Here is a 102,884-nt window from a genome sequence, read left to right on the forward strand (position 1 = left end):
GTATTGAAAGAGTACCACCCAACATTAGGGAGTGCTTGTAGTTAAACAGTGTTAGCCTCCTCTGAAGAGCACTAAAAGTAAGTTGATTTAAACTTCTTTTAAATTGGCTCTAGTTTGGGCCTCCAATACTAAACGCTGCATTGCCACGCTTTCTCTATCTAAGGCAACTCTGCTGTAAATCACGCCAGACTTTCCAATATATTGAAGCTAAAGCAAGTTCACCTTAGTTATCTGACATCGGCGTTATCTCCAACATATTTGGAGGACCCTCATCATAGGAGGCCCTGAACCATATGGCTTATTCCTAAATCCGGCTCTGAGCACATCCCTCCCTCTCCCCCCACCCCCCAGCCGGCCTTGTCCCCAAAAGGCAGGGCGGACCTTGAGGCAGGCTGGTGAGAGTCAAAGAGCACTGAAAAGGATGGAGCTGTGCCGGCTGAAAGGCAACCGTGGGGGGCGGAGGAAGCCTCTTGCCCTCCCCCCTGCCCCTTCCCAAAACAGTCTCTCTCCTCCAGACGTGTTGGATTGCAAGGATGATGGGCGTTGTAGTCTGGAGGGGCCAAGGCAGCTGAGCGGGCTGCTCCTGCTCCCTCTGGGCCGCGACGTGGACCGCTTTCCTCGCTCCCCGCCCCCGGGCAACGGGGAAGGCACTTCCTTTCTTCGCCGGCCGCCCTCGGTCCTTCCCAGCCTCCCACCCCCTCCAGGAAGGGGGCGGCTCAGGCGTGCGGCGTGCGCCGACGGATTCTCTCCCCTAGGGGTCGCCGGCACAGCCAGCCTCCCGGGGTAGACGGTGCCCGGCGGAGCCGCTGCGCCTTCGCATCGCCCACCGGCCGGGAGTCCCGTCCCTCCTCCGGCCGGGCTGCTGCAGGCGGACGCGGCGAGAGCCGTCTGGGGCGGCGGCAGCAGCAACAGTAGCAGCGAACGAGCCACATGCAGCGGCGCCCGGCAGGGAGACTACCGGTAGAGGAGCCGGCTGCTTGGAGACCCGCGTCCGGGTGAGCCGGCAAGGGGGCTAGGGAAGACACCGGGGGGACGACGTGGGGGTGTGGAGGGGGCGCTCTCGAAGCCCCGAGGTAGGAGGACGCGTTTGGAAGGAGGGTAACGCGAGGTGGAGGACGCGTAACCGAGGTGAAGGCTTGGAAGAGGCGCCTGGAGGAGGGGGAAGAGGGGATCAGCCGCGGGGGGCTGGGTGGCTGGGTGGGGGACCCTGGACGGGGAAAGGCGTGCAGCGAGCCGAAAGGAAGCGCAACACGGGGAGGAGAAGCCGGGAGGCGGGGGGGGGGGGGCGGGCGTTCTTGGAAACCTCGGTTCCCAAGGAGCGCGGGTTGGATGAAGCAGCCTAGAGGGCGCGCACCGGGCGAGGGAGGCGCCGGGCGATCGGCCCCGGGCAGCAAGCGGAGCTCGAGGGGTCGCTCGAGGCGGAGGAGCCGGCGGAGGGGAGGGCTCTCCGGCCCTTCCCCTGCGAGTCCCTCCTCGCTTGGGCTGCCTAGGTAGCCGGGCACGTGGGCGGGCGGTTTCCTACCCCGGGAGGCCAGCGCGCCGCCTGCCAGCTCGAGTCCTCCTCCTCCTCCTCCTCCCCTTCCTCCGGTTATTCCTGGTCGGATCAACTGTGTGTGTGTGTGTGTGTGTGTGTGTCCACCCCAACCCCCCCCCGCCGCCGCGACAGAGGCGCGCCCAGCCCGCCGCTCTCCCTCCCTCCAGGCCCCATGGAAAATTTGCGTCCCTGGAGCCAACCGTTGCGGCGGCCAAAGCAGGCGTGGCGCGCCTCCTCCTCCTCCCTTCCCTCTCTCTCTCTCTCTCTCCATCTCTCCATCCATCCTTCGTTCCACGCCTTTCGTGAGCCATTGTTAGCTGGCAGGGGCCGGGCAGGTGCGAACTGGTCCGGAGCGGGGAAGGGAGGCTGCGGCGGCAGCAGCGGTAGTAGTAGTAGTAGTAGTAGTCCGGGGGAGCCGCGCGTTGCTTGGCTGAGCCCTTCCGGGGATTCTTGTTCCCGATATCTGGACCTTGCTCCGGCGCCTTCACCCCTCTTCTCCCCCCCTTTCGTGATCTGGAAGATCCCCTCCCTCTAATGGGCTCCTAGACTCGCGCGACGAAGGGAAAGCACTTTGCACGCGCGCAGAGGCACATACCCCCCCAACCTTGGAGGCGCCCTCTGTAGTATTCGCTCGGGAGTGCAAGTCACTGGACTCCATGGGGTTTCACTTCCGAGAGAAGATGCCTGTGGACAGGGCTGCAAACACATCAAGGGAAAATAGGTCTTGGGGCTGCCTTTGCATGGCGAAAGGTGCTCTCAGTGTGGCCTCGGAAGGGTTTTAGTGTTTGAGATTAGAAGGGGTTGATTTGAGGTGGGGTTGATCCTGTAGCGATGGCAGGATTTAGCCCGGGAAATGGCATTGCCCTTGAGCATGTGCAGAGTGCCTTTCTTTCTCCACTAACGAGTTAGCCAAGCATTATTGCAAAATACATTCAAGAGTGGGTTTGAAACAGGGAAGCGGAGAAGGGGTGATGGCGGAGTTGTTTTAACACTTTCTCCGCCTGCTGTCTTTACTGGCCAAGTCCTTGGCATTGTTCAGCATGGGATGGCGCTGGACAGAGCGGCCACACTGGGAGGCGAGTCCCTCTACATCTCTTCCTCCCCCGCCACAGCCTTGCTGTTATCTCCAACTGGAGATTGGAGATAACAGCAGGAATTCCATCAGGTACCCAAGGAGGTCCTATGCAGAACCGCTATGGGCTGGTTTCCCATCCCTACTCTAATAGAAAGGAGTTTTCACAGTTGTACACCAGCAGTGGACAGTATAAGGTGGCTGCTGTTGATAAGATGGAGGACTATCAGAAGAGGATGGAGGAATATCAGAATAAGATGGAGGTATAGTCAGACCCTTGGTCCATCTAGCCCAGTATTGACGACACTGACTGGCAGCAGCGGCTCTCCAGGGTTTCAGGCAGGATTCATTCCTAGCCCTACCTGGAGACGCTAGGGATCCACCTGGGATCTTCTACCACTGATACATAAAGTTCAGCTACTCGGAGCTGCCTAGGTCTGTCGATTTAGTAAAAACAGTTCTTCGCAGGACAACTCTTTTGGCGGATCGCGACCTCCCCTTTACATACAGGGAGGCAAGGAGACGATCTTCCCAAGGGCTATTCTCTGAGTCCATAGCTCAGCAAGCTCCCAGGAGCTAGCTCTCACAGACATGTCCATTACCCAAGTGATGAATTGCCAAGAGGCCCAGCGCAGATCTAATTCTATAGAGACATCTTCCATATCACTTGACGGCCCTGCAAACACAGTACTCTTCATTGCCATCAGTTCATACACTGAGCTGCCAATCCTTGCACATAAAAAGTAACCTAAGGGTTACTTATCCCAGGTCAACATCCATTAGACCATGCTGTATTTTTTCTCTTTTGCTGCCGTTTTCCCGCCCCCGAGATGATGTGCAGGGCCCACAAAAGAACTTGATCTCTTCCCACTGAAAATGACTTCACTTAGCATGGTTTGGTGCTTTTCAATCTTCAAAGTGCTCCACACACAGATCCCACGTTCCAGATTTCCACAGCTTTTATTGCTGCATTCCCCACCCCACCCCCGGGACAGGGTAGGTTCCCCTTTTAGCTCTGAAGTTGAACCAAATCCCTGTTTGTCTAAGACTTAACTCAGTGCAGCTGGTTGTTAAACATTAAGAATAGATTTATCATCAGAACTGCATTGACAGTGGATTAACAGGCACATTATAAAAGCATTGCCCTTTGAGCAAAGATCGGGCATTGTGTCTGTTCATTAGGGCCTTTCTGCTCTGAAAGAGCTGTGGTGGTGGTGGGGGATCTCTTTCCAGCCTCTAAGGTTGAGTTTGGTTTTATTATTTACATGCTGTGTAAATACACGCAGTGACTTTCAGACTGGGCCCCCGCGGTCAACGATGCAACAGGCTCGCGGCTGATTCCGTCTGGAAGGGATCTTGTTTTCCCAACCGAAATGCGATTACGGCTCTCAAAACCGAGCAGCATTTTCCCACCGCGAAATGGAATCCCGTGTTGCACAAGGGAATCTTTCCGTCCCTTAGTATTTTATTTATTTTAATTTCTATCCCGATTTTCCGGCCCAAACTGGCACTCAAGGTAGCTAGCAATAAAATCCAGATTAAACGCAAAATCTTAATTAAAATATATTGTAAAAAAAGAAATAAATTAAAAACACGACAGTAAAAGAAATCAGCAGCACTGATCAGTTTACCCCACTGTCCCTTCAGCAACAGAGGAACTTGTTTGCCAAAGGCCCCTGAATAAAAATGTCTTTTGCTGCTGGCAAAAGGGGGGGGCAACCTAGCTTCCCTTGGCAAGGGGTTCCAGAGTTTGGAAGTGGCCACTAAGAAGGCCCTGCCTCATGTCCCCATCAAACGTGCCTCTGGTGGTAGGTGTAAGGTGATGCACGTTGGGGCAAAAAAACCCAACTTCAAGTACAACCTGATGGGATCTGAGCTGGCGGTGACCAAACAAGAAAGAGATCTTGGAGTTGTGGTGGACAGCTCCATGAAAATGTCGACCCATTGTGCGGCAGCTGTAAAGAAGACAAAGAAGAATAAAACTGCCAACATCATACTGCCTTTATACAAATCCTACACTTAGAATACGGTGTACAGTTCTGGTCACCACACCTTAAAAAAAGATATTATAGAGCTGGAAAAGGTGCACAAAAGGGGCAGCTAAAATGATTAAGGGTCTGGAGCGTCTCCTCTATGAGAGAAGGTTACAACAGCCCGGATTGTTCAGCTTGGAAAAAAGGAGGCTAAGGGGAGACATGATAGAAGTGTACAAAATCATGCATGGTGTGGAAAAGGTGGATAGGGAGACACTTTTCTCCCTCTCCCATAATACTAGAACCCAGTGGGGTCATCGCGTGAAGCTGATGGGTGGGAGATTCAGGACAAATAAAAGGAAGGACTTCTTCATACAGCACAGAGTTAAATTATGGAACTCACTGCCACAGGTTGTGGTGATGGCCACCCATTTGGATGGCTTTAAAAGGCGGTTGGATAAATTCCTAGAGAAAGAGGAGGAGGCGGCTATCAGTGGCTACTAGTCCTGATGGCTGTGTGCTACCTCCAGTTTCCGAGGCAGTAAGCCTGTGTGCACCAGTTGCTGGGGAACATGGGTGGGAGGGTGCTGTTGCACCGTGTCCTGCCTTGTTGGTCCCTGGTTGACAGCTGTTTGGACTAGATGCTGGACTAGATGGACATTCAGTCTGATCCAGCAGGGCTCTTCTTAGGTTCTTGCTCTGCCTTATAGCAGGCCTGGCCTTGCCTTGTAAGTGCAGTTTAGACACTCTGCCCCTCTCCCTCGCACTTGTGCCTGTTCTGCAGAGTAATCCCAGTCAGAAATCCCAGCACATTTGCACTGGGGTCAAGCTTGCAGCGAAAAATAGGTGGAGCTCGGGTGCTAGACTAGGGTGACCCTATGAAAAGGAGGACAGGGCTCCTGTATCTTTAAAGTTAGGGTGACCCTATGAAAAGGAGGACAGGGCTCCTGTATCTTTAGAGTTAGGGTGACCCTATGAAAAGGAGGACAGGGCTCCTGTATCTTTAAAGTTAGGGTGACCCTATGAAAAGGAGGACAGGGCTCCTGTATCTTTAAAGTTAGGGTGACCCTATGAAAAGGAGGACAGGGCTCCTGTATCTTTAGAGTTAGGGTGACCCTATGAAAAGGAGGACAGGGCTCCTGTATCTTTAACAGTTGCATAGAAAAGGGAATTTCAGCAGGTGTCATTTGTATATATGGAGAACCTGGTGAAATTCCCTCTTCATCACCACAGTTAAAGCTGCAGGAGCTATACTAGAGTGACCAGATTTAAAAGAGGGCAGGGCACCTGCAGCTTTAACTGCTGTGATGAAGAGGGAATTTCCCCAGATTCCCCATATATACAAATGACACCTGCTGAAATTCCCTTTTCAATACAACTGTTAAAGATACAGGAGCCCTGTCCTCCTTTTCATAGGGTCACCCTATTTAAAGTTGTATAGAAAAGGGAATTTCAGCAAGTGTCATTTGAATGCATGTAGCACCTGGTGAAATGTTGTCTTCATCGTAACAGTTAAAGCTGCAGGAGTCCTGCCCTCTTGACCAGATACAAAAGAGAGGAGGGCACCTGCAGCTTTAACTGTTGCAATGAAGAGGGAATTTCACCAGATGCTGTCTGCATACAAATGACACCTGCTGAAAATCCCTTTCCTCTACAAGAGCCCTGTCCTCCTTTTCATATGGTCACCCTATGCTAAACAGCAAGCATGCTCCATTAGGGCCAGCAATATCTGCTCACAATGATGCGGGTTCTTCCCGGAAGTAGTGGCTAATTTGTTGATTAAAGGGGCGAGGAGGTCCAAGCTTGCCTGGAAGGCACCGCCATCGGATTCAGAAGACTTGCTTTTTGGTCCTACTTTGGTGGGGAGAGAAGGGCACTCTGCACATGATCGGGTGCTTTCTCCTTTAGTTCATTATATCATATCAACCATCTCAGCCCTGGTACTAAAACCAGATTGGGAGGGGCTGAATTGTATTCTGGGGTTATCCAGCGTTCTAGCTAGTACCAATATATAATTGACAGCTTCCTTTCCTCCCCTTAATCCAGGCGTTACTCCTACCTCCTGAGTAATTTTGTCCACTGGGCGCGTAAAACAGTTACCCCAAAATAGCACGGCAATCTTCAAAGGTGGCTTGCTTTAAAGGAGCACAGGTGCGTCTCTGCAGCAGAGCAAGGGCCGAGATGGGACCGCTCCCCTCTTTGCCTCCCATGGCCTGGCTGTTTTGATTTGACACGTGAGCAGACTGGTGACCTCACAAGGGCTGCCATGGCAACCGATGATGAAGTCACAAGCAGAGCAGTGCCTGTAGCGAAGACGGAAGGGAAGAGAGGAAAGAGCAGCCCTGGATCTGAGTGAAGGAGGGAGGGCGCACGGTCTCCTCGGGTGCCTAGCCAAGCATGTTCCCGGACTTAGATATTGCTCCCACCTAACTTTTCCACTTCCCTGGTTGGGGTTTCCTGTCTCCCCGCAGAATGCATCCTTCACCGAGGGACCCTCGGGGGCCACTCAGCTGGTGACGAGGCCGTGTTTCCACCGGAGAGCGTTGTTCCACGAGGGATCCAGGGCCAAAGCAGCAGCCATGCTGGTGAAGGAGTACCGCATTTGTATGCCTCTCACCACGGAAGAGGTAAAAGGCCAGGCTGCTCTGTTCATTAGGCTGGTTCGGTGCCTGTGTGAGTTTTTATCCCGTTTAGCCCAACGTCATCTCCAAACTTTGTCTGGGGCCCTTTCTACACCTCAGGATTATCCCAGGCAAATGGAGGGGTCGTCCCTGCCTGCTCCTGGGATCCCCTGCGTGTCATTTGGATGCACAGGGACGATCCGGGGATATAGGGCTGGTGTAGACATGCCTTGGGTCTCGGGTGGGGGTTGCTTAGCAAGCTCCCTGCAGCTGTGCAATGGGCATGGATGCGGTGCTTTGGTTTTAAGGGGCCTAGTGATGGAGTTGCAAGGAGGGGAAACTTGGGGTCAAGGAAAGATCGGAGGTGGGCTGCTTTGATGTGGTCAGGAGACAATGTAGAAGATGAGGAGAGGGGCTGGAATGACCCACAAATGAGGGTTGCTGGAGGGCTTGTTTGCAGAGACAGGGTTTGCAGAGGGTAGGGTGACCCTATGAAAAGGAGGACAGGGCTCCTGCATCTTTAACAGTTGCATAGAAAAGGGAATTTCAGCAGGCGTCATTTGTATGTATGAAGAACCTGGTGAAATTCCCTCTTCATCACAACAGTTAAAGCTGCAGGAGCTATACTAGAGTAACCAGATTTAAAAGAGGGCAGGGCACCTGCAGCTTTAACTGTTGTGATGAAGAGGAAATTCACCAGGTTCACCTTATATACAAATGACACCTGCTGAAATTTCCTTTTCAATACAACTGTTAAAGATACAGGAGCCCTGTCCTCCTTTTCATAGGGTCACCCTAGGGATAGGCAACCTGGCGTCCTCGAGGTGTTTGTGAACTACAACTCCCCCAAGGCCCAGCCAGCATGGCCAGTGGTTGGAGATAGTGGGTGTTGTAGTCCAGAACCTCCGGAGCACTTCAAGGTGCCTACCTCTGACCCAACGGAGGCTGCCGGCTGCGATGTCAGTGGGGTGGTGAATCCGTCCCGGGTTTCACTCAGAACTCTAAAAGACTATCCAAGCCCCTTTAGAGTTCTGACTGAAAGCCGGAGCGGATTCACCGCCCCACTGACATCGGAGCTAGCAGCCTCCACTGCCTTGAGGTAATACATGCCTGAGAATTGCAAGCGATTGACCTGGGCAGCTGGTAAGTAGGAAAGGCGGCCAGATGGCTAAGTGAGCGGAGGTGCCCCCTCTTACCCGCCTGTGGCATCCTGAAAATATGTGCAGGAGAGAGTTGAGCAGTGAAAAGGGAAGCTCTTTGTAATAGGGCAGGAAATGGCTTCAGGGACTTATTTGAACGTAGCGGTGGCCCCACCAAGACTCAGGGCAGTCAGCAATAAAGTGGGGAAAGCCCAATGAAATCAGCGTTCTTAACCCCTGCAACCATCTACCATTTTAAACCCAGTCGAGCGGTCTGCAGTGCTTAGGCCTCGGTTCTGGTGAGTCTCCAAGTTCCATTTTTGCAGGGAAGACATGAAAGCACAGCTCTCGCAGCTATCTAGATCAGGAGTGGGCAGAAAATAGATCTCCAGATGATTTGGACTTCAACTCGCAACATTCCTGATCATTGCTTGTGTTGGCAGGGGCTTCTGGGAATTGAAGAGCAGATTCAAGCATATTATTCCCCTGATACAATCCAGTTCTTTACAGGAGCCTGCCCGGTGCGAGTCCTCGCTAGCATGGACCACTTCAGCACACACATAAAATGCAGCTTGTTCCAAAGCCCCTCCCCACGCATCACAGCATCTCCCTGCAAGTAGAAAGCTAACATGTCAAAGGGAGGTGGGATTTTTCTAGCCTAGCTCGAGCTTTTCTACATGCAGTGCCATTCTAAGTGTGTGTGTGTGGGGGGGGGGGACATCTGCCCTCCCTGAATTTTTGCATCGGCTCTTGGGCCTAGCTGGGATTTGAATCCAGATCTCCTGGGTTGAAATCCTGTTTTCTTGTCTCCCCACCCCCGAAACATATTAGGTCTCTTTTGCTTCAACCAGTTGCTTGTGCCTTTCTGCAGAATAAGAACCGATCAATGTGCGACGTTCACACTGTGGAAAGGTGTGAGAGTTTCCCCGGGGCGGTGTTAATTGTCCAGTTCGGGGGTGCCTGGATGAAGGCCTTGAGGTCTTTCTGTTGCTGAGATCCCTGCTGTTTATGGCTGTTCTAACCTCAGCAGACCTGGCATGCTCTGGAGGCTGTCACTGTTTTTCTGTGTGTGCTAGACTGGATGGTGTGTGTGTGTGTATTTTTCCCAACTTCAAGCACAGCTTCACGAGGCAATTTCTATTTTCTGTCAAATGTTAAGACTCCATAAGGCCAGCCTCTCTTTTCAGTATGAGTCAGGAGGAGAGTTTGCGTCTTACCTTGGTAGGCCAAAGGCTGCATGGCAAAGATACCCTAGCGCAGCCTTCCTCAACCTGGGGCGCTCCAGATGTGTTGGACTGCATCTCCCAGAATGCCCCAGCCAGCTGGCTGGGGCATTCTGGGAGTTGTAGTCCAACACATCTGGAGCGCCCCAGGTTGAGGAAGGCTGCCCTAGCACCATGGTTACACAGACAACCGCTTTGCCACTAATTGGATTTAAGTTGCTGCCGATGCAGCGCTTGGATCACGTTGGGGTGAGTTTTTGGGAAAGGACCATTCAGATGTGCTTAATTCACAGATGCGACTTAAAGGAGCAGTTGTATTCAGCAGCTCCTTGGGCATCTGAGATTTTCCCTGGGCATGGCCCATACAACTTTCAAGTGACTCTTTTGGGAACATGGAGAACTGCTTTGTTTTGAACCAGATAATTGCTTCATCTAGTCCTTGCGGCCCATGTGCTCCCTCTCAGTGTGGACCTGCCCCTGTAACCCCCAAAACAATTGGCAAAATGAAACAAAAAGCCATGTGTGGTTTGCTGCCAAAATTCAAAGGCAAACTCTGCTACATGGGACTTCTTAATTTAGCTTGAAAATAACCTGTTCTTAGGAAGCCTCTGTAGCCATTCCCCCCCCATTTTTGTTGTTGTTGCTGTAGCAATGGCATGGATCATGGGGGTGGTACAGGATCCATTGGCCCCAGAAGTCCTGAAATTTCCCACCTCTGATCTAGTCTCTCCATCTGATGACTTACGCTGGGCATTGTCGGTAGATCAGAACCAGAAGGACATTTTCCCAGACATCCTACTGTCTTTTCAAGCAACTGCAAAGTGGTATTGATATGGGGTGAGATTTGGAAGAGCTGCACTTGGTTTAATGTCACTAAAGATAAGCAGGGATCATGATTTTGGATGGAGGTTCGTCTGGAGCACTGTGGGCTTTGCTTTGATTCCTGCACCACATTAAAAGCATCTTGGATACACAGGGCTGGAAAAGTCTCTTCTAAAGATCTACCAGTCTGAGTAAATCAGCCTTTGCCAAATTGGCATCCTCCAGAAGTGTTGGACTACAATTCCCATCATCCTCCATCCTAGCATTGTAGGAGCTGTAGTAGAACATGTTTGGAGGGTGTCAGGTTGGCAAAGACCAGAGTAAGTAGGCAATACCGGGCGTAGATGGACTAGTGGTCTATTTTCATGAAAAGGGAGCTCCATATTTTTGTGAGCTTCATGACCAGAGGTACTCAGATGTCTCCAAAGTAGACACAAATTTCATGACAGTGGAGAGTGGGAGATGTTTTGGGAACTGACCAGTAGGACCTGAACCCAGAAGACTCTAGTACTGATCCAGTGAATAGAGTTTATTTAGTCAGCGTCTCTCTACTCCAGGGGGTGAGAAACTTGCAGCCCTCCAAAGGCTTTTGCCTACAACTCCCATCAGCCATAGCCAGCTTAGCCCATGTTGAAGGATGACGAGAGTTGTAGGCCAAAATCTCTGGAGGGTCCCAAGTTTCCCACCTCTGCTTTGCTCCAACCCACTGACAGGCAAAGCTACTTTAACTGCCTTTTGGTGAGAAACGAGAGAGGGTAGAACCCCCTTCTCCCGTCCGGCGCTACATGGGTCAAGAAATAAAAGCATTATTGATAAAATTCGGTTGTGGGGTGTTGCAGTGCTGAGAAACATTCCGGGTGACGGCTGACAGGCTTTGTGCTTTGAGGCCTGAAATGAGGCAGCCGGGCTTACGAAAAGCCACAAGCGCCGTTCCTGTGTCAGCCGCCCTGAGGCCCAAGAGCCTAGTGGGGGTCAGCTTCGCGGCGGCTTCCCCTGCTTCGCAGGAGGAGTGTCAATCATGCGGCTTCCTGCCTCCTCACGTGAAAGGCCTCAGTTGCCGTGGCAGCGTGCGTCATGGAAACTTCCTCGCACACAGGTCTGCGGAGCAGCGGCAACTGAAGGTATGCCACCGTGCTTGGGAGAGGCGGGCCGCTTTCCATCGGCTGCCCCCGCACAGAACGTGCGGGCCTCGCTTAGGGCCAGCGCATTTATGTTTGCCAACTGGACCCACGCACGCACCACCCTTTCCATCCCGTTTTCTGGCAACGAAGCGAGGAAAGGCCAACTCCACGGGGAGAACTGGGATAAAATGAACCCCGCCTCGCTCTCCTGGATAAAGCTTCTTTTCCAAAGAAACCGAAAACGGTGCAAGGGAGAAAGGCCCACGTCCAAAAACATCGCAACATGGGAATATAACTGACAAGGCCTCGCTCGAAATTAAAAGAATTAATTCGCATCCGCAAAGGTTTCTCAATCCATCACAGGCGTAGGCTGTACGCATTCACAGCGCAATCTATTACATTGATATGCCGTTGTGTTTGGGGACTTGTGCATTTTTCCTTTAACCGCCTTTGTTTCTGTGGTTCGCATGTGGTGAAGGATGGAATCTGGGCAGTTTGGCGCCAGGATTTTGGAGCCTGGCACGCCCCGCTCCTCCTTGGCAAAGTTTCAGGAGTGAGAATCCGGGCAGTACAAGGCTGTGTAGTTCGCATGTGTGGGGTTTGACCGAGGGAAGGGTATATGAGTGGCAGGGTTTTGTGCATCGCCCAGCTAATGTGCGCATGGGCGCATACAAGCTTACACCTTAATCCCCTGGAATGTGCAATTAAATGTCACCTTTCTATTTTTATAAGCTGTATTCTGGGTGTATCCTAAAAGCTGAATGCCTGCTTTACGCTGCTGCCTTTTCCTGCAATCTTCCGAAAGATGTTATTAATTTTATTTATTTCTTAAAACATTTCTATCCCGCCCTACATCGTTGGGATCTCAGGGCGGCAGACAGATAAAATCAGAACGTAAAACAGCAAATATACACAGCTAAACCTGGATTAGATCATTAACAAGCTAAAACCAGTAGACAGGTTTAAAAGGAATAAGAATAATTGAAATGATGTGCCACCTTGGAGAATTTAGCCTTCAAAAGCTTTGAAGGAAAAGCCATGTTTTAACTTGGCGCCAAAACGAAGCTGGAGTCGGCACCTGTCGGGCCTCCAAGGGGAGGGTATTCCACAACCGGGTGCCACCACAGAGAAGGATATACTGTGAGCAGGAATGGGCTTTGCACCCCAATGCACACCACCCCCTTCGTAGCTTTAGTCTGTTGGGTCCATGGCCAGCCCCAAGGGACAAAGGACCCTCCACTGGGGGAGATTAGAGATGCCTCTCCTGTGCCCCCTTCCCATGGCTGATGCTGAGCCTGAGAGGTCCCTTGGCAAAGACTGAAATGCCTGTCCTATGGCTTAATTTTTGGCAGTCAGAGCATTAAGTTACTATATGCTGGCATTTTGGTGACCATACGGAAAGGAGGACAGGGCTCCTGTCTTTTTAACAGTTGTATAGAAAAGGGAATTTCAGCAGGTGTCATTTGTAGGCGTGCAGCACCTGATGAAATCCCCTCTTCATCACAACAGTTAAAGCTGGAGGAGCCCTGCCCTCTTTTGGATTTGGTCAAGAGGGTAGGGATCATGCAGCAGTAGGGTGACCATATGAAAAGGAGGACAGGTGGTCTCTATCTTTAACAGTTGTATAGAAAACGGAATTCCAGCAGGTGTCATTTGTAGGCATGCAGCGCCTGGTGAAATCCCCTCTTCATCACAACAGTTAAAGCTGGAGGAGCCCTGCCCTCTTTTGGATTTGGTCAAGAGGGCAGGGCTCCTACAGCTTTAACTGTTGTGATGAAGAGGGGATTTCACCAGGTGCTGCATGCATAACAATGACACCTGCTGAAATTCCCTTTTCTATACAACTCTTAAAAGATCCAGGAGCCCAGTCCTCTATTCCATATGGTCACCCTAATTTGGGTCTCCAGCCCTTTTTCTTCAGTCACGTCCACCACTGGGAATTTGGCCTTTGGGGTGAAAGGGTTTCTACCCGTTTTAGTTGCTGTACCTCACCAGCTCTATCGGGCTTGAGACGTGACCCTTTTCTAGGGCTGGCGATGTGCCGAAATGTACCATTGTGGCACAGAAAGGAGAAAAACAGCCCAGTGTAAGGATTTGTGGTCTGGCTTTACCCAGAGAAGGGTGCGGGTTGCTTCTCCTCCTGTGCCAGCTGGCGTCCCAGCCAGGCATATTAAAGGTGGCTGGTATGCATATGCTCTACTGCCCTGGAGGGATGGAGCCTTGGCAACTGTGTAGCCTCCAGTTGCATTCCCAGCAGATAGAAGAATATATAAAAACAAATAAATGCAAAGACTAAAAAGCAGAGCGGTGTTAAGTTCAGTTCCTAACAGACCCCTAACTTCTGTGCCAAAACAAAACAGCAAGCCTAAATAACATTTGCAAGTTAAGTATATTTGCATATATTTCACCTAACTTCAGTTCTTGCAAAACATTGGTAAGGGAGGATGGAAGGAAAAGGTCTCTGAATTCTGAGATTTTCGCCAGGTATTACCCATATGTTTTCAAGGTGGTGTTGTTGTTTCTCTCGGTCATGAGGGCTAGAAACTTGCTTATTTATTATTTATTTTTAATGAAAAATTGACATTCTCAAGATGAGAACCTACTTCCATGGGATTGCAGCGAGGATAAAAAATATATGGGATAACCTCACGGACGCCACCCAACCCCCAAGTAATTGGCAGAAGTATTTAAGGGGAGGCAGAGGTCAGTGGGGGAGCGTTTGCTTTGCGTGCAAAAGGTCCCGGATTCCATCTTTGCCACCTCCAGATAAGGCTGGGAAAGGCTCCTCTCTGAAACCCTGGCAAGCTAGAATAGAGATGGGGGGGCTGCTGACCCCCCCTCCCAGCTTTCCATGAGTCAAATGACATCAGGGAGTATAGGGCCATGCCCCCTTGATGTCAAGGCATACCCTCCAACACACAACAAGTCAAGAAAAAGCAAGGGAGACTGGAGCAGGCAGAGACCATCAGAGACTGCTTCAGTTGCCCCCCCCCCCCAATAGGGCTAATGGTCATCTTCACCCTGTGGGGAAGACGAAGCGAGGGAGACTGGAGCAGGCAGAGACCATCAGAGACTGCTTCAATTCCCCCCCCCAATAGGGCTAATGGTCATCTTCACCCTGTGGGGAAGACGAAGCGAGGGAGACTGGAGCAGGCAGAGACCATCAGAGACTGCTTCAATTGCCCCCCCCCAATAGGGCTAACGGTCATCTTCACCCTGTGGGGAAGACAAAGCGAGGGAGACTGGAGCAGGCAGAGACCATCAGAGACTGCTTCAGTTGCCCCCCATCCCCAATAGGGCTAACGGTCATCTTCACCCTGTGAGGAAGACGAAGCGAAGGAGACTAGAGCAGGCAGAGACCATCAGAGACTACTTCAGTTGCCCCCCCCCCAATAGGGCTAACGGTCATCTTCACCCTGTGGGGAAGAAGAAGCGAGGGAGACTGGAGCAGGCAGAGACCATCAGAGACTGCTTCAGTTGTCCCGTCCCCCCAATAGGGCTAACTGTCATCTTCGCCCTGTGGGGAAGAAGAAGCGAGGGAGACTGAAGCAGACAGAGATCATCAGAGACTGCTTCAATTGCCCCCCCCCCCCCAAATAGGGCTAACTGTCATCTTCACCCTGTGGGGAAGAAGAAGCGAGGGAGACTGGAGCAGGCAGAGACCATCAGAGACTGCTTCAATTGCCCCCCCCGCCCAATAGGGCTAACTGTCATCTTCACCCTGTGGGGAAGAAGAAGCGAGGGAGACTGGAGCAGGCAGAGACCATCAGAGACTGCTTCAGTTGCCCCCCCCCCCAATAGGGCTAATGGTCATCTTCACCCTGTGGGGAAGAAGAAGCGAGGGAGACTGGAGCAGGCAGAGACCATCAGAGACTGCTTCAGTTGCCCCCCATCCCCAAGAGGGTTAACTGTCATCTTCACCCTGTAGGGAAGAAGAAGCGAGGGAGACTGGAGCAGGCAGAGACCATCAGAGACTGCTTCAGTTGCCCCCCATCCCCAAGAGGGTTAACTGTCATCTTCACCCTGTGGGGAAGAAGAAGCGAGGGAGACTGGAGCAGGCAGAGACCATCAGAGACTGCTTCAGTTGCCCCCCATCCCCAAGAGGGTTAACTGTCATCTTCACCCTGTAGGGAAGAAGAAGCGAAGGAGACTGGAGCAGGCAGAGACCATCAGAGACTGCTTCAGTTGCCCCCCATCCCCAAGAGGGTTAACTGTCATCTTCACCCTGTGGAGAAGAAGAAGCGAGGGAGACTGGAGCAGGCAGAGACCATCAGAGACTGCTTCAGTTGCCCCCCCCCCCCCATAGGGCTAACTGCCATCTTCACCCTGTGGGGAAGAAGATGCAAGGGAGATTAGAGCAGGCAGGCACCATCAGAGCCCACTTCAGTTGGAAACACACACACCCCAGGGCTAACGGTCATCTTCACCCTGTGAGGAAGAAGAAGCGAGGGAGACTATGTTGTCCCTCAATCAGGGATTTAAAGGCCCACTTCCCCGGTGCGTTAATAGCCAATTAAACACACGAGGCTGGAGAATTCACTTAATCCATTTACTTCTGATACTGCGGTATGGGGGTGCTCTCCGGTTCCACAAGATGGAGGTACCCAGAACAAAGTAATCTCACAGTATATATAGGCCCTGACTACAAGAGGGTGTTAGTCTCTTTCTAACCCTTCTATTGGTCAGTTCTGGATTAGCAAGTTAAGTTACATTCAGTTTTCAAGTTAAGGTGCACAATCTCAACGAGTCATAGGTTACATTCAATGCTGCATTGATTGAAAGTGTTTCCCTTGGTCTGATGTCCACCATTAAGGAATGCAAATCTGACATATAGCCATATGTAGCCACCCTTTGGCAGAGAAGCCATCTTTAATCCTTGGCACATTACATTCATTAGAGAGATGAAACCTCTCCCTGGAGCCATCAACTGGAGCAGGCAGAGACCATCAGAGCCAGCTTCAATTGTTTCCCACCCACCCCACCCCAATTGGGATAACTGTCATCTTCACCCTGTGGGGAAGAAGGAGCTGTTGATCTGCCCCTCCATTGGGACATGAGAGGACGGAGCAGGGCCTTCCCACCAGCCTGAAAAGTCTCCTTAATTTCTTTTTATTTTCTTCCTCTTCCCTCCCCATCCCCTTTTCCTTGTGTGTCATGCCTTTTTTTATAATGTAAGCCTGAGGGCAGGGACTGTCTTCTTTACTGATCAATTGTAAGCCGCTCCGAGAGCCTTTTTGGCTGAGGTGCGGGATAAAAATACTCTAAATAAATAAATAAATTTGGTCCCTACCCACAGCGCCAAGTGGATCATCCACCTAGCACTTGGGTCCGGAATGCAGCTTCGCTGTGTGGACACTCCCCCCACCCCCCAATTTGGGGAAATCCTGTGTGCAGCAAAGCAGCCCCAGGGAGCGCATTGGGTGGATGATCCACTCGAAGCATCGGCCAGGGCGGCTTTTCCTGCCCTGCACCTTGAGCAAGCCAAGCCGGCTTAATGCCTTTCATCACTTCAGCTTAACTCTGCCTTGGCTTTCCGTAGCCAGGTAAAGCCTGCGTGGAGTGATCCCGTCTCCTTCATGACCGCTTCATCGCACACATACTTTCCCAAGGCGGGGAGAGAGCGCATGCATTAAGGCGTTGGGCGGAGGGTCACTCCTGCATAGAATAGTAGAGTCAACGGCGTATAAGGCCATTGAGTCCAATCCCCTGCTCAATGCAGGAATCCACCTTAACAAGAACAAATGAAAGGGCCCTAAAATATGATAAATAGAAGGAAAGGAAAGGAACCTCTCATGCAAGCACTTGAGTCATTGCTGACTCCTAGAGGGACACCTGCTTTCGCTGACGTTTTCTTGGCAGACTTTGTAACGGGGTGGTTTGCCATTGCCTTCCCCAGTCGCAGTTACCTTTCCCCCAGCTAGCTGGGTACTCATTTTACTGACCTCGGGAGGATGGAAGGCTGAGTCGACCTGAGCCGGCTGCCTGAGAACCAGCTTCCGCTGGGATCGAACTCAGGCCGTGGAGAGAGTTTCAGCTGCAGTAACTGCCGCTTACCACTCTGCGCCACACGAGGCAGATAAATAGAACTGTATACAAATTGATGGTTATTGATTATATTATCAGGGATGTAAGAATGCCCAAATATGTAAACATATGCAAAAAATCATTCACATTATACAATATGGAATAAGTGAACATAAATGTAAATAGTCAACACACATTGAAATATGACACCAGTTTGCATTGAAATATAACACCAATTACATAAATATGAGGCTCATAATATGTACACTGAAATATACAAGTACAAAGACTCATTAGAAGAGCATGAATGCAAATAGCCACATTTATACAATACCGTAAAATACATGAACCTGAACACACGTATGTCTAACAAACACATCCACCTTAAAGCATCCCTGGCAGATGGTTGTCCAGCTGCCTCTTGCAGGCCTCTAGTGTGGGAGAGCCCACCACCTCCCTAGGTCACTGATTCCATTGTCGTACTGCTCTAACAGTCAGGAAGTTTTTCCTGATGTCCAGGCGGAATCTGGCTTCCTTTAACTTGAGCCCGTTCTTCCGTGTCCTGCACTCTGGGAGGATCAAGAAGAGCTCCTGGCCCTCCTCTGTGTGACATCTTTTCAAGTATTTGAAGACTGCTGTCCTGTCCATTTGGCACTTTCATCAGGGAAGCATTCAATATGCCACTCGCCCTCCCTCTGTGGGCCGGAGCTTCCCCATTCCTGGTGTAGCTTCAGGGGTGAGCAGAAAGTAGATCTCCAGATATTTTGGTCTCCAACCCTGAGCATTCCTGACCACTGGCCATGCTGGCAGTGGCTTCTGTGAGTTGAAATCCAAAACGCCTGGAGATCTTCCAGCCCATCCCTTGTGTAGGCAGGACTGATCTAGATGGACCAGTGGCCTGACTTGGTAGAAGGCAGCTTCCTATGATCCTTTTTAATTCATCCCTGTATTCAGGACCATAAGGACTGGAACCCTACTTATTTTTAGGTGAAGGGCGACAGCTCAGTGCTAGAGCACATGCTTTGCAAGGAGAAGGTCCCACCAGGTTCATCCCCTGGCATCTCCAGGCAAGTTTGGCGAGATGTGTGAAACCCTGGAGAAACACCATCAGCTTTCCCCAGCCTCGTGCCCAATGTGGTCTGGGAATGATGGGGGTTGTAGTTATCCACATCAGGGTGAAGGCTGGAGTTAGTCCAACCGACAGCCTGGCTCGGGAACAAGGCAGATTCCTATATTTCTAAAGGTGAGGGACAAATATGAATGAATGAGTTCTTTCTTTCTGGTGCTGAGGTCCACCAGAGAAGGGTCCAAGACTTTCCCCCTTTGGCCAGCAGAAGGCGCTGCTTTTAATCTCCTTCCATTGCTTCATCCAGATGTCCCCAGGCCATGGAAAGCAAATTTGATCTGGAGCTTCTGCTGAGGAACAGCTGTTCGCTAAGGGCTTGGATCGATGTGCTCTTTCCCAAAGCAAATGTGTTTTCAGAGTTGTGTGGTTACAGGGGAAGAGGGTTTATTTGGCCCATGTAGATGCAAATGGCAAGCAGCCGTGATGGGCCATTAGAAAAAGAATCCTAATAGAGGTATTATTACGGCTCTTATGGGGCTCCGAAGAGGCGGACGGCTCGTTCCGGCCCGGGTGTCTTTTTGGAAAGGATTCATTTGCACATTTAGTTTTTAGAGAACTAGCACCAGTTTTATAATATTGGTGTGAATGTGGCAGACTTCATCCCTCACCTGCCCAGCTGGCCTGCTTGCTAGGGCAGGGTGATCTTCCAGAAACTGGAAGGGAAAATGCTTTTAACCCACCAGGGAGGGAATTCTGCTTGGTAGTAACGCACGTGCTTTGCACGCAGAAGGTCCCAGTTCAAAAGAGCCAGGTAGGATGTAATGGGAGAAGTTGCTAATGCAGGAAGAAGTTTTGCTACCTTGCTCGGTTGCACATGGCATGAGGACTAGAAAGTTGCTTCATTTGCGGCTTCCTCTGCATGGCTGTCTGTTGGCAGTTCATGGGTGAGTAGCTGTTTACAAGCTTGGCGCCATCTACGTATGAGTAGGCCTTTATACTACGTACTATATCCCCAACCTGGTGCCCCCCAGAGGAGTTGGCCATCTGGGGATGATGGAGTTGTACTCCAACGTATCTGGAGAGACACCAGGTTTGGGGGAGGTTGTACTACAGAATGTTGCTATTGTACCAACAGTGTGCTAGGAATTGGCCTGGCGCCATAGGCTGATGAGAGACTGCTACTCGATGTGTATGTGGGTTTTGGCAGTTTTGGGCCATATGAAGTTGGTTCATACAAAGCCAGAACATTAGTCCAGTGTTGTTTTACTGTGCTGGCTGGCAGTAGCTCTCCAACATTTCAGCCAGGGGTCTATCCAAGCCCTAGCTGGAGATGCCAGGACCTTTTGAATGCAAAACATGTGCTCTGCTACTGAGCTATGTCCACCCCACTTTTTTTTTTAAAGCAATATTCTAGTCCTCATGATTAGGGAGCAATAAACTGGATTTCTCTTAGCCATTTCTCCAAAGTGGTGACAGATCAAAGCAGGCCAGCATGGAAGACTTGTTAACTCGGTACCAATTCCGGCTCTTTATCCATGTTGGTCTTTTCCGGCATTTAAATCATCCTCCCCACAATGATCTAAGACAGCCTTCCTCAACCTGGGGCGCTCCAGATGTGTTGGACTGCAACTCCCAGAATGCCCCAGCCAGCTCGGCTGGCTGGGGCATTCTGGGAGGTGCAGTCCAACACATCTGGAGCGCCCCAGGTTGAGGAAGGCTGATCTAGGACATGGGCGGAGAACCATTTTCAGCCCAAGGCTAAAAATTGCAAAACCGGAAAGGACTAGGAGGGGCGTTTAATTCTGTGATTATTCCTGTTTTAAGCCTATTCAGAAGTAAGCAGGACAAGGCGTCTGCATATTTACTTGGAAGTAAGCAGGACTGAATCAGTCAGCAGCACTTTCAAATAGCTCCCCCGAATTTCAAGCCTCTGCCTGTCTACTCACAAGTAAGCAGCTCTCCCACCTGCAAAACGCACAGCCCAAACTCTGCAACAGTTTAGTTAATTGCCTTTAACAGAGAAAGAAGTGAATCCCAGGGCACACGGAAGTTCCCCATCCTTGATCTAGGAGTTCCAGAATTCCTTTCCTAGTTTGTAGCTGCTCTTGCCTCCCCCCCCCCTAAACAAAACTAGAATGGAATCTTCTTATGTCTAATGTTGTACCTATGGTTTAATCCACCCTTCTTTTCCAACGTGGCAACGTCCAGTGAAGTTGGACTTCAACAACCCCCTGCTGGGGGTGATGGGAGTTGCAGTCCAACATCACTGGATGTCATCAGGATGGGAAAAGCTGGCTTAATCCCAAGTGTGTGTGTGTGTGTGTGTTGCATTGGGAAGAAACAGTGGGCCTGTTCAGATAACATGCTAAGCCATGGTTAAGCCGCTAACCCTTTTGCAGTAAATGGTTAGTGTGCATGGTTCTGTGGCCACCATGGTTAGGAATGGTTCACATGACACGCTAAGTCATGGCTCACACAACACTCTGAGCCATCACATTTAGCTCAAAATGCTTAACCATTGTCTGATTAGGGTCGTCTGATTAGGGTCAGGGATTTGACCAATGTTTTATAGCAGAGCTAAAGATCCTGGTCCTTGCAGATGTGGGACTGCATCTCCCATCAGCCTCAGCCAACATTACCAGTGGTAAGGGCTGATAGGAGTTGTTATCCAGCCACATTTGGAGGGGCCCAGGTTCCCCAACCTTGCTCACAAGGGCCTCCGTGGCTGAACAGAGCTATGAGCCAAACAGTCCCAGGTCAAAGGAAGGTTGAAAGTTTACCTACTGGATGAAACTGGCTTTTGCAACAGATCAAATCTGCTTCTCGTGCTGCCAGTTCTCTCTTTACAACCACAACGGCTAGGAGCTTCCTTTTGTGTGTGTGTGTGCGTGTTTTTAATGTAAAAACCAAATTAGGACCTGCAATCTAAGCAGCACCATGGCAGCGGAATTGATGCTTGAGGAGACGGCAGGTGCCAGCAGCACGATGTTCCCTCTTGCTATTCAGGTGACTCATTAGTTGTAGACGCGTTTGTTGGCTCCAGGAAGTCTTGCCCTGTAGTGTAAAGCGTGGTGTGAGGATTCACCAAGAGTCACCTCTGCAGTGTTACTAGGAGAAAAGAGAACGCTGAACGCCTTCTCGTTGCGCCGGGGGATGCCCTCACCCAACCCTCTCTGCGGAGGGGATTTGGGCCGGGGTGGGGTGGGGGAACCCTTACGGATGCCACGACTGGGCAGACAATATGCGGACTTCATGTTGCACTGCTCTGTTCCAAGGGAGTGGAGAGGTGCTGATCAGCAATGCCCTGCGGAAGCAGCGTTTTCAGGTTAACGCGCTGAGAACATCGGCAGAAGTGCAGATAATATCTCTCCGGCAATTAGCTCTGACAAGGGGCTTCAGCAGAACAATTAAACAATGAGTGCGGCAAAGCATTGTCAAGTCATTGTCTTCCCCCACCCACATTATTTGCTAATCAAAAAGTCACATTTTAGTTTCCAGCAGGAGGAGGGGGGCGCAATGAGTTTGCCGGCTCTGCTTTTTTAAGTCGGCTGATGCAAGTCCTTCCCGCTGCTTCTTATAACGTCTGCAAATTGCGTTTGCAAAAAAACGTGCGGAGATTGTACACCTTTAAAAATGCGGACCAAAATGCGTGCAAGTTTTCGGGTGCAGCAAAAAGTAAAATTGGATGCCGGTGCAGGAGCGGGAAGGGATGAACCTAAAAGTGATAAGACAAGAACCTGAGCAAGATCAAGCTTCACAGATTGGTCAATCCCTAGTAACGAGAGCCAGTGTGGTGCAGGGGTGAACGTGTAGGACTGGGACTTGGGAGAGTATTGCGTCTTGAGTACTGCGTCCAGTTCTGGGCACCACACTTCAAGAAGGATGCAGACAAGCTGGAGAGTGTTCAGAGGAGGGCAACGAGGATGATCAGGAGTCTGGAAACAAAGCCCTATGAAGAGAGACTGAAAGAACTGGGCATGTTTAGCCTGGAGAAGAGAAGATTGAGGGGAGACATGAGAGCACTCTTCAAATACTTGAAAGGTCACACAGAGGAGGGCCAGGATCTCTTCTCGATCCTCCCAGAGTGCAGGACACGGACTAATGGGCTCGAGTTACAGGAAGCCAGATTCCGGCTGGACATCAGGTAAAACTTCCTGACTGTTAGAGCAGTACGACAATGGAACTAGTTACCTAGGGAGGTGGTGGGCTCTCCCACACTAGAGGCCTTCCAAGAGGCAGCTGGGCAACCATCTGTCAGGGATGCTTTGAGATGGATTCCTGCATCGAGCAGGGGGTTGGACTCGACGGCCTTGTAGGCCCCTTCCAACTCTACTATTGTGTGAGATCCAGGTTCTAGTCCCCCACTCGGCCGTGAAGCTCACTGGGTGACTTTGGCCCAGGGACTGACTCTCAGCCTAAGCTACCTCACAGGGTCGTCGTGAGGGTAAAATGGAGAAGAGGAGGACCAGGTAAACCCACTTAGGGTTCCTTGCAAGAGGAAAAAAGGTGGGATATAAACGTAATCATATTAAAAATAAATAAAACAAGTCAGTCCTTACTTGCGTATTCATATCTGCTTAGACGTGCCTCCCCTCTAGCCTTCTCTCCAACCTCCCTCCCCTAATTCCATAAAATTCAGGATGCCGGGGTCAAGCACACCTATGGAGCAGGTATGTGCAAAATGGAGACTTCTCTTTATTATATTAGCGCCTCCCGTGACAGCGCCCCATAACACCGCCTCCTTCAATCTGGCGCCCTCTAGATGTGTTGCTGTACAGCTGGCCCTGCTGGCTGGGGATGATGGGAGTTGTAGTCTCGCGCATCTGGAGAGCATCGTGCCGGGGAAGGGTTGCTAGAGCCTCACGAGGGATTGATTTGCGATGTAGCTCCTCGCTGCCGTATGCCAGGCTAAAAGTAGCTTGTTTCAACACAGCTGCCGCTGCTTTGTCGAGGCTGAGCAAACAGCCCTGGCTCGCCTTATTCAGAACTTGCTGGCGCCTGGTCGCTTTCCGGGAGTTGGCAGCGATGTTTACCCTGCGGAAACAATCCCCTTTTCTGACGGCGTCCTCAGGCAATCAGTACTGCAGCCCGGTCTTGCTTTCCCCGCTGGGAATAAGGTTCTTGCGTTCGAATAGGCGGAGGAAACTCTGTTGGCCCTATAGGGCTGGGCTCAGCAGGGCTCCGGAACCGGACACCGCTGGTTCAGCGGTTAGGGCAACTGTGGGAAGCCTGGGTCCCATTTTCACTCTGCGGGCTACACTGGGTGGGTGGGTGGGAGACTAAAAGTGTTCAGTAGCACTAAAGGGGGAGGCTTCACTTATTTGCTACATTTGTCCATTTGAGTGCCGTGGGGGACGGCATACATTTTGGGGTGCCGTGGGGGGCTGCCTATTGCCCATTCCTGACGTACAGTGTCAAACTAGGATCACGGAGACAACGGTTCAAATCCCCACTCAGGCATGCAGCCCACCGGACGATTTCGGACCAATCTTCCTGTCTCGTCTCAACCCAACCTACCTTATAGGGTTGTTCTAAGAGTAAAATGGGAGCAGGGACAGAAGGTCCGTATACACCACCTCTAGGTCCTTGGAGAAAGGGGGAGATATGAATGTAAACAGGCATAGATAGAGGCGTGTGAATCCGTCACGTTATGTGGATTACCACTTTGTAGAGATCTGAAGGCCTGTAAAAACAAACCAGAAAAATTCAAGGGGGGGGGGAACATATCCCCCCCCCATTTCCCCCCAAACCCTTTTTTGTTTTGTTTCTCCGAAAAATTGGAAAAAATGAAGAAAATGGATTATGAAATGTTTATTTTAGCATGTGGAATAAAATGTTTAAGACAAGGTGTTCATATATTTACTTCTCTATTTCTAAAAACTATGTACAGTAATGCAAATTTAATCATGGCTACCCTAAATGGGTTTTAGCCGAACACATGTTATCACACATGATTACATAATGTGTAATGTGTATACAGCGATTACTCCCATCAACACACATCTTCTGCAATATACATATCCTACTTCTACGGCAGCTCTTGCACCTGTTCCTTCCTAATTTTTGCAGCTCTTACTGCAAAATAGGCCAAATTCAGTAGGGTCGATTTCTCTGCAGTTAGTAGGTAGCCTAATGTCGCTTGGTCTGTTAGATGCACCATGGGGGCCAAATGCCTAGCTAAATATTTATTCCTAGGGCTATTGTATAATCTGCAATATAATATATAATGAGCCGAGTCCTCCACCTCTTGTACTCCACAACAGCAAATTCTTTGATCTCTCGGTATATTGTTACTGTATTTCTTCGATTCTAAGACGCACTTTTTCCCCCATATAAACATCTCTAAAAACGGGGTGCGTCTTACAACCGCAAGTCATTTATTATTTCTTAGAATCAAAGCTTTTTTTCTGTTGGTGGTACTGAAATTAGTGTGCGTCTTACAATTGATGGAGTCTTAGAATCGAAGAAATACAGTAAATCTTTCTTTTCTAAAATTCGTCTGCCTGGTCTGCATTCTCAGGCTCGTAAGAGCTTTACGTAAGACTGGATTTGTGATTTCAATTAGATATTTTTCCTCTCTATGCTTTAACTTTATGAGAGGATAAATGTTGGGAAATTTGGAAGCTTTAATTGCATCTATATCAGATGATTACAGTTTCTGGGCACCAAGGATAAGCAAGTCCTAGGTTGCAAACTGAGACTACAACTCTCACATGCAAGAGCAAGATGCTTTTCTGCCTCTAGGGGGCAGCACTGCCATTGAAGCAGAGACTGATAGTGATGGCTATGGCTCAGAAAATGAGTCTGGTTAAAATTTCATGCATATTCATAGAATCTCCCCCCCTTTTTTTTTCTCAGTTCTTTTTATGGGAATGGGTGTTTTATGTCCGCTTGAACTAGCAGAGGCATAAATAATTTTCTTTGTTATTAATGTCGATGGTTTCTTCTGTTAGTTATTTTAAATTGTTTTTTGCCTGCTCCTCATAAACTGGCAAAACCAAAGAGGTTCCTTACAGTTCAGGAGCTTGTAGTCCATTTGTTACCAAAAAAAAAAGTAAAAATTTAAAAAAGTGAATTTATTTTGTAATAATTGTTTGAATACACTGTGCAAAATGTGAGAATTTTATGCCATAATTAAAGTAACAAAGTGACTTTTAAACTGTAAAAAGTGCTAATATTGAAGAAAAACCTCCAGTTTTTCCAAAAACTCAGTTTTTCCCAAAAATCCCAGAAAAAAACTTTTTTGTTCCATGGCTTAAAAATTGCCAGAAATTTTACCTCTCTATCACTGTGTCTGAATTGTCACTGCAGCTATGTCTTTTCTGAATGGTATGAAGTATCATGAAATTGTCTGCCTTTTTAAAGCAAGTTTCTGGAGCTCATGGATTTGGACATAGGTTTTAATATATGGAGCAGCAACTAATTCTATCAGGGCTGGAGTTACATAGATCTTTTTATTGTTGTTTTTAAAAATGTTATTTTTATTCTGCAAATAGGGCTTCCTCTTGGTCTTGGAGTGGTATTTCTAATGTGCCGTGCCTTGTGGCTGGCAGAAACAGAGTAAAACTTGTGCCGTATAAGCAATTATACACAAGATTGCTTAAATTTGTGTGATAGGGTGACTGTTACTAGTTAGGCCCAGGAGGAAATTCAATCCTTGTAGCATTGCTTTGTTTGCATAATGCAAATAGACGTTGGCTTTTCTTTTTTAAAAGGTGTATTTTATTTTATGCATAGTAAAAAAAAAAAAAAGATTTCACAGCTAAAAAGAAAAACAGAGACGGTCCCATATCTTTTAGAAATAAGCCCAGTGATAACATTGAAAATCCCAAAGAAACAAGTAGGCTAATAAAAAAATACATGTTTTGGGGAGGCTGCATAGCATGAGATTGACTCTTGGAGAAAAGAGACAAAAGGAATATTAGCTTGGAGAAATTCAGGGTGAGCCAATCCGAGCCAATCCCTCGGATTTGATGGGTTGAGTTTTTCCATAGTTACCCAGGCCCACACATGCAAATATCAAGCAGCTATGGTTGGATGACTTTCCGTTTTCCAGGACTGCACAAGAACTGAACGTGCTGCACGAACCGAAGAAATAACTCCTGCCTCGTGCGATTGTTGGCACTGAGCCGTAGGCAACCATCAAGCACGAGCTGAGAACCAGGAGGTTCAGTCGGGGCAGAACCAAGACCCCATAGCTCTGCGTGCCACTTCTCTGTGTCACAGAACCAGTCAAGATGCTTATTGCTGGGGCAAAATCCCAGCTTGAGCAGTATGAGGAGAGCTATTAGCCGGCCTGGGTTGGCAGAATCACTGTGGTACCTGCAAGGAGCTTTGCTCCCCAGGGAGATACTCCAACATGTAGCGCTGCACACAAATCTCTGGGTACCTGGTTTTAGACCTGATGGTGAGAATATGGTATAATGTCAGGAGAAACAATTGGGACCTGCAACAAGAGGTTGCAGTATATTCTCACCTAATAGAAGTGCTCTAATTCAGGTTTTCAAGCAGCCCGTTCCTTTCATGGATGGCAGTCCACTCCATTCCCATTTTTCTTTTCCAGCGGACTCTCAATGTTCTGTGTCATACGAACATCAGAAGCTGCCTTATACTGAGGCTGGGTTCACACAACATGCTAACGTAGCCAGCGAGGGTTGTGGTTGAACCGTTGTCTGAACGCAGCGCTTCTTCCACGGGGTGGGTCATTGTGTTGTTTGAACACATTGAGTTTTCCGCAGGGTTGCTCATCAGCCATGCAGCAGCATGGTTTGTTCACCACCTTGAACAACCCAACAATCTATTGGAGGAGCCCTTCTCCGCATCCCACCAACGCAACATATACACTATGATGGGACAAGGGAGAGGGCCTTCTCTGCTGTGGCACCCTGACTATGGAATGCCCTCCCTTTGGAGGCCCGACTGGAGCCAACACTGATTTTATTTCGACGCCAAGTAAAAACATGGCTTTTTAACAAAGCCTTTGATGATTAAATCCACTAAGATGGCACATTGTTTTAAGTGTTTTAACCGCTTTTAAATTATATATTATTTTAACTTGGTTCGTGGTTTAATTTCTTTTTAACTGTGCATATTTATTGTTTTATACTGTATGCTTTTATCTGTACACGGCTCTGAGATCTTAATGATATAGGGTGGGATATACATGTTTTAAATAAATAAATAATAAATAAACAACAAGCCATGCATTCTCAAGGTGGCTTGTTGGGGACAAAATAAACCACATTGCATGGTTAACAAGGCACCCTACAAAAAACATGCTGCGTTTAGACAACACGATGACCCATGGTGGGTTAGCGTGTTGTGTAAACCCGATCTGGGTCAGACTATTGGTCCATCTAACCCAGTATTCACAACACTAGACTGAGTCTGTTTCTACACCTGCCTTTTCCCCTGGGATCATCACTGTGCATCCAAATGACACACACGGGATCCCGGGAGCAGGCAGGCATGATCCTTCCATTTTCCTGGGATAATCCTTAGGTGTAGAAAAGGCCTGAGTTCTTTGGAGGGGTTGCCCCCCCCCCTTAGTTCTTTTTTTTAAGATATTTTGGTACTTCTACAAATTTCAGGTTCCCACAAGCACGTTGATACCACATCCTTATTTCTCAGTAGTCCCACTAGGATGTAATCCATCAGCACTCACCACTTGAGTGTGGTATTAGAAGCAGTGATGCTCAAAAGTGCTATCCCAGGCACAGGATGGATCAGTTGATCGCTCCCCGGTTTCTATAAAATAACATCCCCAAACAGTGAGACCATAGAGGACTTAGCTAGGGTGACCATATTTGGGAAACCAAAAAAGAGGACACCTAGTGTGTGTGGGGGGGGGGAAGCAGCTTTCTGAGTCCTGCAGAAAGTACGTTATTCCCCCGCCACCTTAAAGAACCCGATTGGAGTGGAGGAGGGGAAAGGATTTCATTCTGCACCACCACCATCCACTCCAATTGGGGCCTTTTCTATAATGTCCACAAATGACCCACTTTCCCCTTTAAGACCTCAATTGGAGCTCGGGGTGGGGGAATGATGTGCCTCAAGAAAGCATGTCATTCCCTCCTGCCATGCTAATGGCAGCCTTAAAGAGGAAGGTGTGTCATTCCAGGACATGATTGAAAATTATAGAAAATCCCCCCTGACACCATGGAAAGAACAAAAACCAGGACAAATCCGGGGAAATCCTGACAGTTGGTCACCCTAACTTAGCTGTCCTTGATATTGCGCTATACACTGCTGATTTTATCTGCATATTTATTTATGTAGTTCAACGACTGTTTTAGAAATGCACTGAAGAACCTATGGGGGAATTTAAACTTACATTTCATACCTGAAAAATATTTATTTTAAACTTCCAAATGAACCCAGCTTCGCACGGATTGGAATAGCCCTCGGTTTGATAGAGAGAAAACTTCAAGCAAACTTACGCTAGGGTGACCCTATGAAAAGGAGGACAGGGCTCCTGTATCTTTAACAGTTGTATTGAAAAGGGAATTTCAGCAGGTGTCATTTGTATATATGGGGAACCTGGTGAAATTTCCACTTCATCACAACAGTTAAAGCTGCAGGTGCCCTGCCCTCTTATAAATCTGGTCACTCCAGTATAGCTCCTGCAGCTTTAACTGTTGTGATGAAGAAGGGATTTCACCAGGTTCTCCATATATACAAATGACATCTGCTGAAATCCCCTTTTCAATACAACTGTTAAAGATACAGGAGCCCTGTCCTCCTTTTCATAGGGTCACCCTAACTTACACAGCTGTCGGAGTTCATAGAATAGTAGAATTCCACCAGGTGCTACATGCCAATGACACCTGCTGAAATTCCCTTTCCTATGCAACTCTTCAAGATACAGGAACCCGGTCCTCCTTTCCATAGGGTCACCCTTCGCAAGCATGTATGTGTGGGGGGATAAAGAAGACAGCATGCAAGGAAAAAGGAAGAGGGGGGAATTCAGGGCTGCTGGAACAGCCCTGATTCCTACTTTCATCTCTCTCAATACAGTGACAGCTGCGATGAATGTTACATGTATGCAGTCTCTCTTTCTCTCTCTCTCTCTCACACACACACAAACACACACACACACATTCACTTTCTCTTTGTGGCCACCTGCTTCCCCTGCTCGGATTCCTTCCCACCTCCGGCGCGGCGGCCTCCCAATTCAGGACGGGCCAAGGTCATTTTTTTGCCATAAATGCTGCTTTCCAGGGCTTCCCCGGCGCGGCCCAGCCGTGACCTTCTGAAGGATGGATTCTCCCATGCATGCAAACGCCAGCCAGAACCTTCCGTGGAGAATTCCCAGGCTCTCGGAGCGACCGCCCGCTGCCACTGAGACGCCTCTGGCTGCTCGTTTGCAGGAGAGCAACAGCTCAGCTGCCCGTCTCCCTCATTCTCTTTGGATACGGTGACCCTATGGAAAGGAGGACCAGGCACTTGTATCTTGAACAGTTGCATAGAAAAGGGAATTTCAGCAGGTGTCATTGGTATGCATGCAGCACCTGGTGAAATTCCCTCTTCATCACAACAGTTAAACCTGCAGGAGCCCCGCCCTCTTTTGCAGCTGGTCACTCTAAGCAGGGCTCCTGGAGCTTTAACTGTTGTGATGAAGAGGGAATTTCACCAGGTGCTGCATGCATACCAATGACACCTGTTGAAATTCCCTTTTCTATTCTACTGTTGAAGTTACAGGAGCCCTGTCCTCTTTTCCAAAGGGTCACCCTATCTTTGGAGATCTGCAACCCCTCTGCCGCTTGTTGTTCCTCCGGTTTCCACAATGTGGACCCTGTGGACGGATGCGCTAGGTGGGAAAACTCTGGGACAAAAAACAGGTCAGGAAGGGTTTCCTACTTCCTTCTTCTTATTTAATATTATTAAAGTGGCATCAGTACGAACGGTGCTTTGCAGAACAGAAGGAGGGAGGTCACTGCCCCAAGGAGCTAGCAATCCAAAATTCGACGGCGGGGAGGAGAAGCAGGGAATCGATAGGTGGCTGTTTCGGTTGCATGTGTTTAGGCTTAGTTATAGGCAATAGGGCACGTCATGAGGACTAGTGGGTTGAGCTGAAGAGTAGGTTTTGAGGAGGTATTTCATGGAGAGAAGAGAAATGGTATTGCATGAATGTCGCGAGAAGCTGTTCCAAGCATATGGGGCAGTAAGGGGGAAAGAGCCAAGTCTTTTGGGGAAACAGGAGACCTTCAGATGTGTAGGAGGGGGAGCTGGGGAGGCGAGGTCACAGGTATGCAAGGAATCTGCATACCAGATGGAGCCCGCCCCCCCCAAAGGAAAATTGCAGCCCTACTCTTTGCTCCATGCCTTCTCTCCATTCACCCCACCCCACCAGGCCCTGATTTCTTTTGAGGGGGGCCAGTTGCCTGTCTTGACCTCGTGGTGCACTGCTTTTTTGCGCCAGATGTGAAAAAGCGAAATGAAATAAATTCAGGTGAAAGTAGTGGTAAAGCTTTGACGGGATCGAACCATTTCTGGCTACGTTGGTACGGTTGTGTCTGTATGTAGGGGTGGGCAGAGGCGTATTGGCACATTTGCTCTGTATGTAGAGAAAAGTAGGTGTCTGGTTGAAGGGGTTCCACTATTGGCACCACTACTCAGAAGTAAGCAGGACAAGACTCTGGAGGAGGCAGGACTAGATCACTCAGCAGCAGCTTCCTCCCCAATCCCGCCACCTCTGCCTCTCCCAAGAAAAGCTGTTATCTCGTATCAGCAGCTGATCGGAGCTAAGAGGTTTTCCCTCTAGCAGAAGGGGCAGAAGTAGGGGTAAAAAGCTGACAGGCCTTCTCCCAGCAAAGCTGTTCTTCCATGTTCTGGGAGTGATATAATAATGGATCTCCCACGCACATATCTACACTTTTGCTGCATGTTTTTTGGATGAAGTGAGGATCTCTGAGTACACAGATTGCCAGCTGATCGCGTGGGTGGGTGTTAGCTACTTAGTATCTTATACTCCTGTATGTTTTGTTCTTGGGGTAAAAACTCCAGATTTTGTCCTCCTTTCAGTTGAGGAGGTTGGCGGGGATACGAAATTAGCACAGTTATTTGTAAAGAGAGAGCGAGAGAAAGATCAGAGCATTTTTCTAGCTTCGATTAAAGCAGTTTTAAAAGACAAGTGAGAATTGGAGCATCTTGAGCAAACATTGTTTTAGGGAATGAATCGTGTACGTGTGTTTGAAAAGGAAAGCTTTAGAATAACGATCAGAATTAGCGTTTGCATCGTGCCTTGCAGCGCAGTCCTGTACGTGTCTCCTGAGAAGTAAGCCTCATTGAGTTGGACAGGGTTTACTCCCAGGTAAGTGTGCATACCAGCCTTTGGTCATGCTGTCTGGGAATGATGGGAGTTGCAGTCCAACACATCTGAAGGACCCCAGGTTGCAGTGTAAGGATGACAACCTTAGATTCTCCAAAATGCTTCTAGTACATTGTCTCAGTAACCCTTATAATAACCCTGTAAGGTAGGCCAGTGTAGCACCTGCGTATTACAGGTGAGGTTTGGGTTTGGAGGCTCAGAAGTCAGGTTTGAACTAGTTCTGTTTAGTCTCTTTGCTACACTAACCTTTAGTTGGGTGGAACTCATTTGCATATGTATTTTATTTATTTATTTATTTATTTATTTATATGGGCTTATTCAGAATACTGATAAGCTCACCTTTGGGGTAAACCTTGGGGTTTCCCTGAACCTGCTGATCCCTCCCTCTTGGGCGTGGGTGGTGTTATTTTTGGCTCCATAAGCACCAGCACCCAAAGAACAAATGTGGTATTATATATTGGGTGATCACGGTGGTGAATGTGGAGTTCAGTGTTATGACCTGGTTGTGTGGAGTATGACAAGGGTGTTGAACCTCAGGCTTGTGGGTCAAATCTGGCCCAATCAGGGCTTCCAGTATTCCCCAAATGTCCTCGCAGCTGATCGCTCCCCTGACAGAGTTTGGCAGAGTTCCCCCCCCCCCATTCTGAAATACTCAAATGCCTCTCCTAAGGCTAAGTTACTGACAGTAAGAGGTCTAAGTGAAAATATTTGGGGGGTTGGCCCCGCCCCTTTTTGCCTTTGGCCCCACCCACTTTTGGAATGCAGCCCCCCCGGGAGCTTCTCCCAAATCGAACACGGCCCTCGGCTGAAGGAGGTTTGACAGCCCTGGTGTGTGGTGTACAGATGTCCAGTAAGACAGAATTTGCGGTGCTGAAAGAATGGCAGGTGGAAAAACCTTCATTTTCCCGGCATTCCAGGCCCTACAAGCCTTCTCAAGGCGTCGTAACATTTTTGCGTTTCCTTAACAGTACCGGGTCGGGCAGCTGTACACCATCAGCAAGCACAGCCACCAAGAGAGCGACAAAGGCGAAGGTGTGGAAGTGGTGAAAAACGAGCCCCACGAAGACCCCGTCCACGGCTGCGGCCAGTTCACGGAGAAGCGAGTGCACCTGTCCAGGTGAGATGGCGGGATCTGTTGAACCGTGTTGAAAACATCGGTAGGAAGAAAGGATTCAGGAAGGTCTGGTCTCCTGGTCCGTGCTTTCTCCAAGCTGGTGTCCTCCAGATGTTGAGGACTTCAACTCCCATCAGCCCCAGCCAGCATGGCTGATGGTCAGGGAGGCTGGGAGTTGTAGTCCAAAAGATCTTTAACAGGTTGGGGGAAGGCTGTCCCAGTCACTCATCGGAACAGGAAGTATCACACAGGGAACAGGAAGTATCACACGGAACAGGAAGTATCACACAGCCCAATCTGGCCAGGTGGTGGAAAGACGCCTTGCTGGTGTGGCCGAGCCTTTTGCTCGGAGTTGTACAAGGCTGAATCTCCACTCCTGACATTTCTTCAAAGCTCCCTGGTTCAAGGCTGAAGTCTTGGCGCTCGGTCTCTGTGGCTCATGACCCGATTTTATTCCTATGTCCCCTTTTCCCGTGTTTTTGCAAGCATCGCGTCAGGCATCTCCACCCCGCAAACCTGTAAGAGACGCCACTATCATTCTCCCTTTACAGTCGTGAAAACTCAGGCGTGAGCCAGCGGCATTTTGCTGAAGAGTCCTTGGTCTTAAAGCTAGGAAAACTCCCATCCTCCTGGTTGCTTTGGACCTTGGAAAACAAAAACAAGACAAAACACAGAGGCTAGGTTTATTTCTCAGTAAACATGAGCTGATGTTTTGAATTTAGAAAACCTAAACCTCTCAGCTTCTTGCTCAGCCGTCAGATCAGTGTGGAGAGCCTGTGCTTGCACCCCGGCCTCAAAAAACCTTGTTACATAACCTGCCGGCAGCAGAAGCTGGTGGTTGCGACGCCAGTGGAACGGGGAATCCGCTCCGGGTTTCAGTGAGAACCATTGGGTACTCTAAAGGAGCTCCCCAAGGTGCTGATGCTATTTTGGGTATAGGGCTCAGCTCTTTGGATAGCGCCTCTAGAATCCTGAATGGTTCTGACTGAAACCCGGAGCGGATTGACCGCCCCACTGGCATCGGAGCCACCAGCCCTCACTGTCCGCCAGGGATGCTGCAGTTGTATCTTGCATTGTGGATCCAGCACTGAGCAGGGCGTTGGGCTTAGTTAGATGACCTCCCGGGTTCCCTTCCATCCCCCTATGGAGTCATGAACGTTCCGAGTCAGTCGAGGAATCCATCTAGCCCGGTATCTTGTCTAGCCAAACCGGCAGCTCTTCCCTAGGGCCTTTTAGGAAGTGGCCCTCCCGGGTCGTCGGGCCCCAAGACTTCCCACATGCCCGGCATTTGCTCTGCCGCTGAGCCTCGCTCGCCCCTTCTCCTCTCCAAGCGCCTTTGCTGACTCAGTGTTTTGCAGTCTTCTTCCGCTCCCCGCTTGTTCTCTGCTTTCCAATTAACTTGTCACGGATCCTGACAGTTGCTCAGCACCGTCTTTTGTTTGAGAGCCCCCGGAGGCAATGGCATGCATGCCTCCCCTTCCCACCATTCACCTCCACCACCTACGGAGCTGCCTGTCCTGATTTACCGGCAGCCCTGCTTCGCACGTTTTGCAACACGGGTGGGCGTACCTCTTCCCGGAGGGCTGGCTGGCGAGGGGAAGGTTGTATGCCGGGGTGGGCAACTTGGGCCCTCCTGATCTTTTAGCCTACAGCTCCCATGATCCCTCACCTGTGACTACTCTGGCTAGGGGATGATGGGAGTTAAGAACAGCAGAAGAGCCATGCTGGATCAGTCCAGCATTCTGTTTCCACGGCGGCCAAACAGCTGCCCACGAGAAATCCACAAGCAGGGCTTGAGTGCAACAGCACTACCCCAAAGGTGTTCTTTGGGGGCATCAAATAATAATTTCCCTTGGAAGATGCTTCTTCCTGTGTTCTGGAAAGAGACATGCTGAACGTACAGCAGACTCACCCAGAGGGCCGACAGGCAACCTCCTTTAGAAGGGGGCAGTTTTCTACTGTGTCTCTGTACTGGGGATGACAAAACGATCCCAGGCTGGCCGAAGACCGAGGTGAAAGACCGAGGTGAGATTGGGGTGCAGTTTAGCTTCCGCTTGGCAACCTGAGCCAGTGGGTATGTTGTATGTGCTGGCAAAGGTGGGCTTGAGTGGACGAAGGCGTGGGTGGGCTATGGCCCATAAAGCGGTGGGAGGGGGGCGGTCTGGCCCTAGGAGGGTTGTACCATCTTGGTCTCAACAAGGGGAGGCACAGGAGGGTGGAACTAGAAGGATGGAGGGAAGCTCCATCCAGATCCGTTCATTCATATTATATTGTATTTTATATTATGGTTTTATACTGTTGTTTTATACTTTGAATGGTTTTAATTTTTGTGAACCGCCCAGAGCGGTATAGAAATGTAATAAATAAATAAATAAATAAATAAATTCTTTGGATTACACTTCCATACCACCCAATTGCCAAAGCTTTCAGGGCATTTTAGAAAGATTCAAACCCTACAAATATATAGCATAAAACCAACGTACAAAAAATAAAACAGCTTTAAAACAACCAGCAGCAAATCCCAGGAGCCATGAAAAACCTTAACGTGTGATGTTAAATGCCTGGGAGTAGAGGAAAGTCTTGACCTGGCCCCAGAAAGGTGATAATGTTGGTGCCAGGCGGACATCCCTGGGGAGAGCATTCCAAAATCGTGGGGCCAACCCTGAGTAGGTGGTCATATTTATTTATTTATTTATTTATTTATTTATTTATTTATTATAGTACTTTTATCCCGCCCTTTAGCCAAAAAGGCTCTCAAGGCAGCTTACAAAACAAATTCTTAAGACAGTCCCTGCCCACAAGCTAGCAATCTAAAAAAAAACATGACACAAAAGGAAAGGGGATTGGGAGGGAGGAGGAAAAAAGAAGAAGAAGCAAATTCAGGCACTTGATTCTTAGTTGCAAAGTTCAGCAGCTGCTTCCTTTCCCTCCGATGGCCTTAGCGGCGACAGTTGGTAGCAGGAGGGAGGGGGCTCTCAGCTGGAGCTGGACCCAGGCACGATGGAGAGGTATCTTTTGTAGCCTTTTGGTATCTTTTGTACCCTCTGAAGCGCCCTTGGTGGAGAGCCTCAGACGATGAGCGTATTATACGGACAGGTTCATACTGGGAGAGGCGCTCCATCAGGTATTGCTTGGTAGGAGTTAAGGGATGCAAATAGATCTCTCCCCTATCCTGCAACACTTGTCTTTGTGGGCAAGCTGAGAAGACAAGCATTCCCAGCCAAGCAAAAGATCCGCAGCTTGGAGGCGGAAGGCATAGAGCAGCCTTCCTCAACCTGGGGCGCTCCAGATGTGTTGGACTGCATCTCCCAGAATGCCCCAGCCTGGGGCATTCTGGGAGATGCAGTCCAACACATCTGGAGTGCCCCAGGTTGAGGAAGGCTGGCATAGAGGAAGGTGCCCGAACCATAAGAGCTACACAAGCTTAGCGGGCAGGAAATGAGAATGCCAAACACTTTTTAAAGGAAAGCAAGCGAGTGTACTGAATCCACCCTCTTTGTCTTTTCTAATGTGGATCAAACGTAGGAGCAGCTACAGATGCTGCCTTTGTGTAATTCATGTCCCTTTGAGCGCCGTTCTTCCAGTAGCTCGCAAGCGAAGCGCTAGTCTCTAGTTAGCTGCTATGGCAGGGCTAAGTTGGCTCATCCCAGGCGTCTGATGATCTCTTGGCCTCAGTTGGCCTTCTGTAAAATGGGGAGACGTCACGTGTGTTTAGTCTGGAGAAGAGAAGGTTGAGGGCAGGCATGATAGCACTCTTCAAGGACTTAAAAGGTTGTCACACAGAGGAGGGCCAGGATCTCTTCTCGATCCTCCCAGAGTGCAGGACACGGAATAACGGGCTGAAGTTACAGGAAGGCAGATTCCAGCTGGACATCAGGAAAAGCTTCCTGGCTGTTAGAGCGGTACGACAATGGAACCAGTTACCTAGGGAGGTTGTGGGCTCTCCCACACTGGAGGCCTTCAAGAGGCAGCTGGACAACCATCTATCAGGGATGCTTTAAGGTGGATTCCTGCACTGAGCAGGGGGTTGGTCTTGATGGCCTTGTAGGCCCCTTCCAACTCTACTTTTCTATGAATTAGCCCTAACGCTTCCCCTGTCTTTCTTTCCCACCTCATTCTAGTTCTTGGCATTTGAGGAGACTCCCTCGGAGGAGCAGACCGCAACAGGAGAGTGAGGCCCCTTGGTTAAAGTTTACAAGGTTGTGTATTTATTGGTCGCGGGAGTTTGTTAGACTTCCTGCTCAACTGGTTTTCGGCTCTGCCGGCTCTTCTTCGTCCCACTGAATGCCAAGATGTAACTATTATTACCTCCTGGTGAAACTTTCATCTGGTCCGTCCAGTTCTCGTGGTTGGATTCTCTGCAAAACACACGGAGAGAAAAGACAAAAAACAGCCATGTCTGATAGGCTGAAAGCTTAATCTTTTGGCTTGAGCCAGTTCGTCATTTCTTCCCTGACAAAGCAGTCTTTGATCAAGAAGAGTAACAAAATTAATACTACAGAGTATGCAGGGGATCATTGACTATATGGCTGGACTAGAAGGCTGAGCCACCTTAAGTAGTGTCCTAGCCCCACCCCCAAGAAGGAGCTGTCCAATCCAGTGATAGGAGCAAGGGATTCTGGGAAGTCGTAGAATCATGCCTGGCTATTGACAGCACTTCTGCGTCACCCCATAACCACGGATCTCTGGGCGGCATACGTCAGGGTGGTCAGAAAGAGTTTTGGACTTCAGCTCCCAGCATTCCTGACCATTGGCCATGCCGGCAGGGGCTTCTGGGAGTCGAAGTCCAAAACCTCTTCAGATCTACCTTCAATCCCACCCCAGCTTATATCATAAAACTTGAGAGTTGTGTGTCTGGGGGGAGGGGGGGCTTCTAGGCTGTCTAGTTCAACCCCCCTCCTCACTGCATCGAATCCACGATTAGAGCTTCCCCAAAAGATGGCTGCTTGCTCGAAGAGTCCACGGCCTTAGGATGGAGCTCTTCTTCTGTGTCTCCTAATGTTCAGCCAAAATCTACCCTCCTGTAATACAAGCCCATTTTTTCTAGTCCTGCCTGCTGGAGCAGCAGAGGACAATTTTTCCCTCTTTGCTGTGTGACAGCCATTCCGAGATTTGACGAGTGCTATCATTACCAGTGAAGGCTGATAGCTCCGATGTCAGTGGGGCAGAGAATCCACTCCAGGTTTCAGTCAGAACTCCAAAAGAGCTCCGTGTCTTGGATAGCACCCTTCGGGTTCTGACTAAAACCCAGAGTGGACTCACCGCCCCACTGACACGGAGCCACAAGCCACCACTGATCGCTACCATCACCAGCCCCTATCCGTCGTCTCTTCTCCGGACTAAACACCCGCCTTTGACGTTTTTCTCATAGCATTTGTTTTCCACGCCCTCTTCGTCGCCCTGCTCCGAACCCATTCCGATTTGTCCATCTCCTTCCCCAAATGTGGCACCCAGAACTGGACGCAGGGCCTCCAGGCAAGGTCAGGTTTCCTAGTGGCCCACGTTAGTTGCCGACGCCACTTCTACATTCAGGGCTTTCCTCTTTCTGCGTAATCTTTCATTCTCAGTTTCTGCATTCCCTGGACTGCCCGTTGTCCTCCTTCGACCCTTGCCAGAGGATGGCCAAACCATTACAGATGAGACCAAATCTCCCTGGATTTGCAGTAAGGGTGTGATCATTATCTTTTGTCGGCTGTTCTGCGGGTCCCGCCGTCATTCTCCTCCTCGAGGAAGGGAGCGTGTCGTCTCCTGCAGCACAAAACATTCCCTGCAGGGCAGGGAAAGAGAACTGCTCCCATTCTTATCTCCCGTCGAAATCTTCTGCCCCTCACCTCTCCTCCTCCTTTCTCTCCGCATTTCTCACCGCAAGCACCAGATCAATACCATTTTACATCCCAGGAAAGTTCACTTCAGTTAATTGACTCGATGCAGCCGACACAATCGGCTGAGCTGAAGCCTGCCTGGTTTGTGATTAATGATATTTCTTGCCATCGCAGGTATCTGCCCGTCCCTGAGGACAGGATGTGGGGAACGATCCTTTCCAGACTCTGTCCTGGTTCACAAAGGAGCCCGAAATAAAGCTTCCACGTGATAAGAAGGCTCTAAGTGACTGCAGCAGCTATCGGTTCTGAGCTGCCATCTCTCAGTGCATGAATGGCCCAGTTAGCTGAGTGCCTGCTCCCTTGCTTAACCTCGGACAAAGCCCGGCTTCTTCTAGAAGCAGCAGAGAGGAACGAGGAAGTTACTCTGGTTGGCTGTGACTTCCTTGTTCGCCTCTCTGCTGCTGCTGCCAGACAAAACCAGGCCCTGTTGGGAGGTGAACAAAATGGCTGTGCTGAAAGTAGGTTGGAAGGTGTAGAGAAAAAGCACTTTGCAGGGGTCCGTAGCAGCTGTCGGAACCGATAGCTGCTACAGTCACCTTGAGGCCTCTTGCCACGGGGACGCTCCGTTCAGGTACCCTGTGTGACACCAGCATCTTTCCAACGCTCAAGGTGGCAAAATGTATTTTTTTTAACCCTTTTGCGGATAGCGAAACCCGTTATTCCTGCCCTCCATCTCCTTCCACCTGGTTCAGAAGATGCAGTGCCAATGCGCTTTGACAACGCTAAATCCACTTAAATCTGAATACTCCCAAGCTGAATAGGATCGTGAATCAGGCTGCCTCACAGCCTTTCCCTTTCTTTTCTTCCCTTTGCTTTCCTTCCCCCTTTACTGCCACTGTGCTTGACCTGAAGCCACAGGCTTCTCCCTTCGGCTGCTTGAGACATTTTGCTTTCCACTTTCAATGGGTTGCCGATGGCCAGCTTTGGGGCAACTCCCCTTGTCTCGGCAACAGCTCTGGCCGTGTGACTTTCTCACTGACGGCTCAGCAATCGGGAGCCATCGATGTGCGAGAGAGGTGGTATTTTTAGACTGTATTCTCACGATTCTCCTCTCGGGGGATGCTATTTATAGAGCACAGAATTGATTCCGAGTGCTGGGGGAAGGACACGGCGAGGGGAGAGGGGAGGCTCTTGCCTCTCCCACCCCCACAGTTCAGGTGAGGAGTTGCTGTCAGGTTGCATGAAAGCTGCTGGGATTCCTGCTGGCAGGCTAACGCGATCTGAGAGCAACCATGTCATCCGCTGAACTCTTGACAGCGCAGGGAGGTTCCAGGCGAGGACTGATGGAAGGTAAAACCCCTTCCCCCAAGGCCCACATACGGACACACAGGCTTCTATTTTTTATTTTTATTTTTTAAAAAATCACCTATCCAGTGCTGGCCTGCTCGCTCGTCTGCGTGAAATTCATGCTTGCCCGTGGCGACCAGGTGATCCTGGAAGTCATACTGTTTGGCCTGGAAGCCTCGATCCAGTAATTCCCGAACTACGTTCCATGGGAGGTTGGCTAGCATGCCATGAGAAATAGTTAATGAAATGAATATGAACTCCTATGAGCCCAGCATATCCACCAATGGGAGTTGGAGGAGGCCTCTTGCTGTATCTCTGTATGAATCTGGTCTTAATCTCTTCCCTGTCAGCCTCTAGCAGGGAAGAGATGGTGGTGGCAGTTACAGTTCTGCATCAGGCGTGAATGTATGATAGTTTCTGGGCCGGCCCTACCATTATGCCAAAGGGAAGCTGTTGCCTCGGACAGCAAATATTGGGAGGCAGCAGCAAGGTGTTGGAAGAGAGAATTGTGTGCTATGTTTTGGCCTTCAGCTCAGCCAATGCAGCCATTGCTGAGGGCTTAGTTATGTATTTATAGTATTTTTATGCTGCTCCTCAGCCAGAAGGGCGCTCGGAGCAGCCTCAATATAAACAGTCATCTAATCAATTAAACAAGACTTGCCGTCTAAACAGACACGGCACACGAGGAAAAAGGAATGAGGAGGGGAGAGAAAATTAATTCTTTTAGCAGGGCTCTCATCTGCCTCTGCTCAGCCTGCTGGAATGGCTTCTGGTGGTGACAGCTTGATGGGCATTGTCGGCTAAAACAACTGGAGTTGCCCACCCCTTCTATATGTTCACAGCAGACCCGTTAGCCAACCGTAGCTCATAAGGTACCAAAACAGCACGATCTGGAAGGAGATATCAGCAGGCTTGGGGGGACTCCAAGGTTTGGAGAAGCACAACGAAATCTTTAACGGGGGAACCCTATGGAGGAGAAAAACCTCTGAATGACCTCATTGAGGACAGATCAGGGGATATTTATAAAGTGGTGCAGAGAATAACTCAAGACATGTGCGCGCGCGCGCACACACACATTACGCCTTACAATCTCATAGAATCATAGAATGGTAGAGTTGGAAGGGGCCTACAAGGCCATTGAGTCCAACCCCCTGCTCAATGCAGGAATCCACCTTAAAGCATCCCTGACAGATGGTTGTCCAGCTGCCTCTTGAATGACTCTAGTGTGGGAGAGCCCACAACCTCCCTAGGTAACGGGTTCCATTGTCGTACTGCTCTAACAGTCAGGAAGCTTTTCCTGATGCCCAGCCGGAATCTGGCTTCCTGTAACTTGAGCCCGTTATTCCGTGTCCTGCACTCTGGGATGATCGAGGAGAGATCCTGGCCCTCCTCTGTGATGCCCTTTCAAGTATTTGAAGAGTCCTATCATGCCTCCCCTCAATCTTCTCTTCTCCAGGCTAAACATGCCCAGTTCTTTCAGTCTCTCCTCCTAGGGCTTTTTTCCCAGACCCCTGTTCATCCTCGTTGCCCTCCTCTGAGCAAGGATGATCAGGGCCCTGGCCTCTCAGGCCTCCGTTTGTTTACTGCGGAAACTACCAACAGGGTTATTTTGAGGCGATTCTGGATTAATTAGTAAATGTGTTTCATTTGCGTTTCTAAGGGTTTGCACACTTGGATTTAGATGTGCTGATTTTGAAGGTCCCCTTGTCTCTTCCTTGTGCTCTGTCGTCTTGCTACAGCAAACTGCCCAGCTGGGCTCGCGCAGTGACGCCGCGGATCTTCTACATCACGGAGAAGGCCTGGAACTATTACCCGTACACGATCACAGGTAAGGAGGGTTCTTCTAAATTGAGCCAAATCTCCTGTTTACAGCAATCACCAACCACATGCCTCTGAGGCCCCCACAAGCGTGTTGTAGGGTCTGGGTTCCAGATATTCCTGCAATCCCACAGTTGCTGGGGAACATGAGTAGGAAGGTGCATTTGCACTCACTTCCTACTTGGGGGTTTCTCACAGGGTGCAGGCTGGCCATGGTGTGAACAGAATGCTGCACTAGATGGACCCTTGGTCTGATCCAGCAGCGCTTTTCTTAGGTAGGGATGTCCGTTGTTTGACAATTTGACCTTTTGGTGGCCAGACAGATCCCTGCTGCCGGCCGGAGCTTTCCCTGGGATCCAGAAAATTTTGTGGGTTTTCTCTTCTCATTTATAGAAAGTTGCACAAACAGCAGGCGTGGTTTGTGTGATTTGCGCAAATTACCGGGCCGATTTGCGCAAATCACGACTGCAAATTAAGCGACCGCAGCTGAAATTTGCACAAATTGCACCCGCAATTTGCACAGCTTTCAATTGATGAGAAGAAAGAAATGGAGAATGGGGCCAGCTCACCAAAAAGCGAGTCCAATTCCAGGTGGAGGTCCAAAAGCTCAGCAAACTTCATCCCCAAGATGGATTCTTCTGACATCCTATTCTTACATCTTATGTTGTCTAAAACATCTGGAGGTCACCAGGTTGCCCACTTCTGTCCTACAGAGTGTGCCAGACCGTGTTGTTTCTTCTGTTCCTGCCCCTTTTTGCATTTGAGCCCATCTTCCAAACTATGTCAGCTGAACTGGGTCACTTCCTCCTACCTGGAAATCAGAGACCTGGGGAGGGCCAGTCACCAATGGCAGCCAACGTGGGATAGCTGCCCTGGGATGGAGCAGTCACCTCACCAGCTCTACTGACTGCCTTTATGGATCCTTGCCTGTCATAAAATTCAGAGGTTGCAACCAAAAATAAAAGCTGGGGTTAATATGAACCGCATCTGGCTGAGGGATTCTGGGAATTGTAGTCTAACACATGGCTCGGGTCCAGGTTATCTGAAAGACTGTATTCTCTCTTATGAGCCTGCCCGTGCTTTGAGATCTTCTGGAGAAGCCCTTCTTTCAGTTCCACCTTCTTCACAGGTACGCTTGGTGGGAACATGGGAGAGGGCCTTCTCGGTGGCTGCTCCGGTGCTCTGCAACTCTCTTCCCGGGGAAGCTAGGCTGGCTCCCTCCTTGATGGGCTTTCGGAAGCAGGCTAAAACTTTTTTGTTCAAGCAGGCCTTTGGAGAATAATTTGGTCCTCCATCTATGTTAACGTCTTATAATTTTGTCGTGTATTTTAAACGTTTATGTTTTTATTTTATATTTTATTTTAATTGTGTACATTTCTTTTCCTAGGTTTTAGAATGTATGTTTTAAATTTTGTAAGGCTGCCTTGAGGCTCAGTGTTGGGTAGGGTGACCCTATGAAAAGGAGGACAGGGCTCCTGTATCTTTAACAGTTGTATTGAAAAGGGAATTTCAGCCGGTGTCATTTGTAAGCATGCAGCACCTGGTGAAATTCTCCCTTCATCACAACAGTTAAAGCTGATGGTGCCCTGCCCTCTTTTAAATCTGGTCACTCTAGTATAGCTCCTGCAGCTTTCACTGTTGTGATGAAGAGGGAATTTCCCCAGGTTCTCCATATACACAAATGATACCTGCTGAAATTCCCTTTTCTATGCAACTGTTAAAGATACAGGAGCCCTGTCCTCCTTTTCATATGGTCACCCTACCCAATACTGAGCCTCAAGGCAGCCTTACAAAATTTAAAACATACATTCTAAAACCTAGGAAAAGAAATGTACAAAAATAAAATAAAATATAAAAACATAAATGTTTAAAATACACGACAAAATTATAAGACGTTAACGTAGATGGAGGACCAAATTATTCTCCACCCTAGTATTGGGCAAAAGGCGGGATACAAATAAATATAATAATAATAGCAGCAGCAGCAGCAGCAATACACCTGGAGGGCACTGGGTTAGAAAAGGCTGTTCTTAATCCTTTGGGATTCCAAAATGCTGATGAAGTCAACATGGGTTTGGACACCGAGCGGTTTGGGCGAAGGCTTGCCTGGCTCCCATTTGCAGCTGTCCTGGGAAAAACGGGGTTAACTGTCAGGAACAATGGCCAGAGGGCAGCTGGGAGGATTAAACTGATGGAGAGCAATTTATCTATGGCTACAGCAGCAACAGTTCCTTCCCCGTCTCACCACTGCTTCTCTCTGTGTCTCTCTTTTGCTGTCCTGCGGATTCCTGGAATTGCCTGTCCGTCGGCTCAGAGTACACGGTAAGGACCGAGATGTGCTGGTGATTTCAGCGCTTCCCTCTTTCTCCCCCAGAACGGAACGCAGCGAGAACATCCAGGGTAGGGAGACCATATGGAAAGGAGGACAGGGCTCCTGTGTCTTTAAAAAGTTGCATAGAAAAGGGAATTTCAGCGGGTGTCATTTGTGTGCATGCAGCACCTGGTGAAACTCCCTCTTCATCACAACAGTTAAAGCTGTAGGAACCCTGCACTCTTTCGTATCTGGTCACTCTGGTATAGCTCCTGCAGCTTTATCTGTTGTGATGAAGAGGGAATTTCACCAGGTGCTGCATGCATAACAATGACACCTGCTGAAATTCCATTTTCTATACAACTCTTAAAGGTACAGGAGCCCTGTCCTCCTTTCCATAGGGTCACCCTAACGCAGGGTGGCCCCGAGTTGGTGACTCCTTGGGAATGCAAAAGGGAGGTAGGAGGAAGACCTTTGGGAGGGATGGTGCAGTTGGGATACACACACACACACACACAGAGAGAGAGAGAGAGAGAGAGAGAGAGAGAGAGAGCAGTGCTGGCTCTTGGTTTTTGAGGAGCAACGGTCTCGAACGGCCCCATCCCTCAGCCGAGTCTACCTTCTCACTGCATAAATCTGTCAGTCTCAGTGAGTTTGACAGATCTGTCCACCTGTGAGGTGGGTTGGGCTGAGAGTCTCTGACTGGCCCAAAGTCGCCCAGTGGGTTTCCGTGGCTGAGTGGGGACTAGAACCCGGATCTGCCGACTCCCAGTCCGACACTTTAGCCACTACGCCACAGTATCCCTCCCTTTACCTTCTCAGATTTTCCATCTCTTTCTCTCTTCCTTTGCAGTGCTCCTTTCTGCCAAAGTTTTCTATCTACATAGAGACCAAATACGAAGATAACTGCGGAGACAGCACAAACGTGAGTGCTCCCAACACACACATTGGAAACAGGGTCCCATCTAAGCCAGCACCGTTCACTGTCCCTGTCTGACGGCTTCCGGTGTGTGGGGAGGGACTCATAGGCCAAGCCAGGCGGTAGGGGGGGATGGATGCCCTTCTGTACCTTCACTTGCCAGTAGGGCTGTCAGAGAAATCCTCAACGGAACCCAATGAATTTGGACTTTTATTATCTGACCCGCAGATTCTGTAGCGGGCCGGCCCTCTCCACTCAGAAAAAGTCCACGAACTTGCAGACCATTTTCCTAACCTGTGGGAATTTCACACAAATTTCATCATAGAAAAATATGGGGCCCCTCCAAAAAATAACCCAGCCCAAAATGCACATTCCCCCCATTAGGCTCAAGCGTGAAAATGCGTATTTTGTTTTATTTTGTTCTGTATTTATTTATTTATTTATTTATTACATTTTTATACCACCCAATAGCCGAAGCTCTCTGGGCGGTTCACAAAACTGAAAACTTGATGGCGCTATATAAATAAATATTAATAATAATAATGCGTGTTGGGAGAGGGATTTGCTCATGTATGAATTTGCAGAAATTTGCAATTGTGCAAATTCGCAATCGCGCAAATTCAGAAACGAAAGAAATCTGATTCTCTCGATTTCTTTCCACTCCGAATTCGGAACCAAGCGGGAGCTGGGCCAGTATTGACAGATGTGGGCAGCGCCACCTCTGCTGCTCAGAAGACCCGGCTGTGCCAGTGGCAGGCCGAGGGAGGGAATGATGGGGCCACGAGCGGCTATGATAGACACACACCCACACCCCGTATATTGTCTGCCAGGCCGGCTGACATAACGTAGAGATTCTCCCTCTCACTTACCTAAGGAGGTTCCTCCTTTGTAGCTACTTTCATGGGCTTTTCCCCTTCCTTGACTTTGCTGCCTCTGGATGGCCACCGTCCACATCACCTCCTATGCAAGCTTCCAGCCTTACAGCTCCCTCTCTCCTCCCCCCTCCTCTCCTACCTTCTCAGATCTTCCATGGGGAAAAAATCTTGGGAGATCACGAAGTCACATTCCTGGACATCGCCTTCGACGAAATCCCCGAGCGCTACTACCGGAGCCTAGAGGTAACAGCCTGTTGAAGAACAGCTGAGGCACCTCATTGCCCCATCTGTGTGTGTGTGTGTGTGGCCTTCCCCATGATGGGGTGTTAGTCCGGCTGGGAGAACGTGAGAACAGAGATGAGCCCCCAGGCTGGAGCAGACCAAAGGTCCATCTGAGTTCAGCATCTGCTTTCCCACAGCGGCCAACCACAACCAGGACTTGGAGGCAATAGTCCTCTTCCTAGGTTGGTCCTCTGTCAACTGGTGCTCGAAGGTACACTGCCTCTAAACCTGGAGGTTCTATTGAGCTGTCACGACTATCAAGAACATATGAAGGATCCCAGTGGAGGTTCAGATAACAGGCCTATCGATTTTAGCATCCTTTTCCCCCACAGTGACCAATCAGATGCCTCTGGGAAGCCCATAAACAGGTGATGGGTTCAGTAGCACCTCCCTCTCATGTTCTCCAGCAAATGGCCTACCTCTGATCCTAGAGGAAGTATACAGCCACCATTTTAGACCCGTCTGAGCCAGCGGACGTCATAACATCTTGTGGTAGGGAATTTCACAGCTTGGCTTCACGCCGTGCAAAGGAGTCCTTCCTTTTCTCGGTCCTAAATCTCCCGCCATTCAGTTTCACGGGAAGACCCCAGGTTCTAGTATTACGGAGAAGAAAAACGCCTCTATCCGTTTTCTCCGCCCAACGTGCAATTTTGGTAAAGCCCTCTCTCGTTTTAGTTGGACAGGGTTTATTGTTTTCATAAAACCTAAAAGAAGAAATGACAAAAAAAGAGTGATTACTCTTGCCAGAAGAAGGAGAGGCTGTAATTTAGAGGCTAGAACTTTAATGATGATGACTGTGACGATAAAAAATGGTATGTTTGGGGTTGAGGTGGGGGACTAGTTTACCAAAAAAGGGGATGAGGAAGGGAGAGAAATGGTAATAATATAAGCTTTTATCATGGGTGCCCTTTTCTCTCTACAAAAGGTGATTTTATCAGCGCTCGGAAAGAGGAAAGTTCTTCCCTCCGAGCAGCTGCTAATCAAAGATTAGAGCCAGAGGAGACTAGTAGCTCCGATGTCAGTGGGGTGGAGAATCCGCTCCGGGTTTTAGTAAGATCTCTAAAGGAGCTAAGGTCTTGGATAGGTCCTTTAGAGTTCTGACTGAAACCTGGAGCGGATTCTCCACCCCACTGACATCGGAGCCACTGACCTAAACGGGTTAAAGCTTTTTCCTGCTGGGAGAGGGGATAAGGTCTTGGGGAGAAGCCCGCAGGCCGGAGAGAGCTTCGGCTATTGGGTGGTATAGAAATGCAATAACAAATAAATAAATAGGGCAACCCCACGGGCTATATTCAGCCCGGAGACCGGGGTTTCTCCATCCGACGTGCTCTAAAACAAACTTTTACGGTATAAATGAACTGTGGCAGGGTCTACACTCCTGCTTTATAGTGGTATTGAAGTGCACTGGCAACTGTTGGGGCCCAGGACATACCTGCACCAAGCAGGATGTGAAAGCGGTAGATGGTCTGTGTCAGTGGGCCCCAACAGTTGTCAGTGCACTTCAAGACCGTTATGAAGCAGGACTGTAGATCCTGCGTCCATATGCCTCTTTCATGCCACTTTCATAGTGCCATATCCTGCTTGGAGTAGACCTGGCCTCTATTTTCAGTTTTAATTCAAACCAAAAAGAAAAAGTATTGTTACAGGTATCAGTAGTTTGGCAAACGCTGGCCATCGTTCCGGCACAAAACCTTGTGGAATTGATGGATTCAACGTCACAAAACTAATGATCGCCCACAAAAACTACGGCCAAACATTAAAGTTAATGTTTCCCATTATTGCTGGTGCTTAACCACTGGGCCAGGTTTCGATTGGCAAATAAGGAAGACCACATACTTTGCCGAGAGGGAAAAGGGGAAGCGTGTGGCACGTCCGGCAAAGATGGGTTGGATTATTTCTGCCGAAGCGAACGTGTGGTTTGTGAATGTCCCTGTTTTCATCTTCTCTCTGGCGGTAGGATCTCCGGTACTTCAGCTCAGCGAAGACTGGCCGTGGTCCGCTGCGGGAGGGCTGGCGGGAGCACACCAGGCCCATCATGTGCTCTTACAAGCTGGTGACGGTCAAGTTTGAGGTGTGGGGGCTGCAGACGCGGGTGGAGCAATTTGTCCACAAGGTGAGACGCAGGGAAACCCTGCCTCCAGAGATACTTAGAAGCCGGAGCGTTTGAGCAGTGACGGGAAGTGGCCATGGTTTTGAGTGCAGGAGGGTAAACATTCCTAAAAACAAGAAGTGCTCGAATGTCTTTGGCTGGCTCATCTCACTGCATGGGAAAGCATGAAAGCAATGCTCGCTGCGTATGCGCCCTTCCCGGTGTTGCCATCCGGGGGCAGAGGGTGTCTGGCCCACAGGGCACAACGGACTCCTGAGGGCAGCTTAGTGAGGTGGCAGCTAGGGCCAGGCTGGAGTTGCAGGGCCACGGATAGTGCTGGAAAGTCTGGTGTGACTTACAGCAGAGTTGCTTTAGACAGAGAAAGCGTGGCAACGCAGCATTTAGTATCGGGAGGCAATAAACGCAGGCTAGAGCCAGTTCAGAAGAAGTTCAGATCAACTTAATTTATCAGTGTTTTTATACACATTGTCAATGGAGGGGTAAATGAATAAAACATCCCCACCACCACTCCACACACACCCACACACACCCCTGCAGCTTTGCGTGGTGCAGTCTGTGTTACCACCTGTCCCGTCGGCTGTGCATCGGATCAGGCCCGGTTAGAAGGCTGGAGACGATGAGGGATCAGTCTCTGCACGACGCTGTCTCCTGCCAGCCGCCAATCACAACCGCTCTGCTAGTGGTGGCCCCCCAACTATGGAATGAGCTCCCCAGTCAGGCCCGCCTGCCACCAACACTGTCATCTTTTCAGCACCAGGTTAAGCCTGGCCTCTACTCCCAGGCGTTCAATTCCATACGATGGGGCACTTGTGCCAGCCACCTAAACAGGTCTAGTATTTTATAGAAACTGTTTTAGTTGTCTAAATTGTTTTGAATATTGTATATTTATATTTCCATGCTGTATTTCATCTTATGAATTGTAGTAAACTGCCCAGAGAGCTTCAGCTATTGGGCAGAATAGAGAAGATGATGATGATGATGATGATGATGATGATGATGATGATGATGATGATGTAGTAGCAGCGTTTGGGGATTGCAGCGGTGCCTTTCACAAAATTTTGGGTTGCAGGTCATCCGTGACATTCTGCTGATTGGACACCGGCAAGCCTTTGCCTGGGTGGACGAGTGGTGTGGTGAGTTCACCCCCTTGGCATGGTCTGGGTAGAAGGTGGGTAGGAAAAGGCGGATAAAGCCCATCAGGCACCCGGGTGGAGCGTGGGACCATCTGTCCCTTGTCCTCAACTGCTGCTCCTTCCTTGCCTTGGGCTCCTGTCTCTTTCCAAACCCTTGCCGGACTTGGATTCCAGCGCTGCGAAATGTTTGTGCTACAGATTGGCAACCCAGCGCCCTCCAGACGTTTGGGACTACAACTCCCATAATCCTTCACCCATTGGCCATGCTGGCTAAGGCTGATGGGAGTTGTAGGCCAAAACATCTACCCCTGGTTTATAGCATAATCACAACATTGCACCTTCGTATTTTTTGCTTTCGTCCATTTGGGTAATCTACCACACACACACAGACACACACACCCCTACCGTCTCTCCCTCTACTAATAATCAGCAGTGGATCCAGGCCTTTATTTTTACCTTTAAATATGCATTGGCTGAATGGGAAAAGCCACCTGCCCTTTGACGCATTTTTAAATCCCCTGATTGTGAGTGTGTGATGAGGGGGTTCAAAGGTAATTGAGCTCTTGAGTAAGGGTCTTTAGATGCTACCCTGTAACTGCATACTAAACTCCTTTGCTTAGCCTTTCCTGGAGGTGTGATCACGATCTCGCAGGAAGCTTATTCGGTTTCATTTTGCATCCTGAAACCTTTGCAATCCTCCTTTGGATTTGTAACGATCTCCACGGTGGCTTGCGAAGCATGCTAAGAACACGGAACGAATTACCGTTTCAATTGAAAACAAAACTGAATTTAATAGAAGGCCGTGGCTGGGATTCGGCACAGCAGCAGTCAGTTTTCACGCGATGCATGGGTCCTTTTCCCGGGAACGGCTTTTGTAGCAAGCCAAGTCCAGTGCCAGGTTCCCGCAAGGACGCGCTCAAAGGTTTCGTGTCCGAAACTCAGGCTTGCAGCGGCCCCGTGTCGTGGGAGAGACACGCACAACGTTGCATTCAAGAGCGTTCCACTTCTTGCTCTCGAAGCCAGCTCTGGCCAGGCCTCGCCACAAAACGTCTCGCCCCTCAGCTTCCTGGGGCCTGTGGTATCCCAACTATTACCAACTAGCTCCTGAGGAAGTCGGGGTCTTTTAAGAGTGCATTTAAGCTCCCAAGAGCAACCTTCCCTAAACTTGGCAGATGTGTTGGGCCGCAACACATCTGGAGGGGTGCTACGGTTAAGGAAGGCCACCAGGGGTAAACAGAATGGCAGGGAAATTGTCTTCCTCCCACCCTTTTTGGGGTGGGTGGGGGAGAAAGGTTTCCTATCTAATTTTTCTACCCTCGCTAATCTTCCCATTCAAACCTCATCCCTCTTGCCTTTTCTCCCTCCTCCTTTTCCGGACTTTCCTGTTCTGCTGAATTTGACTCCGGATCACACCTCTTTGCTGCTCCGTATCGCTGCTTGACCCCACAACATCCTGGAGTTCAAAGCCCTCGTTCACCCACATGCAAAGGGCCCGCTCCAACCTTAAGGTGATGGTGGGGGGGTGACCCTCAGCATAGTGCCCTCCGTGGGCTCCCTCCTGTGCCCATGCCCGTCCCGTCCCACCCCGCTCCAGAGGGTTTACCCAGTAGCAACAGCAGTGCCCCAATCAGTGCTTAGGGGGCGCCATTTTAAATTCCCCAGAATGCTCTGACGTCACATGGCTGCAGGGCATTGTGGGACATTTTAAAGGGCAGCTTGTAGCTGCTCACCATCTGCCAAAGAGGGCCCAGGCAGGCATTCATGCTGGGGCGCCAACAACTGCCCGAGGATGCCAGGGGCTGGCACCAGCCCTGCACATACATCTACACAGACACGCAGAGCCAGGGAATTCAAAGCCGCTTTGCACTAGCTGAATTGGGTGGATATTTCAACCCCATCAATGGAGCCTGATCTCCTGGGTCCTTCCCGTCTGATCCAAGTGATAACCTGTCATCTTTTACAGGGGAGGGGGGCTTCCAGACAAAAAGTAAAACCTCCTGCCCGCCCCCGGCTCAATATTTCCAGACATGTTCCAACCCGTTGCTACTAAAGGGCTTTACTTCTTGGTGTGACTGGCTCCCCTGCTCAGATCCTCAGTTCAGTAGCTGCGGACGGGCATTGTAGCAGCGTTCTCTGGAGCAAACTGCAGCAGGGACCAATTTCCCTAAACACATGTTAAACTGAGTCAGTGCATTTACACAACGGATTCGGCCCCAGGTAGGGCCATGGCCAGTTGAGAGTTCACCAAACCGGGCCAGATGGACCCCTGGTCTGACTCAGTATGAGGCAGCTTTCTACGTTCCTATGCCCAGTATTGCCGGCACTAGCAGGCAGCATCTTTCCAGGGTTTCAGGCAGGATTTCCCCCAGCTCTACCTGGAGAAGCTGGGGATCATAGAATCATAGAATAGCAGAGTTGGAAGGGGCCTACAAGGCCATCGAGTCCAACCCCCTGCTCAATGCAGCAATCCACCCTCAAGCATCCCTGACAGATGGTTGTCCAGCTGCCTCTTGAAGGCCTCTAGTGTGGGAGAGCCCACAACCTCACCAGGCAACTGATTCCATTGTCGTACTGCTCTAACAGTCAGGAAGTTTTTCCTGATGTCCAGCTGGAATCTGGCTTCCTTTAACTTGGCGCATCGAACCTGGGACCTTCTTCATGCAAAGCAAGAGGCTCTGCCACTGAGCTACAGCCACTACCCAAGGGCTGGGGTCTGTGGGTTCATAACAGACCTTGAAGCAGGACTCTGTAAGGAGCTGGTAGCTTAGCGCCATGCTTCACCCGCCCCTTTGCAAGGTCCAAAACTGCTTGGCTTTGCTGCCCCCTGGTGGCAGCAGGGGAACAGAAATTAGCCTGCAGGGAAGCAAAGGGAAGAACTCAGACTCCGGGGAGCCTCAAAATCAGCAAATTGCTGAGGGTGTAGGGTGACCCTATGGAAAGGAGGACCGGGCTCCTGCATCTTTAACAGATGTGTACAAAAGGGCATTTCAGCAGGTGTCATTTACAGGCATGCAGCCCTATAAAAAACCCCTCTTCATCACAACAGTTTTGTAAGCCGCCCAGAGAGCTTCAGCTATTGGGCGGTATAGAAATGCAATAAATAAAATAAAATAAACAGTTAAAGCTGCAGGAGCTATGCTAGAGTGACCAGATACAAAAGAGGGCAGGGCTCCTGCAGCTTTCACTGTTGCGATGAAGAGGGGAGTTTCACCAGGTGCTGCATGCATACAAACGACACCTGCTGAAATCCCCTCTTCATCGCAACGATGCAGGAGCCCAGTCCTCCTTTCCATAGGGTCACCCTACCCAAAGCTCTCTGAAAAAGCGTTTTCCTGCCTTTAGCACCTCCGGCTGGTGAGGCAAGGCACAGAAAGAACTGGGGAGCTGACGCTGAAATCTCATGACCTGATAAGTGATGCAGGTTTGGCGCATCAGGTTGGATCCCTACTTAGAGTAGGCCCACTGAAATCGTGGACTTGTGTTGGTTCTAACGAACACTAGGTCCTTTGATTTCGGTGGATCTCCTCTAAATATGAGAAATCAACAACCAATTTTATTGCAGTGAGTAGACCATTCCAGCAAAAGTTACGTACAAAAAGACTGAGCATACATGTAGCTATTAGAAAGACAAGTAGTCATTGAAGGATCTAATAGAAATAGCCAAGTTCAAAAACTTGACCACTTGCTCGGTGGTTGACTTGTCTGAGTTCCGAAGTAACAGAGTCATTAGGCCCTTTGATTTTGGCGGATCTCTTTTAAATATGTTGAAATCTGGATCCCCAACCCACTGGACCGAATTTCTGAAAATTGCATACGTCGAAGAACGAACAGCAGTGCCGAGTGGAAACTCCGTCCCCGGCGCCGCTGCAGGTTCTGCGTTGTTCTTCATTTATTATTTTATTTATTTATTTCACTTATATACCGCTCCCATAGCCAGGGCTCTCTGGGCGGTTTACAGACATTCTAAAATTAAGATTAAAACGAGTATACAAAATTTAAAATTCTAAAACACAGAACATACACGCATAAAGCATTAAAAACCGTTAAAAAACTAAACATGTGGGTGATTAAGATGTGCCGCCATATGCCTGGGCAAAGAGGAAAGTCTTAACCTGGTGCCAGAAAGATAGCAGTGTTGGTGCCAGGCGAGCCTCGTCAGGGAGATCGTTCCATAGCCTGGGGCCACCACCGAAAAGGCCCTATCCCTCGTTGCCACACTCCGAGCCTCTCTCAGAGTAGGCACCCAGAGGAGGACCTTAGATGTTGAACGGTGACCGGGTATATTCACGTCGGGAGAGGCGTTCCGTCAGGTATTGTGGTCCCAAGCCATGTAAGGCTTTATAGGTCAAAACCAGCACCTTGAATTGGCCTCGGAAACATACAGGCAGCCAGTGCAAGCGGACCAGAGCAGGTGTTATATGGTCAAACCTTCTGGTTCCCGAAATCAATCTGGCTGCTGCATTTTGCATGAGCTGCAGCTTCCGAACCGTCTTCAAAGGCAGCCCTACGTAGAGCGCATTGCAGTAATCTAACTTGGAGGTTACCAGAGCATGGACAACTGAAGCCAGGTTATCCCTGTCTAGATAGGGGCATAGCTGGGCCACCAACCGGAGTTTGTAGAAGGCACTCCGTGCCACTGAGGTCACCTGAGCCTCAAGTGATAATGATGGGTCTAAAAGAACCCCCAAGCTACAAACCTGCTCCTTCAGGGTGAGTGCAATCCCATCCAGAACCGGTAGAACACCCCCCATCCTGCCAGTGGAATCACCTACTAACAGCAACTCAGTCTTGTCCGGATTGAGTCTCAGTTTATTAACCCTCATCCAGTCCATTGTCGCAGCCAGGCACCGGTTCAACACATCCACAGCCTCTCCTGCTGAAGATGTACACATGTACATCTCACATGTACACTAGCTTCTGAGCTTTCCCCAAGCGCCGCACATCTCCAAGCCTGGCTTTGCAACCCATAAGGGGCTAGAAACGTGGGACGTTTTTTGTTGGGGTGTTTAAAACGCAAGCGGAGGTATTTTTTTTCCCTCCAGGCTGCTGGATCGTGCATCCAGTAAATCGCTGATTCTGAATCGGAGACGGTGCAAAAAGCAAACTGCTCTCAGAGAACCCGTTTCATTCCCTCCGCGTGTAAGGCGACCCAAAGTGGCTATTTATTAGCAAAGGCAGAGTTGCCAGCATGTAGCGAGGCTGGCACCGAGGAACCCATCGCTGTGAAACTCGGAGAACGTCTCTCTAGAGCCAGGGATGCGTCGGTCTTTTCTTTCCCCCGATCTCCTGCATAACGGTACTAACAACTCAGCCCTGCGCTGCTGCTCTCAGCTCTCTCCGACTTCTGTACCTCCGTGATGGGGCATCTGTAACCCCCTGCCTTCCTCTCCTCCCTGCTCTTGCAGCAGGAGACCCTGCGTGTTGAAGTTTTGGACTACAACCTCCATCACTCCTGAATATTGACCATGCTGGCTAGGGGTGATGGGAGTTGTAGTTCAAAACACCTCAAGGGGCGGCGTGTTGGGGAAGGCTGCTACAGACAGATACTGCAGTAGCACGGGAGTATCAGCAGAGACGTGTGATGGATCCAGAAGGTCCACATCTACAGCAGCCCTTCAGGCTCATGGAAGTGAATTACGCACTCCGTTTGGGATTGGATGGCCCAATTTGACTACTATTATATTAATTCGGTTAATGATTACTTTTATGAAGCTGTGCCAGGAAAACTTTCCACCCCGCTTCACTGGCTGCTGCCAACTGGGGGCACAGAAGAACGTCCAGCTACAGAAACGGCATCTTATTTATCCAGGTAGACCTATTCCTCATTGAGGTCTAGCCCCTTGCGCGTTGGACAGGGTTGCATCCCTCAACAGCTTCGGGCTGGCCTGGATTCTACATAGCCGCCACCCCACTCCTTGGCTATCTGTGGTCGTCTAGCGCCTCCGGTTTCCTGCCTCTCCTTCCTCCTTTTTTTTTTTTACTTTAGCCGAGCGTTGAAAGTCTCTCTGCGTGTTACAGACATGTCCCTGGAGGAAGTCCGTGCCTTCGAGACTCAGATGCACGTGGCCACAAACAAAAACTTCTGCAGCCAGGATCCCTAACACCCTACCTGGCCCAGGACTCCCCGTTTTGTATGTATGTTTCGTCTTTGGTTTTGCTTTCCTTTGCTCCCCTGAATCTGAGAACTGCGGCTTCTTCCCGCTGCCTGCACCCCATCCCACCCCCGCTCTGGCCCTTTTTCGGCCATGGCTCCCCTTTCCTTTGGATTCAGCCGGTCCTTTTCCGTACAGGTGCCCAAAAAACGGGGGTGCTGAGATCCGCTGAGGGCAGCAGCAGAAAGGGACGCAGGCGTCGCCTCTACGCAACAAACGTTTAGCCGGCTTTATGGCTTTCTCCAAGGGATCCTGGGAAGGTTTCCCCGAGGGAAACCTGGGACTCGTCATTCCGTGTTGGTCTCTCCATAGAAATCCAAAGTCCTGCAATGAGCCTCTTGGAGAAGCTCTGTGCGTTAAGCAGAATTAATTTTGGAGGGGGATGTCTTGGACCGCTGGTGGGGAGGTAGCTTAAATCCTTGGGTGCGCTCTTGAATAAAAAGATGGTTGCATATTGCAAGCCAGAGGTGGACAGAAGGTCGATCGCCAGATGTTTTGGACTTCTAGAAGCCCTTTCCAACCTGGCCAATGGTCAAGAATGCTGGGAATTGGAGTCCAAAACATTTGGAGAGCTACTGTCTTCCCACTGCTGGTTTAAGCTGGCACACTGAGAGGCCAACGCCAAACCGTTCTCATGGATGTGCTGGGTGATTACGAACATAAAATAGAGCAAGGTGCCAGTCCTCATGGATCTGAACACAGGGCTGAATTAAATAGGATCATAGGAAGCTGCCTCCTCTGAAGTCAGAGCATTGGTCTATCTAGCCCTGTATTGCTTACACTGACTGGTAGCTGCCTTATATCGAGTCAAACCAATTGGTCCATTGAGCTCAGGAAAGCTGGGACTTTGCTCTTGCAAAGCATGTGCTCTACTACTGAGCTATTGTCCTTCACCTAAAAATAAAGCGAGATGCCAGACCTCATGGATCTGACCACGGGGCTGAATTAAAAAGAATCGTAGGGAGCTGTCTCCTATGAAGTCAGAGCATTGTTCTATCTAGCCCTATATTGCTTACACTGACAGGCAGCAGTCCTATCTGGAGATGCCGGGAATTGAACCTACGACCTTCTGCATGCAAACTGCAACCCTGTACCTGCAGGGAGCTTAGCAACGGCAGCAGAAAGAGTGTCTCAATCTGCCTTTTGATGCGGCACAGTCCAGAATTCCGCCAGCTCATTCTGCGACATTTGTAGATCAGCTCATAGCGCCCTTAACAGAACTACACTTCCCAGGGTCCTTTGAGAAAAGCCATGACACTGCTCTTTTTTTTAAAAAAAAAAAAAGTCAGATGTAGATGCAGCCTCAGCATGTGCAGAGAGAGACGAGTTCAAGATGCGCGTTACTGTGGGAGTCTCTCTGTTAACCCCAGAAAACCTTCCAACAAGCAAAGGAAAGCTGTGTTGGTCTGTTAAGAAAAATTCCAGAATCCACAGCTAGGCATGAACTTTTACTGGGATGTTTGCCTGGCTGTGGATTCTGGAAGGCCTTGGCGTTTTGCTTGCCTGACTAAAGGGGGCGCTCCGAGACCAAGGCAAGCACCGCTAATGGCTCTTCCCCGACCTTAAAAAAGTGTTTGGAGTGAGACCAGGCCCTAGGCTGGGAGATGCATTCAGATGTGCTGAATTGCCGAAGCAGCCGGCCTTCTTATTTCCTTCCTATGCTTTCATGAGCCTCGTGTGACGCAGAGCGGTAAAGCAGCAGTTTCTGCAGCTGAAACTCTCCCCACGGCCTGAGTTCGATCCCAGCGGAAGCTGGTTTCAGGCAGCCGGCTCGGGTCGACTCAGCCTTCCATCCTCCCGAGGTCGGTAAAAAGAGTACCCAGTTAGCTGGGGGAAAGGTAATCACGGCCGGGGAAGGCAACGGCAAACCACCCCGCTATAAGTCCTGCCAAGAAAACGTCAGCGAAAGCTGGCGTCCCTCCAAGAGTCAGTAATGACTCAGTGCTTGCACAAGAGGTTCCTTTCCTTTCCTTCTATGCTTTCATGTTACGGAGCGCCCCTGCCCTGGACAATTGAAGGCGGGGGCGCTTGAAACCTAGAGAGGATGTGTGAAACCTAGAGAGGTCTGCTATACATATATGCACGCGTGTGTACACACACACACACACTCCAGCGTTGTGAGCCACTCCGTGGCCCTGCTGCCTCGGTGAGTCTTCCTTCTGACCGCCATTGTCACCATCTGCTCTTCCTCCTCCTCCTCTTCCTCATCATGGCTCCCACTTGCTTGACAAGCCAGGAGCCAGCGGGGGGGGGGGGCGTCTCCTGCTCCTCACCCCCACCATTGTTTCGGCCGCAGCAAGAGGCAGGTGGACAAGCAGCTTGCAACTCCAGTGGGCCCCTGCTGCATTGCGGGCCCTCGCCGGATGCCCGACCATGCCGGCCCTGACGCACCCACCCACCCACCCCCACCAGCTTTGCCCTGCCGTCTGGCTTCCTTCTTCCCCCTCGGCTACGATCCCCTTCCTAGATGCAAAGCCAGCCACGTAGGTGGGAGGGTTGCCAGGCAGCTCGTCCTCAACTCCTGTGAAGAGTGAAAGGGTGTCTTTCTGGGGGTCTGAAGAGCCGGTACATCTCCAGATGGCCCCCACTTCCTGCCAGGTTCCATCGAGAGGTGTGGGAAGGCGACGCCGGCTTTAAATCGAAAAGCCGCCAGCTCTCGCTTGTGGTTTGTCACGTGTATTATGAGTTGGTTCTCGCCTCTCCCGGGGGTGTTTTTATTTGCTTATTTCCTTTATCTGGTGTGTGTGTAGACGTGTAGGAACTCCAAAGCCCTCTTCGGAAGTTAATTGACTCACGTGTAGGGCAACGCGTGAGCAGGGAGCAGCGGGCCAACGCCGGCTAGATCCACCCCTGATTTTGCACGACGTGACTAGCCTCCCCTTTGGGTATACAGCCTGCACGGCCGCACGCACAAAGGCCTCCATACGACTCGTAACCCCAACTGTGCAGGGTTCCAGATTGCACAGGTGTCTGCTTCCCTGGAACTGGCCAAGGGGCCCCATGCCATGTCGGGGGCGGGGATAGTCGGCGTGTCCCTGCTTCCCCCATTAGTCTACATGGGAGTAATCCGTTAATATCTAAAGCATCCCAATAACACTGACAGCATAAAACGATCCAATACAATTAAAAATGCAATATCATTAAATACCACCTGCTATAATCTTCTGCTATTATTGTCACTAGGGGCTATATATTATTATTATTATTATTATTATTATTATTATTATTATTATTATTATTATTATTATATTTTAGCCTCTTCTCCCAGTCTGGTGCTTTATATGACCTTTTGTTCCCTAACACCTTGTTTTGTTGTGATTGTAACGGCCCTTGTGCCATGGACAAATAAAATGTATTCAGATCATTAAAATAACTATTTGCAGCATAAAAACCTCTATGACAGGTAAAATTCCCACGAACGGAATGAAAGCGGAACGCTAACATATATGACAGATAAACAGTCGTTCGGAACACTAAAAAGCACAGGACTTTTTTAAAAAAAATTCCTCGGAGAATAATTTAGAAAAGGCTTCACCTGGCACAACAAAGGCGGTGCCACACCCCTGCGTCCATTTCCCTGATGGGTCTGATCCACCACCCAGGTCTCCCTCTGGCCCTATGCATTGCTTGTCATTCAGTGTACCTCAGAGAGAGGGGAGCCCTCCAAGGGTGGCTTCGGCCTACCCCAGAGAGAGTGCTAAGCCCACCCGTGGCATCGTTCTGACATGACACTGCCCCTCCTCACAAAGCCCTCTGCCTCTTTTGCTTGCTTCCTCCAGGGATGACAATGGACGAGGTGCGTCTGTATGAGAAGGAAACGCAGGAGGCCACCAACGAGATCATCGGCCTGGTGACGCCCACCATCTCCATCAATGAAGTGTGCCTCCCACCGGGCACCCAGAGCGCCCCCTCCAGCGCCCCGTCCACCCCTCTCAGCGGCGAAGCGCCGGACTTCCTCAGCGTGCCCAAGGACAGGCCGCGGAAGAAATCCGCTCCGGAAATGCTCTCTTTGCCGGTACTGAGGGAGCGCGCCAATGCGGAGTGAGGGCCTCCTCCTCAGGCTCACGCCCAAGCCGTCGCTCCTTCCCTCGTAATGAGGACATGCGCCCGCACACGGAGCCGCTCATTTCCAAGGAAGGGGGACATCCCCGTGCTTTTATCGGATTGTGATTTTATGTCTTCAGCACCCTTTTTGACCCACGCGTTGTCCTGAATCGGGCAATGCGCTTTTACTGGACTGAGGAGAAGCCCGCAGCTGAAACACCACTTTCCTTCCCCCAGATTTTTACGAGCATCTTTGAAAAGTCAACCTTTCTCGCCCGTCCCTTATCCCTCCTGACATCTCTCCAAGACTTCTACATTTCTCCTTGAAGTCTCCTCTGGGAACATTTGTGGCTGTAGCTCTAGGGGTGCTCCCACACGGACTGCTAGTGAAGAGCTACCGGTCCAAAGACCATGTGCAGCTGATCCACGTTCCCTTTCTGAACTGGGTTTTTTTTTTTGTGATTAGGAGTGGGGGCGGGGGAAAGGCCTGAGAAGGGGTGGGAAAACAGAACAGTTACCAGTGGAAAATGACTGTGACTGGATACCGGGGGAGGCTCTTGGCTCCAATTTTGGTGGAGCTGTGAATCCATTCTGGGTTAAAATCAGAACTCTAAAAGAGCTATCCAAGATGCTGAACCGTTTTTTGGGAGAGGTTCAGCACCATGGCTAGCTCCTTTAGAGTTCTGGCCCGTTCTGACTAAAACCCAGAATGGATTCCCTGCCCCAACGAAACCAGAACCACCAGCTTCTACCCCAGAATCCCGTAAAGGAGGCAGGGCAATTGCACCATCAGAGCCTTGGTGAAAAGCACTTGCTCCGTGGAAGTATCTCCACCGCCCCACCTGCAGACTCTTCCTGAGCTGTGTCCCGTCCCCCGAAAATACTGCATTAAACTCACCGTTCCATCTTGGCCCCTTTTGGCTTGTAGTGTCAGGCCAAACCTGGATTCCCTTTGTCATCGGTTAGCCTACCTCTGTGGAGCGCTTATGCGGGTGGCTCCCACACCTTCGCCCGTGAGAGAGACGCTGGACCGCAGATGTCAGCCGGTTTAACCTTATCCCCTTCCTGTAAGGAAACTACAGGGGAATGGTAGGAATGTGAAGAGGATGGGCTTTAAGGTTCCCTGGATAGGGAGTTCCCAGCCCCTCACTAAACTACAGTTCCCAGGAGTCTTTGGGGGAAAGCCTAGGCAGTTATTAAAGCGGTCTCCACTATGGATACCATGGACACCTTTCTTGGCACCCACCAGGTCCCCCTGCTTCGCCTGATTTTTACTTGATTCCTTGAGGTTTTTTTTAGAAAAATAAAATTGACGGAGTCTGGCATGCTTCAAAGTGAAGCGCCACTCCTCCCATCATTCTCCTTATTTGAATTCAAAATAGGGATTTTGTGAATTGGAGCTCAGCTGACCTGTTCTCAGGCAAGTTACGCGTCTTTTTCTTCTCACCGGTTTGCCTTTTAGGAAGCTAGTGCCGTGCGACCAGCCACACCCGCCATTTTGTGGGTGGGCAAGCCCCTCCCGTGGCAGCCATTTTGTGAGAGTGCCCAGGAGGCTCTCTTAACATTCCAAATGCGCCCACTGACCCAAATAATTTGGGGACTCCTGCTAGACGGACCGAACCTGAAGTCTTGCTCTCGCCTCTTGTCATGAGTTTTATATGAGGTGTTGCACACAGTAAGTGCTGCCCTACTGTCTAGAGCAGGCCGAATCCTTCCACCGAGTTTTGTTTTCGTGCTGGTCGGGTTTACGTTGAGGTCAGCCAATGGTCTCCACAGCGAAAGGAATCCCGCCAAAGGGATACGTACCCCGATTTATTTTTCATTGAGGCCTATGCTGGAAGCTAACAACATAAGTAGGAATGAAGCCCTGTAGATTTACAAATCTTCATTGTGTATAGACTAGCCCAATTATGCTTGTTGTGGGAATGTGGATAGGGAGACACATTTCTCCCTCTCTCATAATACTAGAACCCAGTGGGGTCATCCCAGGAAGCTGATTGGCAGGAGATTCAGGACAAATGAAAAGAAGGACTTCTTCACACAGCGCAGAGTTAAATTATGGAACTCACTGCCACAAGGTGTAGTGATGGCCACCAATTTGGATGGCTTTAAAAGGGGGTTGGATAAATTCCTGGAGGAGGGCTATCAATGGCAACAAGCCCTGATGGTTATGTGCTACCTCCAGTATCTGAAACAGTAAACCTGTGTGCACTGCTTGCTGGGGAACATGGGTGGCAGGGTGCTGTTGTACCGGGTCCTACTTTGTTGGTCCCTGGTTGGCCCCTGTGTGAACAGAGTGCTGGACTAGATGGACCCTTGGTCTGATCCAGCAGGGCTCTTCTGATGTTCTTAACTTGCTGCCCTCCAGATGTGTTGGGCTGCAACTCCCAGCATCCCCAGCCAGCACTGGGGATACTGGGAGTTACAGTCCAACACATCTCGAGGGCATCAGGTTGGAGACAACAGGACTAGCTAGCCATTTTGGAGGGAGGATAAGGTTTCCTGTTCTGTGAGTATTCTTCTGCCTGTCCGGGCTGTACTAATATCAAGCAAGGCTGGAAACAAAGCCACTTATATTTATCTCCAGCTCAGAACTAGGACCTCGTCTGCTTTTTTCACTCAGAAGCCCGCTTACACCCCAGGGCTGTGTATGTATTCCTCGCGCACCATGCACAGAATTTGGTGGCAAGGCACCACTTTCCATATCCTAAGGATCTCCGCTTTATTGTTTTAAAATGAGTTTCAAGTTCTCGTGGCTGCAGAGAGTAGCTTGAAAGTATTATGGTCAACATCCACTATAATACTTGAGAAGCTGGAATTCAGCAGGACGTATAGAATCATAGAATAGCAGAGTTGGAAGGGGCCTATAAGGCCATCGAGTCCAACCCCCTGCTCAATGCAGGAATCCACCCTAAAGCATCCCTGACAGATGGTTGTCCAGCTGCCTCTTGAAGGTGTCTAGTGTGGGAGATCCCACAACCTCCCTAGGTAACTGATTAGGTGCCCAGGCATGCTAATTCACAGGGCCTGTGCCCAGAGTTCCGTGGCTAGTAAAAGCAGACTCCGCTCAGCATGTGTGCTTTAACTTGGCATGATTTATCACACCCGCTAGGAGGAAAAAAAAACCTGCCTGGGGAGTCAATGTAGACAATACTGAGATGGATAGACCAGTGTTCTGAGTTGCTATGAGGGTGCATCCTGTGTTTCTATTCCCAGAACCTTGGGACAGAATGCAGCACAAATGGGATTACCCACCGTCCCCCAGCTTTGGACAATTCGTCATTCTTCTGTAAGAGCCTGAACCCCAAGAGTTGCTTTGAGGGTCAGCGATAGCCAGCAACCACACCATTGCTCAAAGTTAGAGCTAGACCCTCAGGAAGCACGTCTCCAGTGAATGGGGTTCTTCCGAGTCTGTGGGGTGCCTTGCCAGCGTCCTTTCCATCACTTCACCCTTTTGCTTTCTGATCCTTCAACCTGCCTTGCATGGCAGCAACCAACGGGCCTTCTTCTCCTCTGTGCCTTTGGAAAGGGGACCCTCCTGCTCTCGCAGCGGTAACCTTCAGAGGCACCTCCATGTAGAAGGTGGGAAGCGTCGTTGCCTTCTGGGCCAGGGCGCACACGTCTAACCATGTGGCCAAGCCTTGCCAAAACCAGTTTCCAATTTGCCTTGCGGGAAACCAGAAATGCGTCCCTTTCCAGGAAGGGAACCTGCTGTGTGGTGTCGCAGCTTCCTCAGACGTTAAAACAACCCAGCCTTTAAGTCTTAACGTGGTCTCTGACCCTCTTTGTACAAGCACAGTTTGGATTTGCACTGTTCGTTGCGCAGGGACCCCCCCTACCGTCCCTTCCTTCACATAGGTGTGAAGCTCCTTGCTTCGTTTGCCGTTGGGTTTGTTTGGGGGCGAGTGCTGTTCCCAGCTGCTACGATTTACATCCCAGGGCACAGAAATCGCCGGGCTCCTCTTGATGGAAGTTCTGTAGACGCAAGGAGACCCAACAGAGATCGCTGTAAAAACATCCTCAGGAAGTAAGATGTTGTGGTCAAAGCGGGAGTTGAGGGACGCAGGCTGATGCTAGATGTTTCTTTGGGGATGTTGGGTACCTATCAAGTTCCAAAGGATTTTGAAGTGTTGTCCGGGTGCAATTCTACCCAAGATCCAACCAGACTTAGGAAGAAGAAGAGATTGGGGCAGATGGCAAAGAGAGCGCCTCCAGTGAGCTTATTAATGAGCCATCTGTGGACTATCTGCACCCCCTTATGCCTGCTGAAGCTATGTGCAACAAGACCTACGCCTCCATCACTCCTCTCACACCCGGGTTTCAGAGGGAGAAGTGGCAGAGATCATCCGGAACCTTTGTACTTCTGATCTTTTGCAAGCTCAAGTTTCAGTTGACGAAGATGGACTGGGGACGATTCTTCTCTGGTGTCTGGGTTCTTCGGCTACCTGCCTTCCACAAGCTCAGCAAAGGGTGGATTTGGGTGGGTGGGGAGATCCCATGTAAATAATTTGTGATCTGTGTAGCGGCAGCCCTGTAGTTTTGTGGGTTTTTTTTTTAATGGAGCGATAAAAGGCAATTTCTCATGCAACGCTTTCGTGTGGTTGTGGGATCAGCGTAACTCATTCGGCCGTGGTCACTAGTCTGTTAGCTGCCTGTAGATAATGCTCGCGTGTTCCATTGAAACAAAAGGACTCCTGGCGCTACCAGTCAAAAGGGATTGGCCAGCTGTTCCACCTTTTCCCCCTTAATGGTCTTTTTTTTTTTTTTTTGGTGGAACGAACAAAAATGGATAGAAGTGCTGGGAATGAACAAGAGGTTTACAACTGGAAGATGGCATCATAGATTCATCAAGTAGAGTTGGAAGGGGCCTTTAAGGCCATCAAGTCCAACCCCCTGCTCAATTCAGGGATCCACCTTAAAGCATCTCTGACAGATGGTTGTCCAGCTGCCTCTTGAAGGCCTCTAGTGTGGGAGAGCCCACCGCCTCCCTAGGGCATTGGTTCCATTGTCATACTGCTCTAACGGGAAGTATTTCAAGAGTGCTATCATGTCTCCCCTCGGTCATCTGCAGCTCTTGAAAAATCCCGTAAAGGAGGCATGGCCATGGCACGAACAAAGCTTTCCCTGGAAGTAATTGCTCCCATTTTAATTCGATGGGAGAAAGGCAAAATTACTGAGTACTGCTCCTCCTCCACACACACACCAAAAGCAAGAAACCGTTCAGCAGGACTGCATTTTCTCATTTTCACTGCATGTCCACTAAACTTCCAACCCCAATGCCAGAATCCATTTTGGATTCCAGAGGTTCCACTGATCTCAGTGGACTTGGAAACTAGCTACCTCCAGCGGTGCTGGAGGATTAATTCCTGTAGGTAACACTTGGCATGCACACCCAGGGGCTCATGCAGGTGTGATGAAGCTTATCTTCATGAATCTGCCTCCTGCTAGAGTTTGGTACGGACCCTGTTAATTCTTGATGGGTTCTGCCAGACCTGATGGTTGTGTGCTATCTCCAGTATTCGAGGCAATAAACCTGTGTGCACCAGTTGCTGGGGAACATGGGTGGGAGGGTGATGTTGCACCATATCCTGCTTGTTCATCCCTGGCCGACGGCTGGTTGGCCACTGTGTGAACAGAGTGCTGGACTAGATGGACCCTTGGTCTGATCCAGCAGGGCATGTCTTATGTTCTTAACCCCTAATTTAACATTTGAATTCTACCCTGTGCAATGCTATGGTATTCCTAGTTTTACTACCTTGAATTCAGACTCCCCCAACCTGGCGCCCTCCGGATGGCGGGGACTGATGGAAGTTGTGGTACAAAACACATCTGGAGAGACCCAGGTTGAAGAAAGTCGATTCATCTCAACCAGTAAGGCAAACGGCAAACAAATACGACACCCCAAAGTTGTGAAGACCATGGACACTTGTATTGTCCCAATATCCTATAAAACACAATGTGCTCTTGGTCAGAGAAAAATCTTGCATTAACGTTACCGTGAAATGGCTTAAGGCATTCTCTGCCGCTGACGTGTAAGCGACTTTAAGAGCGCGTTCTGCTTGGACGATGATCCAATGGAACCAAACGTTTATTGACACTGCTGTATTTGGATAAGTAGGTCAACTGTCAATGAGGCTTAAGCTGCTGCACTTACGTGATGAAAATAAAGGCTTGTAAGAAATATTACGTCCTGCCCTGATACTGGTTATGTAAATGACCTGCAAACCTCCATGGCCAAACATGAGCATGCAATAAATCACGCGTCGTCACCTGTCGCTCTCTGGATGGTCACTTTGGGGGGCTGGGGGAGCTATGCTGGGTTGCGGAGCACTGGATTTTATGCCCTAGTTTCACTACTGAGTGTCCCCTCTAATTAAGAAGAAAAAAGTTGGGTGCCAGAATTTTTCCTCTGGGATTCTGTCCGTGCTCAGAAACAAACACACACCTTGCAGGTCTTACACAGCAGAGTTAGTTTATTCGCTTCAAGCTTCGTTTACCGTTCCATGCAGTGCAGTGCCTTTTTACAAAAGTGAGAAACTATATACACATACATATCTACACAGTTCTTCTCTACATTACAAACAGCTGTGGTCAGGCTAGCCTGGCCTCAAGGATCTTTGGTGTACGTTCATCCTTAACCCCTTAATGTCCTAAGAGAATCCTGGCAAGGTTCCCTGTACATCTCCCAGTGTATCTCAAGGTAATTGCACACAGAGAGTCTTTCTCTGTTTAACCCTGAGATAGCCATACATACACAATTTTAATGACTAAGCAAGTATCTTACTTTTCATATACTTAACAGCAAGCACTACACCACTGCCTTTTGCATAGAGTTAGATCTTGGAATCCTAGTAAGAAACTCAAGTTACGAGGCTCCCGGGACAAGGCGGGACAGCTGCTAATGGTCAGTTTGCTTGGTGCTTCCACTGCAAAGACTCCAGCAGCTTGAAGCAGGAGCATGCACAAAGAACATCCCCTCGAGCACCCAGGATCCTCCCCAGTGTGTGAACTGGAACGGCAGGTTCTATTTCCTCTCCTCTTCCTCTTCCCCATCCAGTTTTCCTACATCCAGTTCATCTGGAGGGCCAGACAGCCCATGGAACATCACGTAGTGGGAGTTGCAGTAGACAGGAGGCTTGTTGGGGTTTGAGTAGGCCTGCTCCGGTTTGAGGGAGGCGAAGGGGTTGGCCCCGCAGCCGGTGATCTGGGTCTCCAGTTCTATCAGGATCTTGAGGGAGTTCTTCAATTCCTGCTCGCTAGGAAGACGATGTGAGGGGAAGCTGGTTATGCAGATGGCCCTGGACAGCTTAAGTATCACAGAAGGCACCATTTCCTTCTGAGCTCAACCTAGCCAGCAGCTGCCTATCGTGAGGAGCGGCTGTAACTCGGTGGAAGAGCTCACCGTTTGCATGCAGAAGGTCTCAGGTTCAATCCCTGGCAGCCAACAGTGGGGATGTCCTTCACCAGAAATCCAGCCAATTTTTTGGGCTCGCTGGACTTCTGCAACATGCTCGACTCAGCTTGCACTTGTGAGCCAAGCCACAAGTTTCCCCTGAATTCCAGGTCCCTTTTTATATCGTTCTTTTAAAATTTAGAAATGGACATTTTGCACAAATTGCAGCTGTAATTTGCACACGTTTTGGCCATCGTTTGTGCAAATTGCAAGCGCAATTTGTGCAAATCACACAAATTGTGCCAAAATTCGTGCAGTTGTGCAAATTGTGCCTGCGATTTGCACAAATGTCTAATTCAGGAAATTAAAACTAAACCAAAAAATCTGCCAGCTGGCCTGATTCACTGAAGGCCGAGTCAGGCCAGCTGGTGGAAAACAGAATGGAGTTCAGGGTGGGCGGGGTGGCTGAGCTGATTAAATCTCATTGAGCACCCCCACAACCAGATTCCTCTGACATCCTCGAGCGAGGGTGGGGCCATCCCCATTCCCAGACACCCTGCTCCAGATGTGTTGGACTACAATACCCACCCATCCCCAGACCAACACACTGGGGGGGGGCAGGTGTGCAAAGGCTACTTTAGCATTTCCCAGGGCTGAAAAACCAAACTAGTCCTAAATACAGGAACTGTGCAAGTTAGTGTTGGTAGTGAACACCTTGTCAGGTATAAGTCTCATGCAAGGCCGGGGAGGCCTTGCAGGTTGTAGGTAATTTTAATTAGAAATAGTTTGGAATGTTTGTGCAAGCTTGGTCTTTGTCAGAGTTCTCACGGGAGTTGCTGGCTTGTTCCCTGTCTTGGCCTTGGAGCTGTTAGACTTCTGTGGGAAAGTGATAGAGTGTTTAGAAAGGGGGTGGGGCTTGTTGAAGTACTCACTCAGATGGTAGCATCATCTTGGTGGGCTGAGCAGTGCTGCCTTGTTTGGACAGGGGCATGATTTACGGGCTGAGCGCCTGTCTGTGAAATGGTTTTGAACAGGCCTACGCCTCCCTTTATAAGCTGGAGCAAAGGCAAAGAGCCTTTGCTAAGATCATCTTTCAGCTCATGGCCTGAAACCCCTCCCTGTTTGGATCCATCCTTGTCTGGGGCTTTGAAAGCAGTCTGCTCAGACATTCCAAACTAGTTCTAATTAAATCTACCGACAACCTGCAAGGCCTCCCCAGCCTTACATGAAACTTATACCTGACGCACGTTGCGGCAAGGAAAGTTGTGCCAGCTCCAGGTTTTTCAGGGTCCTTGGACAAAACGCCCTCAGTGTGCCACCTCCTCACCACCAATGTCACCAGCTGCTCTTGCCCCTCGTCCTCTTTCTCATCATTGCTCCTGCTTGCTTGCTTGACAGGCAGAGAGCCAGGGAGCAAGCAGCCAACAGCATCTGTTGCTGCTCCTTCACACCACCGCTGTTGTCAGAGCGAGAGGCAGGTGAACATGTGGGCTGCAAGGGTGAAGAGGAGGAGCGAATCCAGGGGGCTCTTGTCAGGGGGCCCCTACTGGGGTTTGGTTCCTTAACAGGTGCCCGACCATCCCTACCCTTAATGCTGCCCTTGGTGGGGAGAGGAAAGGGATGTTTTACCTGTACACTGTGAAGAGCGAGGGGATCTTGTAGTCTCGGAGGAGCAGCAGGGTGGGCAGCCAGCTTTCCATCAGGTCATGGCAGGCATGGAATCCTGTGAGAAGAGGAAAGGGAAAATGGATCACCTGTAGTCAACACCAGCGTTTCATTTAGACATGTCTTTATTTATTTATTTTATTACATTTATGGACCACCCCATAGCTGAAGCTCTCTGGGCAGTTTACAGAAGTTAAAAACAGTGAACATTAAAAACAAGTATACAAAATTTAAAACCATCAAGAACATGAAAACAACAATATCCTTTTAAAACAACGTTTCTGGGTTCAAACCCCCCGCCCCCAAATTCAGCATATGTTGTTAACTGCCCAGGAAAAGAGAAAAGTCTTGACCTGGCGCTGAAAATATAACAACGTTGGCACCAGGCGAGCCTCGTTGGGGAGAGCATGCCATAATTTTGGGGCCACCACTGAAAAGGCCCTCTCCCTTGTTGCCATCCTCCGAGCTTTACTTGAAGGGCTCTTACCCCATTCCTCCAGAAACATCCGCTGTTTGCAATCCCCCTTTCCCCCTCCACACGCACACACACACTCGTATCAACTAGCTGCAAACCAACTTCTGCAACCTTCTTCTCACTGGCCTTCCTTCTTCTCACATCAGTCCGTTGGTTTCTGTTCACCACTCTGCCGCAAAGATCATCTTCTTGGCTCGCCGCTCTGACCATGTTACTCCGCTTCTGAAATCTCTTCATTGGCTTCCAATTCACTTCAGAATCCAATATAAACTTCTCCTGTTAACCTTCAAAGCTTTTCACGGTCTAGCTCCTTCCTATCTCTCCTCTCTCATCTCACACTATTGCCCCGCTCGTGCTCTTCGCTCCTCTGATGCCATGTTTCTCGCCTGCCCAAGGGCCTCTACTTCCCTTACTCGGCTCCGTCCATTTTCTTCCGCCGCCCCTTACGCCTGGAACGCTCTTCCAGAACATTTGAGAACTACAAGTTCAATCGCAGCTTTTAAAGCTCAACTAAAAACTTTTCTTTTTCCTAAAGCTTTTAAAACTTGATGTTGTGCGGACTTTATACTGTTAGTTTTACCCTACCCTGTGCCTGCTTACCCTACCCTGTGCCTGTTGGCATTCTCTTCCCCTCCTTATTGTTTTACTATGATTTTATTAGATTGTAAGCCTATGCGGCAGGGCCTTGCTATTTACTGTTTTACTCTGTACAGCACCATGTACATTGATGGTGCTATATAAATAAATAAATAAATAAATAAATAAATAATAATAATAATAATAATAATAACTTCTGCTTCACACCTTGGAGAGCTCCGTTAGAGTTCTGACTAAAACCCAGAGCAGATGCACCGCCCCACTAACATCAGAGTCACCAGCCTCCGCTGCCCACCATGACTGGGCCTTTAAAAGCGCCTCAAACTCATTTTGCACCGCCCGGGGTGAGGTACACCATGCTACCGCCCCCTTGCAGTTTGTCAAACCATGAACACCTTCCGTCCATCATATCGACAGGCATTTCCCTAGTAATACCTGTCTATCCCTGCAAAGGCCAGCTGAAACATTAAATAGAGCACCCTGCAGTGTGTGTGTGTATGTGGGATTACTGGCACATTCTATGCAAGGATGCTTCTCTCCAGGAACAAATCTCTGTCCCGTCGGCCCCGTCCATAACATTCTGCGGGTATTAAGGTATTAGTCCCAGGACGACAAAATGTCCTTGTAAATACACGACCGCCTCAGCATGTCGATTCAAGCTTGCAGAACGCCAGAGGGGACTTTGCAAGCTGGGAGCAATTCCCCCCACTGCCCGACTCGGCCGTCCCCAAACGTTCCGAACTTGGCGTGGCGTCACGCCAGCCGTGTTTTCCAGCGATGACGTGCAGGTTTGGCATCTGTGTTCCGACAGCTGCACAAACAGCGCTATTCTCCTGGGAAAGCTCCAAGCTTCGTTCTCTTCATGGTAGAGGTGCGATTGGCACGTGGAGTCAACAGAAGTTCCTCTTAGATTTCAAAGTGGGGGGGGCAGGAAAAGACTCCAGCCTTGGGAGGCATGGAACAGTCAGCTGGCATTGTGCACCGCACAAGAGAATGTTTCTTAGAGCCATCTTCTTCCATCATGCCATTGGTCTCTGGGGGCACCTATGGAAGGTCATGTGCAACTCTGCCTTCGTCTTGAGTGGAGGCTCCACAGAACAGCACAGGAGGCAAGCATGTTCAGGAGGAGTTGGGAACCCTTCTCCTGACATGCTAGCTTTCTATGTGGAGGGAGGGGGTTTCCCACATCACCCCAAGGGAAATTTACTGGGCACATCTCCACACCATCCACGAATCAGTCCTTGGAGTTGCTGACATCCTCAGAAGGGGGGGGGGAATAAAACCCATTGCGTTTATGACAGCTCCAAAGTTTCAAGTCCGTTCTCGCCACACAGGGGAGGTGATGTGGAGCGATGTGGTGGCCAGCTTAGCATGCAGTCACCAAAAGATCCCCCTGGGCTCATGCAACTCGGAGCACATCGCCACGTGTGCAGTTAGCATCGCAGTTGATGTGATACTGAGTTACTGTATCTTGTGTACCCTGTTGAGGTTGGTGGCTCTGAGGTCAGTGGGGTGGTGGATCCTCTTCGGGTTTCAGTCAGAACTCTAACGGAACTATCCAAGGTGAGAAGCAGAAGTTGATGTGGCTGCAAAAAAAGCAAATGCTATTTTGGGCTGCATGAATAGAAGCATAACTTCCAAATTGTGCGAGGTACTGGTCTCCCTCTATCCAGCCCTGGTTAGGCCTCATCTTGAGTACTGCGCCCATTTCTGGGCACCACACTTCGAGAAACATGCAGACAAGCTGCAGGGGGTTCAGAGGAGGGCAACCAGGATGATCAGGGGTCAGTGGAAATAAAGCCCTATGAGGAGGGACTGAAAGAACTGGGCATGTTTAGCCTGGAGAAGAGAAGATTGAGTTGAGACACGATAGCACTCTTCAAATACTTGAAAGGTTGTCACACAGAGGAGGGCCAGGATCTCTTCTCGATCCTCCCAGAGTGCAGGACACGGAATAACGGGCTCAAGTTACAGGAAGCCAGATGCCGGCTGGACATCAGGAAAAACTTCCTCACTGTTAGAGTAGTACGACAATGGAACCAGTTACCTAGGGAGGTTGTGGGCTCTCCCACACCAGAGGCATTCAAGAAGCAGCTGGACAATTATCTGTCAGGGATGCCTTAAGGTGGGTTCCTGCATTGAGCAGAAGGTTGGACTCGATGGCCTTGTAGGCCCCTTCCAACTCTGCTATTCTATGATTCTGAGGAGCATCTTGGATAGCTCCTTCAGAGTTCTGACTGGTTCTGATCGGAACCCAAAGCAGATTCACTACCCCACTGACCTCGGAGCCACCAGCCTCCATCTCTAGAGGTTGATGAATCTTATTTTTAGACCACCTGGCTGAGGAGAGCTGGGCCTTCTCCCCACCCTCTGCTTACCTCTCCATGGCCTCCCCCTGCCCAGTGATCATATGCCAGTCCTATTGGATCAGACCGAAAGGTCCATCAAGTCCAGCAACAGGCAAATATGTCGGTTTTGCTTTCTCTCGCATTTGAACTTTTAAAATTCCAAGTTCTTTCTCTCCTGATTATGAGGAACGTCATGAGTTTGGGATAGACAGATAGATAGATAGATAGATAGATAGATAGATAGATAGAAAAATGATCTGAAATGAAATTAGCCGTCTGCACCAGCCAAATTCAATAGGTTCAGCTATTCCCCCAGCATGGAGTGGACCGTGATGGGCCTGCCTGCCATATTGCTGTTAAGGATGAGGAGCCTGTCAGAAAGAAAAGAGGTGGCAACCCCAAAACATGTTTGAATACACAGAGATTCGAACCCAGGCTTTAAAGAGCAAACCACTCAGAAGCCCTTGGATGGACGGATCTGACCGTTTCGGTTTCTGTGGCTTTACACCCCACAAGTCAATTCCAAATGTATGTCTGCAGTTTGTAAGTCTGTGGTTTTTAGAATATTGGCCTGAGTGGGCGGAGTTAGAATGTCTGGGGAGGGGGGAGGAGTCATATATAAGGGAAGGACGGAGGGGATTGGAGGAGACTTTTTAGGTCCTCTTAGAGCAGCCTTTCTCAACCTGGGGCGCTCCAGATGTGTTGGACTGCATCTCCCAGAATGCCCCAGCCAGCTGGCTGGGGCATTCTGGGAGTTGTAGTCCAACACATCTGGAGCGCCTCAGGTTGAGAAAGGCTGTCTTAGAGTCTTTAGTGCTCTCTGTGTTTAGAGTACTTAAGTTCTGGGAAATTTGAGAGTCAGTGTAGTGAGTGGTGTCTTTAGAGTGTGGTGTGCACGTAGTGGAAGTATATCAATCAATACTGAGAATAAAGAAAGTTCAAGAGTGATTGTGTGAGAAAAAGGAAAGCGCGAATGTGAAGGAGTGACCGGATTGTATGAAAGGTTTCAAAAAGGTTTTTAAATGTTATTTGAAACAAAGCTTATGAACTTTTAAAAATAAATTTTGATTGTTTTGTTTTTAAACTACCACAAAAATCCCACGTTCTGTTAGGCGTTTATCATCTTAAGTTTACACATTCAGCACCCACTCTGACAATCATTCACCTAAGCAGATATAACTCACAGCGCATTATTATATATATTAAAATCCTTCTCCATTTTAAACCCCTTTCTCCACATAGTTTGGAGGAAGGTGGTTCTTATCCCTTGCCTCAGGCGTATCAAGCGGTGGTGCTTGGCTGGAGCAGGGAGTAGCCTCGGCCGGGTCTGGTGTTCAGAGCCTGTGTCGCCCCATAAGAAGTGGTGGCAGCCGTGAGGTCCGGTGTTCAGAGCCTTGTGTCATGGCAGTTTCTCCCGAGTTTTTTTTAAATCGCGAGTTCTTTTTGCACTCAAGATGGGGAAGTTTGCAACATTTGGTCCATTCTCATCAAAAGCAAACTGGAATGCAGTTCTCAGCCGTCCCTAATCAAACCCAGCACTCAGCTTCTGACGGTGCACACAACCACTACGAGCAAGGCATGGGGTCAGAAGCCATTTCCCTACATAACAGGTGTTCAGAGATAGACCATCTGTGAACATGAAGGCTCCATAATGCCATCATGGCTAATAGCCAGCGACAGACCATGAATCTGTGTGATCCCATCTAAGTGAATGGCCATCATCATCCTCTTCTCCCTGTTCACAGGAACTTGCCTGGGATTCGAACCTTGTCCCTCTTGTACACAAAGCTAGGATCATGCCCCTACACCAGGAGATAGGGAATGTGTGGGCTTAGGTGGCCGTTTGTGAACAGCCAACAAAGGGAACATGGATCACCAAAAGAAGGAGGACACTGATCGGCATAAAATTGGCATATGCTAATTTATATGTGTACGATACACATTCTGGAATAATTATTACAATTTCAATAGAAACAGAGTCCATCTCAGCACAGCGGGGGAGATGGTGACCAGGTCATCTGTGTGCTTTGCTCAGTGTGCTGCCCAGGTGCTGTTGATGGGCAACGTCAAAGCCCTTCAGCTCTTCCGTCGGATGGTTCTTTTGCTTTAAAGCAGACTTGGACGGGACAGGCCTTCAAACAGAGAATGACTGCAAAATAGAGGACAGTCCTCTGTAAAAGAGGACACATGGCCTTCCAAATGATGGTGATGTCCTCTGTAAAAGAGGGCACATGGCCACCCTACATGGCCCTCCAAATGATGTTGATGTCCTCTGTAAAAGAGGGCACATGGCCACCCTACATGGCCCTCCAAATGATGTTGATGTCCTCTGTAAAAGAGGGCATATGGCCACCCTACATGGCCCACCAAATGATGTTGATGTCCTCTGTAAAAGAGGGCACATGGCCACCCTACATGGCCCTCCAAATGATGTTCAACAACTCTTGTCATTCCTGAAGATTGACCAGGTTGGCTGGGGCTGTTGGGAGTTGCAGTCCAAGAACATCTGGAGGGCTGTTGATCAGCAAGGCTCACAGGTGCTTCTTCCCCCCCAACTGAGCCCACTTCAGGTATTAGAGTTTGCCGGAAGGATGCACCTTGGGGAGACATGATAGCACTCTTCAAATTCTTGAAAGGTTGTCACACAGAGGAGGGCCAGGATCTCTTCTCGATCATCCCAGAGTGCAGGACATGGAATCATGGGCTCAAGTTACAGGAAGCCAGATTCCAGCTGGACATCAGGAAAAACTTCCTGACTGTTAGAGCAGTACGACAATGGAACCAGTTACCTAGGGAGGTTGTGGGCTCTCCCACACCAGAGGCCTTCAAGAGGCAGCTGGACAGCCTTCTGTCAGGGATGCTTTAGGGTGGATTCCTGCATTGAGCAGGGGGTTGGACTCCATGGCCTTATAGGCCCCTTCCAACTCTACTATTCTATGATTCTATGAACCCCCCAAGCACCCCTTCCATGTATACGATTTCCCCCACACGACAACACATGTTACATGCAGCTTTCTCATCATTTACGGAACAGCCCTCAGGACACGACCGGCCTCTGTTTTGAGGCTGAGTGTTTCATGACTCCCTACTGCAGCTGCTTCACACTTAACCAGCTAGTTAGCGAGAGGTATGCTAACGAGGAACACTGATTAATCCTGTCAGTGCCCCACAGATCTCAGATGCTGAGCCTAATCCAGCAACGATGCGCGCTGTCAGCAGCGGACAGCTGATCGGAAAAGGCATGGCCACCATCGAGACAGCTGGGCAAAACCAGAGCCCTGCTAGCGAAGACGAGAATCCCCAGAGGTGCTCCTGCTACGGAGACATCTGGATTCCAGATGTTCCCTCTGGCGAGAGTGCCAGCTGAATCCCACAAATGGTTGGCCAGCTAAGACAGCGTCTCTCAAACGTTTTAATGGACGAAGTACATGTTGCGAGAGACGACGATGACGGCCCACATGTCCTCGCCTGAGTTTCCCCAGGAACGAGTAACTGCAAAGTACGTGTGATGTTACATCAACCTTCCCCAACTTGGCGCCTTCCAGATGTGCCCCCAGCATCCTCCTGCCAAGGGCACATTCCTTGACCAAGAAATGGTTGTGGAGAGGGTGTGCCTGGACAGTCAGCTATTCTTCCACTTGGCGGTTATCAAAACAGTCCCCCGTAAATTGGGCATTGGGCCAAAGTCTTTGGTGGAGGGAAACACAGTGACTCCAGGCATGCGTCATGCCAGGGACATCTTGAAATAATTTCCTGGATTTGACTGTAAGCTCTTTGGGGGCAGGGACCTCTCCTACTTAAAGCACCATGCATTTTGCTGTCTCTATATAAATAAGAATACCTGTGGTTGGAGTTGCCTGAACAAGAGGAAGGAAGTCTCCTAGAGAACATGAGTCACAGAGAAACAAACATAGATATGATTGTACGAGAGCCAAGAACAGAATTCCTGGTCTTTTAATCTAGCCAATGAACTCTGGGCCGGGATGGCTTCTCACCACCCAAGATAAAGCAACACGGGACGTAAGCAGCATTCCGGGACTGCTTTCGCTATCCAGGCTTCTTTGCTCTTCAAGTTTCATTACTTCCCTGGGGAACAATCTTTGAGATTTTGGCAGAACGTTTTCATGGGACAGATCTCGGCTCCGGGGTGTTTCCACTTTCCAGGGCCTCGGAGGAGGTAAAGCCCTGACTGCTGCTGCTTCAAACTTCGGCAGCTGGCTTGACTTTCCTCTTCTCCACCATTGCCACCACTGCATCAGGAGCTCCACCTTGGAGAGGAAGGAGTACATTTGGGTGGCTTGCAGTGAGGGTGCTTCCAGAACGCCCCTGCTGTTCCACAAAGGTCACATCTGTTTTCACCAGGAGGAGCAAGCAGCTCTTCTAAACTGGGGAGGGGATTGGAGGGCACCTACGTGCCTTGCCTGCAAAAGACCCGGCTTCAGTTTCCCAACATCTGTAGTTAAAAGGACCAGGTGGCAGATGATGGAAGGTAAGATGACCAAATGAGGTCCCTAGAGAGGTCCGCCAGGCACCTATTATTTATTATTATTTATTGCATTGATATCCTGCCTTTTTACCTCCTTAAGGAACCCAAGGCAGTGTACATAATCCTCCTCCTCTCCATGTTATCCTCACAACAACAACAACCCTGTGAGGTAGGTTGGGCTGAGAGTCTGTGACTGGCCCAAAGTCATCCAGTGGGTTTCCATGGCCGAGTGGGGACTAGAACCCGGATCCTCCCAGCTCCCAGTCCAACACTTTAGCCACTACACCACACTGGCTCTATGTTGTACTCCTTTTAGCGCCAGGTGAAAACCTTTTTATTCCCCCAGTATTTCAGCGTTTTAGCATCCTAGGGTCTGTCTGCCTATACATTGTCTTTGCCCCAGAGTGGCTCCAAACCCATGCTGCATCGGTTATATGACGCAGCCACCGATTCAGAGCCACCCTGGGACAAAGAGAGCCGAAGATGCGGAGCAGGAAAGTCGGGGACTTACCCCAACTTTTCCTGCCTGAGCAAGGTCAGCGTAGCTGTTCCCTATGTGTCCTTGCACAGGCTCTGCTCCGGGCGTTCCCGGGCAGACGGCGACCTGCTATTGGTTGACAGAAGCAAGCCTAATGGCTGTCGGAAAGCCCGCGCTGCCTCCCTCCATCTGGATAACTTGCCGCCACCCCGCACCAGCGAAACCACAGGGTTTGTCAGCGGAGCGGTGTCAACCCAGTGCCATGAACTCAGCCCCCTAGCTTCTTAGCACTGCTGTTTTCAATCTGTATTTTTAAATCTCTGTGCTGCCGCTCAGTTTTACTCTGGTCGTACTTTTATAGTGTGGTTTTATTTTATATTTTATGCTGTACCTTGTGGTTTTAACGGTTGTGAACTGCCCCGAGAGCTTTGGCCATTGGGCGATATAGACATCATGCAGGGCCGGTGCTTCCATAAAGGCCACTTAGGCGGCCGCCTAGAGCGCCAAGTTCGGCGCCCCCGGAAGTCACCCTCCCACTCCCAGAGCTGCTCTGGCCAAGTGAAGGCAGCTTCCGGGTGCGCCGTTCGCCCTGCTCCCCAGCGTCCCTGGCTTGGCTTCAGCTGGGCGCCCGCCCAGCAGCCGAAGCCAACCTGGGACACTGGGGGGCGGGGGCGGGCGGCTCCACGTTCTGACTTCCGGCGCACGCCAGACATCAGAACGTGGAGCCGCCTGGTGGAGAGGGGTGACAGCCCGCAGCAAACCGCTTACCTGCTCGGCACCAGCGGCTCCTTCGCCCGGCGTGATTGCCTCCTCCTCCTCCTCCTCCCCCTCCTTCCCCTCCCTCTCACCGCCCACCCTTCCCTCCGCCCGGCCATGAGGCCAGCCTCCCGCTTGCTGCTCCAACCCGGAGGATGGAGGCGAAGGGCAGCAGCCCGCCTCGACGCCTCTCAATGAAACCCCGCTGCCGCCGCATCCAGGCGGCCAGAGGAGTCGGGCACCACGCGTAGCGCTCCTGCTGCCCAGCTCGCTCGCCTCGGGCCGGATCGGGGTGCCGGCAGCCACCCGCCTGCCAACGGTAAGTCCCGTCCCTGGCCCCGGGGTGAGCGAGCTGCGTGGACTGTGTGTGTGTGGGGGGGATACGGGGCGGGGGAAGCAGCTCACCTTGCCTAGGGAGCAAAAAAGCCTGGCACCGGCTGACATGAAATAAATAAATGGAATAAATAAAAAGCTACACGTGTTAGGTGGCTGCTGCCAGCTTGATGGACAAACCCTCGGATTGGATAGAAAGCAGCTTCCTGTCTTCCTAAAAAACCCAAGAAGTGGTACACAAAGCAGCACCGGGAAGAGCTTCCTTTCTCACTGGGCTAAGGATGGACAAGGACTCTTGATGACCGCGTGGTTTCTGGCCTGCCCCTGCGGCTGCTCGCCAGCTCGCCTGTTTACCTGGCATCGCGCTGCTACACATAAAATACTTGATCCCTCCGCGCCCATTTGCTGCATTCCATTTCCAGTAGCTCAGAGACAGATTTAGGGACGATCTTCAGAGCACAAGGCCATAAACAGGATTTCTTAAACATACCCCACCGCACTCCTAATCGCTACTCCGCGATTAGGAAAGGCCAGCTCGAGAGAGTTTCGAAAGACAGCGTGCCGTTTTGTAACGGGGAAAGCATCTTAGTTTCCTAAAAGGGAGACGCTTGCTGCAGCAGTAATGGGGGTGGTGTTGCCTCTGATCATGTGCAAAGTAGGGAGTCTGTGAACCACTAATTCTCTTCCCTGCCTAGCTGAATTCTTAGCCCTTGGTCTGCTCTTCTGCCTTCTGTAGGGTGACTGTATGAAAACGAAGGACAGGGCTTCTGTAACAATTGTAAAGGAAAGGGAATTTCAGCAGGTGTCATTTGTATGCATGCAGCACCTGGTGGAATTCCCTTGTTATCAAACAGTTAAACCTGCAGGAGCCCTGCCCTCTTTTGTATCTGATCACTCTAGTATAGCTCCTGCAGTTTAAACTGTTGTGATGAAGAGGGAATTTCACCAGGTTCTCCATATATACAAATGACACCTGCTGAAATTCCTTTTTCTATGCAACTGTTAAAGATACAGGAGCCCTGTCCTCCTTTTCATATGGCCACCTTATTAAGAGAAAGCCCCCATATTTAAAATTGTCTATAGGGCAGGGTCACCTTTCTGCCATGGAAACGGTGTGGTTTAGTGCGACCTGGGTGACAACCTGGGTAGAACTATTTGATGTACTTCTGATAGCCATTTACATTGGTTATGATAAAAATTATGATAAAAAATTTAACTGTTATGATAAAAAGGGAAATTCCCTTTTTTCTAAAACTGTTGAAGATACAGGAGCCCTGACCTCCTTTCCATATGGTCACCCTACCTTCTGCTATGACACCTTCTTTCATCATCATATCCCACTTTGAATATTCTCCTTGAGCCCACCTCACAAACCCCAGGTTACCATGGGAACAGCAATAAACAGTTTTACATCAATTGTAATTGCATGGCCTATTCCTTACTGGACATTTGGACGGTAAGGACTGCTGCTGCTTCACTCTACAGCGTTTGGGAAGATTTCCAAAGTTGTGGCCTTTTCTAACATCATGGCAGGTAAGAATTTTTTTTCTTAGATGTGGAGAATAGAATGAGGAACAATGTAATAAAGAATTTCTGTTTTATAAATGTTTTTAGATGTAAGTGTTCAGAATGGCGGTAAACCCACGTATCCAAAAAGCTCATCTCATTTCTATCTTGATGAGAGGAAAACTGGATGTTGCTATAGTATTGATCCAGGTTACAAATTCAATGAAACTATGTGGATTTGCAAAAATTTTAGAAAAAGATCTATGTATCGTTTATAGAAAAGTATTTCCTTATAGAACGAGTTTTGAGCCGGATAGATAAAATTCTCTTCCAGTCGTGCCATGAATAAATTGGCCACACTAGGGGCAAAAGGGCTTCCCATGGCAACACCTCGAATCTGCAAGATTTTTTATTTTATTTTTTTGTTAAACCTAAAATAGTTTTTTTTCCCTTATTTTTTTTTTAATTTATTTATTTATTTATTTCATTTCTATACCGCCCAATAGTCGAAGCTCTCTGGCCGGTTCACAAAAATTAAAACCACGAAGACCATAATAAAACAACCAACAATTTAAAAACACAAATACAAAATACAATATAAAAAGCACGACCAGGTTAAAACCACACAGCAAAAATTGATATAGGTTAAAATATGAAATTAAAACAGCAGAGTTTAAATTTAAGTTAAATTAGGTGTTAAAATACTGAGAGAATAAAAAGGTCTTCAGCTGGTGACGAAAAGAATACAGTGTAGGTGCCAGGCGGACCTCTCTGGGGAGCTCGTTCCACAGCCGGGGTGCTACAGCAGAGAAGGCCCTGCTCCTAGTAGCCACCTGCCTCACTTCCTTGGGCAGGGGTTCACGGAGAAGGTCCCCTTTAGATGATCTTATGGTCTGGGCAGGCACATATGGAAGGAGGCGTTCCTTCAAATAACCTGGCCCCAAGCCATTTAGGCCTTTGAATGTTAATACCAGCACTTTGAATCGGGCCCAGACCTGGACTGGCAGCCATTGAAGTTGTAGAAGGACTGGTGTAATATGATCTCGTCGGCCAGTCCCTGTTAGTAGGCGGGCTGCCCTGTTTTGTACCAGCTGAAGTTTCCGGACTGTTTTCAAAGGCAGCCCCACATATAACGCATTGCAGTAATGCAAACGAGAGGTTATCAGAGCATGGATAACTGTAGCTACTAGGCTATCTCTGTCCAGATAAGGGCGTAGTTGGTAAATCAGCCTGAGCTGATAAAAGGTGCTCTTTGCTTCTGAGTTCACCTGTGCCTCAAGTGACAGTTCTGGATCCAAGAACACCCCCAAACTACGGACCTGATTCTTTAGGGATCATATTTTCTAATATGATCTCAGTAAGTTCTAATAGGACATAGGTAGGTGGGGAAAGATTATCCCATTTATTGAGATACCATTCAACAGTATTGCGTGCCTCATCATGAGGGATATTAGTATAGAGGTAGTTGACATCCAACGTTGCCATAATGGCACCGGGCGGAATATATTTACCCTCTATTTTATTGATGAAATCAGAGGTATCCTTTAAATATGAAGGCATTTGAGCCACGAAGGGGCACAAGAAATGGTCAACGTATTGGGATAAGGGCTCTAAAATGGAATTATGCCCCGAGATTATTGGGCGTCCTTGTGGTGGGAAACTTGATTTATGGATTTTAGGTAAGATGTAGAAAACTGGTGTGCGAGGGTGTGATTTTTGTAGAAACTTTGCTGTTTGTTCATCTATATATCCCCAAAGCATGGCTTCATTGCTTGCAGTTCTTATATAAAAAGAGATATGCTTGGCAGGGTTTGTAGCAAGATGAGTCCTGTAGTTGTCTAAACACCTCTTTCAGATAACCCTGTCTGTCCTTTATCTGCTTCCTTGATGATTATAGACGGATCATTAGCCAGGTTCTTTACTGTTTCCCAATCTTTATTTGATAAATTGTGCCATGTTGATGGGATGTGTAGTTCCAGTTGATGTAAATCCTTTAACGCAAGATGTTCAAATACTTGTATATGAGGATTGTAGGAATTTGGATTTAACGTAGAGCGCGGGCGGAAGATAGAAGTGTCAGGTGCACTATCACCGAAAAATTATCTCAATTTTATTTGATGCACCAAACAAAATAAACCAAGCCTTGTATGAAAAGCATTGTATCACGGTGTACGGACAAAACTCATGCCCAGATTCAATATCCTTCTCTCTTCATTGGATAGTGCTCGGGAAGATAGGTTCACAATCAAATCTTGTTGCGACCTCTGCGACGTGGACGATGGGTGAAAAATGCTCCCTTCTGGGGTGTAAAGATCTGTCCCAGGAGGTTCTATTTGAACCTTCATCACCGGAGGTCCCAATGGATTCTTCCGTTGTATCCATACTATCCAGGTCTGTAGGATCATATGATGCATCCTGCCAAGACACTTTCTTTGTAGGCTTCCTTTTAGGGTGTTCATCAGACATCTGTTGTTCAGAAGGACCCTTGCTTTGGGGGCCCTCAGAGCGCTAGAGTAAGAAATGTGTGTGGGAATGAAGGGCCTATGAAGACTTCCTACTTTCCTGCTGTAATCCTAAAATAGCATTAGAAGACAAAGAGTCTAGCTTTGGTTTCCCATGACCGCAACTCAAATCTCATTGGGGCTTTTGAGTGATGGGTCCAAGGGAGCTGGGAGCTCTTATGTATTAATTAATCCGGAGCAAAAAGTTCCAGAAAGTCAAGGAAGGTTGGGAGAAGAGGAGTGACCATGAATGGGGACGTGGCCTTGGCAGAGGTCTTCCCACTGTGCTGCACGGTCCTCTCTCCTGAGGGATCCGGGGCAGCTGCGAATCCTCTTTGGATTCTGCTGGGAAGAAGACACATCAGTTTATGCAAGCGTTCTGTGTGTAATTCATCCTACACTATACATACAATCTATTCTACATACTGTTTTTACATGTTTATGTTTTTATGGTTTGTGTTCGCTACTTTGAAATCTGCGGATGTAAAACATCCATAAATCCTAATAAACCAATAAATATTATTGAGATGGTTGTCTCTGCTCCATCTTCTCTTCATTAGTACCCCTCCCCCTGCAAGAAAGGTGATAGCCCACTTGCTGCCGCAGGTGGGTGTATTGGAAATCCCCTAATACTGGGGCATTTTGGGAGAGATGCCAGGAGTGGCTTCTTCGGCAAAGTTGTTCCTAGGCTCTGCATTGGGGGTGTCACCGGCTTCGGAGTAGACATGTAGAGTGGGTTGACCCACAAGGTGATGATATCTGGGGTCCGTACACGAGGCGGCACTGGCTTCCATACAGTTTGCCAAAGGGCCTATGTTGGCTTGGGCCAAGTGGTCTTGCTTTGATCCAGGGGCCTTGGCAAGGAGGCCTCCACCACCTTTGGCAGTCTGGTCGGCACTTTCTTCGGCTGAGGAGTTGGCAGTGGCTTCACAGGAGCCAGTTGAGTTTTGGGGAGTGACCATGGATGGGGACATGGCCTTGGCAGAGGTCTTCCCACTGTGCTGCACAGTCCTCTCTCCTGAGGGATCCGGGGCAGCTGCGAATCCTCTTTGGATTCTGCCACATCAGTTTATGCAAGCGTTCTGTGTGTAATTCATCCTACACTATACATACAATCTATTCTACATACTGTTTTTACATGTTTATGTTTTTATGGTTTGTGTTCGCTACTTTGAAATCTGCGGATGTAAAACATCCATAAATCCTAATAAACCAATAAATATTATTGAGATGGTTGTCTCTGCTCCATCTTCTCTTCTTTAGTACCCCTCCCCCTGCAAGAAAGGTGATAGCCCACTTGCTGCCGCAGGTGGGTGTATTGGAAATCCCCTAATACTGGGCCAAACCACTGGGCCTCCCTGTCTTTGCTGATTGGCAGCCATTCTCTCAGGTCCCCCCAGGCAAAGTCCTTTCCCCATGCTGCTGCTTCAACAGGAGCTGCCAGGGCACGGGTGCCCAATCTTTTTTGGGTTGGTGGGCACATTTGGCATTTTGAAAGGGTGTTTTGGGCACACTTACAAAATAAGACTCAACGAAAGATCACTTGCGCAAGAACCAAATACAAGGCGGACATGGAGGCTGAGCACCCAAACAGGAAAACACTCCTTTGAACCCACATCAAGATGGAGCTGGAGGGCAGCCCTTCACTTTGCTGCATCTTCTGTTCGGTAGTACCCCTCCCACTACAAGAAAGGTGATAGCCCACTTGCGGCCACAGGTGAATGTGTTGGAAATCCCCTAATACTGGGCCAAACCACTGGGCCTCCCTGTCTTAGTATTGCCTGTGTTCCTTTGAAGTGGTTAAACACTCCTGCTGAGAGGAAATTTCCAATTTATTTAAGAACTTGTCAATCACGGCTGCCAATACACACGTAGCTTTCCGAACTTGGCTAAAACTTTTTAAAAATCATTAAAAATCAGCGAATGGACCTATGTGCTTCAAAATTGCCATGCATCAAGCCCTTCTAAAGACCTACCATATTTAGAGGCTATCATGGTGCCTAGTTACATGGCTTTACCTTGTAAAGGTAAATGACAGAGATGAATGCATTTTTGTAAAGGGAGAATGGTAAAACCTTAAAAAAAAATTACTAAAAATCAGCGGATGAACCTATGTGCTTCAAAATTGCCATGCATCTAGCCCTACTTAGGTTCTATCACACTGCAAAATTGCAGGTGTGTATCTTGAAAAATGACAGCATATTTTTAAAGAATATTTTTTAAAAACTCAAACTTTTTTAAAAAACTAAAGAATCAGCAGATGACGCCATGTGCTTCAAAATTGCCATGCCTAAGGATATATTTAGAAGCTATCAGGTTGCCAAGTTACGTGTGTTTACCTTTAAAAATGACGGTGATAAATGCATTTTTGTAAATGGGGGGATGGTTTGAGGGTAAAATCTTTAAAATAATTCTAAAAATCAGCGGATGAACGTATGTGCTTCAAAATTGCCATGCATCAAGCCCTGCTTAGGTTCTATCATAATGCAAAGTTACACGTGAATGAATGAATAAGTTTATTACGGTATGACAACCAGCACTCCAATCAAACACCATACAATTTAACACATCACATTACAGATGTAGAACGTCTTTTATTATTATTGTCTTGCCTCTTTATGGCGTGAGATGGCTGCAGCGCAAAATCTGGCCACTTTTACATTCATGCCTGACAAAAGGTAATCTAAACATGTAACTTATACGATTCTCTTCAGATCATATAAGTTACATGTGTGTTTCTTGAAAAATGAGGAAGTTATAGCACTTTGAAATGACTGGAACTCACATTTTTAAAAAATCATTGCAAGAAAACCGATGGACATATCTGTCTAAAATTGGAAATGCGTAAGCATCTCCAAGGTATCTGTAAGCTCACCAAATTTCATTTTTATATCATTAAAAATAAAAAAGTTATAGGCATTTCTTTAGGCCAATGTAATCCTATGGCAAACCTCCCTCAACAGGAGGGGGTTGCACGTGCTAGAGAAAGGTGAGCAGATGTGAAGAAAAGCGTACGGAGCGCTTCGTCTTCTTTTGTGTTCACTAAACTCCATTGAACTTACTTCTGAGTAGGATTAGGCTACACTATCTAGTCATTCATACAAAGTTAACCAGAATTAACCTGAACTTCACACTGACTATCCATTTAATATTGCTAGTATATTAAATGTCTGACTTGTGGATTGTGGTGTAGTGGCTAGAGTGTCGGACTGAGAGTCGGGAGATCTGGGTTCTAGTCTGCACTCAGCCATGGAAGCTCACTGGGTGTTTTTGGGCCAGTCACAGACTCTCAGCCCATCCTACCTTGCAGGCTTGTTGTTGTGAGGATAAAATGAAGAAGAAGATTATGTACACTGCTTTGGGTTCCTTAGAGGGAAAATGGTGGGATATAAATGAAATAAATAAATAAATACATAAATACATAAATAAAACCTAACTCTTTTAACTTGTAGTCAGATGTTTTGATAGTGGTAGTAACTCAGTTTAGTAGAAACTCAACACTGAGGCCTTATGGTGGGTGCTTCTCACCAGTTCTCCCACTATTGTAGAGATAAAAATCTGCAAAAGGCTATACCTGGAGCAAGACCTTTAATAGAAATTGTGAAAATCTAGTTTATATTACATCTCAAGTGTTACAATATTTTAAAGAGAGACGCTCTTCCTTGCTCAATATTAAATCACATTGAATGGGCCTGAGAAAAGATTGCTACAGCGACCCAATCATTCTTCCGCTCTTCTTTCTCCACCCTTGACTAGGAATAAGTCCTATTAATCTCAGTGAGGCTTGCTTTTGGTCAGGGCACAATCCTTTGCATGCTGTCTGTGCAGTGCTGGGAGTTGTAGGACATTTCTTTCTTTACTCTCAGTTTCCCATTTTCTGTTTAGTCTAGCAGTTGTGTACCAGGTCCTAACCACAGTGTCCTTTGGCCTTCCCCCCGCCCCCCAATCCAGGACCTGTTCTGTTTAGAAAAATGAAAAATAATAGATTTTCTTTTGCATTGATCTGGTATGACGACAGCAAAAAGACCCTCCACAAAGAAATCTGTACAGCGACTAAAAATACATGTCAATTTCAGATACATTGAATGGCTCACTTTATTTCAGTGGTTTTAACATGAACATATTTTGTAGAACACGTTGGTCTTAATTGTGAGCTGTAGAATCAGACATGTGACGAAGGCCACGCCCCCTTGGGGCCGGTCATATCAGGATGGGCCCGCCTTGGGGGCTGAGCAGGTGGGGTTGGGCACGCCTCCTTGAGTCATGTTGCCCTCCTTTTGGGTTTCCAAAATAGGGTCACGTTAAAAGTGTCCCTACCACCACCACCATATAACTAGAGCGAGTTCCCACGTATCTGGGATCAGAAAGCCTCTCCGTCAGGTCAACGAGTGTGGCAGCGCCTCCCAGGCACTAATCTCAGAATGGTGTTGCGTTTTTAAGAAATTCGATAAGACTTCTGTAGCAGGGCTGCTCTCTTCTCTGTCCGGCAAAGCAGGTAGAGGCGTGCGTCATCTGACCTGAAGACTGCACTCCCCGACAGACAGCATTTGAAAATCTTCCCCAGGGATCGCCATGCCACCTGCTCCGATCCGCAGAGATTGAGTTACGCAGGCCTGGCCATGACTTCGTGCGAGGAAGGTCAGGTTGCTGCCGGAACGCTGCTCCCTCCCTGTCAGCTTCCCTTTCCAAAGCCCTGAAAGTCTTTGCAGTTCCTCCCGTAACGAACTGCCAACGGTTGAGACCAAAGGGGCCTCTTCCTCTTCCTCCTCCTCCTCCATCTCCACCACCACAGCAGGCCCTGCCGCTTGAGCGAGGGGACACAGGTTACCCAGGTTGCTGACCTCAGTGTGGACTAGTAGGATGCGATGCTGTCATTCTCCAGATGCACAGCAGAAGGAAAAGCTAAGTTGCAGCAGAGACAAACGGACTGCAGGGAGGGGATCTCTTGACACATCCAGGCTGGTCTGGGGAGCGTCTCGGCAATAGTACAGCTGCCTAATAGAGCCAGCTGTACTATTAGGCAAAGTGAGGCAGCCCCCTCAAGCAGCTGATTTCAGGTGTCATGAAAGTGCGGCACGTGCTTGTTTTATTTATTATTTCTGCCAAGGACGGGGAGAGGCGGCTGTAGGACTTTCTGCCACGGCTGCCAAAGTAAGTTGCATTTTGACTTGGAGGAGGGGTTCTGTTTGCTGCTCCCCCCACCCCCACCCGAGGCAAAATGTCTTAAGAACCTAAGAAGAGCCCTGCTGGATCACACCAAGGGTCCATCTAGTCCAGCGTTCTGTTCACACAGTCGCCAACCAGGAACCCACAAGCAGGACATGGTAAAACAGCACCCTCCCACCCATGTTCCCCAGCAACTGGTGCACACAGGCTTACTGCCTCGGATACTGGAGGTAGCACAGAGCCATCAGGACTAGTAGCCATTGATAGCCCTCTCCAGGAATTTGTCCAACCCCCTTTTAAAGCCATCCAAATCGATAGCCATCACTACATCTTGCGGTAATGAACTGCGTACTTTAACTCTGCTCTGTGTGAAAAGGTACTTCCTTTTATCTCTCCTGAATCTCCCACTGACTTCTTTTTATTCTAAGATAAGCTTTACCTTCATGTGGGACAGGTAACTGCTCTTTTTGCCTTTTTTGTTTTTCTCTGCTAATTGCCTTTGTAGCAGGTTGGCATCGTTACTAAATAATCCATAATACTTGCCAGAATGCCTCTCCTGACCTGAACATACCCAGACACTAGGATCAACAATTGGGGTCCCCCTCCAAGTGCCACATTCAAGGGGGGCTTGGAAGGTGGCCACAAGGGACAGGGCCTTCTCAGTGGTGGCCCCTCAACTCTGGACTGAGCTCCCCAGTGAGGCCCGCTTGGTGCCGACACTGTCATCTTCTCGGCGCCAGGTAAAGACCACCCTCTACTCCCTGTCATTTAACGGCATATGATGAGGCATCTATGTCTGCTGTTTTAGAACAGGTCTGTTACGAAAAGCATTGCTTATTTGTTTTTAGCTGTTTGCATCGCTTTAATTTTTCTGGGTTATAAAGTTTGTTATATTTTGTAGCTTTGCATTTACGTTGCATTTCGTATTTTTTATCAATCACTGTACACCACCCAGAGAGCTTTGGCTATGGAGCAGTATGAAATAAATAAATAATCCCATCATAGCTGAGGTTTTCTGAGATCCTTCTGGGAGCTGTTGCAGGCTGCCTGGTGAAGGGAGGGGTCTCTGGATTGACATACCTGGATGGAAGCCAACCACGATGTCAGGCCGAGCTGCCTGCTGAGTCTCCACTTCCGACTCCCAGAAGTCGTGATAAAGGCCCTTGTAGCTGCTGAGGTAGACTCTTTCCCGGGGCCCAAAGGCCACCAGCGGAGATCTCATGATGGGCCCGTCCACCACATCGACGCCCACCATCACCACCTCGATGCCCTGGTGCTTTGGGAACAGGCGGGACAACTCGTCGTAATCCGTCGCCCGAGCGTTGAGGGTCTCGACGTGGGACGCCCCGACCACGTGCACCGTCATCGGCTTGGCGTAGGGATCGAGCCCGAAGGCGTAGATGCCCAGGCCGATGGTAGCCGGCCGGGACACAAAGTCCGTCGTCACCCGCTTGACCGACTCCCTCAGCTCCGGCTCGTCCGGTTTGGGCTTCCCAGCGTTGGCCCAGAGGATGCTCATGTAACGGCCGGTCATGACAGAGCTGAGTTTTTCATCCAGATCCTCCTGCATCAAGAACCAGTCTTCCCAGCCTCTCACGTCTTGGATTCGCTTTGTCCAGGGGCCCGTGGGAAACGGGATGTCGCCTAAATAGGGAGCCATAGCAAAGAGACGATCTCAAGGCACTGTGTCTTTCAGAATCCTGGCCCCCTACCCTGAATTACACATGCTCTGGTTACTTCAAGCAGCCTGAAGAGTCTTTGTGGATACCACCAGGAAAGGGTGGTGGTGGAGCATGGCCTCCAAGCCCCAGAGCCCATCAAGCCCCATGAAGGACAAAAAAGGAGAGATTTGCATAAAATATGCATATGCCCATTTATATGTATAGGAAATAATGATTCTCCTTTAAACAGAAACACAAGGCATCTCACTCTAGCAGGGAAGGTTGCAAGCCTTTCTACATGAGGCTTTTATTGTGCACTTGTGATTGCTCACTCATAGGTCCTTTACATGACATCGCCATCCTCCAGGGCCTCTCCCACGCTTTGCAACCATTATCGTGGTGTGTTTTTTTCCTAATGAGGAAAATCTGGTATTATTTAGAAATGGCGGAATGAGAGTCTCATGTGATTGCAGAATTCTGCTATGCCACACCGCCACCTAGTGGCTGTATAATGAAATGTATAGAAAGGCAGAAAAAGAAGACCTCGGGGGGGGGGGGGAAGCACGTGTAAAGGAGCCAAACTTAATCCCGCAAAGAATCCAGAAGCAGAAGCGTAAAAGTGCATGTTAAAAGTCTTATGTAGAAATGCACTGTGGCCTGTGTGCCGGCCGGCTCAGTCTGCTGTTCAGGTGCTGACCATTCGGCTCTCCCTTCTCAGTGTCCTTTATCCTTAAACCAGTTTTGGCTTGGGCAGCCCTAGGTGGTGGGCGAAGCCAAAATACCAAAAATACCGGCCTCTTTTATCTTCTTTCTTCCTGCCAATAACTATAGCCTTAGGAGAGGCCGTTTAGATTGTGGAAGAAACTGAGCAAACGCTAGGAAACCAAGAAATGATCAGCTGTCAGGAGAAGGCGCAGTGACTAGGAAAAGGTGTGTGGCCATCTGGATTGGGACCCAAGGAATGTCTGCTTCCCCACCCCTGAAACAGAGGATGTCTCGGAGCAGAGAGCTATCTTCTGTCGGCTCTTCAAATAGAGAACCGTCCTCTGTAAAGTAGGCCGCATGGTCACCTTAGGTTCACGGGCCTACCTGTGAATTCAAGCCATTCCACTAGTCGGTCCAGGGCCACAAGCTTCAGCTTCTTGCAGAACTTTTTGTGAACGGGCCAGTTCACCCGCTGACACTCCGAGCCACAATAATAGACATTCTGGCATCTGGAAACGGAAAGACGAAAGGTTAACCAGGCTACATTGGCTCCCATATCCCGAACAAAAGTGGGCTTTATTCTACCTATAGTTTAGTCATATGCACATTTATTTGAATAATTATTCCGTTAACAAAACCTCCAGCGATTAATCATCAAAGAACTCTTTAACTGAGTAGCAGGTCCATTTTAAAATAAAAATTAAAAAAATACCTTTTGCACCGCCTCAGGCTTTTGGGATCAGGCAGAGATTCCGGAAGTTTCTTGCACTCGACGCAGAACTTGAATGTGTCCTCCATTTTCTGGAACATCTCAAAATAGGATCGGATCCCGAAACCCACACAGAGTTCTTTGCCCTCCATTGCAGACCTGTAAGGAAGCAGCCCAATCGGAAGAGATGGACGGAGATCGAACGGGGTTCCCATTCTGACTGTAGGCTTTGCAGGTCAACATCCTAGCAATGTTCAAGAGAGCAGCGCCAATAATACGGGGGCTGTCATAAGGGGTAGCTGTGGCATTTCGGAAGTGGGGCAATTCCATAAAAACCCAGATGGCATGCAATTAGTTTTTCTACTGGGCTATTTGAAGTGGATCTTGACAAACCAAAGTGCCAGATGGTTTTCTTGGCAAGTCGAGCCACATCACATCAAACAAGGGTTCACACGTAACAAGAAACAACCTCTCGTTTGGATTACTGCAATGCGTTATACGTGGGGCTGCCTTTGGAAACGGTCCGGAAACTTCAGCTGGTACAAAACAGGGCAGCCCGTTTACTAACAGGGACTGGCCAGGGAGATCACATCACGCCAGTCCTTTTCCAGCTTCGTTGGTTGCCAGTCCATTCAAAGTGCTGGTATTGACATTCGAAGCCCTAAACAGTTTGGAGCCAGGTTATTTGAAGGAACGCCTCCTCCCATATGTACCTGCCCGGACCTTAAGATCATCTACAGGGGCCCTTCTCCGTGAGCCCCTGCCAAAGGAAGTGAGGCAGGTGGCTACTAGGAGGAGGGCTTTCTCCACCGTGGCACCCCGGCTGTGGAACGAGCTCCCCAGAGAGGTCCGCCTGGCGCCTACACTGTATTCCTTTCGTCGCCAGCTGAAGACTTTTTTATCCTCTCAGTATTTTAACACTTAATTTTAACTTAAATTTAAATTTTACTGTTCTAACTCTGCATTTTAATCTTATATCAATTTTTGCTGCGTGGTTTTATCCTGGTTGTGCTTTTTATACTGTATTTTGTATTTGTGCTTTTAAACTGTTGGTTGTTTTATTATGGTTTTAATTTTTGTGAACCGCCCTAAGAGCTTCGGCTATTGGGCGGTATAAAAATGTAATAAATAAATAAATAAATAAATAAAATAAATGGGGGCATTTCCCTCCAGGGTTTTTCATCATGGCAGTGGCCGCCATTTTGAATAGTCAAGCCATGGCGGTGGCGTGCTGTATCTTGTCGTTATGCATGATCCCAGCAAGGGTGAGTTGTTGGGGTGTTTGACCAGCCACCCAGACCCCATGGTCTGTTTTGGCATTGTGGGCGGCTTGTCAAATGGCCCAATAACCCACCCTCACCAGGTTCACATGTAATGACAAGCTATGGCTTGAATATTCAAAATGGCGGCCACCATTACAACAAGAAACCCCAAGGGGAAATTCCCCCACGGTATGCAAACCAGCTCTCTCTCGCTCTCTCCCTCTCTCTCCCTTTCTCTCTCTGCCTCAGGCAACCAGATGTTCTTTACCTGAGGCAACCAGATATTCTTCACCTGAGGAAGTCAGACACCTTGGGCCAGCCCTGGGCTACACATATCCTCCAACATCCTTCTTTTCATAACCAAGATCACTGCCCGAACCTACTGTATTCAATTACTCTGCCATGATTGCTCCTTCCATTGCCTTTAAAAGCTAAGGGACAATTGTTCTTTTGGTTCAAGACGTGCCAGGAAAAAGCATAACAGACCAACAGTGGGCTTCACAGCCATTCCAAAGCGTCTTCCAAAGTTGCACTGTGTGAAGGTGAGAAACGACAGTGCTGTCATCTCACTCAAACAAAAACTTTAAGAAGGCAACCCACAAAAGGTAAAAAAAATAGGGGCAATGTTTTATCAGAAAATAGGGGCTGTCCCTGGTCAATATTATAGCCTCATGTGGCGCAGAGCGGTAAAGCAGCAGTTTCTGCAGCTGAAACTCTCCCCACGGCCTGAGTTCGATCCCAGCGGAAGCTGGTTTCAGGCAGCCGGCTCGGGTCGACTCAGCCTTCCATCCTCCCGAGGTCGGTAAAATGAGTACCCAGTTAGCTGGGGGAAAGGCAATCATGGCTGGGGAAGGCAACGGCAAACCACCCCGCTATGAGGCCTGCCAAGAAAACGTCAGCGAAAGCTGGCGTCCCTCCAAGAGTCAGTAATGACTCAGTGCTTGCACGAGAGGTTCCTTTCCTTCTTTCCCTGGTCAATAGGACAATTGCAGTGTATGACGCTACCTGGCCCTTTATCTGATTCCTTCTTGACTCTGGTTCCCTGAGCTGGTTAGCCTGACTCAACCACTTACCTGGTTCTTGTACCTGGCTTGGGATAACCTGTGCTTCTTTACTGACCCTCCTGCAGACCTGCCCCAATGTCCCATACAAATCTGGTGCCGATCCTATAAGGAACCCATATTTCACCTTGCATATACTCCGCTGCCTGCAGTTCTGGAATCTGACACCCAGCTTGCAGAATCCTTTTTGTTGGAGTCAGACTAGATCGTAACAACTGGTGTGCAACTGACTAACAACTACAAAACATCTCAGGAATTTCAGCATCCTCTGAAATGTGTGTCTACCATTGTGGCTCACCTGTATTGGTCATAGCTCTTCATGTTGAGCTTTTGAAGAATGACCTGTGACAAACCCGGGACGTTGGTGTCCATAGCCCGGAAACCCAGAGAATCCATATTGGGCCCTGTAACAACTGGCGTCTCCGTGGGATTGTTCCGGGAGCAGCTGGCTTTGGAAGCCACTGATTTCTTCCTGTGAGCCATCGGTGGTGGAGCTGGAGGATCTAGAATTAGAATCAACAGGTAAAATTACAGTGAGAAGGAAGGAGGTCACCTATTTTCCAACTGAAACACTTTGAAAAGCAGAGCACCAGTGTGTGTTGCATTGCTCTTGCTGCAATGAAGCTAGGGTGACAGGTGTCCTAAGCTATATTCCTCTATTTGAAGGGCTATCAAAGGACAGTCCTCTATTTAATGCAGTGCCCTATTTGAAGGGCGTGTCCAAATACGGTGTAGAGAGAAACAACCAGAAGAAGTGAGAACAGAGAGACCTTGAGTACAATCAGCACCCAGACAGCAGACTGAGTAGCAGGCATACAAGGCTTACCATCTTCCCATGGTGAGATGTATTGTATTTCTATTTAGTTTATGGTAGTAATTTCTAAATTTACATCTATACATATAAATCAGCATATGCAAATTCTAAGCATGTCTGTGTTGTCTTTTTTGATGACGCACAAGCGGCCGTCCTAAATGCAGACAATTTACTGAGCCGGTGTGATGTTACATGAATGTCCATGAACATTCCAACTGCTCAAGGAACAAGGTTGTCCGTGACCAAATGTATATCTTCCCGCTCTGGAGAGAAGGCGAAGCTGTCGTTTTGTCTGGGCTGATTAAAAAAAAACCATCAACAACCTCACACAGGCCCTGTGGCAGAAAGATCTTTGTGAGGCAGACTAAGGACTTGAAATCTGACTGGGAAGAAGTAGGGAATTTAAGGAAGAGAAAATGGCCGAAGTCAGGGTAGTTGAAGGCAGAGGGTACAGCAGTGTAAGATACAGGGAAGGAGGATCCCTGAAAGATTGTAGCACATGCTTCTTCTGAATGTGTCAAAAGGGTGTGTATCTCAGTAATCCCCTTCTTCCCTTTTCGTAATATTCTTATTTCTCTTTCACTTTTTGCCCTGCCCTCATTTTATCTGAATGTTCCACAGAGTGAGGTGAGACAACAAAACCCTCTCCAGTGGCTCAGTTTTGGGCCATATTATTTTGTATTATTTTTATTGATTATTATTATTGTTGTTGTTATACAGTAGCAATGTTTTTATAGTTCCTTTCTGCCAGAGCCATGAAAGCTCAATGATCAAAAGCCATAAAGTCAACATCATAGAAAACATTTAAAAAATGGTAAGCCATCATTAAAAACAAAAACAGCGCTACGAATTAAACCATTTAAAAGGCCAGGTTAAAGAGATGTATCTTGACACCCTGAGAGCGGAGACCACTTGTACAGTCCCGTACAATCCGCCCCGCACACTCAGGTCCTCTGGGAAGAATTTTACTCCAGTCATCAAAAACAAGGCTGACAACTAGTACCCAGAGGACCTTTTCTTCCGTTGCTCCCAGATTATGGAATGACGGTTCCATAGAGATTTGTCAACAGACTCCCAGAATTTAAGAACGCCATAAAGACTGATCTCTTCCGGCAGGCCTACCCAGTTGAATTTTAAGATGCCTTTTAATAATGTGCTGCCTTTTAATAATGTATTAGTTTTAAATGTTTTAATCAATTATATGTATTTTATGGTGTTTGCATTTGTGTTGTACCCTGCCTCAATCCAGAGGGAGAGGTGGGTAACAAATAAAATTATTATTATTATTATTATTATTATTATTATTATTATTATTATTATTGTAACCTCCAGGGGAATGCATTCCGCTTGTAGCTCCATGGGAAGGCATTCTGCTTGCAGTTCCTGGGGCAATGCATTCCGCTTGTAGCTCCCACAGGAATGCATCCCACAATTCGGGAGCGACTGTCAAGTGAACCTCTGCAGGTGGCAGCATCTTCAGAAGGTCTCTTCTGCAGATCTTAGTAACCAGGTCGGTTCATAGTGAACTAAGCAGTCCCTTAGACAGCCAGGCTGAGGGCACCCAGGTCGTAGTCTCTTCTGCTATGACAAAATATATTGTACTTCTACTTAAAGTATAGTCAATATTTCTAAATGTGCATCTGTACGAATAAATTGGCAGAGGCACATTTCATGCGAGTCAGCATCCTCTTCTGTGATCTTTGTTTTAGTGATGCTTTTCCCCTTTTTTTGACAGTGTTTAAAGTGGCCCTAAGCCTTTTAGGGCATGGAAGATGAAAACCAATCCTGTGAGTCGAACCCATTAAACGATTCATAACCAGGGCAAATCATTTGACTCCTCCTCGCCCCAAACTGTTTCACGCTTGCCATTGCCTTCTAGTCTTCTTCCATCATTCTTCCATCATTTCCTATTACGTGTGCAATTATTAAATTGTACTCCGCTTTTTTAAAACTGTGAATTAGCTCGAGGGCGGTAGCAGAAAGGGGTAAATAAATTCTCAGTGGGGTAAATAAATCAGTTTGCCGTTTGACAGCCCCAGAAGAAAAATATAACATGGTTCATTTTTTTTTCCCCCAGCCATAAAAAGGTAGCAAATTTGAGACAGGGACCCACAAGTGCGCCTTGATGTGAATCCCTCCATCTCCTTTCTTTTTTGCTCTGGCCTGGCACGGTATGTTCGCAAGGTAAAATAAGCCTCCCCAAGGTTAGCTGAGAAGACATTCTCCGACGGCTAACAGGGCTGCCTCATGTCTTCTGCGCCCTGCACCTGCTCCCGTAAATCGTCCCATTATATGATACCCCTGGGGCTGGGATCAGCAAAGCATGTGGCTTTCTGACAGCCAGAAAGTCTAGGATCTGGCCACAACTGATATCCATTTGATAGCGTGCCTTTCAGCCGATGGTTTTTCATCCTGCTTTGCGAGGGACTCCCTCGTAACAACTTGAACGGCAGGCATTAGGGGGCTTAATCGGAGCCGAGGCTGAGCCCTGGAACCTATTTTGACATTCAGTTCTGGGCTGTGGAACTTAATAAGTGAGGGTCTCTCTGAGCATGCATTGAGCGCTTTACCTACACTAAACATGGGTAGGTTAACTGAACAAACAGCCCATTTGGTCCCTGAGAGCTGCACTGTTCTCAGGGGCACCTGCGAAGATCAGAGAAGGGCGTCCTGGGATCTGTTATGCCGCTGTTGAATGATGTGTTGAGGTAGCTCACAGCTGGCCTGAAATGTGTGTTTGTTACAACAATTCATACCCACAGTCCCTCACTGGCCTGGTTCACACATAATGCTAGCCCATGGTTTATTTAACCCATGTTTGTGGCCCTACCCAGGGTTTGTCAGCCAGACGATTGAACAAACCGATTTGTTTTCTCAATCCCTGGGTTGTTCGTTTCCCTCTTTCTTTGCTCTGTATTCCAAATGCCTGTGTGACATTATAGCACTGGCATGTAGAGTGGCTGGGTATTTGTTTGTGTGTTTGTTTTTTACCACTCTCAACTGATGCCTCTGCAACCTGGTGAAACAATCATGAACATCTCACGGGTCTGCGTTCACACGTTACAGCAACCTATGGCTTAAACAATTATTGGAATACAACTCAACAACAAACCATGGGTTCTCTTTCTGGGTTGTTTGTGGTTTAACAAACTATGACAACAACACACTCTCTCTCTCTCTCTCTCCCCCTCCCTCTCTCTCTCTCTCTCTCTCTCTCACACACACACACACTAGGGTGACCCTATGAAAAGGAGGACAGGGCTCCTGTATGTTTAACAGTTGTATAGACAAGGGAATTTCAGCAGGGGTCATTTGTATATATGGAGAACCTGGTGAAATGCCCTCTTCATCACACCAGTTAAATCTGCAGGAGCTATACTAGAGTGACCAGATTTAAAACAGGGCAGGTCACCTGCAGCTTTAACTGTTGTGATTAAGAGGGAATTTTACTAGGTGCTGCATGCATACCAATGATACCTGCTGAAATTCCCTTGTCTATACAACTGTTAAAGATACAGGAGCCCTGTCCTCCTTTTCATACGGTCATCCTAACACAGAGAGAGAGAGGAGACACCCAGCAGCAGTATTTCCAAGCAGCTCTGAGCATTTGGATCTAGCTGCTGTTTTAATTTCCCACAATGCACCTGATTAGCATAGCTCCAGGCATCATAGGACATTCGAATGACGGATGGACCCAGGTACCCAGCATTGCTCAGAGTGGCCAGCTTAAGGTGACCATATGGAAAGGAGGACAGGGCTCCTGTATCTTTAACAGTTGTGTTGAAAAGGGAATTTCAGCAGGTGTCATTTGTATATATGGAGAACCTGGTGAAATTGACTCTTTATCACAACAGTTAAAGGTGCAGGTGCCATGCCTTCTTTTAAATTTGGTCATGCTAGTATAGCTCCTGCACCTTTAACTGTTGTGATGAAGAGGGAATTTCACCAGGTGCTGCATGCCTACAAATGCCACCTGCTGAAATTCCCTTCTCTATGCAACTGTTAAAGATACAGGAGCCCTGTCCTCCTTTTCATAGGGTCACCCTAGGCCAGCTGGAATGACCTTTATTACACATTCCCCAGTTCTCCAAAACAGTAGGAAGTTTTACGGGAGAGCCTTTTGCAGGATATCCTTCTGTGCGACATCTGTCATAATTGTAATCCGTGCAGGATGGGAGCAGGCCAACAGCTGCAAAGGCAGTACGAGTCTTTCAAGAAACAGCCGTTCTCGAAAAACAGAGTTGCGCCCTTGAAAGCCCCACCATTCCATGACTCCAGGTTCCTCCTTGCCATCCAGCCACAAAACCGAGACTTGTTTCTTCAGAAGCGGTCCAAGCAACCAACCCGTTCCTCTCGAAACCCCCAACTCAAGCAGGGAGGGGTTGCTCAGTAGCCGGGAGGCAACAGCCATCAATGCTCATTTGGAGCATGTGTTTCTGAAACGCATGCTCCAAATGAGCATTGATGGCTGTTTATAACTTGACTTGGTAACTATTCAGCTAAAGTAAAGTGGGGAAAGCCGCCTCCTCATTTTGCATAGCCGCGATGCTACAGGGTATAGGACAGCCGGCGATGACAGGAGCCTTGTCCAAAGGCACCGGGAGATGCATGCCTTGCTTAATTAAAGAGCCAGTGGAATTTCGAGAGGCATGTAATGAGCTGAGTGACGGTCCATAGCGCTGGGATTTGCTACCACCATATCGAGCGTGGAGGCCGTGAAAAGGCTGGTGGCTCTGATGTCAGTGGGGCAGTGGATCCTGCACTGGTAACCAGTGTGTTTCCAAGCCCAATTCAAAGGGCTGATTTTGACCTTTAAAGCTCTAAACGCTTTGGAACCTAGTTACTTGAAGGACCGCCTTCACTCCTATCAGCCTGCCTACACTTTAAGACCAGAAAAAGAGGCCCTTCTCATTTGCCCACCTGTGAGGGCAATTAAGTGGGTGTCCACACGGGAGAGGGCCTTCTCTGCGGTGGCCCCACACCTCTGGAACAAACTCCCATCGGAGGTCCACCATGCACCATCCTTGCAGGCTTTTAGGAAGGCTTAAAAAAGCATTTTATTTTACCGTGGCCTTCCCTGCTATTGCTGTTGTGGCTGCTGCTGGTGGTTTTATTGTCGATTTTAGTTGCTATTTTGTTGTGATTATGGTTTTATTGCTTTCATATTTTAATTGTTTTTATGTATTTTATTGTAGTGAGGACTTCTGCCTTAAAAAGTGGCCAAGAAACGTTTTGAATGAATGAATGAATAAATAAATAAATAAATAAATAAAATCTGCTCTGAGTTTCCATAAGAGCCAGTCAGAACCTGGAGCGCATTCACCACCCAACTGAGATTTATTTATTTATTTATTTATTTATTACATTTTTATACCGCCCAATAGCCGAAGCTCTCTGGGCGGTTCACAAAAATTAATGCTGTTAGTGGGTGGTTCTGCTGACCGGATGGAGGGTGTTCAATCGGTTCTGGATGGGGTTGCACTCCCCCTGAAGGAGCAGGTTCGTAGCTTGGGGGTTGTCCTAGATCCATCTCTGTCCCTTGAGGCCCAGGTGGCCTCGGTGGCACGGAGTGCCTTTTACCAACTTCGGTTGGTGGCCCAGCTACGCCCGGATCTGGACAGGGATAACCTGGCTGCAGTTGTCTGCACTCTGGTAGCCTCTAAATTAGATTACTGCAATGCACTCTACATGGGGCCGCCTTTGAAGACAGTTCGGAAGCTGCAGCTTGTGCAAAATGCAGCAGCCAGATTGATAACTGAGACTAGAAGCATATAAGACCCACTCTCGCCTGCTTACATTGGCTGCCTGTATCTTTCTAAGCCCAATTCAAGGTGCTGGTTTTAACCTACAAAGCCTTACACGGCTACAGACCACAATACCTGATGGAAACATCTAAGGTCCTCCTCCGGGTGCCTACTCAGAGGGAATCTCGGAGGGTGGCGACAAGAGAGAGGGCCTTCTCTGTGGTGGCCCCCCTGACTGTGGAACAATCTCCCTGACGAGGCCCACCTGGCACCGACAATGTCAACCTTTTGGCCCCAGGTCAAGACTTTTCTCTTCTCCCAGGCATTTAGCAATATGTAATGACCGTGGGTTTGTTCTTTGGTTCATAGTTTTTAAAGTTGTTATAGTGGTTTTAAATGTATGTGTATTTTGCTTGTTTTTGTGCTTTTTAATCTTTGTATGTTGTTTTTAAGTGTTTTTATCTTATGTGAACCACCCAGAGAGCTTCGGCTATGGGGCGGTATACAAATGCAATAAACAAATAAACAAATAAATCATCATAATTGGAGCCACCAACCTACACTGCGTGGACTCTGTACATTTCTATCAACTGGGGCCGTAGCTAGACCTAAGGTTTATCCCAAGATTGTCCTGGGGTCAAACCTGTTCATCTAAGTGCCACACAGGGCATCCAGCGCTCAGGCAGGGACGAACCCGGGATGATCCTGGGATAAACCTTAGGTCTAGCTATGGCCTAAGAGTGGGAGAAGGAGAAACTACTTGGAGCCAGCAGACTGATGGGCAGGAAAACACATCCCGGAGCTGAGCGGCACAGAGCACTGTTAATATAACCCCTCTCTGAGCTGCAGCAGCCTCCTGCAAGCGATCTCGTATCTGACTCTGAAAGGTCCCCGCAACAGATTATTTTTAGAGTTTCCAAGACGTTGAGTGCTGAAATAAATTGGCATGTTCTCCTTGAAACTTCAAGAGCACTGCGGAGAAAATGTTACCCGCGTTCGGATGCCTTGCTCGGGCATCCATGGCCTCAAGCTACAGAGGGCCGCTCTTGGAATACCCATGTGGGATTCTGGTTAGAATAACATGAAGGACCGTCTGCAGCTAAGTCCGCGAGAAATCATCTTGGGCCTTCCAGTAGAAGCAAAGTCCACGCTGGTTTATTGGAAGACTACAATGTCCCCATCGGGGAAAGAATGGACAATGAAATGTTTAGCGTAAAATAGTAAAAAAAAGACTTCTACCGCAATATCTCAAGGGAAATATTGTTATGCACTCCCCGTTTCCACAAGAGGTATGGAGTTCCAGGGGCAGTGTTTCGTGCGTCTGGAGATGAGATATCGCTGGAGGCATAGGGCGTTTTTGAAACATTAGGTTAATTTACGAACATGCAGCTACAGCATACGGGCTAGCTGCTTAAACTGAGCACTTCATAGAATCATAGAATAGCAGAGTTGGAAGGGGCCTACAAGACCATCTAGTCCAACCCCCTGCTCATTGCAGAGACCTCCCTTAAAGCATAGCTGACAGATGGTTGTCCAGCTGCCTCTTGAAGGCCTCTAGTGTGGGAGAGCCCACTTCACATTGCCACCAGGAGTCCGAATTGCTATCACCAGTGGTAGTGGTAGCAGTGGGGGTTCCAGGTTTTGGAGGTCCCTTGGGGAAATATCTTCAATGGGGGGCATCCTTCAGTGAGTCTGTCTTCCCATGACCATGGTCACCAGCTGCTATTGCTCCTCCTCCTCCTCTTTCTCATCATTGCGACCACTTAGAATTAAAGAATAGTAGAGTTGGAAGGGTCCTCTAAGGCCATCAAGTCCAGCCCCCTGCTCAATGCAGGGATCCACCTTAAAGCATCCCTGACAGATGGTTGTTCAGCTGCCTCTTGAAGGCCTCTAGCGGGGGAGAGCCCACAATCTCCCTAGGTAACTGGTTCCATTGTTGTACTGATCTAATAGTCAGGAAGTTTTCCTAGTGTCCAGCCAGAATCTGGCTTCCTGTAACTTGAGCCCGTTATTCCGTTTCCTTGCTTGCTTGCTAAGGTACTAGGCAGTGGTATCTATTGCTCCATCTTTTCACCACGAGCATCTCTCAGACAGAATGAGAGGCAGGTGAGCCAGCAGGTTGCCATGGTGAAGAGGTGGAGCTTATATCAATGCTCCCCTGCTGGGATGTGAGCCCTCGGCAGGTGCCCCATCATGCTGACCCTTGACGCTGGCCCTGAGTGGTAGGGTGGCCATTTATTCTACTTTAGAGATGACAGGTCTCTCTTTAGAAGGCTGTCAAAGGACAGTCCTCCACTTAAAAACATCTTCTCTTTTTCCTGATTGATTTATTAGCACATTTCTAATCCACCTAATAACTAATGCTCTCTGGGTGGATTACAACCAGTTAAAAAACTAAAATGCTATTAAACACACACACACACAGAGAGAGAGAGTTAAACTATACAATGCAATACAAATATTTAAAAGAATAAAATTCAGTACAATGCAAAGCAAGAAACAGCACAGGAATTGATAAAACAGCCATGTTAACCTAGAACTAGGTCTCTTAAATGCTTGGGAGAATAGAAAGGTCTTTAGAAAGGTCTTGGGAGAATAGAAAGATAACAATGTAGGTGCCAGGCGAACTTCTTTAGGGAGTTTATTCCCTGTGTGGGGTGCCACCAGCGAGAAGGCCCTCCCTCTTGTAGCCACCCACCTAGCTTCCCTTGGTGGGGGCACCCAGAGGACAGCTTCTCAAGATGACGTACGGGTCCGAGTAGGTACACGTGAAAGCTTGGGTTTGTAGAAGTAGTTAGGGGAGCATGCTCAAATGTCAGGAAATGAGATGAGAAAACCAAACTCTGCCAGCACGGATGAGATAGCACTGCTATTCCAGTCCTTTGCCTCCCAGGGAGCCAGCCAATCAGTGGAGACAACTTGGCAGATACTGCAAATTGAGCCCGGGGGGGGGGGGGAATAGACTGATCCAACGGGATACCCCTTTAGCGGTGACTGCCCTGAAGCCTGGGATGTCTCCCCAGCTCATCCTCCAGCCTTTGCACATCTTAACACCACCCTCGGCTCCCTCTGAGGCAACCCCCAACTGCAGACGGCACTTAACGGATCCGACACGGTGGACTCCAGTTCACACATGCTTATGCCACAAGAAATATTTTCAGACGTCGTTTTGCTGCAACAGGCTAATAGAATTACTAGCCTTTGGGGGTCATTTTGGCAGACTCCCCCCTCACGGATCTCTGGTAGCTTCATCTTACTTTGATAACAGAATCACAGGTTGCATCGATGTTGGAGATCAGAAATGTGACCCAATCCTGCTTCTGCTTTCTCCTGTTACCAGGTTTCCCCAGAGGGAAATGAAACTATGCTTAA

The 102,884-nt window shown here is 48.9% G+C and overlaps 2 protein-coding genes across 2 annotated transcripts; one reads left to right on the forward strand and one right to left on the reverse strand.

The window, feature by feature from the left end:
* Nucleotides 1–931: 931 nt before the first annotated feature.
* LOC134410045 (cytoplasmic phosphatidylinositol transfer protein 1-like) lies at nt 932–60,216 on the forward strand. Its single transcript, XM_063143101.1, has 10 exons — nt 932–995; nt 7,051–7,206; nt 32,894–33,042; nt 41,948–42,036; nt 44,341–44,348; nt 45,191–45,262; nt 46,279–46,374; nt 48,371–48,526; nt 49,593–49,656; nt 59,588–60,216. The coding sequence occupies exons 2-10, from the start codon at nt 7,159–7,161 to the stop codon at nt 59,851–59,853; spliced, it is 948 nt and encodes a 315-aa protein (XP_062999171.1). The 5' UTR covers nt 932–995; nt 7,051–7,158; the 3' UTR covers nt 59,854–60,216.
* A 6,660-nt stretch (nt 60,217–66,876) lies between these two features.
* On the reverse strand, nt 66,877–93,442 carry MSS51 (MSS51 mitochondrial translational activator). The gene is made up of 6 exons (XM_063143462.1): nt 93,253–93,442; nt 90,635–90,790; nt 90,307–90,431; nt 88,637–89,200; nt 68,875–68,968; nt 66,877–67,108 (listed from the first exon to the last, which is right to left on the reverse strand). The coding sequence occupies exons 1-6, from the start codon at nt 93,435–93,437 to the stop codon at nt 66,877–66,879; spliced, it is 1,356 nt and encodes a 451-aa protein (XP_062999532.1). The 5' UTR covers nt 93,438–93,442.
* Between the last annotated feature and the right edge of the window lie 9,442 nt (nt 93,443–102,884).

Source organism: Elgaria multicarinata, chromosome 17 (assembly GCF_023053635.1).
Source record: "Elgaria multicarinata webbii isolate HBS135686 ecotype San Diego chromosome 17, rElgMul1.1.pri, whole genome shotgun sequence".
NCBI classification, from domain to species: Eukaryota; Metazoa; Chordata; class Lepidosauria; order Squamata; family Anguidae; genus Elgaria; species Elgaria multicarinata.

Bases quoted from the DNA above. Each gene is read 5' to 3' on its own strand.
- LOC134410045 (XM_063143101.1), top strand. From the start codon at position 7,159: ATGCTGGTGAAGGAGTACCGCATTTGTATGCCTCTCACCACGGAAGAG. The intron at 45,263-46,278 runs GTGAGTGCTCCC...CTACCTTCTCAG, and splicing joins ACTGCGGAGACAGCACAAAC to ATCTTCCATGGGGAAAAAAT. The intron at 49,657-59,587 runs GTGAGTTCACCC...TGCTTCCTCCAG, and splicing joins CTGGGTGGACGAGTGGTGTG to GGATGACAATGGACGAGGTG.
- MSS51 (XM_063143462.1), bottom strand. From the start codon at position 93,437: ATGGCTCACAGGAAGAAATCAGTGGCTTCCAAAGCCAGCTGCTCCCGG. The intron at 89,201-90,306 runs GTAGGCCCGTGA...CTCCCTATTTAG, and splicing joins GGAATGGCTTGAATTCACAG to GCGACATCCCGTTTCCCACG. The intron at 68,969-88,636 runs GTATGTCAATCC...CTCTTCTCACAG, and splicing joins CGTGGTTGGCTTCCATCCAG to GATTCCATGCCTGCCATGAC.